The 144,179-nt window shown below is 36.8% G+C and overlaps 4 protein-coding genes and 3 pseudogenes across 4 annotated transcripts; 5 read left to right on the top strand and 2 right to left on the bottom strand.

The window, feature by feature from the left end:
* Positions 1–30,581: 30,581 nt before the first annotated feature.
* Positions 30,582–62,035, top strand: LOC110699177 (nudix hydrolase 3). The gene is made up of 21 exons (XM_021876699.1): positions 30,582–30,864; positions 31,893–32,072; positions 32,290–32,367; positions 37,228–37,324; positions 39,007–39,140; positions 39,631–39,712; positions 41,216–41,302; positions 43,536–43,642; positions 47,284–47,455; positions 48,510–48,742; positions 48,837–48,918; positions 49,459–49,524; positions 52,198–52,275; positions 55,295–55,390; positions 55,741–55,847; positions 55,979–56,147; positions 58,590–58,673; positions 60,620–60,714; positions 60,789–60,879; positions 60,973–61,119; positions 61,563–62,035. The coding sequence occupies exons 1-21, from the start codon at positions 30,782–30,784 to the stop codon at positions 61,623–61,625; spliced, it is 2,331 nt and encodes a 776-aa protein (XP_021732391.1). The 5' UTR covers positions 30,582–30,781; the 3' UTR covers positions 61,626–62,035.
* A 1,248-nt stretch (positions 62,036–63,283) lies between these two features.
* On the top strand, positions 63,284–63,712 carry LOC110725064. Its single transcript, XM_021904539.1, has one exon. The coding sequence runs from the start codon at positions 63,284–63,286 to the stop codon at positions 63,710–63,712; it is 429 nt and encodes a 142-aa protein (XP_021760231.1).
* A 17,273-nt stretch (positions 63,713–80,985) lies between these two features.
* Positions 80,986–85,590, top strand: LOC110699271. Its single transcript, XM_021876807.1, has 5 exons — positions 80,986–81,518; positions 82,296–82,513; positions 84,000–84,128; positions 84,899–85,030; positions 85,275–85,590. Exons 1-5 carry the CDS (start codon positions 81,110–81,112, stop codon positions 85,410–85,412), a joined length of 1,026 nt encoding a protein of 341 aa, XP_021732499.1. The 5' UTR covers positions 80,986–81,109; the 3' UTR covers positions 85,413–85,590.
* A 633-nt stretch (positions 85,591–86,223) lies between these two features.
* LOC110725075 (cytosolic sulfotransferase 1-like) lies at positions 86,224–87,176 on the top strand. Its single transcript, XM_021904550.1, has 2 exons — positions 86,224–86,698; positions 86,755–87,176. The coding sequence occupies exons 1-2, from the start codon at positions 86,224–86,226 to the stop codon at positions 87,174–87,176; spliced, it is 897 nt and encodes a 298-aa protein (XP_021760242.1).
* Positions 87,177–87,465: 289 nt separating this feature from the next.
* On the bottom strand, positions 87,466–90,752 carry LOC110725085 (annotated as a pseudogene).
* A 3,473-nt stretch (positions 90,753–94,225) lies between these two features.
* LOC110691391 lies at positions 94,226–95,262 on the top strand (annotated as a pseudogene).
* A 44,978-nt stretch (positions 95,263–140,240) lies between these two features.
* LOC110699360 overlaps positions 140,241–144,179 on the bottom strand; it is a 4,484-nt pseudogene continuing 545 nt past the window's right edge.

A 144,179-nucleotide genomic window follows, 5' to 3' on the forward strand; every position in this document is an offset into this window, starting at 1 on the left:
TGACGAGAGCAAATCAGCATGAATAGCAGCAGTGAGTTTCTTCTAAGTCCACACCTCTGATCTTGACATATGCCTTCAACTCAAAGGAGGCAATTCAAGGTGGTCCAAGTAAAAGATTTGAAGGAGTAGAATACACAACAACATTCACATAAAAATAAGCGATAAAAATTGCAAAAGGAAGAACACCTCAATATGCATAGAAAAATAATACGGATTAGCTTTCAAAAAGGTTCAATAAGACATCAGACCTAAAGGAATAAAAACAAATCCACCACCACTAGCTGAATACCCTTTGTTGTGAAGACTCTTCCTAAAATCTCTGACACAAGTCATCAACCAACTGTGTGCACATGAACACCAATAATCAAAATTCGTTGCAGCAGCCCCTTGGAAAACAGTGGGCAATAATGCAGTTGCCATGCTCTGATCATTCGTAATGGGACATTGATATGTCCATTTTATATAGTGTTTTACCCCCGTTCCTTGGTCAACATTGCTAGTATTTGTGGCTCTTTAGAACCACTTTTATTACTAATTGGTGTTTTCTATTGTTTTTGTAGTTTTGGTTGACTTTTGTAGGTATTTGCACTTTTAGAGCATTTTCCCGGGATATTATGAAGTGACTACGAGCATTAGAGGAGCACGACCAGTTTTTATAGCCCAAGGCCGGTTAGAGTCATCGAACCGGTGATTAAGGGCTTAGCATTTGAGATTCCGAGGCATTTGGACCGAGTATTCAAGACCAGGAGAGGAAATCCGGATTGGGCCAGAGAATCGGAGCTCAATCAAATACCAAACTTGCCTGAGTGTCCAGGCCCGACCAAAATAAGCTCCCGCCTGGAGGGGCGCCTGACCGGACGTGGTTTAAGAAGAAAAAGAGTTTGCGCACGAGTTTGCGCCCGGCCGTGCGCGAGAGACGCTTATAATGGAAAAAAAGGCGGGCCCGATCGGGCGCGAGATTTCTGAAGAGTTTTATTTAGCAGAGATTCTTAGTTTTAATTAGGAGTAATTATTTTTGTATAAATACGATTTAATGCTTTTTGTTTTGTTAACTTCTTCTCTTAGACTTTCTCTCTCTACTTAGTCTTAGATTATTTTCTCTCTCTACAACTTTGTACTCTATTTTGATCTTAATTCAACTCCTTAATTTTGATACTTTGGTAATGATTTCTTCTACTTTAATCTCAGTTATTTATTTTATTTCTTTCATCATGTATTGTTTAATTGCTTTGATTAGTTTAGTTTTAATTATGTCTGAGTAGTTTTCTTTCTAGCGTTTATGGGGATCCATAAATAATATGAAGGGGTAATTTATTGTTGTTGATTATCAATGCTTGATTAATTTCCTATTTATTGATTTAATGCTCTGCAACTAGATTAGCGCTGGTCTTTTATGTATGAGTTACGCAATATTAATTCGAGATTCGAGAGATGAGAATTGATATTTAGGCTTAGTTTCAATCGGCAGATTAATTTATAAATGGTTAAGTCGAGATTCGAGAGATGAGAATTGATATTTAGGCTTAGTTTCAATCGGCAGATTAATTTATAAATGGTTAAGTCGAGATTCGAGAGATGAGATTTAATACCGGTAGATTAATTTTGTGATTGTAATACGTAGCGAAAGCTCTTTATGATCTGATTAATTGATGCATTGATGATTGATTATTATGTTTTATTCTGGAAAGTTATTTATTGGTGAACCTATGCCCTAGGCCTTTATTCATTGATTTCTCTTTACTCTCAATCTTCGTAGTTTAGTTTCCTTCCCATATTATTAATTTGTTACTTAATAATTTAGATTGCTTTAATTTATCAGGAATAGAAAGACCAGTTTCCCTATGGATTCAACCCTACTTCCCTATCTGCATTATTTAGAGGATTTAGGAATTACTTTTGATTGGGTGATACGACTTTAGCCTGTCAGACATATTAGCAGTCCCAACATCACTATCAAGAAGGCCTTAATAGACTCATCCTTCTCATGGTCTGTTATAATCGGCATCAAAGGTAGCTCATTGACTGCCTGCTAAATCTTAATATGACAGACATCGTCTTTTATAATCTCCCATAATGCTAGCTCAACAATACGATCAACCTTGCTTGCATAGCTGCATTCTAAATTTTAACAAGCACGTGGTTTGGACCCCGAGGAAGCCCAAATATGCACCTCCACTATTGAGGGAATAACGGTAGCTCCCTTTTATCTCCTCTAGTTAGCACATTCTTCTCATGATCAATCCTTGCCATAATCTAGTAATAAAACCCGCCATCGATCTTTATTAAAGGCAGCTTCAATAACCCTCCAAATCCATTTTCCTCCAACAACTTTATTTTGTTCTCATCTATTTTCATCGCCTTCATAACATCAAAAAATGCACCTACACGACAGTTGAAGTTCGTTGGATGAAATAAAATAACAAAATATACCTTAAGTCAACAAATACACATGAAGAAAATACAATCCACAAAAGACCTTTAATCGACAAACTATACCTTCCAACTGTAATTCCTCAACTATGTGGCTTCATCACACCTCTTTTATTTTCCTCAACCAAAGTTAGCCCCAATTGTCCAACAACAAAATATAGTTAAAAAAAAAAAAAAAAAAAAAAAAAAAAAACTCAATATCATTTACCATTTTGCATACGGAAACTCATTAAACAAAGTCTAATGAAAGATAAAGAACAAACTCCTTGAAATTAAATTGTTTTTTTACCGGTTTCAAAAAAAAAAAATTGTTTCTTTACCTCTACGTTATCTTCTTGTTCAATTACTACCGGTCGTTGCGCTCTTCTCACAATCCTCGGCCGTGTCTGTGGGGATCTACTCAGTTTTGGCGGGGGAACAACTTTACACTTCTTATTAGTGTGGTGAGTAACAAGGTACTCTGACTCCACCTCATAATCACCAGCATTTATATCAGCTTCGACATAGTCTTTTTCTTCATCCACCACATAGTCAACATCATTAGAATCGTCCGCACTACTGATCAGTCCGTCAAAGTTATAATATTATCCATGCATCCTCAACAACCGGAGCTTTCATTTTCTTTTTATTGTTGTTGGCCTGTTTGCTAGATGAAGCAGCTGGAGCATTCCAAGTTCTCATTATCTATTTAAGGCTACATTACAAACAGTACAACACAAAAATAATCAATAAATTCATTATGCAAATCATTATCAGAGAACAAATGTGCTCAAACTCTTTAAAAGGTATTTTAAAATCATTATGAACATACCCCCCCCCCCCCCCCAATTACTTCTGCATCCTATTGAGGAGTCATTGAACTGCTCCGACACCATAACTACATTAGAACAACACACGCAAAAAAAATATCAATAATTTATTGGACACACAACCAACACCACCTAACAAGTTCACATATACCCAAACTGTCAAATTCTCAAACAAATAAACACCCATACATCTAAATGGTTTCATATCAAATACCACCAACCAATTCGATGGTATCAGCTTATTAATGGTATCAATAAGAAGGTACCAACAAGCAACATTATGGTATTAGATCAGCAATATAATGGTTGAACAACAGTCTCAGAATACCACTGTTGAAGTTGAAATATTATGGTATCAGCTAATGCTCACAGATTCTATTTCTACAACAACTTAAGATAGATGAGAAAACATCATCAATATACAACCAACAACATTCAAAACAATTATACACAAAAAAACCCCTCTTCAAATTGCAGTCAAAATTCCCCATCAAATAATTACACTTATTTGACATAGAATTTAAGCACTTCACATATTTAACAAATAATTACCCAGAAATAGATTGAATTTAACATATAATTAACCAATTTAAACCAAGATAATAATACAGAATTCACGAAACAACAAAATTAATTCAAGAAAACAGTAATTTTAACCAATCATGCTCGAAAGAGGGCATCATAGCAAATCAAGTATTAAGTCAAAACACAAGCACAAGTTGTGAGGAAATCTTAGATTACTCAGGAACTTAATTAGAACAAGCATACACTGTTCACCAAACACCCTTCTACTATCATATACTATTATAATACTTCAATGCAAACACATGATATACGGAATTCAGAGACAAACAATAAATTTGGAAAATGCAAAGGATAGTAGGCGAAATTTGAAAATAATTACCTAGTATAAACCCTTAATTTGACAAATAGTTGAGTGATTAAAACCCTAAAAGTGGGGAATTCGAGATTCAACAAATAAATTTGAAATATTTTTGAGATTCAACAAATGATAGAACACACACAAATTTTGTTAAAAAATTAAAACAATACACTGAAACTTACATCCTCGTAAGTCACTAGCGGCACCTTCCTTCCAACGTTGCCGACCAAAATCCGGAAAACACCACCAGTAGTTGAGTCGCAACTGTTACGAGTCTCAATTACAAGTTAAGGATGCGAAATTGTCTTCAAATATATTCAAACTTTCTCTCTCTTAGGGTTTTAATTTGCTTTGATCTTTCTATGTTATCAAATGGCTCTCTCTCTCCTTAAATACCAACTTTAACCCTTTTCAATTTTTTTTGAATTTGCATAAGGTACAAAACGTGGGACCAATGTCTTTTCACCTTCTCTATACATAATGTTTTAATCAATAAGTGTATTTCCTTTTTTACCCCTTAATTAGACTCAACTTAGTAAAGGATGAGAAATTCTCGTTTTGATGAGGAGTGATGACACTTTTGTAGGCGTAGTTTGTAATTATGAAAAAAGATCAATGATCTGAATGCACAAGGACATCCACTTGAAAATTATAAAATTTTATATAGATTTGACAACTCAATGGATTCTGAAATATAAACATATGGAAGGCCATCACATGTAATAAATAGATAGATTCTTAAAAGTCCTCAAATTGACCCTGAAAGTATTAATAGACTCTAGAAAAGTATTCAAATAGAGTCATCAAATAAATGTAGTAAGAAGCATTAAAACTAGCGGTATCTATCTATCTATAGACGACTATCTATAATTAATACTAAAATAATTACCGCTAACATCACCACTGTACATGTGTCACCTTCTTACAAAAAATTTTCCCTCCTAAACTATTTGTGACATATCATTCTCTCTTATTTTTTCGTTTTATTTTTTTCCATTTCAAAATAAAGCTAATGTTTGAAAAATATGGATTAATTATACATTTTTCGAAAAGCTTTTATGACTAAATGACGAATTACACAATTTATTAGTGATATAGAGTTTGGATTATTTTTTCCTCTTTATTAATTCTTCAAATTTTCTATAATGAATAAAAAAGGAATGCTAACATTTTCAAAAAATTATTATACTATGAAGTTAATTAGAATAATTTCTAGTTTAATCAATCTAAATAAATGGATCGATCATGATTTATTATGTTTTGCTTAAAATATTTATATTGCACACACACACACATATATATAAAAACACACACACATATTAAAGTAATCGCCAGAATTATATTCTAAAGTACACATGTTGCTTCTATAACAAAAAATTTCCCTTCAAAACTTTTTTTTAGCTGTTGGAAAAAAAATATTAAAAAGAGATCTAGAGCCTTACTCCCTTAACAAACCACCATCAAAATAGAACAAAAACATGAAATTTTAATAATTTTTATTTTAAAATCTTAGACTATTGAATATTCCCTCGGTACCTCCGTCCATTTATTTGACTCTCATTTCTCTTTATTATGTGAGTAATAAATATTATAAATGAGACTCTAATAAAAGGACAGAGGGAGTAGTTAGTAAGATAAACGAGATAAAATTATAAAAAAAATTAAAAAGTTGAAGATGTAGAGCCATAGATTCATAATAATAAATATTGTGATTAGTATAGTTAGATCCACTATTTTTTTTCTTAATTAAGATTAAGACATCTGATATATAAAGAAAAAAAAATCAATAATATATTAATATCTCCTATCATATTTTCATCCATTAATCTTTAAAATGATTTCTTTTTTCCCCAAAAAAAATGTTAGTAATTTTTTTTTTAAAAAAAACGTTAGTAATTCATTAAAATATATTAAAAGGCGTTCCTTAAAACGTTGATGTGCCACGTAGTGTAATACCGCGTATTTTTATGTATTTTTATAAAGTATTTAAATATTAATAAAATGTATTGTCAAGGGTTCAAGTATTTTAATTAAATATTTTAAAGGGTTAAAGTATTTTAAATATAAAGTTTTATAAAAGTAAAATATGTATTGGGCCAAACGTTTATTAATTATTGGGCAATGTAAATTATTCCTACATACTCTTATTGGAATAACTCATTCCAAAACCTATAACTTAAGCCCTATCCCATAACTCAAGCCCACATTTTTATAAGCCCAAATTTAACCCTACACTCTCTACTCTATAAATACCCCATGAATCCCCAAAAAATTTCCCACACAAAAAGGTTAGAATTATTTTCTGTAATCCCCCGTATTTTTAAATATTTTATAAATGAAAATTTATTTTATTTATAATATTTATTTGTTATTTTTCATAATTTAATTTCAAAAGTTTCAAATTATTAATCTGGGTCGAAAATTATTTGAACAAATCATTTTATGCACCTTTATTCTACAATTTATGTCCAATCACACAAGTCTAACCCATTTGTTTACTTAATCGACCCATTATTTTTATGAGGCCCAATCTTTCTTTTTACCCTACAATAATTTTCTCCTATAAATACCCCATGATTCTCCAAAAATTTCCCACACAAAAAGGTTAGTCTTATTTTCATCCTCCTTTGTTTCATTATTTTGCTTAATGTTAATTTAATTGTTTTGGGTTTTGATTTTAGTATAAAGATTATATTTTTAGTATCAAATTATATTTTAATGGTATAAAGATTATAAATTTCAGATTATATTTATGTTATAAATTTCATATTTTAAAAATTATAAACCTAGGGTTTCAATTTATTGAAAATCATGATTTTAGGGTTTTTATGAACAATTGATTTAGGGCTTTTATAGTAATGATGTTTTGAAATTTTGGTGATTATAACTACTGATTAGTTTAACTTAATTCCAGATTATTTTGAACACATAGATTCGTGTTTTAATTTTTAGATTTTCGTTCGTTAATATTAATCCCGTTTTAATCTTGATCAGATTCTGAACTCATCCGATTTTGATGAAAAAGTAGTGTTTTCCATGTGTAAATAACGTTTTAAGAAAGAATCACTACCTTTGGTAGTGTGCACCATCCTCTCGTGGCCAAATTCAGCCTCTAAATATGATTTTTGGGCAGTTTTTTTATTTTAACGAAGTTTTTTTTATATACTTAAAATATTATCCTTGAGTTTGATTAATAAAATTAATTATGTTTAAAGTTAATTAAGCATAAATATATTTTTTTATTGAAGTTTTAAGTGTTGGAAATAGTTTCTAAGTACTACTTTTGATGTTTTATAAAGAGGGTTTAATCACCCATTAAAAAGGGAGATTTTTAGGGGGTTTTATAAAATTTTCAGATTTTTATTAGATTTTGAACTTGCTGTAATTTCACGTATAAGAGTGTATTTTAAGGTTTTTATGAAGAAAATTTAAAGAACTATATATAAGCCTTTAATTTTAACTAAAGAGAAGGTTTTAAAGTGTTGTTTGATTTGGATTTTGAAGGTTTTAAAGTAAGTTAGTATTGCTGTAAATTTGATTGATTGGGTATTGATTGAGATGTTATTATTTGGCTTAGGAGAGGAGTTTATTGAAGGTGATTTCTAATTAGTAAAGTGGCATACCAATTCGTTTGCTCAAGGTACGTACAAGTTACGACACCTTTCTTTTAGGTGCATGTTTAAGGATGACGGATCGAGAACTTAGTATCATGTATAGGGATGACTGAGTTAAATTGTTTGGTTATACATTGTGAATTTTGTATGACGTGCACTATTTTATATTGCAAGTATTATTTGTGCTCTAATTATGCAAGGTGCGCTTAGAGGCAAAGGTATATGATTGGTGTAATGATTAATTTATTACTCATTCATGATTATGCAAGCAGGATGAGTAAAGGAAGAATTTAAGTCTTTTAAGACGAGGTTAAGGTTTTGGGGTGCCTTATGCACTCAAGGTGTTTATACACCGAGGTAGTAAAGGAATAAATAATAAATGTTGCTTGCCACTAATAAATCAAGAATTGAAATTGAAAAGTTGTTTTACTTGATTGAATTGATATTGGATTGATTGTATTGTTATGCATATGAGTCATCACCAAGTCTAAACCTGTAAATCACGTAAAGTGCAAGATGGATGAGCAATAAAACTCTGGATTGGTGCACTTCTAGAGTAATGAGAATCAGGGGTTGGGGTACATGGGGTATTGTAGGGAATATTTTCAAGCCTTTAAAATCCCACTAGCTCGAACCTCACTGTGATCATACACTAAAGTACGGTGGCGTCCAAAAGGGAAGAAGATAGAGCAAAAGAGTCGCCAACAAGTTTTTAAGGAACTTGTAAACCGTTCACGAGGTGAAGGTTACACCCCTTAACGATCCAAGAGATCGTCAACTCCATAAGGTTATGAACCAAATAAGGGTCCGGGGATGATGGTACAAATCCAACCTAAAAGAGATTGAACCTGCCCTAATAATAGGCCTCTACTTTATTTTGCTCGTTAATTCATGTGCGCTTTCTGATTAACATACAATCAATAGGATTAACCCTAAACCTGTTTAATCTATGTTGGTTGAATATTAATGCACAAACAAATCTATTATTAGCGATCACTTGAATTATAATCACAATTAACCTAACAAGATTATTAATTATCTTATTAAGCGTGATTGCAAATACCAATTCCCTTTAACCTGTAATAAAAGGTGATCAAGCAATAACAATACAAAATATATATGCATATCAAGCAACATAATCAATAATAATCACGATAATAATAATAATCAACAACATTAGAAAGAACATAGGAAGCATCATACTTTAAATCATACTTGATATTAAAAATACCCTAGACATGATACTAGGAATCATAAATAACAATCTAAGCATGATATCTACATCATAAAAGCAATTAAAACCAATTAAAGTACTTACTTGGATGCCTCGTACCTCTTTCTAATTACAAAATACACACGTTAGTAACTTCAAGGAAAAATAATAATCAAAATAATTAAATTAAATAATTGAAATAGAGATTTGGGACCAAACCCTCAGAAATTAAAACCTTTCACGTCTAGGGCGAAGGCAACTTCGAATATGGCTAGGTGTTTCTAGATCTTGCGAATGCGGAATTTTGTATTAAAGAGCAAAGTTAAGAAAGAATGCTAAAAGATTAATGATTCATAAAGTAATTGTTGACGATTGATGATTGTAGATGATGAATGAAAACGAAGTTTATTAGAACTTAAGAATAAAAGAATTGGTGAATGATAGATGTAGATGATTATTGAAAACGGTGTTTTTGATACGATATTTATAGAGAAAATCATCCAAAAAAGATAATTTATCAAAACAGAGTCTAAAGATCACAAAACTAACTTGGCGCCAGCCCTGGCTCATTGGCGCCAGGACCAGTGGCTAGCGCCAGGCGCCAATGGCTGGCGTCTGGCGCCAATCCTGATTCCAGGCGCCAAGGCCTGGGGTTGGACGCCAAACCGGCTTTTAACGCGTTTTCGAAAATCTGATAATTTTACTGTACTGGAAGATAAAATAATATAATTTCAGTCGAAAATGCTATTTGATCTTGATTAAAACTCTGAAGAATCCTAATTGAATTAAGAATGATAAGACCTTCTAGAATGTTCTAGAAGACCAAAACCATTCCTAATTACATTAGGAATGATAAATTATATTAGGCCCTCCCCTAGATCATTGGGCCGTACTTAAAACTCAAACCGGGCCCAGTTTAGTAAATTGGCCATAGTTTCCTCAATATTCATCGGAATTGGGCTTATAATATATCGTTGGAAATGTCTTTGCAAGCCCCATCCAACTACACCATTATTGGACCCATATCATGGACCAACCAAACTGGATTGGCTGTTTTCTTAAAATAAAGTTTTCAAAAACAGAGAGAAGAGAAAAGAAAAGAAAAGAAATAAAACTTTCCAAAACACTAGACCTTTCCACACTTTCGTTTCATTCAATTATGATTCGACGTGAAAGGCACTCATCACTGGGTTTGGTTTTTGGGAGACACATGGGTGTCTACAGGAATTAGTCGTGTACTTTTCTCGAGGCCGTCTGATCTACGAGTCTCTTATTTCAAATATTTTTCAAAACTAGGAGTTAGGTGAGATCTCATACTAACTACGATCACGGAGTCGCGCCCGTGGTCGTTGGATGTTTATTGATGTTTCCGAAAGGAGGCATGGGGTTTTTATTTTATTGATGTTCCAAATGGAGCATGGGTTGGACAACCTTGTCTATAGCGTAATCCGATGAATAAAAATAATGATTCACCTATTATTAATTAATGGAGTCTTAGTAATATAAATAGTTGAGTCGTGTGTTGAGTCTATAATTTAATGATGCATGATGATTGATTATTAGTAGCATGTTATGGATTTATTAATTTATTTTGCAGCTTGTATGTACTCAGCTTTGCTGATTGCGTGCTTTGTGTGTCTTTCTTTGTTCATGGCCTTCGCTTTCAATGACCCTGTGACGATTCAATTTCTACACTTGTAATATTGGGGAGCAGAATTACCACATATTCTTACACATGCAGCATTCATCAGGGTTGTGGGATCTTGAGTAGAGAGTTGGTTGTTTGCATTTTATTTCTTTTGCAAGTTTGAATTTATTTTAATTCGATTTCATTCGACACTATTTATTTTGGATTTGAATTCATTTGAACACTGAATTTAATCACTTACTAATTTCATTGGGTTTTGAATAAGGGCCTTAATGGTTCCAAGTTGTATGACTTAATTTGGTTTCATTCGTTGGTTTTGAAACTTATTTATAACTGATTTAGTTTTTCCGCTGCTATTTTTTGATAAAGCCTTAACGTTTGAACACATGGCGGTAGCACGCCAGTAATTCTCTTGAATATAGTTCGGGGTCCTCACAGGTTTAAAGAGAGAATTATTGGGGTGTTACATTTTCTCTCTCCTTTGTTTTATTAATATGTGTAATTATAATTATTGATTTATGGGTTTTGATTTTATTGTTTGAAATTAATTTAATTAGTATCAAATTGTATTTTGATGATTGAACTTTATAATTTTCAGATTTTGTAAATATTATAACCTAGGGTTTTTAATTATTGAAAATCATGATTTTAGGGTTTTTATGAATAATTGATTTAGGGCTTTTATAGTAAAAATGTTTTGAAATTTTGGTGATTATAACTACTTATTAGTTTAACTTAATTCCATATTATTTTGAACACGTAAATTCATGTTTTAATTATTAGATTTCCGTTCGTTAACATTAATCCCGATCAGGTTTTAAACTCCTTCGATTTTGATAAAAAAAAAGTAGTGTTTTTCGAGTGAAAAAAAGTAGTGAACACCACCCTCTCGTGGCCAAATTTAGCCTCTAAATACGATTTTCGAGCAGTTTTTGATTTTTAACGAAGTTTTTTTTTTATGCTTTAAATTTTATCTTTGAGTTTAAAAGGGGTAAGAGATAATTTAATGTTTTTGTGGATAATTTAAGTATAAAGATGTATTTTGATGAAGTTTTAAAGGATTTTTGATTAGTTTAAAATGTTGGAATTTTATTTAAAGTAGTATAATTGTGATTTTTAATAAAAGGGTGTGATTATCCATTAAAAAGGAGTTTAATTAGGGGTTTTTAAATAATTTTCAGATTATTATAAGTTACTTAAAGTGAGTTTAAGTTGCTGGAAATTGTGTATACAAGGGTAATTAATATAGTATTATTGTCCCTTTATGTAGGAGACTTGGTTCGAGAATTGTTGTAGAGTACTCGGTTATTTTAAGAGCTTATTTGAGGTATGTACGCGTACTTAGCATATTTTAATGATGTAGAATCATGTTAGGTTTGATTTCAATCAATTACAAGTAGTATCATGCTAAGGTTTATGTATGGAATTGTGAATTTATGGTGTTTGTGATTGAATTGTGAAGCATGAATTATTTGTGTTGGTTATGGATTGGAAAATTATATTTTGGGCATGTTGTGTTTGAACCACATTTTTATTTATGGCATGTTTGAAGGCATGATTAATTAAACTACATGTTTAATTATGTTTGGAATATTGAAAAGGAATTTTATTATGGTTCAAATAATTTTTATTGATGCTTTAAGCATGAGGAAGGAGCTATATAAGTGTCTATGTACACAAGGAGTAAATTGTATGTTGGTGCCTTTGCGCACTTAAGGTGTTTTTAACACCGAGGGATAGGATTTTTGGCGCACTATACGTTTAAGGTGTCTTTGACACTGAGGTAGAATTAAAAAGGGTTCAACAATAAATAATATGTGGTCACTAATTATTCAAGAATTAAATTGGTATGTTTGTTTGATTGAATAATTATTGTTGATTGACTTATTATGCTTTGAGAGTCATCACCAAGTCTAATAATATGTAAATAACGTAAAGTGAAAGAGATTACGCACCAAAACTCTTGGAACGTATATACCTTGAGTATGAACAATGGGGGGAGTTATGGGGTTTTATATTTAACCATAACTTCTAATGGAGTACAGGACGCTACATATTCCTTTTTTATTATTCACTATTATGCGCAGGAATTCCGCCACCTTTAAGTGGTTTTGTCGCTGGCATGGTTAGCTCCCGTGTCAGTTAACCTCAAATTTATTTGGGGGAGGTTAGGAGGTGGAAATCCGTTCGATGCGTAATCAACGCAAAATGAATTAATTAGTGTCTAGTCATTGTGTCTTGTTGATTGGTGTGTATGCTTGTAAACAGGTGCAATGAGGTAAGTGTGTGTTGATAGGTGAAAGCATGTTAGTGTGGCTAATTTGCGCTTATGTACTCAGCTTTGCTGATTGTGTGTGTTTGTGTATTTGGCCATGTCTTTACCATGGCCCTATGATGACCCATTTCTAATGGAGAGTAGTGGAAACAAGTAGAGATAAACTTTTCAGGTATTGAAGCATGATCATGATGGGGCATAAGAGAAGAGTGAATCTTACTAGTTTTCATTAGGTTACAAGGTGTTTTATGCTTTATTTATTTATGATTTATTTTATGTGGACTAACACAAAGGTTTGGTTTTGGAACGGTTTTTGAATAAGGGCCTTTAATGGTTCCAAGTTGTAATTTGATTTTATTTGACTTTGGTTTTGACTTTACTTTCGTTGGTTGACTTTTCAAGTTGACTTGTTTTGAACGGTTTTGAAGTTAGTCTTCCGCTATGTGTCATTGATGGTTGCCTTAGCCGTTTTCACGGTGGCGATAATATCTTAGATATTCCTATTTAAATTTTTAAACAGGGCAAAACATGTATTTTGAAAGAAAGGAATTCCTAGGGTGTTACACGTAGTCCCTATTTTGTTGTGCCACGTCATCTTCCCAACATCTCATGATGCCACATCTTCTAAGCAACTAACATTAGTTAGTATAAAACATAAGGATAAGGAGGTTCAAACCCTCAACCTCCTATGATACATATAACTTTTTAACCATCTATGTCAATATCAACTATGGTATTTATATGGAAAAAAATTCATATCAGTGAAAACCACAAGGTTTAACTTAAAAAAAAAAAAAAAAACAAACTATTTTCAAAAAATAACTCAATTTTGGTTTGACAATTGAAGTTTTGAAAATCCTTTTAAAAAAATTATCAATTATCAATCTACCTATACTATATACTAAAGTAATCTTCAAAATGTCCCAAGATTACACGTGTCAACTTCTCATAAAATATTTTTCCGCTAAAAACTTAGGGAGTAATTTTTTTTTTGTTTTTTTGTTTTTTGTGTGTGTGTTCTAAAAATACTTGAAGTTATTCTTATCTCATTATTTAAGCTCCCATATTCAATTCAATTTTGAATCTTTGACTGAACAAAAGACGAAAGAACAATTTCCCATAATATTGTTGAAATAAAAATCAATTCCCATAATACATTGATTTATAAATAAATTCCCTACATCGTGTCCACGTAGGATTGTTTTGTTTTGTTTTTTTTTTTTTTTGCTTTTGGTTCAACTTAAAACCGCCAATTGTATTAGTGGTTGTAGTTTAAAAGCCGCTATCATTAGCAGTTTTAAATTAAAAAAGAGACCGCCTCTAACAATAACATGTCTCTTTGCGTCCTTGGTTAATTCACAAGGCTTACTGTGCAGGAAGATTATTTCAAAGAGACCGCCTTTCAATAAAACAGGTCCCTTTTCACCCTTGTTAATTCTTAGTCTACAGCAAGAAAAAAGAGTACTGACAATAACACTTATAAGTTTAAAGAGACCGCCTTTCAATAAAAACAGGTCTCTTTGACTTTATTTTAAAAAAATTGCAAAACCGCTAATACCGTTGACAAGGGTTAAATCGGTCGCTACAATCTAACTCTCAATCAAACAATACTTATACGAACACCCTATAACCAAGTACAATGGCAAATAAAGGTTCGGTCCACGAGGAACGAGAGTAATTGCAAATCAATCTTAAACCTAAGCTAGTTCGAAATCAATGGAAAATGGTGTTCTAAAAAAATACTAATAAGATGGAATAAATCAATAAACTAAGACACTAGGGAGAACGGGAATTCACCAAACCATCGGTAACTACGCAACAAGGAATCACAGAGACAAACGGGATATGCAAAGACTATATGTCTGATCACTATCATGTGATAGGAAGACAACGGGCAATACTAAGCTTGGATTTCTCATGCACTTAACATTACTCGATACATAATCAAACCACATTCAATAATGAAATATTCAATTCACAATCTCTTGTTCAAATCAAGGATATCATGCAATCAAATTCAAGATTCTAGGTTAGCTACTCCTATTATAATGAATTAACATGCAATCGCATATAATCAATTTAATCACAATCCGTTTATCAAAATTAATCCTCAATTACATAGATTACCTAGGCCGGGTTTCATCCCGAAACCCTAGCTAGGAGACTACTCACACATATTCATAATCAAAGCAATAATGAATTCCAAAAGCATAATAGATATAAACATGAATTCTGATTAAGGAATAATAAAGCTTGATTAATAAACAAGAATGAATAATACCAATTGTATTGATGCAAATCAATGGAAAAGTTCAGAACTTTGATATCCGTCGTCAATGAATAATACAAAGAACCTTCGCAAATCTTGCTTCAAATCAATCCAAGAAAACTAAAATCTCTAGGAAATTCTCTAAGAAAACTAATGAATCTCTAATACTAAGAACGTTCTCCAATAACTCTCTACAAAGGCTCTCAAAACTATCTCTAAAACTGTCTTTGAATCCTCTTAAAGTCGGGCCTTATATACGTCTTCTAATTCGGAGAAGTCAAGCGCACAGTTAACCCTGGATCAGCACGGCCGTGCTGTATTTGGCACGGCCGTGCCAGCTTTTCAGTAAGTAAACCGGGTTTCTTCTTCAAATTGGCACGGCCGTGCAGCTTCCTGGCACGGCCGTGCTAAAAATGACACGGCCGTGCTGAATATGCTCTAGCACGGGGCTCATACTGAAGCTGACACGGGCACGGGCAACATCTGGCACGGCCGTGCTAATGGATTGCACGGCCGTGCAGGTGCGTGGATACTGACACGGCCGTGCTATTGGCTTGCACGGCCGTGCTGCCTTGCCTGGGGTTGCTTGCTTATAGGCCAGCACGGGTGTGCCTATGGTAACACGGCCGTGCTGCCTGTGCTATGTAATCAATGCACGGCACTTGAACTTCCTTAACTCCTCGGACTCCGATCAAGGCTAGCTCGGTTACGCATCAAGGGCTCGGGATCCGATTAAACTCGGTTGATATTACCTGAAAACACATCAAAAACAAACCGAAAACCCGTGAAGCACGTAATATGGGGAACGTAAGCATAACAAGGTAATAATCGGCCAAAGAGGCCCCAAATACATCCAAAATCATCCTAAAATATGCTCTAAAGCGCGCCCTAAAGTGCGCTTGTCAAAACCCCCCAAGCTACACTTTTGCTAGTCCTCGAGCAAAAACCAAGGGATACACACACACACAGGATCAAATAAACTATTGCCATTACATATAAATCCAATTTAGCACGGAATGAAGTCAATGGATCCTACTTAGAACAACCATGCACGGAATGAAAACTCACTCAAACAAGCAACGAGACACACAATCCAAGGTATCGTTGATCAAAATGCAAACAAAACCTAAACCAAGCATAGAGAACAAAGAAGTCATGCTTCCCTCTAAACCCAACCAAACCAGCCACGTCCTCCCCTTTTGCTTCAAATCACCACCCTAATTGGCCCCTCGTGATTCCTCGAAGGAACCGGAAAAAGTGATATTTTGAGGAAATAACAAAGGTATCCCGACATCTCGATTACGCATAATCTTTCCATAGGGTTGAAAGGTATCTCCCTCCACCGTTTGAGAACCGAACACCTCTAAAGTCTAAGGGTCTTAAAGGGTTGTAATGTATTGGCAATGGGTAAGGTAGGTGAAAACAATTTAAAAAATGGGGTTAATTCCTAAATGAAGCGCAAGAATCACAATTCTCAAAAACAATAGTTCAAAAGATGCAATTCACATTCCACAATAAACATTGATCACACTTTTACACATCCCAAACTCTCTATGTTATACACACTCAAATCACCTTTTTCAAACTTCAAAGCTTTTATTCATATGTCCTCGCCTTTTTCACAATTCGGACGGCTTTTCTCCTTTTTTTTTTATTTTGATTTTCTTTTCTTTTTTTTTTTCTTCTTTTTTTTTTCAAAAACAAATTTTCATATTACATCTTTACAATTAAGCTCACTTTCAAACTTGCTCAAACCAACTATCGATCATTATTCTTGATTTATACACAATAAGCTCAAACAAACCTTGCGAGGTAAACGCTTCATGACTAAGGGTTGGTAAAACATTAGCCATCGGGTTTGTAACATGGGTAACCAAGAATGGAATTAAAGGCTCAACATGGTTAGCAAGTAAGATGATGTAAAAAGAAAATTAATTTGTAACAAAACAAAAGGAACAAGAATAAGAAAAAGGAAAAAGGTGCCCTCTTCCTCCCTTAAAAGTGTCAAGTCGGTCTTGGGAGCTACAAGTCAACACAAAGATCGAAACATGCATAATCAAGGATCCAAATATGTTACTCAAGAAGAATGATGAAGGCTAGAACAATAAAACCTCACGGGATTCAAAAACAAAGCAACTACCAATTAAGGGGATCAAATCCACAAATGGGAAGCGACTCCATCTTACCACAGCCCAAAGGCATAGAGTTTCACATGAAAAAAGTGTTCTAACCAACTACCTTCGCCTAGACTCGTCTACATTGATCAACAATAGACTCAAACTGTGCATTCATCACTGGCTTAAGTAGAAATAGATATTCCACACAAATTCATTCACGTTTCGAATCCAAATATGAGCATTATTCCAAAAGTTTATGCAATTAGACAAGTTTATCACGATCCAAAAATATAGGAAAAGACTATGAGGCAAATCATATAAACTAGACTACACATTCTCATAACAGAAGCTTTTCCTATATTGCACACATATATAAACAACTAAGTAATCTAAACAAGCTAAATGGCTCATAAAGAGGCATGAAAATCACATAATAATCCCAATAGACAAACAAGTGATCCAATGATATCAACATCAACGATCCCAGGTTCCTTAGAACCGATCAAACATCCTCGAACCATTCAACTTCTTCCTAAACTAAACTATCCTAAGCACACAAAAAAAGAAAAGATCTCACCAAATTTGCTTCCCGGGAGCTCCAATTAACGGCCATAGCATCGTTCTTCAAACTCATGCCGCGTCTCGAATGTTCCCAATCTGCAAAAAGGAAAGACATACTAGCAAACAAGTTAAGGTTAGTCTAGGAAAGCAGTAAATCTTTTTGTTTTTGTTTTTGTTTTTGTTTTTCTATTTTTTTTTTTTTCGAAAGCAAATAAAAACTAAACTACCAAAAATCCAAATCCCTAAATACAAGTAAGACCCCCCCAAGCTAGAATCAAACATTGTCCTCAATGTTTACACATCAAGGACTTACAATAGTAAGGAGAGGGAGGTAACTAAAGGGAAAGGGAAAGGGATCACGAGCTAGGCCCGCCCGGGCCATAAGGGAAACGGGAGGCCATATCATCAACACTCCTCTTCAGGTCTCTGAAGGCGGAGGTCATATCCTCGTTCGACCGGCGCAAATCCGCTACCTCGAGCTTCAAATCTTCCATTCCTTGGCGGAGCCAGGCGAAGTCTTGCGCCGGGATCTGCTGGGCCGCATCCGGGCCACCCTCCTCGTCATCATCATCATCATCAACATCGTCACCTCCTTGGCCCCCGTGGGCCTGCTCATCCCCCTGGTGAGGCTGGGGATTGCGGTCTACATACTCCGTGCCTCCGTCCTCGTGTCAGGCGAAGTCGGGGTCGAAGATCCAGTTGTCTTTGTTGTAAACCACCGTCCTCTCCGGATCGGGCAAGAAGGCGTATGGCTTGCCTGCTACGAGCCACAAATAGCAATCCGGCTGGGATGTCCCTTCAAGCCACTGCATGGCTCTCAAGGTGCGCATATCAAGCCTCGTAGTGCCTGGGATAGCCTGCAATTCAGAAAAATCAATCCCATTATATTGCGCAAGAATGGTGATCATGCCACCGATAGTAATATCACCCCTACCGCGGGCTACACCGTCGAGGTGGTCTAGTAACCACGCTCCCATGTCTAGACGCCCGTCCCCACGGGTGAGGTGCCAAATAAACTGTAACTCCCTAATGGAGACTACACCCGAACTATCTCCTCTAGCAAAGATAGTAGAGGAGAAGGTCCTGTGGGACAACCGAAAGGCGGGATTGACGATGGAAGTCGCCTTATCCCTACGGGGATCTCTATCCATTTTCCCTGTGATTTGCCGCCAAAACAACCCGGAGTTGTAGTGTTTTGAGTGGCCGTCCTTAGGACCATATTTCAGGTCGGATGTCCACCCAAAGGCGGCATTAACTTGGGCCACCGACATTTGAATGGTGCCCGAGTTCATTAGTTGAAAGGATAAGTACCGGGGTGAGTTATTCTCATCCCGATGCACGTACAAAGAAGACAAAAATTCGAGGGTAAGCCTCTTGTAAGTGAGAGCATGCATGGTAAGGAAAGAATCAAAATTGGTAAATGAAAATAGTTAAACCATGTCGCTTTCGATCCCTAGAGCCCTAGCGGCTAAAGGGTCGTAGAACTTGGTAGGCCGGATCGGTCGGTGGGATAATCCTACAAATTTGTCCAAAAAGGACGGGTTATTAAAAACAATACCCATGGTGTCCACCGTGGGTGGAACCATGGATGAGGATGCATCGTCCCGACCCGGTCTCCTAGTCGATGTCTTTGTTCTAGGCATGTTTGATTCAAGAAATTAAGCACAATATACCAATTAACAAGCAAGAAACTATCCTAGCATGCAATGTACTACCCTAACACTACTAGTTCACCCAAACTTGCAACAATACAGCACAATTCAACAACAAATATTCAATAAAACGAATGAAATTGGACAAAAATTGCGAAAATCAATGAGTTTAAGAACGAATTCACCGAGGACTCCACGAAGTGGAGTTGTGGCGAGCTCAAAGAGGGCCGAATTTTGCGTCCAATCACTTGAAAAATGCTCCAATGCAAGGAGGGTGCCGAGATCTTGAAAGAAGAGTATGGGGAATTAGGGTTTGATTTGAGGAATTGAGGGAGGAGGTTGGGGGTTTGGGTTAGTTTAGAGAGAAAAAGGGTAGGAGAGTTGGAGAATAATGAGAGAGTGTGAGTGAAATCGTCTTTATAAAACACGAAAAACTATCCGGAACCCGCGCTGCACGGCCGTGCTATAACTGGCACGGCCATGCTGAATTTGGCACGGCCGTGTTGGCTTGGCAGGCTTTTTGCGAAATTAAATTTCAGATGGCATGGCTGTGTTAAAATTAGCACGGCCGTGTTAAAATTAGCACGACCGTGCTAGTACTTAACACGGCCGTGCTGAAAATGGCACGGCCGTGTTAGAATGTCAGTGGGCTTTTGAGGTTTGGCACGGCCGTGCAGAATTTGGCACGGCCGTGCTGGATTCTGGCACGGCCGTGCTGTCTGATGGCACGGTCGTGCTGTCTGCTGCAGTCTGCAGGTTTTCTTTTCCTTCAAGGCACTCATCACTCTCTTCATTCCGACTTCTAACCAATCTCCTACCTGCACAAAAACACACAAGAGCACACAAAACTCACACAAATTAGGAGCTAAACCAACTACAAAACAAAAGAAACTACTCTAGTAAAAGCAAGAAAATCGGGTTGCCTCCCGGAAGCGCTAAGTTTAACGTCGATAGCTTGACGTGGTCACATTCAACTCTTGTGACCGCATTCGAACACATCTATCACACCAACATGGGCTCCCTCATAGTATGTCTTCAACCTTTGCCCATTAACCACGAAGGATTGCAACCCACTAGAATCATAAAGCTCAACCGCACCGGAAGGGAAAACATCTTTGACAGTGAATGGACCCCTCCATCTTGACATCAACTTACCGGGGAAGAGCTTCATCCTAGAGTTATATAAGAGGACTTTGTCACCAACATTGAACACCTTCCGCTCTATTTTCCGGTCAGGGAACTCCTTAGATCGGGACTTGTATAGGTTCGCACTGTCATATGCGTCCATCCGAAGCTCCTCCAATTCATGAAGGTCCAACATCCGTTGCTCTCCCGCGCTTGCTAGATCAAAATTTATCTTCTTGATAGCCCATTGAGCGCGGTGCTCTAGTTTGACCGGGAGGTGACATGCTTTCCCGTAGATCAAGAGGTATGGGGTGGTGCCTATTGGGGTCTTGAAAGCAGTCCGGTATGCCCAAAGTGCATCATCAAGCTTATCGGACCAATCTTTCCTATTCTTCGCCACTGTCTTCTCAAGGATGGACTTTATCTGTCGATTGGAGACTTCCCCTTGCCCACTAGATTGAGGGTGATAGGTTGTCCCGAACCTTTGATGTACTCCATTTTTTCGAAGCATCCTTTTAAAGGCCCCATGCACAAAGTGTGACCCGTTGTCACTTATAACCGCCCTAGGAACCCCAAACCTTGGAAATATAATCTTCTTGAAGAGTTTCACCACCACCTTGTGATCATTTGTAGGGGAGGCAATTGCTTCCACCCACTTAGACACGTAATCCACAGCCACAAGTATGTATTGGTTCCCACGGGAGGAAGGGAAGGGTCCCATAAAGTCAATGCCCCACACATCAAAGATCTCAAGTTCAAGTATGGGTTTTTGAGGCATTTCATTCTTCTTGGAAATGTTTCCACTCCGTTGGCAAGCATCGCAAGTCTTCACAAATGCCCACGCGTCCCTAAAGATATGGGGCCACCATAGCCCACATTGCAAAACCTTTTGGGCTGTCTTATTAGCCCCCATGTGACCTCCGCAAGGGTCGGAGTGGCACATTTTCAGCACACTATGAACTTCTTCCTCCGGAACGCACCTTCTTAGGAGACCATCTACACCTCTCTTGAACAAAATTGGATCATCCCATATGTAATGCCTTGCATCTCTCCTAATCTTCTTCCGTTGGTTCTTGGAGTAATCGGGGGGAAACTCCTCACAAGCCAAGTAGTTTACCAAATCCGCAAACCATGGTAGAATCTTCTCCTTGAGGAGGTATAAAACATCATCCTTCAACTCATCACAAATGGGCAGCCCATCATCTTCTTGTTGCTCCCTCTCCATGCGCGAAAGGTGATCCGCAACCACATTCTCGGCTCCCTTCTTGTCCCGGATCTCCACATGAAATTGTTGTAAATAGAGGACCCATCGGAGTAGGCGTGGTTTGGATTCCTTCTTCGAAATTAGGTACTTAATGGCAGCATGGTCGGTATAAACAATCGTTTTGGAACCAATGAGGTAGTCCCAAAATTTCTCAAATGCATGAACAATGGCTAGGAACTCTTTCTCTGTAGTGGTGTAGTTCCTTTGTGCTTCATTTAAGGTCTTGGACATGTAATAGATCACGTGAACCCTCTTCTCAACTCGTTGCCCAAGAACACCTCCAATAGCCGTATCACTAGCATCGCACATAAACTCAAAAGGTAGATCCCACCGTGGTCCTTGCACAATCGGTGCCGAAATCAAAGCTTTCTTAAGTGTGTTAAAAGCTTGTAGGCACTCTTTGTCGAACTTGAAGTCGACTTCCTTTTGCAATAAGGCAGTCAAAGGTTTGGCTATAAGAGAGAAATCTTTTATGAATCGCCGGTAGAACCCCGCATGCCCTAGGAATTGTCTTACCCCTTTTGCATTGACCGGTGGTGGTAGCTTTGCTATAACTTCAACCTTTGCTTTGTCCACCTCTATGCCTGCATTTGAGATCTTGTGACCGAGGACAATACCTTCTTCAACCATGAAGTGACACTTCTCCCAGTTCAGGACTAAATTCACTCTCTCACACCGTTGTAGGCACTTCCCCAAGTTCACTAGGCAATCATCAAAGGAGGCTCCCCCAACAGAAAAATCGTCCATGAAAACCTCCATCTCGGCCTCCAACATGTCCCCAAAAATGCTCATCATACACCGTTGAAAGGTGCCCGGTGCATTGCAAAGTCCAAAAGGCATTCTCCTGTAGGCAAAAGTACCATATGGACAAGTAAAATTCGTCTTCTCTTGGTCATCCGGGTTTATAGGTATTTGGAAAAACCCCGAATAGCCGTCAAGAAAGCAATAATACTTGTGCCTAGTTAGTCTTTCGAGCATTTGATCAATAAAAGGGAGGGGAAAATGGTCCTTTTTGGTAGATGCGTTTAGACGTCTATAGTCTATGCACATCCGCCAGCCGGTCACCGTTCTAGTTGAGATGAGCTCACCATTCTCATTCTCAACTACAATCATTCCCCCCTTCTTAGGGACAACATGCACAGGGGAAACCCATCTAGAGCTTGAAATGGGGAAGATGATACCTGCATCAAGAAGTTTGGTGATCTCTTTCTTCACCACCTCCCCCATTTGAGGATTGAGTTTCCTCTGCCTCTCAATAGAAGGCCTCGCACCATCCTCGAGAGTTATGTGATGCATACATATAGCGGGGCTAATACCCTTGAGGTTATCAATGGTATAGCCTATGGCACTTTGATGCTCTCTCAATACATCACACAACTTCCGAGTTTGATCCGCATCTAAAGAAGAATTCACAATGACAGGATAAGTTGAATCAGGGCCAAGAAATTCGTACCTTAAATGTGATGGTAGAGGTTTCAATTCTATTTTAGGGGCCTCGTTTACCTCTTTTATGGTGGCCTCAGCAAGTGCATACATGGGTGTAATTTCCTTGAAACCGTTATCACCATCATCTTCCTCTAGCATTTGCTCCTCTATGTACCTGCTCTCATCGGTATCACTTGGCTCAAGATCATGGTTAGTAGAAAGAAATAGTGTATGCATACTAGAGACAATCGAATCAATAGTGTCAATCATCATGCAGTTTTCGGAAGTAGACAAAGGATATTGCATGCTTTTGTTCAGATCAAATTCAAGGACCTCCTCTCCTACCTTTAAAGAAATCTTGGCACTCTTCACATCAATGAGAGCACCAGAGGTAGCTAGGAAAGGTCGCCCAAGAATAATAGGTATATGATTATCTTCATCCATTTCCAAAACTACAAAATCCACAGGTATCACAAATTTCCCAGCTCGTAGGGGAACATCTTCTACCTTACCCTTAGGAAATTTGATCGAACGATCAGCTAACTGTAGGGTAATGTTGGTAGGAAGAAGTTCTCCTACCCCTAATCTTTGATATACATAATATGGCATAAGACTAACACTAGCCCCAAGATCACATAATGCATTATCAATTTTCATTTTATTAATAGCACAAGGGATTGAGAAATTACCTGGGTCTCCCAATTTGGGAGGCATCTTGTTCATGATGATTGCACTACAATTCGCGGTGAGGTTAACAGTTTCCACCCCATCACAATTCCTCCTGCCACTCAAAATATCTTTCAAAAACCTAGCATAGTTAGGCATTTGTTTTATAGCGTCGGTGAATGGTATGGAAAGGTGAATTTGCTTCAAAGTATCTAAAAACTTACCGAATTGAACATCCAACTTATGTCTCACAAACTTATGGGGGTAAGGAAGTTTTTGCAATATATTGGGCTCTTTGACTTGCGTTACTTCCTTTTCATTTAAGACCTCTACAGTTTTATCATTCTCTCCGGTCCTCTCCTCCTCACTCTCTATAACAGTATCAGTGGTAGGTGTAGTCACAGATTGACTCCTAGGGGGTACTACTTCATCGCTCCCCCTCAATGTCTTTCCACTCCTAGTGGTGATAGCATTTACAGAGTTTTTAGGGTCAATACCTTGAGGTGGGAGTTTTGACACTCCAACCCCATCCTTTATAGCACTAGCCAACTGAGAAATCTGGGTTTCAAGCATTTTATTATGTGTCATCACTTCATTAAACTTTTTGTCACTGGTGGCCATGAAAGTGTTGAACATTTTGGTCTGTGCTTCCATCATCTTCTCCAAACTAGTCCTTTGCGATGGTCCTTGAGCATTGTAGTTGTCATTAGAGGCTCGGGAGCCACGCGCATTAGACTGTTGGGGATTTTGATTTTGGAAGTTGTTCCTGTTACCATTGTTATTCCAATTTCCCCTGTTATTGGCATTCATGTTCTGATTGTATTGCCCTTGATTACCTACATTTTGTTGGTAATTATTCTGATTACCAAAATTACCATGTTGATTATAAGACCCTTGGGGATTTTGGTCCCTTTGGTTCCTGTTTCCCCACTGGTTTTGCTGTTGGTAGTCAGAATTATTACCCTGTTGATTATAATTGTTCCCTCTTTGATTAGGTGGTAAATATCTGTTATTGTCATTCCTAGGTCTATTATCAAAAGACAAGGCATTGACTTGTTCATTATCACACTCATTACCATCATTATAGTTGGATTGAAATTGGGAATCTACGTTACAGGCAGAGGTATCATGGTCATAAGACCCACAATTTTCACAGAATATACATCCAGCAGGCATATTATTAGAGTTAGAGTGCATACCTGCTCCCTTAGAATAGGATGGAAGATTTTGATGCGGTGGATCGTTGAGCTTCTCTTTGATAATTGACATTTCCTTACCTAGATTTACAATTTGCGATGTCAAATTCCCGATTGCATTAAGATGGTCTACCGAATAGACCGCTCCTCCACTCTTGCTCATGGCCTCTCGCTCTCCATCTTGCCAATCCATGTGGTGTCGTACCACATCTTCTATGATATCAATGACTTCTTCTTCGGTTTTGTTCATAATGGGGCCACCTGCTCCCGCATCCAAACTGGTCTTCCCTTGAGGACTCAATCCTCCATAGAAAATCTGTAAAACTTGATATGTTGGGATTCCGTGGTGTGGGCACTCTCTTTGATACTCCTTGTACCTTTCCCATGCTTCGTAGATTGACTCCCCACTCCTTTGCCGAAATCCCTGGATCAAAGCTCTAGCATCGGCCGTCTTCTTTTGGGAATAAAATCTTCCCAAGAATGCTGTCGTGACATCATCCCAAGTGTGTAGAGAGTTCAGCTTCACCTCCTTCTCTAACCATTCGAGAGCTCTCCCAATAAGTGAAAAGGGGAAAAGCTTCAATCTCACGAACTCTTGATTCACCCCATTAACCTTGATGGTATTGCAGTACTTCTCAAATTCGTTCAAATGAGACAAAGGGCTCTCATGCTTGGCACCACTAAACTGCCTTCTCTCGATGAGGGTGATCATAGCCGGCCGGATCTCGAAATCATTGGCCTCAGTAGTGGGTGGAGCAATCCCACTTGAAGCTCTATACGCCCCAGGAGTTCCCAACTCCTTAAGGGGTCGTGGTGCTGGCCGATTGGGTTGGCGCGGTATGTCTGCCATTGGAACCTGTTGTGTGTTGTGTTCCTTTCCTTGAGAGTTTGATGACGTCAATCGAGATTTACGATTGCTCTTCAAAGTTCTTTCGATTTCTGGATCGAAGGGTATTAATTCTCTCTGTTTAGACCTGCGCATACACACTAACCAAACCAATTAAATAGCAGGGCTACAAGTGTAGCCAAAAGGGAAAAATCTTTTTGTGCTTTTTTTATGATGAACTAGACTCAAGAAATCAAAAAGCAATTAACAAACACCGTTCCCCGGCAACGGCGCCATTTTGACAAGGGTTAAATCGGTCGCTACAATCTAACTCTCAATCAAACAATACTTATGCGAACACCCTATAACCAAGTACAATGGCAAATAAAGGTTCGGTCCACGAGGAACGAGAGTAATTGCAAATCAATCTTAAACCTAAGCTAGTTCGAAATCAATGGAAAATGGTGTTCTAAAATAATACTAATAAGATGGAATAAATCAATAAACTAAGACACTAGGGAGAACGGGAATTCACCAAACCATCGGTAACTACGCAACAAGGAATCACAGAGACAAACGGGATATGCAAAGACTATATGTCTGATCACTATCATGTGATAGGAAGACAACGGGCAATACTAAGCTTGGATTTCTCATGCACTTAACATTACTCGATACATAATCAAACCACATTCAATAATGAAATATTCAATTCACAATCTCTTGTTCAAATCAAGGATATCATGCAATCAAATTCAAGATTCTAGGTTAGCTACTCCTATTATAATGAATTAACATGCAATCGCATATAATCAATTTAATCACAATCCGTTTATCAAAATTAATCCTCAATTACATAGATTACCTAGGCCGGGTTTCATCCCGAAACCCTAGCTAGGAGACTACTCACACATATTCATAATCAAAGCAATAATGAATTCCAAAAGCATAATAGATATAAACATGAATTCTGATTAAGGAATAATAAAGCTTGATTAATAAACAAGAATGAATAATACCAATTGTATTGATGCAAATCAATGGAAAAGTTCAGAACTTTGATATCCGTCGTCAATGAATAATACAAAGAACCTTCGCAAATCTTGCTTCAAATCAATCCAAGAAAACTAAAATCTCTAGGAAATTCTCTAAGAAAACTAATGAATCTCTAATACTAAGAACGTTCTCCAATAACTCTCTACAAAGGCTCTCAAAACTATCTCTAAAACTGTCTTTGAATCCTCTTAAAGTCGGGCCTTATATACGTCTTCTAATTCGGAGAAGTCAAGCGCGCAGTTAACCCTGGATCAGCACGGCCGTGCTGTATTTGGCACGGCCGTGCCAGCTTTTCAGTAAGTAAACCGGGTTTCTTCTTCAAATTGGCACGGCCGTGCAGCTTCCTGGCACGGCCGTGCTAAAAATGACACGGCCGTGCTGAATATGCTCTAGCACGGGGCTCATACTGAAGCTGACACGGGCACGGGCAACATCTGGCACGGCCGTGCTAATGGATTGCACGGCCGTGCGGGTGCGTGGATACTGACACGGCCGTGCTATTGGCTTGCACGGCCGTGCTGCCTTGCCTGGGGTTGCTTGCTTATAGGCCAGCACGGGTGTGCCTATGGTAACACGGCCGTGCTGCCTGTGCTATGTAATCAATGCACGGCACTTGAACTTCCTTAACTCCTCGGACTCCGATCAAGGCTAGCTCGGTTACGCATCAAGGGCTCGGGATCCGATTAAACTCGGTTGATATTACCTGAAAACACATCAAAAACAAACCGAAAACCCGTGAAGCACGTAATATGGGGAACGTAAGCATAACAAGGTAATAATCGGCCAAAGAGGCCCCAAATACATCCAAAATCATCCTAAAATATGCTCTAAAGCGCGCCCTAAAGTGCGCTTGTCAACCGTTAGCGGTTTTAAGTTGAACTGAAAACCAATCCTACGTGGACACTAATTTGGGAATTTGTTTTTAAAACGAAGCATCAATGGTTGGTTCGTACACACGGGTGTATCATGTGCATGGTACACCTGGATTAAAACAGAAAGAACATAGCTTATAAATGTAAAGAACATTATTAAATTATAAAAGAACACATCATTGAAATATAAAGAACATGGTAAGTATGAGAAACTAATTTTAAAAAAATGTAATAGATAGTTACTAATTGATTTTTACCACGCATTCTATGTTAAATCATTTCAAAATATTGAGTTTTTCAGAATTTCTTTATCTAAGATTATATTCTACCAAAAATAATTCAAGATTTCATTTTCAAATTTCAAAAATTCAAAATTTAAAATTTAAAACTTCATTTTCAATGTACTTTATTTCAAATTTTTTTAAAAAAATATATACAAAAATTAATCATATTTTTCACCGTACCAAAAAAAACATAAAGGATAAAACAAGAGAGCACAATGATAAAAAAAACACATAATACCCGAAATAATACGAGGTTTAAAGCAAATGCATATTAAGAAGAACATACTATCTAAGTTAAAGAACATTATTTGTATTAATGAAACCCAGCAAGAACATTTTTAATCTACATAAATTAAAGTACAATGTTTATAATGTAAAGAACATATAGTTCATATAAAAAGATCATATTGATCAGATTCAATGAACATATTACATTTCAATAATAAAAGAATATGTATCAAGAAATGATAAAAGAACATTTATCATAATACAAAGAACATCATCTTCAACCTCAGAAAATAGCACGAAAACAGTGTTTTTTTTTTTAAAAAAAAAAAAAAAACCTTTTCTCTCATCAATGAATTAATCAATTACATCATTAAGAGATTATATTGGAACGATAAAATCAACTCTATTATAACATTGAATCACTTAGAATTCTCTATATAAATTCAATTTCTCTCTCTTAACAAAATAAATGAACTTCTATTCATCAAAAGTATTCTATTAATATACAAAATATAAATAATAAATCAATTCATGAATCAAGGAATATAAATAACAAATCAATACCTTAAATCAAAGAGGGAATCATTTTGATATATATATATTTTTTTTACTCATGTACTTTAATTTGTATGCAATGTTCTTTCTGCGATTTTTAATAACCTTGTATTATAACCGAGTGTACCATGCTCATGGTACACCTGGGTGTATGGTGAATGGGAATTCATTTCTATTTCAACAATATTAAGGAAAATCGTTCCGAAAGGTGTGTTAATTTTGATATTTATTAAATCATGTATCATACATCTTTAAAAAAAAATCATCAAACAAAATTAATTTTCTATATACATAAAGATAATTCAACTACTGTGTATATTAAATGAAAAATTCGAGCATGGCTCGGGCATTAACTAGTAACTATATACTAACAGACACACTAGCAATGACACGTGTCATCTCCTGGTGTGTCCTTAGTTTTTTTTTTTTTTTGAAAAAAATTCAATTTCAAAAATAAATCTTTTTACATATATTTATAAGGTAATAATTACATACAAAGTATAATTGAAGATTTGATGCATCTTTCTAAAATAAATATATTGACAACTATAAACTTAAGCAAAAAATATGGAAAATAATATTCTTAATATCATTTGTTATGGACAATTTTTTTTAAGAAAGATATAAATTATGTACAGCATACGTTTATTACAACAAGATTATATAATTTTTTTCTTGATTTTTTTAATTATGTAATAGAAGCTACAAGCTTAAACAATGAAATGCGAATATCAAATCAACAAATGATATTGTTGTTATTTCCTTGAATAATTTATAATTAGAATTTCAATAAATTAGCACTCCATGAGAACTTCAATAATACTTGCTCACATGTCGCTAATTAGTAGTGTTATTTTTTCTTGCCATTTTTGTTGTTTTTTAGGATTCAATTGATATGAATGTATGTAACATACGAAAGCATATAATTTTAATTTTAAATACAGTTATTGAAAATTACCGTGCATGACACGGGACCTAACTAGTACGTCTACAATAGTAGCAACCCGGAACAACGTCCGGGGTCACTTACTAGTTACTCACTCTGTGTTTTTTTTAAGTGTTACAGTTTGACCAGACATAGTTTTAGGTAATTTAATTGACTTAAATAAAATAAGAGGTAAATGAGGTAGTTGGAGTATTAAAAAATTATAAAAGAAAGATAGTAGGGTTAATAATTTATTAAAAAGTACTCCCTTCGTTTTTAAATACTTCTCCATTTCTATTTTTTGCACTATTCATTTATCATATTTTGACTAATGTTTGTGATCTATACATAAGAAAAAATATAGTCGTATGGGTACTTGTTGGAATCATCTCAATGAGTAGTTTATTAATTTCAATTGTTAGAAGTTATACCTATTGATAATTAAAGAAATTAATGATCAAAGATTAGCATCGACATACGTGTCCAAGAGAAATGGAGCAAATATTTTAAAGAGGAAAAATATAATGAAAAAGTAATAGTGGATTTGGGTGGGGATCATCAGACGAGAGAGATATAATATTTTAATGTAACTTTTTACTAAAAAAAAAGAAGTATAACACTTAAAAAAAACACTAGAGAGTAATGAAAATTAAAACACGAGGTCACGAGTAGTACTGTAGCTTTTATCTCTCCTTTAGAAAGAAACGAGAGAACATATTCGTGTTTTCCTTAAAAAAAAAAAAGAAAAAAAAATAAATAAAGAACATATTCGTGTGATTGATTGATTGAATCAGTAACAGTTGGCTGTTTGGGAATTTCGTTCTTCGAAAAGCACGTTATACTTTTTTACTCTCACTGACCACTTTCTGAAACTCATCACCAGAAGCCATGGATGAACCTCCTGCTCAACCCCAAGAGTATCTCGATGTTCTCACCAAAACTGGCCAAAACACCAGAGTTCGCAAACTCAGGTTTATTTTTCTCGAATTCGATTGACGCCTATTTAATTTCCAATCATTCGTTTCTAATTCAATTTTACTGAATTGGTGCTGCATTTTCATTATCACATTATTTATATTGTATTCTTGGCTTTGATTAATAATATTCAATCCAAATTGTTTTAGAATTTGATTTCAGGAAGGTTTTGCAATGAAATATATTGGTGATATGGTAGTTTTATAATCAGGAACTAATCGAAGGTTTTGGGTATCACCGCCAAGACTTTACCAACTAAATGAACTCGTAATCAGCATCCATGATCAACAAAATGACAAAACTAAAATAGTTTGAAAATAGTGTACTCCATAATGAATTTTAGTGTTGGCTCATTATGTTTAGTTACTTTGGCAATGGCATTACTGTAAACAATTATACCGATCTTCTTTACTTATGTAAACTAATTTAAATCACTGACATTGCCATTTCTCTTTTGCTGTGTGCTTGTATCTAAACATCCAAGACTACGGGTCTAAACTGTTTACCTCACTTTCACCTTAATTTCACTTATTTCAGATCTAATAAGTTTAGATTTAGTTGAGTTTAGATAAGTTTAGTTCAGGTTAAAATAAGCCTTGATAAGGCTTGCCCAAGTTCAAATTACAAATAAAATAAGTTTTAATAAGGTCTAATAAGTTCAGATAAGTTCATATAAGTAAAAATCTGGTGAATAGAACACACCCTACCTGTGTATGTATATAGCTCGTTATATATGTGTATATATTTTGTGTGTGTTTTTGTTCCAGTAAGTCATTCGTTTGTATTGAATGATTCACTGTCGTAATGCTGCTTGGTTCTAATGGTTTTGTTCTATGATGTGATGACTTGGGTTTAGATCATCTTAGATTATGTTTGCTGGAGTTTTCTTAGCATTTTTATTGCTGAAGAGAACATACCCGCCTTAATGTTACTTTTCTGAGAACGATTGACCCCTATTAATGAACAATGTATTAATCTGTTGGTGGATGTTGCCTCGATGGTTAATTTCTTATTACTTGTGTAGGGGGGATGTTCATAGAGATGGGGATTATCATCGAGCTGTTCACGTTTGGATTTATTCTGAAAGCACAAATGAGCTGCTGCTTCAGAAACGTGCTGACTGTAAAGATTCATGGCCGGGCCAGTGGGATATCTCCAGCGCAGGTCATATATCTGCTGGTGACTCTTCCCTCATAACAGCAAGGTAAAATATGTCAACTGATTTCTACAGTTTCAATAAATAGTGATTTCCATGTCATTATAAATTTTCGATTCAAAGTGTCAGTCATGTAATTTGTCTTTATTGGTATTTTGACTGGCCACTTCTGTTAGTTATCATATCCATTTCTAGTTGTAAATGGATAATTTGGTGGCCATCTCATTACAATTCATGTGTTAACATTTACTCAAAATTCTTGCAGGAGGGAACTTCAGGAAGAGCTAGGTGTCAATCTTCCAGAGGATGCATTTGAATTGTTATTCGTTTTTCTTCAAGAGTGGTTTGTACTCAACCTTGCTTCTAGTCATGTTGATGGTGATTGCTTTTGTGTCATTGCGGCTATTAAATGAAATTGATATACTTAAAACATGATGTCTAATGGCAGTTTGCAGTGTCTATAGGGTGGTATATGTGGTGGAAAGTTGCTATTCCTTCATTTTTATAGGCTAATGCTCTCCACATTTGAGAAATGGTTTATGAATTTTTGAATGTTTGAGTAAATATATTTGATTGGGTTAGCCGTTTACGTTTAGATGAGTTATCATAAAATTAGCTGTAGCTGCCTAGGAGATAAATTTATCTTATTCAGATCTATTTATTATTTAAAATAAAACTGCTAAAGTTTACCAAACATATTTGTCCACAGTAAATATTGAACCTCTCAATAGTGAGAACTAATTCACAACCATTGTATGTTGCAAGATCCACTGGTTCACATATATGTAATAGTAATTGCATGTGTCTTTACTCTACAAGTTGCATTCTTTTCCCCTTAAACTTATCTTTCCCTCTTCTATATGATTTAATTGAATAATACAACCTCGATCCTTGAATTTTCATCTACTCACAGTTTTAGAGAACTTTTTTGTAACTATTAATGCCCAATAGACTAATAGTTCTATTACAGCCTAAAGGTTTGTAACTTCAAACTTTAGGGTTCATTACTTAACACCAAAAGTTTTGATACTATAAATAAGTGAATGTCCAATTTTTAAGGAATCGGCTCATTAATGATATTTGTGGTACTACCCATAAACTTCTTAACTATGATTTGTGTTGAGTATAGATTCCTTAATGAACCTCTTTCATAGCATTAAGTTTTTTTGCGGCGTGACATAAATGATGCATATCGGAAAGATACATTGAAAAGCCATTTAAATTACTACCTTTGCTAACGGTTATGTGCAACTTTGAATGCAAAAATTTCATAATTGTGATTAATGAATTAAAAGGGTATGTAATTAAGGTTAAGAGAGAGAAAGAAGATCTAACACCAAGACCAACCAACCACCCACCATCACCACCAAGACCAGGCGACACCACGCACATCGTCTTCACCACCTACACCCATACGAAAACCCACCATCTCCACAAAAACCACCCCACAAAACCCACCTATACAAAACCCACCACCCCCACCTATACAAAACCCACCACCCCCACGAAACCCAGGTACCACCTCGACGAAACCAAGCCACTAGCCCCACGAAACTCTCCTCCACGAAACCCAGGCACCACCCCGATGAAATCCCACCCCCACAAAGCCCACGAAATTCATCCCACCATCCTCACGAAAACCCCCACAAATCGACAGAAACCACCGTGAAATTACCACCAATTCGACAAACCCAACGCGAATTGAATTTCTTGAAAGTTGAAGAAAGAAAAGGAAGATCTCAAATCCAATGAAACCCATACTAATTTTTTGAAAGTTGAAGAGAGAGAAAAAAGATCTAAAAAAGATGAAGAGATATAATGAGATTGAAAGAGGAGAGAGAAAATTTGGGGAAAGATGAAGAAAAATGAAGATGAATGACGATGGGTTTTTGTTACTTCAATTGAAGATGAAGAGTAGATAATCGGAATGGGTTGATTGGATGGGGTGAATTAAATGGGTGAGAAGTATTGAGTAATTAAATCTGATTATAGTTTGTAAATTATGTTCTAATTTTTTAAATGAGGGTAAAATGGTCTTTTGAGCATTGTTTTTTCTACTAAAAAAGAAAGAAATTTTTTTTGTTGCACATAATGTTTAATGGCAAAAAATAGTAAAAATTGCACTTAACCATTAAAGAAGGTAATATATCTTTTGTTAATATAATTTATCTTTCGGCTTTTTCACGAAATACCACTGAGTTTTAATAATTTATTAAATACCACCAACTTTTTCAAAATCACCGAATACCATTCAGTTTATACACATTATCACAAAATGCCTATTTTCTTAACAGGCGTGCCGTTTGTGTAATTTTAAAAATTCACCATATACCACTATGAAATAATTTGTTTCACCATATACACTAATAAAACTTATTTCACCATATACCCAAATCTAATAATGGCTAGTTTAGCCGTTGCCATTTCTAACGGCTAGTTTATGAATAAAAACAGCTTATTTTATGTTCACAAGAAAAACTTATTTAAATGCTATAAATACAATGATTAAAAACATAATTACTCCTACTTTAATTGCACTATGTATTAGTTTTTTGTTGTTGTACTAGTCTTCTCTTTAGTTGCTTAACTCTTCCATCAACATAGTGTGGTTGTGCTTTACACCCTATATGAAGCTGCTTTTATACATAAACTAGCCATTAAAAATGGCAACGACTAGGTTTTTTTTTTTTTTTTTTTTTTTTGGTTAAAAAATAAAAAATAGTCGTTATTAGATTTTGGTATATGATAAAATAAGTTTTATTACTCTGTATATGGTTAGATTAAATTTGTCAGGATGGTTTAACGGCAGGCTAACGTCTGTTAAGAAAATAGACATTTTGTGATAATATGTATAAATTGAATGGTATTTGGTGAATATGAAAAAAGTTGGTGGTATTTGGTGAATTTTGCTAAAACTTGGTGGTATTTCATGAAAAAATTGTTTATCCTTTTGGTGGTTCTTATAGATAATATTAAGTTGTTACCCCATCCTTGGGACGTTGGGTGAACAAGTAGTTTAAGAAAACTATAAGTGTGTCAATTTAAAACATTTGTTTATTATATAAAGGATTCTCCTTTTGTATTTTTATATTGTAAGAAATCAAAAAGCGGAAAGGTAAGGGTAGTGAAGAGAGAGAATTTAGGATTTAATTGAGTTATGGGGTTTGTGGTCTCAAAGAGAGTATAGAAAAATATTTTTTTGTTAGTGGTCCCATTCCATTTTTAATAACGTGTCAAATATTTTGGGACGGGTGAAACCATGAACTGTGTCAAGTATTATGGGACGGAGGGAGTATTTATTTTAATTTTGATAGATAGAGATTAGTTTATCTTTTATTTTCTGAATGTTTTATAGTTTATTTTGCTTATATAAAGGGATTTAGGTTGTAACATTTTCGGCAAACATTTGAGTTTTGTTTATTATATGAAAATGTGAGCTTAGCTTGTGTTTATGGTTTGTTAAACTTTGTCGTTATACTAAACTTTGATTCTTAAACCAAGCCTTCAAGTATCGGCTCTCAACCGAACTTTGAGAGTTTTATCCTTGTTTCATTAAAATTCATTAACTCGTATTTCCTCGAGAAAAACGAATTCATAAAACCATAATCGTATAATAAACATATCAAAATCCAAGAAAGGTTTAAAGATAAGTATTTTATTCAAGAGACTCAAAATAGTTGCGTAAATATGCATCAATAAACTTAGGTCCATCGGTGATCAGCGCAAAGAATTAATCTTACTTATGAAACTCTATAATAGTATGGATAAAATGCATTCACATTCACCGTTAAACCTCCTTTTTTCCATTGAAGGGATTAATACGTAGGTTCACTACTAAAGTTTTTCTCTTTAGCACATACATATAAACATTAAGTTCATGATGAACCTCTTTTATGAGAGAAAATCAAAGATCATCAATGGTGTTAGGTATAGAGAAAACTAAGGGTTTTCAATAGCATTGTTGAAAATAAGGAGAAGGAGATACAATGATTAGTGTAGTAGTGTGATCGCTGGCAGTGATGGATTGTCAAGATTAATTTAAATCAATAATTAATAAAAGAGGTTCTCACCATAAGCGTGGTTCTTGTAAACCAAAATCTCTATGTTTCTTGGAATAATATTGCAATGTTTTTTATTGTCAAAACTCAAAAAATTTTGTTTGAAAGGTTTATTAATACCATATTCCTTGTGGACATCAATTTGGAGGTTTAAGGCTATGAGTAAAGTATTTTTATTACCCCTTTGTGCAAACCGGAAGATAGATAAATGTACTCTAAAGAAGGTATAGGGTTTACCAGTTCATGCAATATTCTGGAACATGATGAAGACTCGGTCAACCTCATCTTACTTTTTCATCTTTGGGTGCTTTCTTTGCAGCTCTCCAGTTTCAGTTGATCTACTTGTCATTACTGATACTAGTTCAATGAATCAATGGCACACCAGATTCTTCTCTTAAAACACCATGTCATTTATCTCTCTGCTTTCTTATCTAAGTTAGGAATGACTTTTATATGAATTCATAAATCATTATAAATAACTGGTTCAAAGTGTGAATTTATTTATTCAGTTTTATTTTTATTATATTTTCCATGTTAAAAATGGGAGGGGAGCTTAACTGATGGTTTGGACATTCTGTCATTAATCTGTTATTCTGTAATTTGCTCACTTGCTTGTATAAATAAGAGAGAGAGAGAGAGAGAGAGAGAGAGAGAGAGGGGGGGGGGGGGGGGGGGGGGGGGGGGGGGGGGGGGGGGAGGGGGGGGGGGGTTGTCTCAGAAGATTAGGCTTGTGAAGGATGTATTATGGAGAGAAGCCTTTCTATGGCTGTACTTCTCCTCAATAACAGGAATGTAGGATTTTTGATCAAGGATGCTTTGAAAATCTTCTCCTAATTGGTTGTTACATGCACAATGCACCATCCATCTTTGCAGCTTTTCGAGTGTTTCTATTGTTATGTTAAGGACTGAATTAGTAAACTTAGTTTTAGTTTGATTAAATTGTTATTCCCCTTGATGGTGTCTTTATGTTCTGGATCCATTGTATTCCCTTTCTTGCTGTAGTTCTATCCTCCTCTTTTGTTTTAACAGAAGAGAATTGTCGAGCAGTTTGATCCTATACATGATGTGTTGATTTGCTCAATTTTTCACATCTGATGGCTATTGGTTTATTTATTTGTTTACCAAGTTTGCTTTTTTAAATGCAGCATCATTAATGATGGAAATTATATCAATAATGAGTATAATGATGTTTATTTGGTGACCACCATAGCTCCTATCCCTTTGGAGGCATTTTCTCTTCAGGTAAAGTTGCACTAGGCATTCATAATGTGTCACCTTGCTTAAATATGACTTCTTTTTTTTTTTTTTTTTTAAAAAGTTAAAAATTTATGAGGAAGAAAATAGGGGTTACATTGATTGAGAAAAAAGATGAGGGAGAATTGCTTAAGGTGGTTTGGCCATGTCAGAAGAAGACCAAGTAAGGCTCTGGTAAGGAGGCTTGAAGAGTTGCAAAGTGTTGGGATAGCGAGGGGTAGGGGAAGACCTAAAAAAACTTGGAAGAGGGTGATTGAGAGTGATATGAGTGCTTTGGGATCAAGGAAAATATGGTGTTGGATAGGCGGTGTGAAGGGAGAAAATTCACATAAATGACGTGTCATGATTATATATATAATTTTGTTTATTTTATCTTAGTATTTTACCCAATTCGTGTTTTATGAATTTTATTGATTTCCTTTGCTAATGTTTTCTCAAACCTTTATGTTTTTTAGTCACATGTTTTTTCCACTTATGTAAAACTTTCTTAAATTTTATTCTTGGTTTCTCTTTTAGAATTCTCTTAAGTTTTACTTGGATGTTCTTTATTTTTCTCACTTACACCTTTTTTCAAACTCTTTTTACTGATTACCTTGTTAAGTTCCTTTTTCTATATTGGATAGTTCCTTATGATGATTCATGTTAGCCAACCCTAAATCATTTTAGGACTGAGGCTTTTTTGTATTCTGTAAAAGTATTAGTCCTTTTCTCTTGAGCTGACCTTTTCAAATAATAGTCAATGTTCTTGAATTTTGACTAATAATAATATTAAGCTATCTATACATTAAATGTGCAACGATATTCGTTTAATTTGTCTTTATAAGAAATTATTGGACACCCTTTATTTTTTTTTTTTTTAAATTTACGAACATTTAAAAACAATTGCAAAGATCACAAAGTCAATATTAGAACACCATTCTACGATGAAGGGGTATTTAGTGGGACTATATATTACTTTACATGATCAGTTTTTAGTGTTCAACTTTTTACCATAGACTTTTGTTTCTAGGAAAGTTTGAATAAGGTGAGTAGATACTAGGGAAAGGTGAATAAAGTAAAAGAAATGGAGTGAAAAGATAGGCATGTGTAAGAAAAAGCAGATGAAGTAAGAAAGAGAGTGGAAATGTGTAAATTTAATGGAGTTAAGGAGGGTAAGATGGTAAAAGATAAAACAAAGTAGAAATGGGTAAAAAAAAATCCTCAGAATCGAAAGCGGATAAAAAAAAAAAAAAAAAGTGTTTAATTATACTTCTCACCAGTGTTTCGAGGAGAGATGAAGAAATGGTGAAAAAAGGGAGGAAAAGGAAAGAGAAAAGAACACAATTCTGATAAATATGGTCAATGACTGGATTTTGATGGGTGGTACCTCGTTGCCACCAAAATATGATAAAAAAGTATTCTTAAGGCTGTTTCTGACAAATTTTGTATTATATATCTTGCCTTTAAAGCTCAATACTCACTACAGAATCATTTTAAAATAGTGTACTTGTTATTAATACCAGTAAACTATAAAGTTTATAAGATTTAATATCAGGAATGATTACTTGAGAAAACGATTTCCAAGTGATCACTCACTGATACATTTATAGGAATGCTACTACTAACTTTGTTTAATTTATTGTCAGCTACATGATGCTTTGTAACTGATATTGGCTAACAACTTTTCTCAGGAATCAGAAGTATCAGCTGTCAAATACATTTCTTGTGATGAATACAAAAGTTTGCTGGCGAAGGATGATCCTGACTATGTCCCTTATGATGTAAATGGTCAATATGGGGAGCTCTTTAACTATATTGCACAAAGGTATTTGACTTTCTTTCTGCTTAACCTGCTTATTACATGCTTCATATTACTTAACAATTCAAAGTGTGTAATTTTTCTCTTGTTTGGATTATTCTCATCGATCGTGCTTTATATATATTTTGCTGCTAGGAAATTTTCCTTCTGGAAATTAAGTGCAAGATGTGGTGCTGAGATTTTTTATTCACCCTCACCACCATTGAAATTTCTCTTGTTCACTGGCACAGCCAAAAAGTTTGATTTAGTTGCTTGTCTATTATCACTAGCTTTTAGATATCATTCACTAGAAAGAAAGGAACCATTATAGGAGTTCAATAATCACAATGTTTGTCTCTGCTTTTCTTGGTCTTTTATGATTTCATTTTTCTTGCTATGGCTATGTGCCTATGTGCAGATGATTCCACTAAGCAAGTAAATACTAAATAGTATGAGCATTTTGATATTATATTCTTCTTGATATGATTGTCAATTCTAATTTTATCCGACCCTGAAGGTACAAAGAGAATGTGGAAGAACGGAGTTTAGCTCTTCAAAGGCAACTCAATCGTTATGCACCTATTCCCCTTAGTGCAGAGGTTGTTTATTTTCTTGATAATCTGATTGCATATTTAGTCATGAAATTATCGTGATGGTTTCACTCTTTGGTTCCCTAAATATGAGCTCTATATGCACAATTATGCTACTCCCTCTGAAGTTTGAGTCGCTTTTAATTTTGAGCATTTTAAAAGTTTCGATCCACTTCTACTAAATTCTAAATTTGGATAACCCCGTGTACAATCTTAGCCCTCTTACCCCACTCTATTTACATCTTACTCTCGCTTACTTTATTCTTCTTTTTCTTACACCACCCACCTTTTTACCCCTTTTCTCTTACTTTATTCACTTTTTTCTTACACCAACTTACTTTTCCCATAAATTCCTAGTAGCAAGAGTATAGTAAGAAAGTCGAACTTTCAGAAATGGAGGCATTACAAATAATTGTCTTGAAAAATTACAATGGAGAGTAGTGTATCTTGTGTTTGTAAGGGTTCATCTCTATGTAACTCATGGGTGATTTTCTATTTATATGGCTTCTCAGCTTATTAATTAATAACTGTTTGTACTCCTTTCTAGTTTCTATTGGGCCCGGATCACCCATGATGGGTTGCACGCACACTCCACTCCACATTAGTATGATATTGTCCGCTTTGGCCTAGCCCTCACGGATTTGTTTTTGGCCACCTTCCCAAAAGGCCTCATACTAATGGAGTGTGCACTAACTTATAAGGAGCTTTTCACTTCCTTATTCCTTCAATGTGGGACTTGAGATGAACAACCCCAACAGTCTCTTCTTTAATCTGTCATGAATTCTTCATTGTCTTTAAAATTTATGTTTAAAAAAGATAGGGTTTTTCTAAGCTATGCCCCCAAGTTCTTCGGTTTCTAAGCTGTACCCATGCATTTTCAAAGTTATAAGTTGTGCCCTCCACCTCACGATATTATATCAACAATACCCTTTGACAACAATATTCGTTAACGAAAGTTAAGTTATTTTATCAACAAGGGTGTCGTGGCGTTATTAATTTGACACGTGTCCCGTTCTAATTGGTTTAACAGTTTAATAAAATTTAAAAAATCAGAAAATAAAATAAATAAAAAAAGGTTATTGTTAACGTCAAAGGTTATTGTTAATAAAAATTAGTGAGGTTGAGGGCACGACTTAGACGTTTGAAAAGACATGGGCACAACTTAGAAACCGAAGAAGTTTGGGGGCATAACTTAGAAAAACCCAAAAAGATATGATTGCTTACATATTGATGCTCTTGATTCATACCATATCTGGTGGGGATTTTCTTGGATAATTTCTCATTCAGGAATTCAGCATGGATATGGTTTGGTGAGGTTCACGTTGTTCCTGAATGATGTCTGTAATTATCAATTTTTCTCTGTATAAATTAGAGAAATATGTATTCTATAGCACAACTTGATAGAATTTTCTGTGTTCATATTTGATATTTTTGTTGTGTCAAACTTTGAGATACCATGGTGAGGCCTAGGGCTGACCAACTTTTTTTTTTTTTTTTCTTTTGTTGATGCAGCTTGGTGGGATTAGTGACTCTGATAAAGAAGCTCTTGTGTTGGTTCTTAAAGCTGCAATGATAATGGATGATATATTTCACCAGCAGGTTCAATTTTTTTAAACATATGCTTGTACAAGCTTCTTAGATGACTTTGTTTGTGTGGAATGCTTGTTTTTCCGCCTTTCCGGTGACCTTTTAAAGCATATATTCCTCAAATATACTTTTCTTGGCTTGTTTGGAAGTGGCTGTGAAGTATTCAACTAATTCAAATGTTTGCAAGAGTGTGAGATACGGAGAGAAATGAAGTTTTTGCATGTATATTAATCCTTGTTTTACCAATTTCAGTAATTGTGAGGGCTGTGGGGGGAATTGAAGGATTTCCTTTCTTGTCTTGAATTTTTCATTGCCGTATACCGGCAATGGCTAAAATATAAATTAGTAGGGCAATCTTATTCTTAACATCTTGTGAAATTTTGACAGTGACATATCATCAACTAGTGACTGTTATTTGTAGTATTTGCTTAAGGTAAGGTTATCTTGTGAGCTATCCAATACCATTAACAGTGCCTTGTGAATATTCTAAGAAGGAAAATTGAGGTTCTCCAGTTGCTGGTTATGCTGATAAGTTTTGATGAAATTCTTGGAAGGGCACACTTCATCAATTATCTTATGCACTTCAAGGTCAAAGTTAGCTACAATAAGTGTTAGTTTTGAAAGTGATGAAACCTTTCTGCCACAACATTCCTTTGTTTCTAATGGCTTACCATATTTCATTCCAAAGAAATAATATTAAGAGAGAGGAGTTATATTTGTAAAACTAAAAATTATGACCCAAAAAGCAGTTTAGTTATTTCGGCTGATTTGAATATGAATCCCATTAATCCGAATGTGATCCAATCTGATTTAAAAACAATAATCCAATCCAAATTTATTTAGCTTGGATTGAATTGGATTTTGTTGTTTATTTAAATAGTGGACACACCTATCTACAAGAGCATATAATTCTTGATATATAGCATATGATAAAAGTTAATGGAAAAGAGGGTTCTGTTAATCACTGCCGGAGTTAAATTCTATGATTTATGCAACCGACCCAATCCTATTGGAAATTTAGGATTAAGGCTTCGACTGTGATTAAAAATTGTCGGGGAATTTTTTCCTGAAAAGGATTTAGATTGAAATTACTTCTCACCCCCCCTATCTTTATGTGACCATATACTATTGACTCTTCTTTCTGGAAGAAGAGTAGGTGTTAGGAAAGATTTGATAAAGTAATAGCGATTAAGTAAAATGGAGGGTGAGTGTAATAAAAGGTGGATTAAGTAAGAGAGAATGATGGAAAGGTGTAAATGTTGTGGGGTAAGGAGAGCTAGATGGTAAACATTTGCCAAAAATAAAATAAAGTAGAAGTGGGTGTACTAAAAAAAAAAAATAAAAAAAAAAAAGAAGAAGAAGAAGAAGAAGAAGAAAAACAGGCAGTTTTATAGTTTTCTTATAGGAAGCTGGAGTGTTGTGTTTTAAAATCAAAAGAGTCCATCTCTGAAACTGTTGAGTCATTGTTTTTGAGCCACCTTTTAGTTCTGAAAATAATCTGTAGCCTTTATGAATGTCTTAGGTTGGTCTTATAATTTTGGGATGATTACGAATGAGAAGCTTTTGAAGGATTTACTATGAATTAAGTGGTTTTCTTTCTGTCACTGTAGGCTATCTGTAATTAAATTGTTAACATTGATGTCTTGCTTCCTAATTTCCTATCATTTTTGGTGATCTAAATAAAATTTGAATGTTCCTCAAAAAAAAAAGAAAAGAAAAAAAGAATGAACTATTGTTTTAGCCTTGTTTTGTATTCTTCTTTAGTTTATGTCTTTTTCCTTGTCTAGCCTCATCTTATTTTGAATAATGAACAACAGAAAAAGAAAATTTACTAATTGCTCACTTTACTTCACCTTTTCAGCAGAGTGGAGTGCATGTAATTCCTCATAACTAGAAGAGTTGAACCATATATCTGCCAGATTGCTAAACAGTGAACCACATTGTGAATTGTATCCCCTGTCTTAGCTTTCTTAACCATGAGCGGTTTATTTCTCACCAATGTGTTGGACTTTATGCCTTTAAGTATTGATTTTAGCGTGACAGTTCAGAAGTGCTTGATTTATCTTATGTATTTCCATTAGTTTATACTAAAGCAAAAAACTTGGACATGAAAAATCTGGCAGTAGCTGTTTTTTTTTACTTTTTTTTCCTCTCCCTTTTTCTTTTAAAAAATGCAAATGTTTCATTATTTCTACTATACTTTATCTGTGCTGAGAGGTTTGTATCCTTTGTTTTTATTTTACAGGTTTGTGCTAGCAATCCGGCGTTGAGGGATTGGTTGAAGGAGCATGCTGATACCTCTCCCTTAAATAAGTTGAAATGGAAGTACTTTGGTATTAATAAAAGTCCATGGTAAGCACCAGTGTTTATGATATTGCTGTAGAAGGAACTAACTTCAAATTATATATCTCAAACAGTGCTGAAAATGATTTAAGTTGCAAGTAGGAATGGCAATGTGTCAGAATACTTGGTGCAATTTTCTATCTTCGGATTTTAGTCCTTATCTGGCTTCAATCCGAGTTCAATCCTACGACCTTCGAATCCGTGCCAAATATTTTAATTTCATTTTCTAGTATTAACATTCACTCAATTATCGGATTCTAGGCCATCAAACACAGATCTTTCCTTCAGTCTGAAAAGTAAGGGAGATCAATGATCCAAAAGTTGAACACTTAAGATGAATTTTACATTTGCGTTTATATTAATAGATTATGTAAATTTTATAACGAAGGAGTATACATTAAAATTGACAATTTCTAATACGATTAAAGTTTAAAGGTTCTTATTCATCTAAATTTTACAATACAATTGTTAAGCTGAGTGGGAGATCTCTTGAAGTGCGAAGGCGGGTGACGACTGATAAGAGTATAGTGTGTTTTAGGTTTCCTTTGTTTTTACTTCCTCCTTTTTATATTAGTTGACAAGTTTGTTTTTGGGCACTATTCATATAACTTACTTTGACTTCCTTGTGTGGTTTATACTTAGAAAAAAACATAGTTATGAGGGCTATTGATCAATTTCTAAATGTATATTTTCAAATATAAAATTTATATAAGATGTTAATTTTGATGTTTAAAAATATTGATAATTGAAATCATCCGTTGGCATGCCTGAAGAAAAGTATTATGTAAAACAAGTATTAGTTTGTATATATGATAAAAAATTTAAAAATTGCAAGACATCTTATATGTTAGTCTCTACATTGCCTTTGACTCTGACTAGATTTTGATTTGGATCTAGCATTTAATTATCGGATCTAGACTTAGACTTTCTAATTTTGGATTTGGAACAGATTTTTTTTGGTCGGGATCTTATCGGATTTGGGCCAAATTATGTTTAATTTCCACCCCTAGTCTTAGTTTTTAAGGGCGCAAAAAGTCCTTGGAGCCTAGGCGCAAGGCGAAGGCACACACCTTTTGTAGGTGAGTCACACTTTATTCATATAGAAAAGATAAATAAGTGAAAATGAATTTATTAGAAAAGGTGAAAGGGCCATGTGAATGATGTGATCAATAACAAGGGTTCTTCAAATCGAATTATAGGATATGGGATTTCTCTCCACTAGAATTGAAGAAAACCTACCTGCCCATAACAAAGTCTTATGGTATACTTTAGGAAATATAATCTTACACAATAGCTATTGATGCTTTAAAACATAAAGCGCAAAATAAGGTGCAAAGGCGCAAGAAGTAGCCTAGAAAAAAGAGCAAAGACGCGCGTCTTTTGTAGGTCTTTGAGCCTCAAAGAGCTAAGGCACCAACTCTTGAGCCTCACTGTGCCTTGGGCCTAGGCGCGCTTTTTAAAATTAAGCCCTTAGTTTCAAGTAAAGTGCCCTCCTAAATATATATATATATATATATATATATATATATATATATATATATATATATATATATATATATATATATATATATATATATATATATATATATATATATATATATATATATATATATATATATATATATATTATAAAAGTTTACCCCACCCGGTTCACCGGAGCTTAACTCCAATTATATCTGGATCCGACCCGAGTTGTACACTTGACTTATGGTGGTTGATTCTCCCAACAAGAGTTTTCTGCGTTCGGTGAGGCTCGAACTCGAGACCTCCCTAAAACGACATCAAGCTGCTTACCACTTGAGCCAACTCTTATTGGTGCCCTACCAAATACATTTCTAAAAATTGTTGTTTATGTAGTCTAGTATAAAATATCTGTTAATGTATTTCATGGGTGCAAAAATAGTGCTGAGAAAGAAAGATTTGAATAAATTCCATTGGATTGCGAAAACGCTTATGACAAGGTATTGTGTTGAATGCATTCTTAATAAATATACTGACCTAATTAAAGATATCTATTGAGATGTGAAAACAAATGTTAGACTTGTAGTCGAGTAACAAAGGATTTCCCAATCACCATTGGACTCCCTCAAGGATCGACGTTAAGTCCTTTTCTCTGTGCTGTATTTTTTGGATGAAGTTAGAATGTCTATCTAGGATGAGGTACCATTCTATTTGCAAATAGCCGAGACTATAATCGGGGTGCATGTTAAAATGGAGCAATGGAGATGGTCCCACGGGTTTAGACGTTAGATTGAGTTAGAATAAAACAAGGTTCATGGAATGTCGATTTACCACTGCAAGGGAGTCTAGCAGGGATGTAGCTACTTAACTATGGGCTGTAGGGAGTTGTCCAAGAGCAAGTGTTTTAGGTATTTTGGATTGATTTTACATAATAATGGAGATATTGAGCTAGATGTTTAGATTATTAAATCTGGATGGACCAAATGGAGAGCTGCAACTGGGGTATATTGTGAATTGTCATACCCATGGTGTTAAGGTAAAGTACGATGCTGTCATATGTGTTTGATTGTTGGGTTCCAGAAAAGGCGCTCAAAACATGGAAGTTGTGAGATGGATGTGTTGGAATACCGTAAGGCATAATTTGGGAATGCAGATATTCTGGAGAAAGCTGAAGTTGATTCAAATATAATAAGGGACAGCCAGTTATGCTGGTTTGGGCATGTGAAACAAAGACTTGAAGAAGCACACATAAAAGAAGTAGAAAGGTGGGATCATGAGTGTCTTTAAAAAGGTCAAGATTCTAAGATGAATCTAGTAAGGAGTTGAGAAGGATATGGAGAAATTGGATTTATATGAGCGCATAGGACTTGAAAGAAGGGAATGGAGGGAAAGGATCATGGTTTATGATCATTGGGTATGAAAAATTGATTCATGTATCCGGCTCCATCGTTGGGTTTAAGGCTTTTATGTTATTGACTACAGATTCGCTTAAATATTTAGTGACTTGGTAATTCTCTTATAAATTCATTTAATCTACTAAAGTTGTATCTAAACACATTAACAAGTGACTTTGCTAGCGCATTATGGGCTGAGATAGCCAAGGCTTTCCCATATTAAACACTAGAGGAGATAAAAAGAAACTGGGTTTATTTTTCAAGCTATGTAGTATAAAGTGCTTCTTTGTAGGACACTGGGCTGTGGGCACCTTGTCCTCTTATTGTATCCCCTTTAAATTTTTATTTTTTAATTTTTTTTGTGCTGTGTTAATTAGTAATTTTGTTCTGCAGGAAAGTTAAAACATGCTGACCATTAAAATAGTTTGGATCAAATTATCCAACTATAAACAACTGTTAAGTAATCCATATTAGTTCTTCAATTTTTAAAGTTTAACTCAGCTACTGTAACCAAGGAGAGTAGGAAAAAGGACCACATATGCACCTTTTTAGGTGAGGATAGAATGAGGGGCAAATAACGTATGAGGATAAAGTGAGCAGATGTTGAGAAAGAAATTAGGAAAACAAAGGGAGTAACTCAAAATAAATACTTAGTAACTCATAAAGTGAGCATTTAAACAATCCTATGATATTTGGGTCTTTTTACTGTTATTCCTGTTACCTTATGACTAATGTGCTACTTGAAAGCGAATCTGTCTGTTTCTAGTGACTGATCACTGTATTGTTTGATTACAGGTCGTGCCTAGATGAAAACCAGGCATTTCTAAGTACGGCTGATTCTGCAATTATAATGCATTCTCATGCCACAAAACTGGTGTCTGGCTGGAAGGGACTTGAGTATAAAGCTGCATTTCCTCTAGCAAAGTCACCTGGTGCAAATTTTTATCCTTCAGATATGGACAAACTGGTACATGTTCATTTATCTTTTGATCAACTTTTTTTAATGCATAAATATGATGCAATGGCCTTTTCCTTCTTTGAGGCCTTGCATAATGGAAAAGGGGATGGATGTGGAGAATATGCTTTTTTTTTTTTAGTTCATAGAAAGAGTTGCAATTTAAAAAGCTAAACAACAGTCAATACTTTCTTTTTTTACCTTCATATTTTAGTGCTGGGAATACCATTCTGTCTTTTACTTTCCAAGGGAGACCCTTATCCCATTTCTGTATCTAGGTTGTGTTGTTATGATGTGGGTATGGCAGTATGGAGTCCAATAATGATAAATCGACATGGTAACTGAGCAAGCTGACTCAACACACATTCTTCTTATTAAGTTATTAGTTCTGGAATTAACAATAGTGACTAGCAACAGAAAAACATAAGGTAAGCCTAATTAACACCGTTTATCAAAATGAACCTTTTTCAGATACCTTTCATCTTTACCATGCAAAGCAATTGTTCCCCGTTTCACAACTTAGTAAGCTTGAGCATGTAAATTGACATACTCCACATTTTGTTTATTAAATTTGTTAGTTAGATTAGTGTTGAGTAACTTGAGTCTATGTAAACATAATATCCATGCAAAGTCCTTGACCTTCTTATCTAACTTTTTTTACTAAATAAAGTTTTTACCTTTTACTACCAAATAAAGGTGGCCAAAGCCGAAAGAATAAGAGTTTTGTGAGTGGAATTTATGTAGATGATTGAGAAAGAGATGCCAGTAAAAGGGTTCAAGGAACCTACTAATTTTTAAGTCCTGGTAATTGGATAAATCTGGTAAAGTTGTCTTCCCTTTCTGAGTAATCAACTTGTTTCTTTCTTGTAATAGTTGTAAATACATTTTCCCTTCGTAATTTTCTTAAAGAGGTAACAGTATCTAGGTTTGGTTGTTTCAGATGCTCTATTTTTATGTTCCTCTCTGTTTGATTTAAATTATAAAAGCTATTTTGATCATAAGCTTTGGTTAAATTGCTTGTCATTTTCCATGCAAAAGAATTCATGTCAACATACTTTCTCCCCAGGAATTTGAATTATGGAAAAATAGTCTTTCTGAGGATGAAAGACAAGAAGCGATGGGCTTTTTTAATGTCATAAAAAGACACAGCGGAGTCACAGATACCCCATCTGATGGGGGCAATGCTGATCAATCTATCCATGATCTTTACTGTGTCCCATTTTCTCAAGAGTATTGGTCTTATCTCACAAAAGCTTCAGAATTGCTTTATAAAGCAGCGGAACTAACTAGCTTTTCTAAGTGAAGTCTTGTCCCTCTATGCTTTCGGATTTTCATTGCTTAAATTTATTTCCTTATTTATTTGCATTTTTTTATTTGTTTTGCTTGATTGTAGCCTGAAGAAGCTGCTGTACAGTAAGGCTGACGCATTCCTTTCGAATGATTATTATGATTCTGACATAGCCTGGATGGAATTGGTCTGTGATTTTTATCCTTTAATATCAAATTTGTTGTACAAAATATCTTTAAAAGTTTGGTTCACACTGGTTTAATCTAGCGATTTCCTTGGGAAAACATAATGAAAATATTATACAGAAACTAATACTTTCCTTTTTGGATGCTAAAATTTATTTCCCGTTAATCTTTATGATAAAAGTAAATTGAAAGTGAAAACTATATTTATGATGTAATAATCTCGTAGCTCCTTTTGGTTTGGGAGCCTTTTTGTGTCTGTTAGTAATGACTAATAAGCAGACTATTTCCCTTAAAAAAAAAAAAAGCGGACTATTTTGTAGTGTCAGTCAGTTGCTGAGCAAACCTCTGGTTGTGAAAGTGGTTTCTTATGTTAACCATCTCTCAAAATATTGAATGCAAAACTTATCTCTCAACATATTACAATGTATAGATCATGTGTTTTAATGTTGAAATAAGCTATGCAAATTTTAGAATGTTGCTGCAAATTTTAGAATGTTGCATTTCCAACTTTTTATATTAATTTATTTTCCCCAATTTTGTAGGATTCAAAACTGGATGTAACCATAGGACCATATGAAACTTATGAAGATGCACTTTTTGGATACAAGGTATGTTATATTGCATGGTAATGTTCTTCTGGGAGATTCTGACCAAAACTTGGGTAGCGTATCTTGAAATGATTCTGGTAGTGAAACTTTCATATGTAACGCTTTGTTTTCATACTAGTTTCAGTATAAAACTGGTTGATATGGTGAAAAATTGCTTCTCGCTAAAGAAGGCTTAAGAGCTATAAGATATGGATGTACCTTTAGTGTTCTTGAATTTATGATTGTTTTCTGTCCTCTGTTTTGTCTTGATGAAAAAACTTCATTCAGTAAATGCTAGGCTAGTTTACTAGGCTTCATTGCTCAGCTTGGTCTGAGATGTTGATGCATCATGATTTTTAGTGACTCTTGTATCATGCTTTAGAATTCTTATACATTAACTAACTCAAGCATTGATCTTCTTCCATTATACTGTTGGACTTTATTTGTTCAAAATATTGTTATCGAACTCACTCCCCAATCTCCACCCCGCAAATCTCGTTTTTTTTGTTTGCAAATATTAGATTACTGTCCATTTGCATTCAAAATCAGCATGCAATCTGGTACGGCCAAATTTCTATACCAAATATTTTGTCAACTCCTGTCCATTGTTGGCATATATGTGTTAGGTGAAATGAAGTAGTTAAGAACGCCGTAGATCTAGGGTTTAAATGGTAAATCCTAGACATGTGAACTGATAGTGTAATTTTCTAAAGGAGTATTTCATTTGTTACCTTTTTACTTTGGGCTTTTCCATTTGGTACCCAATTTCTTTCCGGATTTCACATGGTACTACTATACTTTTAATTTATACTCGACCGTAACATTCTGTTAAATTGTTTTGTATTCTTCGATTTTGGTGCCATGATTAAGGTTTCAAGAGGGCGTTTAAGCCCTTAAGGTTCAAATTAGAAAGAAAGAAAGAAAAAAAAAAAAAAAACTTAGAAATGCCTCGATTTACGTGCGAGAAAATTGTCTCAATTTGCATTTTTCAATTTGTTTGCACAAAAAAAAAAAAAAAAAAAAAAAAGGGAAAGTTTTGGAGGTCATTATGAGTTTATGATCTTTATGGATCAAGTTTCGAAGTTGAAATTAGTTTAAAAAAAAAAAAAAAAAAAAAGACCACAAATGCCCTAAATCAATGTTTTATTTAATGGGATGTTATGGTGGAGAATAATTTAAAATAACTATGGTATCATGTGGAATATAAATAAAAATTGGGTACTAAATGGAAAAGCCAAAGTACAATGATACGATATGGAAAATCCTTTTTCTATATAAAGATGTTATTTGTTGAGGCTCTTATTTGGGAGGGCAAGGTAAGCACTTGGTATTACCAATGAATGTTGTCATGTGGGAGTTGGAACTTTTGAAGTTGGATGTACTACTTCACAGCTCACTCTATTTTACGTTCCCTTTTTCTACTTCTTTAGACTCCTTGATACTTTATGTGAAAAATGTAGGTATAAGTTTGATCGATCTCATTTATTTAATGGGAAAATGATACTATTTCTGCAGCAAAGCTTGACACTTTGCATATATTTTATTTTATTATTATTTTTTAATCTTACTTGGTGTACTGTACATTTAATCAACATGGAATAAGTTTGTCTTCTAAAAATTCATATCACTATGAGTTACTCCCTCCATCCCATAATACTTGACATAGTTACCATTTTCGTTCATCCCAAAATACTTGACACGTTACTAAATATGGAATAGGACCACTAAAAAAAATAATTTCTTGTACTCTTTTTGGGACCACAATCCCCAAAACCCAGTTAAATTCTACATTTTTCTCTCTTCACTACACCCACCTCCCCAACTTTTTATTTTTCTTACAATATAAAAATACAAAAGAGAATCCTTTATATAATAAACAAATGTTTTAAATGGATCCACTTGTAGTTTTCTTAAACTCCGTGTCCACCCCAACATCCCAAGTATTACAGGACGGAGGGAGTATAAATTAAGAAAAATTATCTTTTAGCATAACGGATTTTACATCCAGGTAATAGTGGTTCAAACTTCAATTTTTTTTTTCCTGATTAGCTTTTAGAGGACTCAAATTTCCAGTTAGCTTTTTAGATTTCTGTTGAAGTCTTTTCTTTCTTTTGCTGCAAAGTTATGCCTATAAATCTGAAAACAATGGTCTCTAGGGAATCATCTTGTGCCATGCTTGAATTCTGCAGCAAGATGATATTACAAGTGCAAAATTTTGAAGTTTATGTTGCTTAGAATTGTCATTTGAGCTCTTTATGTAGAATACTCCACCCTCCAAATGGGTTTGGACATGTAGTCATTGCAATTTGGGCAGAATGAAGACAGTACTTTCATTCTTAGCCATACATAATCCAAGTATTTATGTATTACATTATTTACAAAATAATTTATTATAAAAAAAAATTATCGGTGTTGCTGTATGCCTGTACCTACAATGTATATATGGACACTAGTAACCTTGTTCCCATTTCTTATAGTGAATAATTTTTTTTCTTGTTTTTCGATCCATACACATTTCTGACTCTCGTATCCAAGTCAGAGCATCAAGTTGAAGTAAATGCCCATAGTCCTCTTCTGCCATTTATTCTAATGTTCACTAATTTAGTTAATTCTTTTCTTGGTAAAGTTCATTTGATTTAAGTTATCATTCATCCTAGAAGCCTAGTTTGCTGATGACTTTTCTTAATGTTGCAGGCTACATTTGAAGCATTTATTGGAGTTCGAGATGATGATGCTACAGCTAAACTAAAACTTTTTGGTGATAATTTATTGGTATGTTGATTTATTCTAGGATGATTGCTGCCTTTAATATAGAAGAGTTTAACTAATTTGTTTATAATACAAATTAAAGCCTATTACATCCTCCATTTCCCTAAATCACACGTGCTGGCCACTAAATCAATCAATCAATCAAAGCCTTAATCTCACAAGTGCGGTCGGCCACTAAATGCATAGGAAAATTTTGTGAATTTATGTTGAAATTGCATTGAAAATGTGTGTAAGCATTTAATCTTACATTGATTCTCCTTGTTATCAATTGATATATAAGTATAGTATGACTTATATTTTGAAACATACGTTTGTCTAAATTACCTTATAATTAGGCAGTCGAATTGTTTCTAAAATACCTTTTTGTTTCAAAACCTTTTGTTTTAGAATCACACCTTCAAGCTGAAAATTAACTTGATTTGACACTCATATGATCGATGATCAATGTTGAGTTTAGCCCAAATGCACGGTGTTGTTGTTATGGACTGACTAGACTCACACAACAACAATCACAAAGATGGCAGCAGGCAAGAAACTGATTTCATTAATAAGGGTTAATACTCAAACAGTCAAACACAAGGTAACTTGATAGCTTTAGGCTATCAATCTCTAGCCAAAGATGACTTTAGGTTATCACTCTCTAGCCAAAGATAACTTTAGGTTATCACTCTCTAAACAACTTGAGGTTGTCAATCTCAATTCACTAGTTCAATATTCAAAAGACATGCCTTCCTACTCCTACCCTTTTCTTTATATATACATATGAATTAGGAAATTTTGACTTTTGCTACCTCAACTGCACTTTTGCTACCTATGAAAACTTTTATTTTATTTTACAACCTAACGTATGCCCTTTTTTTAAATTTTGCTACCTGTTAACAGAATCAGTTAGGGTTCCATTAAGTTTATTTTTTATTTTTTAAAAAATAATAATAAATTAAAAATTTAAAAACTTAAAAATTAAAAAATTAAAAAAAAAAAAAATCCAGCCACCCCTCCCCTCAATTGCCACCCCTTCCCTCCCCCCCCCCCCCCGCCGGTGGCCGGCGCCTAGAGCTTCGGCCAACGCCTGCGCGAACCCATCCCCCTCCCTTTCCCCACCCTACGCAGCCCCCCTTCCCTTTCCATGACGTTCTCGCTGCCCCGGCCCCCTCCCCGAACCAAAACCACCCCTCTTTCCCCTTCCCCCCACCGGAATCCGCCCCCCAGCCCCGTTCCTCCCACCGAAATCGACCCCCCTCCCCTTCGCCTACCGTTTTCGGCCTTCCCTAACCCTAAACCAGCACCCCAAAGCGAATTTAGGGTTTCGTTTTGGGTGGTTTTGGTTTGGGGTGGGGGTCGATTGGCTGGAGTTCGCTGCTTCAATGGTGGCTGGAGTTCGCTGCGTCAATGGTGGCTGGAGTTCGCTGCGTCTGTTGCAATTGGTGTTGCGGGGTGGCTGGTGGTCAGGTGCGTGGTGGTTGGTAACGCAGAAGACGGGGAGGGGGTCGGGGCAGCGAGAACGTCGGGGAAAGGGAAGGGGGCTGCGTAGGGTGGGGGAAAGGGAGGGGGGTGGGCATCGGCCGCCGGCAGGGGGGAGGGAAGGGGTGGCTGGGGCTTTTTTTTTTTTTTTTTGTGGCTGACGGGGAGGCATTTAGGGTGGCTAAGGAGGGAGTGGTGGCCGGAAGGTGGTAATGAGTGTGGCTGGATCTCACTAGCGGAATTAATAACGGATTCCGTTAACTGCTAGCAAAATTTAAAAAACGGAATTTGATAGGTAGTAAAATAAAATAAAAGTTTTCATAGGTAGCAAAAGTGAAGTTGATGTGTTTGACAGGTAGCAAAAGTCAAAATTTCCTATGAATTACAAGTAATATCTTAATAATCTTTGTCTTGTTGCCTCCTGCTTTTTCATTCCCAGCTTCTTATGCTTGTGTTGCCTCCATAGTGGAACATTAATGGTCTTTGTTCTCTAGTGCTGAAGTAGTTACTTTTCTCTTGCTTGTCTGCTCCTCTGTTTTACTATGTTTGCTCTGATGTTCTGCTGGTTGTGGCTTGCGGTTTCTCTGGTGTACACCAGCGGTGGTTGTTGGGTCATCACAGTTGTTAGAAGAGAATTATCAAATATGTGTTGATTCTAAGGCCAATTTATATTTGCCAAATTATTGTAAACTCTTGCAGAAAAATTAATAATTGGATGAATATTTCTAAGTACTTAAAACAATTCGTATTGATCAATCGTATGCATTTGAAACAATTCGTGCTGATTAACCCTATGCATTTGAAAACAATTCATATTTAATTAATATCCTAGGTAATAAAACACTATTTTGGAATTTGCAGTAACTTTAAAATAAAGATAAGTAGCTGAATAAAGTTCAGACCTTTCAATAAATATAAGTCATTGTCAAAGACATTAATCCACTGCTCACTATACTTGGATGAGTAGTAGTGCATGCAAGTGCTGTGTGCAATGATGAGTGCTGTGTGCTGCGAGAAGTGCATCAAAGTCAGCACACCAAGATAGCGACAAGTGAATGTGCAGGAAAACAAACCTGTGCCTGCTGGCTGGTATTGTGCGGAGCCTTCGATGAGTGCTGTGGCAGGTGGAAATTTAGTTCCCCAAACAAATGTTTTGGGCTTGTGCCAAAGCTACTCAGCGCTTATTCTGGTGTGGGCGTGTGAATGCTTGCAGGCAGCCTTGTGCTGCCGTGGGATTGACAGATGACCTTGCCTTGAGGATGTATTGACTACCTAGCTTGTGCTATGATCTGCATACCCTTCTAATTATATCCAAGCACTAGTGCAAGTAAGATCTGCACATTAAATATTTCCGACTTGTACTTCAACATGAATAAATCGATTATAACTGGACCAACTCCTTCAAAAACTCTAAAGTATTTAAATGACTTTGAAATAGTAAGAAAAACACAAACAAAGCATAATAGAGCTCAATAATGATAACCTATGCAAATAAGACCGTGAATGCCGCTGAAAGGCTAATTGTGTTGTTGTTAACTTACTTTTTTGTTTACTTTGTTAGGTTTTGGAGCAAAATCTTCCAATGAAAGACACATTCAAATCCAAAGATGTCACAGCCGCTCCAATTCGTGTCATCCAGCTTCTTTACAATGCTGGGGTATGTTCTTCAACCATGAATACATACATCTATTATTGGCTTAATCTGTTGATTATGTATACCCATTTCATCGCTTCCATGCGGTTTTTATGCTATTACAAGTTATTGCATACTCTCCTACTTGTTGTAACAAATGTTCCAAATTTTAGTATTATATATGCACTCTTGCTTGTACTTTGCATCAAACAAGGTTTTAGATGAAGTAGTGCAAGAGGAGTAAGATGCATCTACGGAATAATGTAGATGCAAAGTAAAAGCTATAAGATGTATTGAGAGGGTGCTGTTTCTGCTATAATATTTGATTATCTTGATTGGAGAAGAAGCGCTTTAAGATGTTAGTGTTACTTCAGGATGTGAAGGGACCTCAAACTGTTGCATTTAACTTACCAAATGATGAACGCATTGTGAAAGATCGTGGTACTTCAATGGTGATGCTTAAAAATGTCTCAGAGGCAAAGTAAGTCAAGTTTTCTTTTCCTTGACTGCAGTGTTTATTTATTTATTTATTTCTATCACTGTTTGCATGCTATTTTTACTTATTGTTATTGTTATGCTTTCTAAATATCTACCATGACATGACTGGACCAGGTTCAAGCATATTCTTTTTCCAATAGCCGAGGGATGCATATCAAAGGAGCAGCAAGAGCTTGTTGACTTTGATTCATTCTTCACTCACACAATATGTCATGAATGCTGTCATGGAATTGGTCCTCATAGCATAGTGCTTCCAGATGGTCGGAAATCAACAGTGAGATTGGTAAGTCTACCGAGGCCTTCCATTTTTAATAACTATTGTTTGTTTGAATTGAACACTCTTATTTCAAGAATCAAACAGTAAGAACTTAGATGACTAAAAATGGTTGAAGAGCTATTTGCAAAATGATCATGTTTTACTACACTGGCTCAGTAAAGTGAGATAAATAATTACTTTTGAGTAAGCACTATTTATTTGGTGAACTAAAATTGTTGAACTAGGACTAGAAGTTAAAAATGATTAGGGAACAAAATATTAACCATTTTCATTGCATCCGCATCATAGCTTTCAACCTTAGCTTTAAGCACAAAAATGATGATTTTAGTACTCATCTTTGGTATATGGACTTAAAACACCTTTGAGGATAAAAATCATTTGCTAGTTGCTTCTTTGAGTTACAAGTCCTTTTTTCCCCTCTCCACTGTTGGAGCCTAACTCTTGCTTAATATTATTTAAAAATTTTGGTTTACACTCATAAACATGTTTTAACCATGGCCTTAAATGATTCGGTGTATAAAAGGTTTTCGCCCAATACGAGAATAAAAATTTATCTTTGTGATGTTATGTCGTTACTGTAATTACTCACTTTATAGGACAATGCTATAGTATGCTCATTAGGGCAGTCTCAATCATAATTAGAGTACTATTTATTTAGTTGATATGTTACTATCGTTGTGGCTGTTCTTGTTCTCTAGGAAAAGGCCGAAAAGTATTAAGGAGACTAGGATTAAGCCAATCAAACCGATGTCTTCTCATAGTGATTTATTTTTTGTTTTAGTTTAATTAAACCATAGACCTATAATCTAGTCTTGGGACAAAGAGATTGAAATTGATTGCGTGAGGTAAATTGATCAAAAGGGGAAACAAAGATGAGATAAATACTATTGATGGAATTCAATAACTTTTTTGTAAAACGATGTATATTTCTTCTGCTCTATTGTGGCACTACTCATACTCTCTCCTATTACATCATATTCTGATTTACCCGAAAATAAAATTATAGACAGGTAGGATCTTATTGGATCTGTCTCAATTTGTACTTTATGAAAACTAAATTCTTTTTTTTTAAACACTAAGAAAGATATTGCATTGGCAAGTGTGAAATTCTTAGTGTTGCAAGTAATATGGAGCAGAGTAAGTATTATAATTTTTTTCAGCTTCATTCAACAATTAGGTACAAAGTTATAACACATGGAGATTAGGTTAACATGGACAAATGGGTTTTTCATTTGTTTGCTTGTATTATCAACTATGTTTCTATTATTTTATGGTCCCTACGAAAAGTGTAAGATAAAGGCCCCTTACGTAAATAACTTTTTTTTTAATTTTATTATTTGGATATATATTAATAAAAGACAATGAAAAAAATAGCTTATTTTATCTACCATAATGCATCTTAATACACAATAGTAGACTGTAGTTTTGCAAAATACTATAATATTTCTCTCTTCTTTTAAGTTTATAACAACTGATTTCTTCGAGCTTTTGGTGTGGCAAATAATCAAATCAGCACCAATATTTTCTAGCTATCCTTCTCAATTGACATTGTAGCTAAACTATTTGACCTTGTCTGTGACATTGATGGCCTCAAGTAGGATTTTATGAACTTTAGTTTTCAGTCAATGCTACAATCACGGGCACTGTTAATGGAATCCTATAGGTTATTGATACATTTAGATGACAATTTGCAAGTTTGAAAAATGTAAGAATATTAATGGCATACAGTGATTTCGTTGCCATGGTATTGATTTGCCATATTTGAAGTGTTTGAAGGCAGTAGACATTGGAATCACTGCTTCCACTGGCTGAAAACTTGAAGCCTTTCAAATTTGGGAACCGAAGAAGGAGGTGGAGAGGTTGTTATTCTTGTTAATTGCTCGGTGGTTTCCGCCTGTGAGCAACTTAATTAATGAAAGGAAATAAGGAATCAAACAAAATTATGAATTGTATGACTTATGGAGTTTTAGTTTACTTGTACTACATTCTGGCTGTAGACTAGTGGAGGATAAGTGGAGAACTATAAGTCTATAACCTAGTAGAAGACTGATTTTATTTAGTTATTTTAATATCGGCTCCCTTTCAGTTGGGGCCCTTGGTGGTTACACTCCTTGTTTATGCTCAGGGCGGAACCTGAGTGTAATTAATTTAACTTTTGACAGGTTGATGTTCTTACTAATTTTGTCAATTTGTCTTTTTGGATTTGTTATTTTAAATGATAGGTGATTTAATTTTGTACTCTTATTGCTGATGCATTTGGTAGAGGCAATGTAATACTCTCTTATGAGCTTTAAAATGAGTTACCTTTCCCCTTCCCTGTTCAAAATCTTGATGCTCCTATATTCATATTGCTATTATCTTTCAAAACAGTTTGACATTATGGAGGCTGTTAATTATTGCTTGCTTGTAACTTCTTGAGAGAATGTTAACAATTTACTTGTAAAACAGGAGCTTCAAGAACTGCACTCTGCATTAGAAGAAGCAAAAGCAGATATAGTAGGCCTTTGGGCACTAAATTTTTTCATCAGTCAGGTTAGTGATTATGAATGCCTCTTTCGTTGTTTTGAAAATTGTGAGGCTTCTTGATGCTACTTAACTTTCTTACCGCTCTTCATTTTGTAAAATTACTTTTCACCCTAGTTCTCTCTAGTGATCCACATCTTTTTGAGAAATCTTGACATCATTTTTAATTTTGAAGAATTTGAACCTCCTCTAAAAGAATACAAAATATAAGTTAGTTTACGATACCAATTCATCATAAATTGTTACTTGTTTACATCGACGCAAACATTATCATGTAACAATTTTGATAACAAGACACCACTTGAATCAAACTTTAACAAATTTATCACACTTTTTTAATTATGGTAAATATTGTCGAGTTTGTTATAATAGATCAAAAGGAGTACTAGTTTCAAGTCAATTGAAACACAAGATATCATAATTGACATACACGTGTTTAAGAACTCTTATAGTCAACTTAGCATCTATGAAGTTCATATCTTTTTTTGTTCGATCCCCCGCAACAACAATCGGGAAGTGACTGGAGTTGTTCACCAAGAACTGTGCCCCGAATCCGGATTAGCCCAAAGGGTCAACCGGGTGGACAGGGGCGAAGCCAGGATTTTCAAGTCCCGAGGGCCGGACTTATTAGACAAAAGATTGATGGAAAAAATTAAAGTGTACTAATATTTTATTGTCACCAAAAAAACATTAGTTAAATCGTACTCGATGATTTTTCATAGTAGCAAAATCATCAATCAAAGATTAAAACACTTAAATATACGACAATCTCTTTTTCTATGTATACAACCAAAACATCTCTAAGAAAATCATCTTCCTTTTTATTCTCTAGTTGAACTTTGACGATATTCATTGCAGAAAAGACCCTCTTCTTGTTGAATATTAACTTTTTGTAAAAAAAAATTTGCCTTTGAAGTGGAACCCTCCTCTTGTTGATTATTAACTTTTTTTGTAAAAAAAAAATCTAGTGTTTTTGATTTCATGATTTAATCTATATCAATACAAAAACTACAATTCTCAAATTAAGTAGAATATAACCTAAAATTTGGTCCTAAAGGTTTATTCAATAAATTAAAAATTACCCAAAATTATTAAGTAAATAAACATATTAAGCAAGTAAACAATTAATCACCCCCTTCAAAAAAAGTAAACAACTAATCACTTTCTAAAAAAAAAGTAAACAATTAATCACAATCATGTAAATAGCACAAAGAAATTTAATAATTGAATGACATAACATAATTTTAAAAAATTAATCAAAAAGAAGAATTTTAAAAAATACCTGACTTGGTTAAACCCAACCCACTAGATGGGATTCGAACCCAACCCACTTGGAAAAATAAAACATTACCCAACCAACAAGACAAGGTATATTTATTGTTATAATTGTGTCTTGAATATTATACAGTATATACTAATTATAAGGGGGGCCATAAACTACTTCCTCCGTTTTTTTATTATTGCACCATAAGAGTTTGGTGCAAATATTTTGGTAGTGGAAAAAAGTAAGAGAGAGAAAGGTAAAAATACAAAATTGTCCATCTGACATATTGATAAACTAAAAAGTAAGTGTGAAAAAGCAAGGGTATGTTGGGTATTTGTAGTGTGAACACAAATAATTTTTTTCCTAAAGAGAAAATGGTGCAATATTTGTGAAACTTCCTAAAAAGGCAAGTGGTGCAATAATAAAAGAACGGAGGAAGTATAATATATGGGCAGCAAATCTGGGCCGGGGAGGCCGGGCCTCCACCAGCCCCCCCTTTCCCTTCGCCCTTGCGGGTGGAACACCAAAAAGTTCATATCTTTTTTATATTATGGTATAGTTAGTGCCTGCAGAATGCATCGTCTTTAGTATTGTCAATCCCAAATTATTCCTGTTCAAAGTTCTCTCTCAAATTTATTGTATACTCCATATTAGTTTGTCAATCTCAATGTATTCTTCTGCCTTTTGATAGAATCTACTTCCGTCAAGTTTGTGCAAATCAATGTATGTTTCCTTTCTTGCGGGATGCTTTCGCTCCGTGCGCTTTGGGTTAGATGAAGCCCATGGGTAAGCAAATTACTGCGTTGTTTTCAATTCCACTTTTCTTCTATATTCTTAGTTTATGTTGGCATTGTTTTCAGTAAGGGACAAGCGTTGCAGTTTAATTGGTTATTTGAGAAAGAAGCATTTATTCTGCATCCTGATGGGAGGTTTAGCGTTGATTTTGACAAGGTTTGATGCTCAAATTATATATGCTTAGCGTTAGTCATTCGTTGAATAAATCTGATATTTTATTTGGTTTTTTGTCTTTGTTTTTATTTTAAGGTTGAAGATGCTGTTGAGAGCTTGTGTAGACAGATATTAACCATACAAGCTACTGGTGACAAAATTGCTGCCAGTTCACTTCTTGAGAAGTACTGCAAAATAACCAATCCATTGCGACTTGCATTAGACAAGTTAGAAAGTGCAGAGGTATGAACTTTCAAAACTTAGTGTAAGGGCAAATGGGGACTCATATCCTATCAGTGGATAGGCTGATCACTGATTCTTAAGAACCATCACTTTTTGTTCTAGCAAACATCTTTTGTTGCAGTGTCTCTGATAGACCAGGATTTTGTTTTCGTTTTCTAAGTCTGATGTTGGTTGTCCATTCAAAAATACCATCGGCATCAATAATATATAAATGGAGTTTATTCAAATGTTTTAAATAGTGGATACCAGTGTTTTTGTAAGATTGGAAAGTATTAACTTGTTAGAGCTGCTACTCTGTATTTTAAAAATAGTTGTCCACAGATCTCTTAACCTCTTAACCCACTTTTGAAGATATCTTGTTTTCTTTGCCCTCCTTTAAGCTTCTATTACTAACCTTTCTACCCTCCTTTTATTACTAACACTTGATCTTGGATGCGTTACAGGTACCAGTTGACATAACTCCAACATTTACCACTGCAAACCAATTATTGCATGGAAGGCCCTGAAACCTGCTAGAAATTTGTTGAATATATGCTCCAATACTTGAAGTCTCATGCTTTACAATTGTGGTAAACTGTTGCTGCTACATTTTCTCTCTGGTACCAGATTACTGCAACGCTTGAAGTCTTGATATGCCTCACAATTGTGGTAAAATGTTGCTGCTTCGTTTTCCCTCCAATACCAGATTATACAGAGATTGTTTTTATTCTATGATCTCAAGCTTGGATATTGGTTTTGGTTTGGTTGCTTTGCCTGCATATTTATCCCTAAGCTAACAATAATGCTATGGCTTTATCCCTAGTCATTTGATAAGGACCTTAAATTATCCTATGACAGTGTTGATGTAAAAAAATAATTATCCAATAGAAGTTGCAATAAAAAGTTGGCTTGCTTTGTTTTACAAGTTACATGGTCAGTTTAATGTGTAAATTTCAAGATTTAAGAAACTCTTCCTTTATGATCGATAAGACGATAAGGTGAAAAACTACAATCCCAATTCAAAGGACAAAAATGATTTAGTATTCATAATTTCGAGAGTACAATGATAACCAGCGCAATACAATACATTTAAATATAAGAAGCAACAATTGAACTAAGAGATTTGTAGAGCTGCACTCGAGATTAGTATAGTCGCACTCGATGGCTACTTGTTCAAAGAGACGGCTTTACTGAATATTAGCGTCAACAACTGTACCATTCAAAGAGACAATGCGATGTCATATACATGCCAGGAAATACCATTGTAACATGCACTACATTTGGAGTAAGTTAAACAACAAAATTTGTTTTGAATTAATTTATACTTTGTTTGTTTTTACAGAAAATATTTGAGCTTACCTTTTTCAATCTAACCTTTCTTGTCAATCGACCACTAGCCAAGTAGTCTATGTCAAAATAATATAACCAAAATTGTAGGATGAAGTTAACATTCAATCACCAAACTGTAAGATGCTTAGCAAGCAAATTGAGATATTATTGATGATCATACTAATCAGGTTACTGATTCTGTTATGACAGAATGTGAGGCTGCACAAGTAAAGGAAGCTCGAGGAAAGCTGAAGCAATAAATGAGTTGAAGACTAAGCCTGCTGCTAAGCTTAGTTTCTAGAAGTTTCTAGTTTCTTCTAGATTTTGGTGTAATAGAATTCCGTTATTAGATTTCTTATGTCAGAATAGTTTGTTACAAGATATTTTCAGGTATTTTGTATAAATACTTGTAATAGAATACAACTTGTAATACAGTTCATATTTTCTCAATGAATGAAATAGAAATCTGATTTTGCTCTCTATTTTTCATCATATTCAAAATCTCTTCATGGTATCAGAGCAGAGATCTTGAGATCCTGCTAAATTTTTCCGCAAATTTTCATTCAATCATACTTGAATACTAAGAACATTACCGTTTCATTAATTTTTCCAGATTTCTGATCTTTCATCAGATTTTCATATTTCTTTCGATTAATTCGGTTACATTTTTGTTGATAATCTTGAGTTTTCTGAGTTCAATTTGCTAAGAAAATGGCTGGACAAGAAAATCATTCAAGTATTCAGAATCCAACTCAAGATCCTAGATCAGTTTACTACATTCATCCTTGAAAATCCAACTGTTTCACTTGTTTCAGAGAAGTTTAATGGAGAAAACTATCAAGATTGGAAGAGAGGAATGGTATTAGCTCTTTCTATGAAGAACAAGATGGCTTTCATTGATGGTAGCTTGCCAAAACCAGGTGAATCAGATCCTTTGTTTAATGCATGGAGTAGGTGCAACAACATGATTATTTCATATATTTTGATATCTCTGGATAATACTTTGGCGAAGAGTGTGATCTTCTTTTCTACTACATCTGAGATCTGGAAGGATCTTGAGGATAGATATTCTGTTGTTTCTGGGCCACAGATTTATTCACTGCAGCAAACTTTGAGTCAGTTAGAACAAGGTTCAGATTCAATTGCTGTATTTTTTACCAAGATTAAGGGAATTTGGGATCAAGTTAGTGCAACAAATCCTATTCCTACTTGTAATTGCACTAGATGCATCTGCAACTTAACTCAGAAATTTCTGAAGTTTCAACAAGATGAGAGGTTGATCTAGTTTCTTATGAAGCTTGACACTAAGCATGTTAGAGTGAGAACAAATATCTTGATGATGAATCCATTGCCTAATATGTCAATTGCTTATAATTTGTTGATTCAAGATGAGAGACAGAAGCAAATCACTGAAGCTCCTATTAAGCAGTCCAGTATGGCTTTTGCAGCAACAAAAGAAAGAAGAGGAGGTTACATCAGGTCTTCTGTTCGACCACCTTTGTTTTGTGATCATTGCAAGTTGAATAATCACACAGTTGATAAGTGCTGGAAGCTGCATGGTTATCCTGCTAAGCCAGGGTATAACAAGTATAAAGGGAAGAAAGTTGCTGCTGTAGCTTGTGGTGAAGAATCAGATGAAGAAAACTGCAACAATTATTTCACAAAATAACAGTATGAGAAGCTGGTGAGTCTGTTGCAGCAGGACAAACAAGAGAGTTCCAAGCAGTTCAGTGGAATGTCTAATATGGAAGGTAATGCTTAATTGCCTTAATTACTTGTCTAAATTCAAAATGGATTATTGATAGTGGAGCAACGGATCACATATGCTTAAATTTGAGTTTATTTGATTCATATGAAGTGTTTAACAAATATCCAAGTTCAATAACTGTTGCTAATGGAAAAAAGTTAGAGGTAAAGCATATAGGAACAGTTACATTTGAGAATGGAATTGTGCTTAAAGATGTTCTGCATGTTCCTGAGTTGCATTTTAATCTGATTTCTACACATAGAATCTGTAGAGACATGGATTGTGATATTATCTTTACACATGACAAGTGTTTAATCTAGGATCACTCCAAGAAAAATTCTCTGGTTCTTGGTAATCTGGATTCAGGGTTGTATGCAGTCTCAAAAGGAGAATTGAAGAAGGATGAGAGTAGTGTTTCTTCAATAAATCTGGCTATTGCAGTTGAGGCTAAGCTTTTGCATTTGAGATTAGGACACTTACCTTTTAGTAAGTTGAGTCATGTGGATTCAAAATTTTCTAATAAGGCTTGTACTGACAGAATTTGTCAAATTTGTCCAAAGGTTAGACAAGTTAGAAAATCTTTTCCTAAGGATAGTACTAAGAGTGTAAAGTGTTTATTTTACATGTAGACACTTGGGGTCCATATAAACTCCAAACACATGATAATTGTTCTTACTTCTTGACTGTTGTTGATGATATGTCAAGACATACCTGGACATTTCTTATGAAGAATAAATCTGATTGTGTTGATATTTTGGAGTTTTACTTATATTAAGACTCAGTTTGGTATTGTTGTGAAGAGTTTTAGAACTGATAATGCAAAAGAGTTGTGTGAAGGGAGAATGTTATCAGTTGAAGTTGAGTAGACACTCCTCAGCAAAATGGGGTAGTTGAGAGGAAACATAGACACTTATTAGAGACAGCTAGAGCTTTATTCTTTCAGTCTAAAGTTCCAGCAAAATATTAGGGTGAGTGTTTGCTTTCGGCAACTCACTTGATTAACAGGATGCCTTTGTCACTAGCTATGTCTCACCTTATGAAAAGGTTTATGGTTTTCCAGCTAACATTGACCATCTAAGGGTGTTTGGATGCCTGTGTTATGCTGCTACTTTGAAGAGTAACAAGACCAAGTTTGACCCTAGATCAGCACCCTGTGTATTGCTTGGTTATCCATATTAGTTGAATCTAGAAACAAACAAAATTTTTGTGTCTAGGGATGTCATCTTCCATGAGAGACATTTTCCTTTCCATATCACCTCTCCCACTCATAAACCAGATCCCATTTTTCTTCCAGCTGAAACTGCTTTCACTTTTGATATTAAGCTTGATATCCCAGAAATATTTGTCTTGTTCCCAGATCAGCATATCCCTTATCAAATAGAAACCCCTCAAAACATCCAAACACAACCTATACCTATCACCCAAACACATTCCCCAAATATTCCACCAGTTACAGCACCTAATCCACAAACACAAATCCATACACAGACCTAAACACAAATCCAGCCTGACAGACAGTCTTCTAGACCCTCAAAAAAGCCAGCATGATTGACTATGTTTGTACAGTTGAGTATGCTCCCTCTCATTGGTGCAATGTCATAACATATGATGAGTTCCCTATACCCCTGAAGGCTTATATTGCTCAAGTTTCTAGCATCACATAACCAGCTACCTAATTTGAGGCAGCACAACACCCAGAATGGGTTCAGGCAATGAATAGAGTTACAAGCTCTGTCTGCAAACAATACTTGGGTTGTTACAACTTTACCTAAAGGTAAAAAGGTTATAGGGTGCAAATGGGTTTTTAAAGTGAAGCTTAAAAAGGATGGAACACTAGAGAGATATAAAGCTAGGCTTGTGGCTAAAGGTTTTACACAAAAGTATGGTGTGGACTATGATGAGACTTTCTCACCAATTGTGAAGATGGCTACCATAAGGTGTTTGCTAGCTGTTGCTACTGGAAACCAATGGCCATTGTTTCAGTTAGACATAAACAATGCCTTTTTACATGGTTCACTTGATGAAGAAGTTTATATGAAGATGCCACAAGGGATTCCAAATCCAGAGAATAAGGTGTGCAAACTTGTGAAATATCTGTATGGGTTAAAGCAAGCAAGTAGACAGTGGTTTGCTAGGTTAACTTCAGAACTGCAAAAGAAGGGGTTTATTCAGAACAAGAATGATTATTCATTGTTCATTATTAAGGGGGGAGGTGATATATGCATTGATGTTGTTTTTGTTGATGACATAATCTTAACTGGGTCAAATAAAGATGTTTTGATTGATTTAAAGTCTCATTTACATGACACTTTCAGTATAAAAGATTTGGGAGAACTGAGCTACTTCTTGGGAATTGAGGTTTCAAGATTGTCTACTGGCATCATTCTGAGTCAGAGAAAATTCACTAAAGAGTTGCTGGAGATTTGTGAAATGGATGTTTCAAGATCAGTAAAGACTCCTCTTCCTATTAGTGTGAAACTTTCAGCAACTGAAGGAGATTTGTACCAGGATCCAGAACACTATAGAAGTCTAGTTGGTAAACTGAATTTTCTCACAGACACTAGGCCTGATATATCTTTTGCAGTCTAGACTCTCAGCCAGTTTATGCAATGTCCAAGGTTGGCACATGTTAAGGCTTTGCAGCATCTTTTGAGGTATGTGGCTGGAACAATTGGTCAAGGCTTCTTTTTACAAGCTGCTAAACAAGTCACTCTTCAAGCTTGTTCAGACTCAGATTGGGGAGCTTGTGTAGTCAGTAGAAGGTCTATTACTGGTTATCTGATGATGCTTGGAAACAGTCTCATTTCACGAAAATCTAAGAAACAATCAACGGTTTCTAAATCCTCAACTGAAGCTGAGTACAGGGCAATGGCTGCTGCAGCCTCAAAGATTGTTTGGCTTGTGAGACTGTTGATTGATCTGGGAGTTACTAATCTCACACCAGTCAAGTTAAACTGTGATAATTAGTCAGAAATTCATTTGGCTAAGAATCCTGTTATGCATGAAAGGACAAAGCATATTGAAATTGATTGCCATTTTACCAGAGACAAGGTGTTGGAAGGATTGATCGAATTGTCTTATGTTCCTTCTAATGGTCAGTTAGCTGACATTTTGACAAAGATTCTTCCTGCTGCTCAACTGTCCAAGCTATTGTCCAAGCTAGGCATGTCTCATTCACCCACACCTAGCTTGAGGGTGGGGGGGGGGTATTGATGATCATACTGATCAGGTTACCGATTCTGTTATGACAGAATGTGAGGCTGCACAAGTAAAGGAAGCTCAAGGAAAGCTGAAGCAATAAATGAGCTGAAGACTAAGCCTGCTGCTAAGCTTAGTTTCTAGAAGTTTCTTCTAGATTTTGGTGTAATAGAATTCTGTTATTAGATTTCTTCTGTCAGAATAGTTTGTTACAAGATATTTTCAAGTATTTTGTATAAATACTTGTAATAGAATACAACTTGTAATACAGTTCATATTTTCTCTCAATGAATGAAATAGAAATCTGATTTTGCTCTCTATTTTTCATTATATTCAAAATCTCTTCAGATATGCAAAACTGGTAGGGAATGAAAATTGCTCATACTATGTAATACTCTCTTCGTTTCCTTTTGTTCTTTATATTTAGAATTATGTGCAGTTATTTAGGAAAGTTAATAAAGCAAATACATTTAATCATTTTTGTCAACATAATTCATTGAGAGATGGTAAAGGAAACCAATACTACCAAAAAATAATGAAAAAAAAGTTGAAGTTGAGACAAGAGAGAGAAAGTAATAATGAACATTGAAATAGTACCCATCCAATATAAATTTAGAAAAAGTACGCTATCTTATGTAAAATTGAGGGCAACATGAGATAATAAAAAATAAAGCAAGGGTAAAGTAGTCTAAATTTTACGTCTTAAAATAGAAAAATCTTAAATATAAAGAATAGAGTTAAGGTAACATTTGGTGACCAAATTTTCACCAATTTCACCTTTTGGTAATCAAGTTTTTTTGCTTGCAATTTGGTGATTGAGTCAACTTTTCAGGCAACTTAACTCACCTGAATTTTATTTAACTCACCTTTATCCACACTAAAACTTAATCACCCTCAACATAAACTTAATCACCTGTCTAAATAACTTTGAAATTATTTGTCAAATCTTTTTTTTTTTCCAAAACTAGTCGCTTGGAATTAATTAACAAAAACAAGTTTTTTAATTTCCTAACCGAAACAAAAGTTAAAAAAAAAACAACTCATATAAACACACTACATCACCAGCTACATATACCCCTTAATTACCCACACCAATTCACAACAGCCCATCCACCCAAATGCAACCAACATCTCACCGCCACTAACCAACTTTGCTCACCATAGCAGCCCAATACCGCCATCTCAAGCGTCCCTAAATCACCAATTCGTACAACTGCAGCCACCAGCAGCTCCTGCGGCGACCTGCACCTTTCCAAACACATGCAAACACCAGTAACGACCAACGATCAAAGTAGCAACACCATAAGTCACCCACAAGTAATACGTGAACCCCCAATTCGCCATTTTGGCTCACAAGCATTGGCAATTCGCAATTAATGCTCCATCGAGGTCAAATAAGTTAGAACTTTTAAAGTAGTCGCTCTGTATGTAACACCCCCGATTTACTAACCAATAATAAATAAGAATTAAAGGAAAAATAAACAACCTTTAAATAAAATTGCGGAAGCATACACCTAAAAAGGAGGTATTACCGCCACACTCAACAACCTGTCAAGTGTTAAGGCTCACAAAATCCCAATATTTACAACTCAATAAACTAGGTGAGCTATTTATACAACTTTATAAAATCGTTATAGCATACTAATCGAAACACTTGAGCTCCTTTAGATACAACCACTTGATCAACCTGTTTAGACAAACTTGACTGCTCACCATTAAGGACAAATTCCAAAATAGATCGTCGCAGGGCCACCATAAGGAAAAGACATGGCCGCAAACACAAGTAGCAAAACAAAATAACAGACACGTCAGCAAAAGCTGAGTAATCACCACAAATCAGAATATAGAGTATAATATAATAATTAACATTACTAGATCAATTAAACAATGTAGTTCGAAACTACATTACACATTGTACTCTGAAAATAACCTTTAACAACTCAACCTCGAATAATAGTACGAACCTTCACTCAATATATCCCATAAGTGTGCCATGCTCATTGTTCTATACCTAGCCTTGGACATAGGTAATTCGAATAACAAACCAATAAGTATAAAAACTTGAATACTCCCAATAACAAGAAAACACCTTGAACCAGACCACATACGGGCCAATTCCCACTGTAGGGGACCATAGAAAAAAACAAATAGTAAGATTGTACCTCATTCTTAACTCATGATTATCATCCTCTTACCAACATGCCAAGGACTAAGGTATATAACGCTGAGCCTCAAACCAAGAACAAAATAATAATTCTCAACCTTTTGATCTCGTAGATCGATCAAATAACCATTCACAAACAATCTCAACAATGACACATGTTCCCAAATAATATAGCAATTCGATTAATAAATATCTCAACTCTTAGGGCAATAAAACTAGTTCCCAAAATTAATCAAATCTCAACCCAAAAACAATACTATGCATTAGCAACCCTAAAACCTTGATAAAACGATACACCCTATAACAACAACATTAAAAACCATAGCATAAATAACACAATCAATTAATACGACACTCAAATCATATAATAATACAAAATATGATCAATACAACACAATAATCAATGATTAAATAAACAACTCCAATGATCAAGATTCCTGTGATTACATATAATAATAATACGATTAAATTAAACAAACATCTCAAAAGAAGTTTGTGTGATTACACATAATAATTAATACAATCAAATTAATCAAACATCTCCAAATTGATAATTGTGATTACCTTTCAACAAGTTACAACCAAACCACAATATTCAAGGCAAGGTATATGGAGCGTCACTGCAATCTGCGAGCTTTGACTATACAAATCAAATGGAGTTGTGAAAGATAAACTTTCATAAAGAATCAAGTTTGGGGTTGGATGATGGAGTTCACGCACAAAAGGGCTTCGTACGTCAAACTCTTTTTTTTTTCTTTAATAAAATATCTTTTGAGAATTAAAGAATATTAATAGGGTTTAAAATAGTATATACACGTTTTGAATTGTACAGTGCTATTTAAACAAGATAGAGTTTTAAAACCTTACGAACTTTAAATAAAATTATTAGATTAGAAAAGTTATATAATAAATAAAAATAAACTTTTTTTTTATAAAATATATTATATAAAATCATAAAATATTCGGATATTACAATATTACGAAGTGGATGCTCTCAATTTGTTCAATTTTTAGAATCGAAGAATGAAGCTCGAAGCGGGTGCTCCAATGGGCTGCGCGACCGCTCCATCGTGGGCTTGTCTTTCTTAATTATCACGTGATTTGTACGTGAATGGAGGTGCTCATTAATATCGGGCGGTCAAGATATTTTGCTAATGATTGTTGATGATGATTAACGATGATCGATGATGCTGATGAATGGTGATGAAGATGGATGATTGTGATGATGAAAAGCAGAGCAGCCACGAACGAGAAAGTAGAGGAATTGGGCGTCATTGACTCATTTCAATGACTGACATATTTTGATTGAAGTAAATTTTTTTGATTAAATCTACTAATTTCCTATAGGTTAACCTTAGGTGATTATGTTTTTAACTCTAAGTGACTAGGTTTTTGTCCCCCATTTAATTTTCCTCACTGGAAAAGTGTCTTCAATCACCAAATTACAAGAAAAAAAAATTGATCACCAAAAGGTGAAATTGGTGAAAAGTTGATCACCAAATGTTACCTTAACTCGTAAAGAATAAATAAGAACACCCAAAATGGAAACTTAAAAAATAAATGGGGAACGGAGGGAGTACTACAGAGTTTCTTGTCTTTTCATCATAGTGTGAAAGCTAGCTAATACTACTTCCGTTAAATGTTATGTGCAACTTTGAGATATTATTTATGAGATATAAAATATTCCAAAGTTGCACATAACATTTAACAGAGGTAGTATATTAATTTAGGGACAAATTTTCCGAAAGTACATACGGAGAGATATCACTAGGACAATGCCCCTCTCATACGTCTTCATCGTTATTTTGAGAGCTAATTAAAAAGTTTGAGGAAGAACATTCGTTTTAGAGGAGTAGATGTATGGGCCACAAATTAAATGACTACCACTACCCATTCTGACACCAACAATTAATCCCGTCAGTCAGTAGTCAAATGAGACTATTGCAATTTATTCTCATCTTTGGGTTATTAGGATTGATGTAGGTGGAGAGAAAAATACTTTTTTAAAGGCTCAATTTATGCCCACAAAATCGAAAGGCAACTAGTAGGCTTATATAAGTATAAGTAGGTATGGGCTATGCAATCATGGAAGTTTGTAGACTTGATCAAGAGTTGCCCGTCCCCACCCAAAATTTGAAAAAAAAAATAAAGTTTTGAAAAGCCCAAAACAACCTTTTTTTAGTAAAAATTTGACCTAATTAGATTTTTGCCCGAAAAGCCCACTTTTTTTTGCCCAAAAATAGCAGGTTTGGGCACAACTTTTTTGCTCCATAGTTGGGCCTGGCTACAAAACAATTTCATATAGCAATTCCATAGTTGGGCCTGGCTACAAAATAACTACATGTAGATGGTTTGTAAAAAACATACAACTATTTTGTAAAGAACATATAGCAATTTTGTAAAGAACATCCAATTTTATGGTTTTTTTTTTGTTAATTTTTTTTATTATTATTTTTTATATATCTAAATAATCTGTAATATTAATAAAGAACATGAAAAATTATGTCATGAACATTATTTATGTATATCCACCATAATTTTAAGACAAAATTTAAAAAATATTTCATAATAATAAGCACTGATCATTATATCACAATTAAAAGTACATTGCATGCATTTACAATCAAAGAACATGGATATATGTTCTTTTCACTCTTTGTTGGTGCAATATGTTCTTTTTACTTTTGGTATATGTTCATTACATTTTAACAATATGTTCTTTTCACTATAGTAGTATGTTCTGTACACTTATATAATATGTTCTTTTCGCGAAATGGTTGTACGATGCAAGGTACACACACCTGTAGGAACCACACACTGCAATTTGTGGCCTTTTTTGTGGTGTTATAATCCAGTTTGTGACTTTTATGATCATTATTATTATATTTATTGTCTATTATATATTTAAAGGAGGGGAATTGAGGTCCTTTTAAGGGGGACACCACAGTCGGTCCCTTTAGCTTATATAATAAAGATTTTAAAAAAAAATCTTGCCTTATATTATTGGATGTGATTATTTTATTAGCTAATTTATTTAACTTTCCTTCTTTCTCGACTATTTATTAAATTTTCTTTAATCATTATTATTATTATTATTATTATTATTATTATTATTATTATTATTATTATTATTATTATTATTATTATTATTATTATTATTATATCTCAAAAACAGACAAAGTCATACAACCTATAAAAATTTAGTGGGTAGCGGAGATACAATTTGGGCCCCCACTCCTCTACCTATAGAAAATCCAATCCTAGTAAATATATGAGCAGCAGCACATGCCCCAATGTCTTGCGCCGTCGAGAATTTTCGAACCCGCTTCAGCAATGCAACAACCTCTTTCTCTAATTCCCCAAGTGAAGAAAAGGAGAAGGGAATGAAATCATATCCAATTGCTTGACATCGAGCTTCATACTTAACCCGCTTCCGATGAGCCGCATCAACCACAACCCGCCCAGGAATGAAGTCAGATAACCATCATCATCATCATCATCATTATTATTATTATTATTATTATTATTATTATTATTATTATTATTATTATTATTATAAAATAACAAAAACCTACAAAGTCAAAAGATTTACAAGAAATTAGTGGGGAGCCGAGATACAATCTGGGCCCCCACCCCTCTAGCTATAGCGAACCCAATCCTGTTAAAGATGTGAGCAGCCGCACGAGCTCCAATATCCTGAGTCCTAGCGAACGCCTGAACCCGCTTCAGCAACGCAACGACATCCTTCTCTAATTCCCCCAATGAAGAAAAAGAGAAAGGAAGAAAACCATAGCCAATAGCCCTGCAACGCGCCCCATACTTGTCTCGCTTCCGCTGAGCCGCAGCCGACATAACACGACCAGGAACGAAGTCAGACAACCCATATTGACTCAATGGAGAAGACCCCGTCAAGTCAACACATACATCTAGGCCTCTATCCCAGGAGTAAAGCAACACATCTGCTGGCCGAAGAGCCCCGTCGTTCCCTCTAGTTAACCCAACGTTGACCTCCTTCCTTGCAGAAATCCCTGAGCGGAAACAAATATCAACAAGGGTATCACGAACAATTTTATGCCGATGTTTAATACCCACCATCCCAGCACAAGACACTGCATGATCCCCATAAATATCCCCATCAAAAACTCTTGAGCAAGGAGAACAAGGTGCCGATACGGAGAACAAGGGAACACCCAACCGGTAGCAAAGAACACAACGGTAAGTCTTACTATTCATAGTCTGACCCAGACCTGATATCGGGACCGCTCGCAACCAGGCAGAAGAGTAATCCCCCTGCTGGGACTTCCATAAGGCAACCTGACGCGGAGACAAGGAGAAAGAGGATTCTGCAGATGCAGTGACCTTCGTGAAATATATATCTGCCAATTTCTTCATGAGTTTGGGGGCAACGATCTCACCAGGGTAACGCAAAAGGTCAGTCTCCACAGTCCTATTAAAAAGACTAAGAGCGTCGTCGAAGGCCGGACCTAGACCAACAATACCAGAATTGCGAAGAAGCGAAGCCTGTAGACCAGAAGACTGCAAACGCGACGCAAGGAAAGCATAGTGTCGAACATCACCCGCTGAATAGACACCCAGTCCTCCATAAGAAAAAGGTAAGGTGGCAAGTCGCCATTGCCAATCACCAAAACCTGGCCCCGAAGCAGTTACAATGCGCTCCACAGAACCTCGAAGGGCCACATCAAAAGAAATCTGGGCCGCTTCAAAAAGACGAGGAGGACAAGTGCGCATAGAAAAGTAGAGTTTTGAAACTCCAGTACACGCACGAAGAAGTAATAACTCACATTGGGGATCCTCAAGCTTAGCAACAGCATCCATGAGCACAATGGTCTTCGACACCCTCTGCGAAACAAGCTCACCACAGAAAGAGGCATCCGCACTGACAGGACCCCCAAGCAACTTAACACCATGAGCAGGACGAGCAATATCTGGAGGAAAGACACCGGCCAGACGGCTAAGAGGGTCCTCCGTGGGCCAGAAAACTTCCGTTTTCTCAACGTTAACATGGAGACCGAGACGAGGTCCCTCCACCAAAATCAACTCCATAACCTTCCCTACCACCAAGGTGTCACCAATAATAGTGCCATCATCCGAATACCAAGCCTGCAAACATAAGTCAAAAGAATCCCTAATTTGACAAACCAACGGATGGAGCACCAAAGCAAAAAGCAATGGGCCAAGTGGATCACCCTGTTGCACACCCTGACATGACCTTATGGTATGCTCCCCATAATAGAGCCTGGCTGGAGTAGAGTAACAGAATTCAACCTAACGCGAAAGAGCTGGACAACGGAGACGAACCTCACGCAGTAAAGCCGTACGATCAACCAAATTAAAGGCATTCCGGAAATCCACCAGCAACATAGAGAGGCCAACATCACCACCTCGAGCCTCAACCAAACGATTAACAGCATGAAGAATAGCCTCGCCACCCGCCGGCACCCCAACACCAAACTGAAGACCTCCTAAATAGTTCCCCATACGCGGACCAACTAAAGCAGCCCCAACCTTTGAAACCAGACGCCGCCAAATAGTACCCACAGCAATAGGACGAATACCACCACCGGGATTAACAAGTGGCGTGAGAGGAGCACTAGCAATATACTCCCCCAACTCAGCAGGACAATTTCCTGCGAGAAAGAGATTAACCACCTGCGTAATAGAGCCCACCAACTCATCTGAAATAGCAACCGCAACACCACTCAAGCAATCCAGAAGGTGCTGAGCACGCAAGCCGTCTCTACCGCATGACGTACCACGCGGAAAACCCCTAATTTGATCCAAAACAACAGCAGATGTAGCAATAAGAGGCTGATCAACGGGGATATCCGGTAAGATAGGAGCCGGAAAGGAAGGGTGCTTAGCTTGTAAATCAGCAAGAGTAGCATCATTGTAAGGGGCAAGACCAGAAGACGAAAGAACCCGAACCGCAGCAGTGTAATGTCCGTCACAAATCTTTCTCTTACATTGCTTAATATTTCGCTCAGACAAATCATGCTCATCATCAGCTTCCAACAAAGGAGGAGACACATCTGCCAACGTATCTCGCACAAGATGCACAGAACCACCTGGCTCACACCAAGAACGAATAGCAGCGGTGATACTCTCTTCCTGCCGCCGCCGCCGGACACCTGAAGAACACTCACGACTACTCCTCGGGGTAAAGGTTTTAAGAACACAAAGAGGCAACACAAGTGGTTGAACCCAACAAGAGACGTCATCAGGCTTGCAAATCACCTTATCAAGCGCTCCTTTGAGAACCCGAGAAAAACCCAAGCGACACTTTGGAGGAATAGATTTCACCGAACGGAACCGCTTAGATAGCAAACTATCCAGGAGAGCAACATCAAACGCCAAAAGAGGCTGACGAGGCGCACTAGAAACAAGATCAGATACCTCCGAAGAAAGACCCTGAGGTTTAGGAAAACCATAAAGAACAAACCGAACAACACCATCCCCCAAATCAGGTGGGTCCACAATATCATCCGAACCACGACCATGTCGACACTTCGTACGAAAAGTATGAGTCTTGAAACACTCCCCACAAAGCCCAATGCCCATACGCCGAAAATTTGACTCCGCCTCTAAGAAATAGCCAGATTAGAAGCAAGAGAGCATTGGGTCATATCCCGCGCATCTGCACAACAATGACGGTCACGGAGATGAGTGATCAAAGAAGTTTTGGTGAGCCCATTACCCTTGCCATCTTGACACCCATTAAGACCCACGAACGGGCAATGAAAGAGAACACTAGGAGGCATAACATCCACCACAACTTGCCACAAGAGAACCGCAATAAAACACAACGCAAACTGCACCAAAAACTAACCAAAAACTGCACCCAAGAAGCACTAGAAACCGCCTAGCAACTGCAGCCAAGAAGAACACACAAGAACGCAACTGAAACAGCCCGGAAACTACTCCGAAACCAGCTGAAAACAGCCAACAGAAACTGCCCGGAAACCGCTAGAGGTATTGCAGCAAAACAACCCTATGAAACCGCCTAAAAACTGCACCTGATCAACCCAAAATCAGACCATAAAAAAGGAGGGGTATTAATTAAGGTCTTTATAGGGGGGACACCACAACCTCTCTTTTTGGCTTATGTAAAAAAGATAAAAAAAATCTTACCTTATATTTTGAACCTTATCTTTTTTTGAAAACCTTATCTTGTACTACACTACTACCCTTAATTATGAAAATTCTACGCTACTAGACCTAGTTACTATTTTTATGAGAATCTTTATTGCTACCTCTGTTAAAAGGGGTTATGTGCAGAATTCTAGGCAAAACTTTTAAGAGAGTTAATTATAGAAAAGGGTAGAAGATTACCACACTTACTCAAGAACCATTGTGGATCTAGTTTTTTTAGAAAATAGAGGGAAGACATTTGATATTTCAAAAATAAAGGAGGGGACCAATATTTTTGGTCTAGAGGGATTTCCCTCCGAAAATTTCACCAAAAATTTAAATTTTTTTTAAGTTCTTCAAATGTTTTTCTCCTCAAGCATTTCATATGCAAAGGAGAGTATAAAGGCAACCAAGTATGTTCGTAATTCAACATTACAAACCATAGAAACTATTTACTCCTAAATCATGAAGATAAACTATTGTGTGAGGCTTGCCTCACCAATAACTTCGTGTGGCGAAAAAAAAAGCACAACATCAATAAAAACAAGGGGTTGTTGGAGGATATGTATTGTTTATTGGAGATAATGAATAATTTGTTGGAGGATATGCCTATCCATAATATGTTATGAACAGATCCAAGGGTGGTTAATGAGCTCTCGCCCTCCTGCCTAGCGGTTCGGAGCACTGCCTTTTGACGATCACCTTGTCCTTACTCAACCCCTTCTTTTAGTATTTATTTTTAATAGGGTAGCTAATGTGTGTGATGCACGCGCCATAGCTAGCAATATCCAGAATCTCTTTTGATTTGGCCATACATCACAAATCAGGTTATTGGTCAATTTAGTGAAAAAAACATGTAATCAAATGTATTTAGGGGAATTAATATCCACACACTATTTTTAAAAGTTATAAAAAAAAGAGATAATTATCAATAATGAGGGTAAATAAGTAATTAAATATTTTAAATGGTATAATTGTCCAAATTCATTACAAAAAGTTGTACACATTAATGATGGTATATGTGTAAATACATATTTTAAAGGGTATAATTGACATCACACTATTCATAAGCGTAATATTACACTTTTTATAAAGTAGGGATATAAGGATTTATGTATAGTTTGTTAAATAAGATGTAATATTAAATAGAGTATATATACAATTTGTTGGTGGATATGTATTATTTAATAATGAAAGGATATATATTATTTAATAGTGGATATCATTATTTCAATAGAGGATATACTTTGGACGAAAGAGGATATCATTATTTCAATAAAGGGCATATCAAAATCAAAAGAATATAAAACAGGTCATCATCCATCAACACATCATTCCTCTTGCCATCATATGCAGAAACAGGGAAATAGTACCATAAACAACTATTAGAATCATGATCCAATAACAATTAGGATGAACAACCAACAACAACAACTAGGATTGACCCAACAACAATAAGGATCAACAACCAACAACAACAACAAGAATCACCAACAAACAATAACAATCAGGAATAATCACGAGCCAATAACAAACAGGATCCAACATGAAATAGGACAAACAACACCCAATCAAAGGGAGTCTAAGCTTTCGAACTAAATGCACTAACAACAATATCACATCCAAAATCAGTCAACCAAGGATAGAACAGGGACTTCAATTAATAAATTCTTGAATTTTGACACATAAATACCAAAACTATTTAAAAATTAAGGGATAATGAATAGTTACAATTCTAGGACTATAATATCCAAAGTACTCAAGGTGAAACTCCCTCAGATTACACAGGGTCAACTTGGTCCTCATCAATTGGGTAGCTATATCTAGCCCTCTTTGTTCCTGAAGAAGGACCCTCACTCTACAGTTTAAGAGGGTTGTCCTTCACTTCCTCGAGATATGGGTTAGCAGTATCATCGGCAAAAGGGGTTGTTTTCCCCAGATTTGAACCACCCGCATCATGAACAATAACCATAGAACCCTCAACGCATTTGTACCTTGTGTATGAAGAAGAACCCTTAGCACCACCATTTTCATTGGAAACACCGATCGCAACAACTTCCTCAACTGGATCTGCTTTTTAAATAGGCTCATCATCATCAGAAAGCTCAATAATCTTCACATCCCTACCTCGCATCCTTTGTAGAGCCCGATACGCAGCAGTTCGCATATGTTTCATAACCCCGGTACCCTTAATACATTTGTACCTTGTGTATGAAGGAGAACCCTCAAATTTGGTCAAAGTAGCAGAAATTGCCTCATAAGAGAACAGATCTGAGGTGTTTTCATTACCAAGATTCTTTTTTGGGGTTTTTTCTTTTGGGTGACTCATTAGAGAATGATTTCAGAGAGAAAAGGGAAGATCTTAGGGGGAGAGAGAGAGAGTATGTGTGTGTGTGTGAGAGAGAGAGAGAGAGAGATTGGAATACGGATGAAAGAGAAGTGAGAAAGGGACTCGAGTTTTTTAGGGTTTGAAATCTGTAGAAAAATCTTGTTTTAGAGAAGCTCCTTGGTGTAAATGTAGGTGGTTGGGGAAGAGCATTCACTGAATGCAGTTGGGAAAATGAAAAATCAGATTTGAAAAGAAATACTATTGGGGAAGTGATTCAGATTTTTTTGGTTGGAATGATTATGCTGATTTGTTAGATGACTATTCAATGGCTACACAAAAATTGTAGCCACACTATTAATTTTCAATCTAGACCCTTTATCGTTTAGGAGGAGATCTCATCCATTCATTTATTTAACCCTATTTATAAAATAAAAATTTCAATTTTTTTTTGTTTTTTTTATAAAAACTACTTTATTCAAAAAAAAAAAAAAGTTTCACTATTAATGTCTTACTTAATTAACGTTTTGACATACTCCATATACGTTCCAATTTTCGGAATCGATTTCCAACGAATCTTTCTTTCCATAGGAAATTGGTTACTTTCCATACACAATATAATATCATTGGAGTTAATCAAATACAAATGCGGAATAACTATACTCGGTTGAGTTATATTATAATTTATGGAAGAAAGGTACAAAGAAGATGATTAATGGTAAAATTTGACGGATGAAGTTTTGAATTTTATTATATAAGGCCTTTGATTATTTAGAAGATGATTAATGGTGAAATTTGACGGATGAAGTTTTGATTTTATTATATAAGGCCTTTGATTATTTAGAGTGAGTGTGTGTGTGTGTTGATGATGATGATGATTAGGAAGTGCAGAAATGAAAAGATAAAACAAATAATTTTTAATTTAATGACAAATAAATTTTTTTGTTAAGTCAACTCAATGAATGATATTGATTTAATATAAGCAAATGTATGGTCATGATTTAAGATTATAATGGCTTCAAAATTTATGTAGCCATTGTAAAATTGTTCTTCTTAGATTAGGCCTAATTGTTAATGATTTTTAAGTAAGGATATCTTGGTGTTTTTGCTTAAAAAACTTATCATTTATGGAAATTTTTTTTGCGATTAAAGCTTAGCACCCATTTATATATAATACATGTTGCGATTAATATTTAAGTATTTAACGGATGGAGTATATAAGCCAGGAGGAGGAAAAATGAAAAGTTGGTCCAACTTTTGAATTGAACTCCTCTAATGGTCCCTAAATTTTTTTTTAAAATAATAGTAAAGAAATTACAATATTCTATACAGTAATGTGAGTTTCCTAAATTTTAATCACAATTTAGAATCTTTTAATAATAATTTTAAAAAATGTATTAAAGAAAATTTAACATATTAGGAGGATGAAACGAAATCAAATAAACTAGTAATGGTAGAGTAATATAATATTAACCTCTATGCAATCAAGAATTTTCCTAAAATATTAATAAAAAAAACCTCAAAAAATTAGATTACAAATTAATGAGAGGGCTTTAAACTCAAAAACAAGCTTGGAATACATTAAACAAGACGTCGGAGTTGTAAAAGCCGTTGTACTTGGAAAAACATCAAATTGTGAAACTCATAATATTAACTTTATGCAATACGCTGCCTTTACTATATCAACGTCGCACACATCGTGTGCATATAGCGCTAGTCCTATCTACGTGGCAGTCACGGGTTCTATATGCGCGACAACCTTACCTTTTGTTTTATTTTTTTGGAAGAGAATCTTATCTTTTAATTGACTTTATCTTGTTCCAACCTTACGAGAGTATGTTGACAAACCTCAACTTGTCGGTATCGGTAATTTCACACGTTGTCCACATTACATTGTAATGGTTGGTACCTCATCAAAACAAGTAAACAACCTTTTTCTCACATAATATTACCCAATCACAAAATGAACTTCGATTACCCTATCTTCAAGATTTCATGTACATGTAAGTATGTAACATACCACAAAAAACAGTACATGACCCAACAACAACCAGCATTAGCAGAATAGCAGATTAGCAGTACCACATTCAGTTATTCCATGGCCTCATTCTTATTCACTACCCCTCCTACTTCCACTGCATCATTCTTCCCCAAAATCACACCCATTTCAAACCCAAACCCAATTTCCAAAATCCCAAAACTTTTGGGACAATCCCATTATTATTCAACTCCCAGAATTACTCCTTCCATAACAGCATTATCAGCAAGCTCAACAATGGCTGCTACTGTTGAAAAGCCTGAAACTTTAAAGAGTAAAGTTGTTCCTGCCATTATTGTTGGTGGTGGAAGAGTTGGTAGAGCTTTACAAGACATGGGTAATGGTGATGATTTGTTGATTAAAAGAGGGGATTTTGTTCCTCTTGATTTTGATGGCCCCATTTTAGTTTGTACTAGAAATGATGATCTTGAGGGTGTTCTTCAAGTTACTCCTCAATCTCGTTGGAAAGGTTAGGGTTTTAACCTTCATTCAGTTTTCATTGTGCTTATGATTTATTATAATGCTGATTTGTGAGATTAACTTTGAGGAATTTCTCTTAGGTTTATTTTTCAATTTGTTAATTTCTAATATTTGATTCAATTGGTTAATTTCTAATATTTGAAAGGTTTTTAGTAGGGTAATTTAATCCTGATGTTGTGCAAGATAATGCCAATGTGTTAAAAATTTTGTAACAATTGGAGTATATAGTTTTGTAACTAGAAAAAGTTGCAAATTTGAAATCTGATCATTGGGTTTCTGGTTATAATTGCTAAAATTTGAGGGTGTTTCATGTATTCAAATTGTTAAATCAACAATCATTTCAGCATCAAGTAAAAATATTCCTATGACCCATGTACATAATCCAACAAGGACATACACATCCTTTTCCTTACAATCAATCTTTCATTACTTTGATGTGTTGATAAGAATTGATCAAGAGTTTTCTCATAAAAAAAAAAGGGGGTATTGATCAAGAGAAATAGGATGTGTAGATGTGTTAATATAAGTCTTGCTTTCCCATTTTATTTTATCTTATTATATCATTTTTTTTTATAGTAGTTATATGAGAGTTTTTATTGTGATATTGACATTCGAGAACCGACTGGTTCACCTAATGTCAATTTTTCAGCACTGCTATAAACTATTGTATGTACAATTAGATACATATGAATGTGCCTGGTTATATTTTAAAAATTTCTGTTTCGATCATGTTGATGATGGTTGTATCCTTCTCACAATCTGGCAGATTTGGTCTTTTTCCAGAATGGGATGCTGGAGCCATGGTTTCACAGTAAAGGTCTTGGTGATGCTGACCAACTTTTGGCATATTTTGCGGTTGCTAAGCTTGGTGAACCACCAATTGATGGTAAGACAGACACTAATCCAGAAGGTCTGACAGCAGCTTTTGGCAAATGGGCTCCTGCGGTAGCAGAAAGATTACGTGCTGGAGGCCTTTCTTGTAAGGTAAACACTCCGGGTTTGCATTTTTGTGTGTGTACATTAATTATGTTGCAATTCATATCATGCAATTTCAAAGGACCTTGCTATAGTGAACTTGTTGACCCTCTATATATATGAGAATAGATCTTGGCCATTGGATTAGAAGAAATCTAATGATTGGTTGTGGATGCATCCACTATTGAAGACAACTAGACTTTTGTTTTACAAGTTAGGACATATTGTACATTTATTTAGGATGTATAATATGTATTTTTATAACATACAAGAAGAAAAGATGATGAATAATATCCAAAGCAATATAGAACATATGCAATGGAAATTTAGAACAACACACTTAACTTTTTAGAGCATGGACTCTAATGGCTTATATTAATGCTTAAAGTTATTTAAAACACAAGCTATAACTTGAAAAATGTGAACTTATTCTAAGGGTGTTTTTTCTGTTCTAGTGAACTTGTCTTATCGTATCTGGATTCACCCTAAACTTATTAAACTTTATTAGAACTTATCTTAGTTGTAATTTGAACTTGGGTTTCCCTTATCTATCAGAACTTTTTTTTTTCTTGAACTTATCTTTCTAAAACTTACATTTCCTAAAATAAGTTAATATAAGGCAAATAAAACATGGACCGAAACTTCCGTACATCTAAGCTTGAGCTTTAGCTTCATGGAGTCTACTTGAGGACAGAGGATTATTATTTATGAGGGGAGAGACTATTTTAGAGGAGGGTGAAACAAAATTAAATCCATTACCTAAATAAGTCAAATTTATGAATAAATTTCATTGAATTTGTGAAGAGCTTGGTTGAATTTAAGCATGGAGCTTTAGTGGGTAGTATTCTTATATGAAAAGAACTACTAATTAAGAACATTACAATTAGTTTATAGAGCATAGGACATGTTCTCACATGCGGGAGGTGTTCTTACTAGAGCTTTTCACTTAATTTGTATTTTTGTTACACTCTTCCAATTTTACCTTGAGTTGTGCATTAAATTGTTTGTCTTTGTTCCACGAATTTGTAATTTTGGAGCTTGATCCAATGGAATGTTCCCACAGTCCCACCTTCTCTTTAAAAAATACAAAATTGTGAGTAGAAGTGAATTTTTCATTAGAAAGTCTTAAATGAAGAAATAGGATAGTGATTGAGATAAAAAGAAAATGTTAAAGTCAATTTTGGAAGCCACTGCATAATATTAAATTCAAACTTTTTGGCCAATTTAAGTTACTAGTACTTAAAAATAAATTAAAAAAAAAGAGTTGGAATAAAATATATTTATAAGTTTTTATAAAGAGATGTATCAAGTTATCAAATAAAAATATAGCTTTAAAAGAATAAAAGTTATGTTGGAATTGTTATGATAATATTCCTATGTCATTTCAGATGTTAGAATTTGATTAGCAGTAATAATCCGTCCATTGCAAAGCCGCATGGGCCTATCTTTAGAGCATAATATATAAGTTAATTTTCTTGATTGCTGATGACTGCAGGTACTTGATAAGGAACCATTTCAGAAACAGATGTTAGAGAAACTAATATGGATCTCAGCATTTATGCTTGTTGGAGCCCTTCATCCTGGAGCAACAGTGGGTACTGTAGAGAAGGAATACCGATCAGAGGTATGGCTAAATTTGGCCAACTTAAATTCTCCTTCATTTTGCCAGATGAATTAAAAGTTCCATAACAGGATCTAGCCCCTATTGTCCTAAGCTCGTCATGTATCTGTGGTCTGCTCATGCCCCATCCTTAGGGAAATGGAATATACCGTCATCCTTCTTGCTGACACTTTTCTCAACAATTCCTGTTTTTTTTTTTTTTCTTTCTTTTCCTCTTCTATGGAATACTTAGCTCTTTGTCTGGCCGAATATTCCATAGTTTCTTCTTATTTGACGCTTCCTGGAAGAAGATACTAGTAGAGGCTGAGCTTATTTTCTTGGCCGTAGATCTTCAGAATTTCCACGCCTTTCATGTCAAGACATATATGTGTTGATGACAAAAAAAAAAGAAGGGAAAGCAACATATGTGAACTTTGATTCATATTTATTGGTTTAAGCATAGAGGACCAAGGAGAAAGCCGAGAAACTTGAGTTCATCCATATAGATGTGTGTGGCCTATTGAAGACTATTACCAATTTGATCCTTGTATTGATGATTATACTAGGAATTCTTGACGCTTCAATATTAATTGCTGAAGAGATCTCACTGTATTACTCAATAAGTTGCTGCTTTTCTTCTATTGTACTTCTTAACACAAAGCCTGTATTTTAAGGCAATTCACTCGTGTTTGTGTGCATAATTTTGCGTGTAGACGAGAATTTAAACCAGCTTATGAAGGTTTAGATCTATCGATTCTCTTTGTAAACAACCTCAACTATCGACATGTTTTCAGGTGTCAGCTCTTATCGCTGAACTTGCATCTGCAGCTGCAACGGAAAAGGGCTTGGCATTTGAAGAAGGAATAGAAGAAAGATTATGTGCCTATTCACGTACTGTAGCACACTTCCCCACGGCAGTAAAAGAGGTGAATCTCATCTCTTGTTTTTTTTTTTTTTTTTTTATCAATGATCTCTGACACTTATATTGTTTATCCGTTCCTTATTATTCTTAATCATCGAGTTCTGCTATTATAGTACTTCAGAGAGATGGCTAGACTGCTGTAAAACATGGGACAGCTCCAAATTGAAAGAGAGAATCACTTGGGAAATTATGTTATTTCCTGCTTAGCCCTATATGTTTCTAATGCTTTCATTAATCTATTCTTGCAGTTCAAATGGAGAAACGGCTGGTTCTATTCACTTTCCGATAAGGCAATTTCTGATGGAAAACCTGATCCTTGCCCCCTTCACACTGCATGGCTAGAAGAATTAAATATTGTGCAAAGAACAGAGTTGGTATGCAAGTGAACATCAAAAGTGTATCAGGGATCAAAATTTTCTGTATTTATTATGCAACAGTTATAGAGAAATCACCATTCTTTTACTTGTTAATCTAGTTGCATCCATGAACTATTTCAGTGTTTAGAATTGCTTTTTCAGACATGATTTCAGAAAAATTAATACAAGTGAATACATAATTTATGTATAACAATAATTTCAAACTTCATTATTTCCACCCACTCAGTACTTTGAAATTTGAGGTTTTAATATCATGTACAAGTGTACAACAGTACATGACCAAATCAACTGAAATGTTAAACTGATGGTTGAAGTCTAGAATTGCTTTTCATCATCTTAACTATTCTACTTACATATTACTTCGTATTGTATTAGAGTCAATTAAACTACCTAAAACTATATAAGAACTTTAACACAAAAACAATGAGGGAGTAGGTTGTATCTGACAAATTTTAATTTACTTTGTAATAAGGAATAACGTAACGCCAGTGTATCACTGAGATAGAGTAATAGCGTCTTTGTTGGGGGCTTACTTCTTGTAATATATAGCTGTTGGGCTGCTGCAGCCTGCAGGCTTATACGAACAAACCAAGCTGCTGCTTTATTTTGATTCATTCTTTGACTGACTTTATTTTATTTGTTTGTTTAATGCTCTATTATTGGGTGCGTTTGATTTAGCTTGTATAGCAAATTGGCAACTTGTTTTTTTTTTTTTAGTGAACAATATCTGTATATGAACTAAGAACTCTACACACTTCAGCTACCAACTAAACGAAGTACAATAGAAAAGTAACAAGAAAAGTGTATACTAATCTATAATATGAATCTGAATCAAACAAAGGAGGAAGATGAAGAAGTGCAGAAACTGATAGAAAGCCTTCCGAAAGTTCCCTTAAGGAATTCAGATTTTCAAATGATCGAGTATCAAGGTTTCTACTACTACGATGAAGATGAAATTCCTATATTAAGAAATGCCATCGCCTTTCAAAGACACTTTGCTGCTCGAGACACTGATATCTTCATTATTAGCCCTGCGAAAACAGGAACAGCTTGGTTGAAATGTCTGCTTTTCGCTGTTGTTAATCGTGTAAATTATCCAAGCATTGATCTAATTCCCTTACACTCCCATCATCATGGAGATCAGTTTGTACACAGCATAGACTTCTTACCACCAACCACACCGTCCATTACACATCTTAATGAGATTCTGTCACCTAGGCTCCTTAACACTGATGTCCCTTTCACATCTCTTACTGAATCTATCAAAACTTCAGCCTTCAGGGTGTCAGGATTTTGTACCTTTGTAGAAACTCTTATGACATGCTTGTCTAATTCTATTACTTTTTCATAGACTACGCTAAGAAGGCCAAAGGAGATGATTACATACCCCCTACTCTCGAGGATTGCTACCAAGATTTTAGTGAGGGGAAATTTGTTCCTGGCCCTTTCTTTAACCATGTTCGTCAGTATTGGGAGGCTAGTACAGAGAGATCAGACAAGGTGTTGTTCCTGCAGTACGAAAATCTGAAAACCGAGCTCACTGTTCAACTGAAGATGTTAGCAGAATTTATAGGAATGTCATTTTCTTCCGAAGAAGAAAGTGATGGTATCATACAACAAATTATAGACTTGTGTAGCTTTGAAGATAACAAGGCTGTGAAAGTGTGGGAATGGACCAAAGACGATCAGTTTACACCTGAAATGTCCGAAAGGATGGCTTTACTGATGCAACAAAAGCTTGAGCCTGAACTATTCTTCAAATTGATCCCATAAATAATGAGTGCTTTACAATCACATCTCAATGTTCTCTAGTAGTAGACCTTCTAGCTTAGTATGTTAAAGTAAATGTGTTATTGCTGAAATATGAAATACTACTCAAGTCATGTTCGTACAGAAAGTGAAGAAATTGTATTTTCTTTTGTGTTTGTGTAGCTGTTTGTCTGCACTTGGATCTAATCTGTTTTTGGAAAATCTGTCAAAAAAAAAAAATACTACCTCCATTTCTTATTATGTGCAACAAAGGGGTATTATTTATGAGACATAAAATATTCCTTTGTTGCATATAATAAAAAACAGAGGTAGTACAATATTTGGATGTCCATTATAAATAAGTCAAACCTTCAATTATCCGCTTCAAACATGTTATGACCGATTGATAGCCTACTATTAAGTGAGATGTATCGATCACTATATAATTGAAAAATACATATATAAAGTTAGTTTATAATGAAACAGGAAAATTTCCAACTTAGTGTTGTGAAGTTTGACATAATTTCACTGGGTGCCTGGTTAATATGGCATATTAACATTACAATGTTAATATGTTGGCATTTTTGTAAATATGAGAGTTTTTTTTTTATTTTTTTTTATTTTTTTTTTAAAGTTTTTATTTTTTGCAGGTGATGTGTCACAAACCCTGAGAATAAAGAGTGAAATAAAGGGTTCGGTTAAACCTAAAGGGTAGGAATTTGTCCTCATCTTCAATATCTCCATTGTAACTGCCCATTGAAGGTTTCAATTTTAAAAGTGATGAAGGAGTGATAAATTGATATGGGGATGTTTTATTGTTTGTGAATGGAGGATGAGGGAAGTTGAAGTTGAGGAGATGAAGTTGGAAGGGGAAATTGATATCTGTGAAACTTTTTGTTGACATCCATACCCTTACTCAAGCATACGAATTGTCAATTCTGCCCCATATAAACATTCCATGTTAATATGACATATTAACAAGGATTTTCTCAATTTCACTTTGGTGCCCTATGTTTTCTAAAATTCCACTTTAGTATTCTAACCTTCTCAATAACATGCAGGATTTGATTTTTACTCCTTCCAAAAAAAAAATTAAAAAAAAAAACAGGATCTGATTTTAACTACTTTAAAAAGAGTTAATCTATCAATAACAAATAGATAATTATCGTTTATGTACATGAGGACAACGTTTGATTTTTTTTTTACACTAACTTTACAATTTATGAATACAACTTTACAAACATTAATTTTTGAAGAATATCTATTATATCATTTGTATCTAAAATTAATTTACAGTAAGTAGGCTTACAAACAATATTTAGCTAGTGTAGATAATGTAACTTTGAATAACAGAACCTATCCACAACTTATTGTGAATTTCTTTCACATCACTACAATCTATTATATCATTTGTATCTAAACTTTCTAATATCATTCCACCCTCGTTGATTTTAATAGGTTTAGTCGGGTTTTGGGCAATCCAAAAATCTCCATAAGCGTTTCGATTGATGTTATCTGGTCGTCCCGTAAGTTTCATAAACACTTCGGTTATTTCGGTTTTCGGACCGGTTAGCCAGTACCTTTGCACTTGATATAGAGTTGTTTCGGCAACAAGAATGAAATCTTTATTCTTGCTCAAAGCTACTCCGTTTGCGAATGATAAACCTCTAACTAACACGGTCACACGTTTCGTGTTTGGGTTATACTTTATTAACCTTCCACTTCGATCTTTCATATCTATTTTCCTAAATTCCCTGTAAATGATTATACTTCATTAGTTGTTGCAAATAATATGAAATGAAAATTGTATATTTTCATAACAAGTTAGTTTTGCAAGAATATACTAAAAGGATTAATCCTAGCTGTACATAAAATGAAATAGAGCTATGCACACTCTGTTTTCTTTTTAATGCAATACTTTTCGTTACACATTGTCAATGTATTATTTCAATCAATAATATCTTTTATTATTAACTAGTTTTGTGGCCGTGCGATGCCCGGGTTGTTTATTGAATTTTAAGATAAATTTTTAATCTATATTTCAAATTTTAAAACATATCATTGATACAAAATTAGTTAGAAATTGATATGTTTTTGTGATGATTTAAACTATATAGTAGGCATGTAATGACTAATAATAATTAATAACATTGGTGAAAAACATTTCTTGACCCGTAACCTGAAATAATGACCCTGTCCGAAATGGCTCGTGACCCGACCCGATTGACAGGTCTACACACATTAATAAAATTATATTAGATTGTAAAGTATATTGTTTTAATTGATTAAAATATATTATAAATAATGGATTTGGTGCATTTTGAGCTAATTCCTTCGCTCCAAAAAAAAAATACTATGATACAAAAAATAAATTTATATGATAATTTATGAGTGTTATAATTTTTTTTGATAAAATTATAATTTAATTTATACATATGAAATATTGGTACTTTATCGAAAATAAAACTCTAAATTAACAATTTTTTCCTAAAATTTTATCCAAATTTGATTCAAAATAGAATTTTAAATTAACTTTTTTATCCTACAAATTAAATTCTATATAACTCTATCCTACGTGGCGCGACACTTGGCGAAAAATTAGAACGCTAAATGTCGCTACCTCGTCATCTGGCTAAAAGTTTAGCTTTATATATTAGTTATATGATACGTAAAAATTACATAAATTTGATATTATAAAGTATATATTACCATCGATGATATTGAGAACTTGAATCAGTGAAATAAACATCACCACTTTCATAGTCGATATCAAGGTCGTTTAGAAAGCGAAATGGTACCGCATCGGCACTGGTGAGTGGTGGCTAGTGAAGTGGCGGCACCACCTTTACGATCAACCTTTACTAATCCAAAACTTGAATCAGCAATGTATAATTCACAAGTTGCCATGTTAAACTTCAACCCAAGAGGTCTACCACAATATTGTTCCAAAGAAGAGTCATTTATTCCATCACATGCATTTGACGTGTAATTAAAATATTAAATCACAATGATATGGAATTTAAATTAAAATATGTTAGATACTTGTATATATCAGTTTGCGTCCGTATATTTTGATAATTTTGAGTTTAATTTGTATTGAAATAACTTTATTAATTTTTTTATTAATTTTTTTTCATAAAGTCATGAATCACACCTAGAAAATTGTCAAATTGGAGGAAAGTTTTAATTAATTAAGTCGTCCCTCACTATATTTGTAATTTAGGATTTCCATATAACTATTAAACTATATAAGTAGGTTAAGTGTATTTAAGATGTATACCTATCTTGACTGGTTATTGCAAAGACGGTCCAACCAATTGAAGGGCCTTGCCACTTTAATATCCGACCATCGGAAACTCCAACGTACGGGCCATTACCTTCACAATCAAATGCGGTAGATTCTGCACCTACAGCGTCGAGTCCGAGGGGTAGATGATGATACTGTCGACGTCCATGTGCATGAGATTGAAAGCCAAGAAGATATACGTCAGGTATATATAATCTTGAAAGAAAGGAAAATTGAGCTTGAGTTTTGAGGATGAGAAATAACAAAGAAAAAAAAAAATAAAAATTTTCTGATTCATTATTAATCTTGAGGAGAATAGGTTATCAAAGTGGTAGGGGAAGTATTGATATTTGTAGTAGTGAAGATTATCAATAATAAAAGTTTGGCAATTAAGTTAAAATTTAGTACAACCTAAAGAGTGGCTAAAGTACGGAATCATGTGAGGGTAGGGCATGAAAATGATACATAACCAATGGATTTATTGCATAAGAAATAATGTAAGTTGTGGCTCACTACTTCTACACGACAAGATTAAAAATTTTGGATTTATAGATTTATATTTTCTATGATTTATTAACCTGAATCGAAATTAAACATATTACTACCTCCGTTTCATGGTGGTTTAATTATTTATAAACAAAAAACTTAAAGAAAGAATAAGTACAATTTCTGTACATAACTAAGGTAGATAAAGACGTAAAGTAGTGTAGCTCAATGGTAACAACCTAACCAGGGTGTTTGTGTTAGTGCGCTTGGGCTACAAGGTCTAGGTTTGATTCCAATAAAGGCCATTTATATTAAATGCTTATATAAATCCCACTTTTTCTAAATGTATTCTATTGAATATTAATTTTATAATAGTTACTCCTATGATCGTTTTTTCTAATTCATATGTTAAAAAATACTTTCTTGATATCAACTTTTTATATGTTTTACGAAAATATAAATTTAAGATATGTAAGTAATAGAATTTGCATTGACAAGTGTGATATCACCAACATGGCAACATTGCAATAAAAATAAGGAAAATTTGGATTTTGATACCTCGAAAATGGGGGTAATTGAATTTTAGTACCCATCTAAAATTTTATTTTAAATTGGTACCTCAAAAATGACTAAACTATAGATATCAGTACCTCCGTTAGCATTCTGTCAACTTTGCCGTTAGTGGGTCCCATTATCTAATTATTTAATAATTTAATTTATTAAAAAAAAAACATTTAATAAAAAAAAACTTAAAAAATAATAAAAAAAAATCAGGAAAAATCAAAAAAATCAGCCACCCACCTTCCCCGCGCCGACGCCACCCCCACCCCACCAGCCTTGCCTCCCCGCGACGACGCCACCCGTGGTGTTGGTTGGTGGTTTGTGAGTTTCGGGGTTGTGGGCGGTTGATCTAAGTTCGTGGGTTGTGCGTTCCGGGGCTGTGGGTGGTGGGTTTCGTGGTTGTGGGTCTGGGTTCGTGGGAATTGGGTTTCGAGGTGGGTGGTGGTGGGTTGTAGTGGGTTCGACGGTTGTGGGTCTGGGTTCGTGGTGGCGGGTTTTGGGGTTGTTGGCTGGGTTCTTAGGTTATGAGTTTTGGGGTGGGTGGTGGTGGGTTGTAGTTCGTGGGTTGTCGGTTTCGAGTGCGTTGGGCTGGTGGGTTGTGGGTCTGGATTTTTGGTGGTGGGTTTCGGGGTGGGTGGTGGTACGTGGGTTTCGGGGTTGTGGGTCTGGGTTCGCAGGTGGTAGTGGTGCTGGGCTCGTTGGTGGTGCGCTGGGTGGTGGTGTGTTGGGTGGTGCTGGGCTCGTTGGTGGTGCGTTTGGTGGTGGTGTGTTGGGTGGTGATGGGCTCCGTTCGTGGTGCTGGACTCGTTGGTGGTGCGTTGAGTGGTGGTGTGTTGGGTGGCGTCGTCGCGGGGAGGCAGGGCTGGTGGGTGGCGTCGGCGCGGGGAAGGTGGGTGGTTGGTGGTATTAGGGGTTTTTCTGATTTTTTTTTTTATTTTTTAAGTTTTTTTAATTAAATGTTTTTTCTTTTTTTTTTAATAAATTAAATTATTAAATAATTAGATAATGGGACCCACTAACGGCAAAGTTGACAGAATGCTAACGGAGGTACTGATATCTATAGTTTAGTCATTTTTGAGGTACCAATTTAAAATAAAATTTTAGATGGGTACTAAAATTCAATTACCCCCATTTTCGAGGTACCAAAATCCAAATTTTCCTAAAAATAAAGTGGAAAGCTAAACGTCGTCATCGAATATCTAACTAACGCCCGTAAAATAAACTAAAATTACAAATTTACCCTTTTCTAATAAAAATAAAATTACCCCCTCAATTTACCCCCCTCTTTGTACTACCTACCTTTACCACCTCTTCATACTAACCACCACCACCACCACCATCTCCTCCTCTTTTAACCACCAACTACTTACCTCCGATTTCACGATCTACATAGCCGTGGTAATGATGAGTAATTAAGGACAAAAGGAAGTCGGTCACCGGCGGAGAAAACGTTTTTTTTTTTCTCTGAATTCGCGGCAAACGCTTAGATTTTTCACACGTCCTAGGCTCAAACGCCTAGTTCATGCAAACAACCGTGTGGTTGTATGAAAAATCTGGGCATTTGAGGTGAAACGCCTAGTTTTTTAGAATACCCTAGGCTGAAACGCCTAATTTTTTCGAATAGCCTAGGATGTTTCGAAAAAACTAGGTGTTTCAGCCTAGGGTATTCGAAAATTCTAGGCGTTTCTTGGGTTTCGAATTTTTTTAAAAAATTTATCGCGAATACTGATCCTGTATGGTTTGACGAGCCTTTGGCGAGCGTCTAAGGTTGTGTTTCTGGTATTTTATCGTTGTCCATAAGATCAAACTAATTTGATTTTGCAAAATTTTAAAAATTTGTTTGATTTTGAAACTCACGGTGGTTGGGGTGGTTGTTCGATGAGCGTTAGTGGCCGTTGACCACTAGAGAGAACGGTAAAAAGTATTATTTTTATAATCGTTATTATAAGGATAAATACGTAATTTTATTTTATTTTGCGGGCGTTAGTTAGATATTCGAGGGCGATATTTAACAACCCCGTTAATTAATACCCCAAAGTTGCACATAATAATTAACGGAGGTAGTATTATTTAATTACTCCGAACCCACACTTTTGATTTCCTGAATATACCTTGTATATTAGTGAAGATTATCAAATATCAATAATAAAAGTTTGGCAATGAAATTAAAATTTAGTACAACCTAAAGTACGAAACTATGTGAGAGTAGGGCATGAAAATGATACATAATTAATGGATTTATTGCCTAAGACACAATGTAAGTTGTGGCTCACTATCTCTACACGACAAGATTATAAATTTTGGGTTAATAGATTTAAGGATAAGAGCATAAATTCAGTATTTCTTGTCCTATAATTTATTGAACATGGAGTTATCACATACGTCGTAACGTGTCAAATTCATATTTGTATCAATAAATTAACATGTCAAAAATATAATACTATCTTCGATTTTTTTTAGTTACAACTCTGGAATATTTATATCTCACAAATAACACCCCAAAGTTACAACTAAAAAAAATCGGAGGTAGTATTTCAGTGTTTAGAAATTTGCTCGTCATCATGGAAATAAGGTGGTTGCAATGTTTAGAAACGAAAGAGAGGGGAGGATGGGAGCTTCTCTAAAGGAAGTAGAGCGTACCAATGCTTAAACTCAAAAGTAATCCACTTGATTTTCTTTTTACATTTGGGTACCTGAATTTGGCTATTACTGACCAACTTCATATGATTTTCTTCAACAGATGCATGGAGGAACTCTAATAGCATCAGACAATTTTGCAACGGATCGATATCTAATTGAACTTTCAGCATCACCCCCTTCTCAAATCAGTAAAGAAAACACAACTTCTTCAACAGATCAAAACCTTAGCAGCTCATCCTACAACTTTGAGTACATATCGTTCACAGACCTTATGTTAGATTGCAACTATAAAGGTGGTGGCATTGCTGTTATCAACACTCTTAGAGTTAGCATAGATAATTGTTACATTGTCCATTTCATGTCCGAGGGCATTCGAGTTGAGTGTGGACACGAAACTCTGACCCGAAGTTCCTACTTGGGACAACATATCACAACCGGGAACGATCCGGGTGAAAGAAACTTCACAGGCACAACAATAACCCTTAAATGTTGTGAATGATGTCAGTAATATTTTCAGCTAATAAAGGGATTATAGTATCAGGGCAGGCTAACCTTCTGTCCGGGGTGCATTGCTATAACAAAGCAACCGGGTTTGGGGGAACCGGTATCTATCTGAAGTTGGCTGGTCTAACCCAAACAAGGATCGTAAATTCTTACTTGGATTATACCGGCATTGTAGCAGAAGATCCGGTACAACTTATTATTTCTAACAACTTCCTAGGAGATGCATGCATTTAGTTTAATTCTGTCAAGGGTGTTGCAAATGGTGTCAATATCGTCGACAACATCTTTGCAGGGTCCGGAAATGGGATCGACATTGTACAATTAGATGGTCCCTTTGGAGATGTTGATCAAATTCTAATTGATCGGAATAGTGTCAAAGGGATGAATGCTAAGGTACCATAGCAAAGTCAGCAGTTCAGGGGAATGGAAGCACCTTCACTGCAGACTTTAGTGGGATTCTTTTGTTTCCAAATCTCATAAAACATGTTCAATACACACCAAGTACGAGTGAAAATGCCTTCCCTAATCACGTTTTGCGTAATGTGTCACAAAATCAGGTGGTTATCGAGTCGAGTGTGGCTACTCCTACAAGTGTTTATGTCATGGTTGATCAAGGATTTGGAGGTTGATTGTAGTACCTAATGCTATATTTGGTACAGGGAAAGCCATCAATTTTGTTGGCTGAGTAATTCAATTACGCTCCCATAGTCTAGTTCAAAACATAAAGTATCATTAGATTTGGTCACTACATCACGAGCCATCATTACGCGCGATCAAGAGTATAAAACTGTATTTTCTGAGCTATTTACAAAACAATTGTAACTGAAGAGATGCACATAAATGGAAGAACTATGGGAAGAAGCCAAGGCATGAAGGATTTTGTCACTAGTGGATTTCAAGTGAGGATTAAGGCAACCTTACTTCTTGTTTAGTTACTTCTATTCAACATGTAATAATCACATTCGAAACGCCTTTATCATGTAGAAAACACGAGAAATTGTAATGAAATGAAAGGAGCCACACCCTATTAATATCAGATATCAACGACCTTTGTTAATATCATGGCAATCTCGTAAATAGTAGCATACCTTTAAAAAAAGTATTCATAAAATATTCCTTATGCTGAGTTGTACTCTATTTTTTACTTTTCTTTTAAAAAACGTGTTACAGAAGTTTAATTCACGGAAAGACTAACAACATTAGTACGGAGTACATCGAAAAGGGTACACATAGACATAGTCTATGTGTAACCCACATAGTTAAAGATTTCTATTGGCTGAAAGAAGTTGGCCCACTTGATCCCACGTGAATAGTTTTGAAATTTGCTTTGAAAATTTTGCTGATGAAAGATTTTGAATTTTGAATTGTAAATTTTAATTTAATTGTACTTTTGGCGGTGAATGATGTTGGAGTATTTTCAAGAATACACCATGGAGGGCCGACGACGGCGACTTTAAGGTGAGGGGCGAGGACAACGACTTTAAGGAGATGGGCAAGGACGGTGGCTTTAAGGTGAGAGTCGATAATGGTGGCTTTAAGGTGAGTAACTGATGAGTAAGGTGGTTGGGGAAAGGAAGGGCCGATGGTCGAGTAAGGTGGTTGGGGAAAGGAAGGGCCGATGATCGGCGTATTTATAGAGTGATGTAATTTAGAGTATGAAACAACGGTTGGCAAAATCAGAGAGTTATGTGGTCCATACGATGGTCGAAAACAATGGAGGTTGGAATCAAAGGCAAACTACGGTAGGTGAGTGAGCCAAAGAGACAACAGAGACCAGATGTATTGTTGTAGTATTGAAATTGTTATGTAAATATTTTGTAATTCATCATTCGAATTATTTTAGTTTCAACAACAATTATTTTAGTATTATTTGTATTATATTAGTATTAAAAATGAGTGTTTTATTAACAAAATTCATACCAAATTCTTAGTTGTGGACTTGTGGTATTGTATGGACATAATATCACAAAATGTTATAAATATGAAAAAGATGTTTGTTGGTGAATATTTTCCCTGAAATTCTTAGTCATGGTTACATAGTATGTGATTTTCAACTTGAAAAGAGTTTGTGAATTTAGATAAGTTAATTGTTGTAGAACTTTTAGAAGATGAGTTCTCATAACTATAGTAATTGAAAATATTTGAGAAATAATAGTGGGTATGTGATTGTTGGTGAATTGGTGAAGTGAGTTGATGGTAGTACATATAAATGGAGGAAGTGTTGTCGTTATGATGGTTTCAAAACTTGTATTATTGATGTTGAATAGCAAAATTAGTATGAAAATATGAATATTATAAGGTAAATAAGAATTTGCAAATGGGTTGTTGAGGTCGGTTTGGGTGGGTCTCGGGTGGTGTTTATGGAGGGGCTGATCAAGGGGTTGTGGGGAAAAAGGTGTGTGCAGTGCTCGACCACCGGCAAGGAGGAATATAAAAGGGTCAAGGGTGAGGGAGGTGGTCAATTTGGTGGTTGGCGGTGGATGAGGGTGAGGGCTTCCATGTATAATAATATTTAAATACAATTAATTAATAATAAGTATAATTAAGTGTGTTGTAAGTCATCTGATTTATTTGAATATAAGTATTTTCAAAATTTAGCTTATTGCTTAAAATATTTCCAAAATTAATTACTAAGAAGATTGCGGTTGCACATTATTATAAATAAATATCAATTTTGTGTGACTCATTATCTAGCAGGGAAAATTATTTAGTTAAGTTTTTTTAGGTGTTGTCTTAAACTTTAATGGAGAAATATAAGCTAAACATTATTTGTAAAAATTCAATTAAAAAAAAACCTTGATTAATGTCTAAATTTTCGTGTCGATAATATTGCTCGATTAAGATGTTGGTGAATATTTTGGCCCTTAATAATCCAATTTGAGGTGAAATTTGTAAAGTAAAGTTATATCTTAAACGGCTCATTTTGTGTGACAAAATATGTCTTGGTACAAGCATGTTTATTTTCTATCAAGCAAATCGATGTGTTTTTAAATAATTTTTTCCCAATTTATCCGTGACCTCAAATTTACCTAAATATAACCTTAATTATTTTTCTGTATCTGATTTGATTTGGCCTTAATTTTTTAATCATATTTGAAATAAGTAAAAATATAATGAACTAAACATGACCTTATCATGAAATATTCCCTACATTTCGTAGTAATGACCGCACCACTTCCCTTTTACACCTGTTTAATAATAATCGCAACACTTTCTATTTTAGAAAAGATAAAACTTAGATCATTATTTTTTTTACTGTCACTCTCTCACTACCCTCGCTTAAATAAATATTTTATAATTTTTGTCCCTTAGCTTACTATCTTCACTGATACAACGACAAATTATTAAAAGCATCTAGTTCGAATAAGTTTATTATGGACCACTAATATTAAAGACACTATAACCATTTTATAAATAGAAAGTTGGTCACTATGTTATGATAAAAATTATTTTATTAGAATAAATTTAATTTCAATGTGTTATTACAAAGGTCATAAGAGGTTAATTTTTTTTAATGAAAGTTTATGTATAGTCATTATTAGTCATTATGAATAAACAAGGTCACCATGTTAAAATAGTAAAACTATGAATTATCCAACATAACGTGGGCTTATAAGTGCATATTTTAGGTTCACAATAAAATAAAGTCACATAAGTTTTAATAAAGGTTACCGTGTTAAAATTAGGGTCACTATGTTCAACAATATGTCAGTAGAGCATGTATGGACTTTGTTCCTTGATAATTTTATTGTGAACAATGTCCACACAGATTTTTTCTCACTTATACTTCTTTTTTAATTATTATTATTATTTTTCTCTTTCCTCATAACAACTAAATATATCTCCACTAACTATAATTTATAAAATTCATCCTATGATACCTATCATATAAATTTTATCCTATGATTCCTATCTTATACTTTCTCTGTTCTTTTTTACTTGACCTGTTTCTTTTATCACGCTTGTCGATGCAAAACTTTAACGATCAATAACTTTAATTCTCCATAAGTAAAAATTATAAAAGTTATATATTATGATAGTACTTGTTGAGACGAAATAAAAAAGATCCCACATAAATATGTTTTTCGTTACATATCATTCATAAAAGACGGTCAAAGGAGGGGTGGTGAATATTGCAAAAGTCAAAGCGGGTCAAGTAAAAAAGAACGAAGCAAGTAATTATTTAATACGCTATATTCTACTTACATATTTTTATATTAAATTCAATTCAATTAATTTATCTAAATGTATGTCCCGGTCAAAGTGTAATACTTATACCCCCACTTAAATCTCACTGTATTAAAGATAATGAAATTATCTAGATTAGTGTACATATAAGGTCAATGTTCGGTCAAAGCAGACAATTACATCTGATTAGATGTGAAAAATTAAGTTCTTATCAAATTATATTAGCAAATGAAAGATAAATTATATAGGGATACCGCTTAAAAATGGACGGAGTATAAACTTTGGTAATAAAACTATGCATTGCACGGATTTAAGCTAGTTATTTCTCTAACTTTGAATCTTAAGACCTAAAATGACCCCAAAAATCCAAGCAATTTTCTTGGCACACATTGAAAAGATTTTGAGCATGAAAATCGAGGCAATAATTACATAGAATTGATTATTGGACAACTATAATTTAATAAAGTAATTTAACAATTTACGTTACGTTTTGTTCACCTTTATTAAATAAGTTTTAGGTCGATCTAATAAATTCAGATAGGATTTATTGAATTTAATAACTTATAATAAACTTAATCCAATCAAATAATATGTTGTAAATTATTATTATTATTTTTGGTTACCATCGAACAATTTCGATTTATTATGTACTCCCTCCGTCCCTAAATTAAAAGTCTCTTTCTTTTTATTATGTGATTAATAAATGCTAGAAAGAGGCTATGTATTCCGTGTAATCATCGACAAAAATCTTCCTCCTCCATCCTTTACTATCCAATGTGCCATCCTCGTGCAAATTCATATATTTCATATCATTCCTAACTCATTTCAACCAAGTCATTTTCGGTCTCCCGACCCTCTCCCTCGTTTAATCCCTCCACACCTCCACGGTCCCTCTCTTCCACTCTTCGTACCGGTGCACCCTCAGATTTATGGTTTACATGCCTAAAGCAACACAAACGATTTCCGCTACAATGCTTGCCACACCCACTTTAATTCCTTGCATTGTGAATAACCTCATTTCTGATTCTATTCCTTAGAGTGTTCCCGCACTTCTGATCCACCTTAACATGCGCATTTTCGTAATCTCCATCTTTTTAATGTGCTTTTTCTTGGAACCCCAACATTCGTTCCCATAGAGCAATACTTGTTGTAGCAAGTAATCAATCCACGTGTCAGCACATGATTAATCTAAAATTAAAAAAAAGGAAAAAATCACTAGGTGAAAAAAGAAGATTGGCACCGCCCTAAGGCCACCGGTTTTTAAAAACCGGTGGGGAAAATGTGGGGAAAAATAGGCAGGATTTTGAGGGGAGGTTTTTGCCACCGGTTCAAAGTAAACCGGTGGCAAAAAACATTATTTTCACCGGTTTGAACCGGTGCCTTTTCCTTTTTTTTAAAAAAAAACGCCCCTTATAAAAACCCAAACCCTACTCTCAAATCACTCAGCCTCCCTCATTCTCTCTCTCTTCTCCTCTCTCTCCTGATCTCATCTCATCTCCTCTCCTCTCCAATCTCATCTCCTCTTTCATTCATGCTCTCTCATCTCACCACCACCGTCGCCGTCCCTCTTCTTATCTTTCCTGCTCTCTCGTCTCACCACCACCGCCGCCGTCGACTTCTTTCCCCTCTCTCCCTCTTCTCTCCCCTCTGTCCCTCTTCTTTCCCCTCTCGATCTCTCCGACCTCCCTCTGTCTTCTGCCCACCACCACCAACGCCACTAACCACCGCCGCCACCAAGTCCGAAATCAACCACAACTTGTAAAATTCGAGGTTATTTTCAGGTCAAATTCGAGGTTAGTGGCTTAGTGCATGTAGTTGGGTTTAATTATTCGGGGTTAGGGTTTCTAGGTTTAATTATTTATTTTACATGCCTTGATTTTTTTTTGGGTTTGATTGTTGTAATATTGTTCGAAATTGATGGGTTTAATTGATTTTGGAATTTTCTGGGGTTAATTGATTTTCTTTAGTTGTTTGCGTTTAATTGAGTTTCCAAATTTCTGGGTTTAATTTCGAAATTGATTGGTTCGATATTGTTTGAAATTTCTGGGTTTAATTTTTTGCTGGGTGTGATTGATTTTCGAGGGTTTATAGGTACATGCATGATATTTGGGTTTTTTTTTTTTGAGTTTTAATAATTTCTGGGTTTTTTTGTTTTTTTCTTTTCTGGATTTTTGTTTGATTTCTGGGTTTAAGGGTTTTATTTTCTTTATTTTTTTCTCAGCTTATTTATATTAATCAATTTATTTTTTTTGTTTTAATTGATGCAGGTATAATGAATTATATCTTAAATTGAAGAATCAAGAGGCAGGAATATTGATATAGATGTTGTATGGGTTTTATTATTATTATTTTAATGTTGTAACTTTTATTTTATTTATTTATATTGTAAATTTTTTTTATTTGTTTGTTGTAATTGTTAGATTATATTGATTTATATTGTAATTTTGATGTCCGTAATTGTGATCTATATCGAGCAATTAGTTGATTAGAAAACTGTTCAGTAATAAAATTATGATGTTGCGTTTCCAATTGTTTGATTATTTAATTTATTCGCTTTTTTTTTGAGGAAAAACGAGCACTCAATATCCACACTTTTATTATATTTAAAGTGAATAAAACAAAACAAACAAACAAACAAACAAAAAAATTTACATGGACTATTTCCACCGGTTAACCGGTGGCATTAATTTAATATCAAAAAAAAAAGCGGGACGTGTGTATTGCCACCGGTTAACCGGTGGTAATAACAGCTTTTGCCACCGGTTTTGAACCGGTGGCCTTGCTTCAGTTTATTGCCACCCCCCAAATGCCTACCGGTTCAAAACCGGTGGCATAGGGGGGTTTTGAATCAGTGGCCAATTGATATTTTCTACTAGTGAATAAAAGGGAAAAAAAACCTAAAAAAACATCCTAGCCACCACCCATCCCTTTTCGCCATCGAGAAGCCCAGACCCAGCCCAACCCCCAGCTCGTTAATCATCTCCCCTTACCCCTGAAATTAACCGGCACCAGACCTTCCTTCCTGACCTTTCTTTCTCTCGCCTCCTCTGTTGTTTGACGCGCCGGAAAACATTATAATAACACCTCGAAATCCCAACCTCGACCCCAAAAAACCCCTACCCACGCTAGAAAACTACCTATCTACACCAAAAACCCAACCTCGTCGTCCATTATCAACCTTCAACAATCCTTTTAATCTTCTATCACGGCCATCACCATCAAATTTCGGCTCGGCGCTACAATTCCTAAAATTAAAATCCTCCTTGTCTTGATAATAAAGTCATTCCCACTTGTGGAGCGTTTCTCATACGAGCACCAACCTCATCATACTCCATAGTCCATAACACCCTCATTAAGTCACTAAGATTAGTGATTCTCTTTAAATTGTTTTCAAGGTTTTCCATTAGATATAAATACTTTGTAATTAACACAAAACACTTAACATCATCAATTTAAATAAAATGATACCAACATTAACCAAATTGATACTAAAATATTTCATGTGAGACTAAAATAAATATAACAATTTTTAAAATTACACAAATTGATAAGCTAAATTATATTAATCCAAATTTGTAACCCATCATCGTCAATCTCAACAATGACGCAATCAATTCATTTTGCAATCACCATGAACATCATTTAATTGTAAATTAAAACCTTAGTTTGTCAACTAAGTCAATGTGTAGTGTAAAACCAGAAAATGACTATTGCCTACCTTCAAATCTAAGTGCTTTGGAAATATTTTCACCTTAAATTTTCATCAATGGTTTGCTAAGGAATAATTATTTACATGAATTTTTAGCGCCAAAGTTTTTCGGTACCATTGAGCGCTAAATTTCCCTCTCTTTCCATTACAAAGGCGGGCTTTACTATCAAATTTTACCGCTTTAAACTCCCGCTCTACGTTTTTCATGAATGATGTGTTGTCATCATATTAATGATTGTCTATGTGGGGAAACACATAGACTAAGTCTATGTATCACCTCCCCGGAGTACATTACTTCCTTTACTTTACAGAGATCTGGGTAAGAGGAGAGAGAAAATCATCACCCAAAAAACTTAAGGAGAGAGAAAACAAAGAAGATACTGGTAGCTCTAGGTTAATATGGTTAATCGCAAAAAAAAAAAAAAAAAAAAAAAAAAAAAGGATTAGAACTTGGAACTTGGCTTCAGAATTAGCCGGTGTTATCGGAGATATGCTTTCAAATTATCTTTGTTGAAGCCTTAAGTCCTAATAGTGTCAATTTTCAGGCATGGTTACGACAATATCAATATTCAATGTTTCAATCAAATTTAAACAAGTTTAATCACAAATGTTATAATCCAATTTTAATCTAAATTAAAAAATATTACAATCCTAATTGCATAAAAAATAACATTCCACTACCACAATACAATTCGAGAATCAACCTATTATACCACAATTTCAAAATTCAGTAAGTTCAATTACCTAATTTTATGAATTATATTTAACCAACGAAGCCATTTCCGTCGCCGGCAGAGTTCATTATCGTTTGTACAGTCCACTTCGACTTAAAAACTCCAACTTTATTTTTACGTACTCAGTACTAGATACTGCGATAAAGCGTCGTCGGAATTGAGGCTAGAGTTCCTGGTTTAACCATTGAAGATTGAACAGCTGACTATGGAGTATTGAAAATCCTAGAGGGTTTCACATGAGGGAAACGTCCTTTGTTAATGTCAAAGTTGGCGTTAACGTCAATATTGGAGAAAACGGGGATACTTATTACAGTACAGCCATGGCAAATGCAGAAAGACATATTTGCCCATCATTTAAATGGAAAATAGACCAAATTGCCCTTGATATTAACAAAACAAGTTGATATCAAATATCAACTTGTATTTTCTCAAATGAAAGCATATATTTTCTTGGGAAGTATAGGCAATGTAACATAGTGAAAACATTTTTTAAGCATCTCAAAAAAAATCATTCCATCTTATATTATATCCTAGGAGTTCCAATATTATTTTATTAGATCTAAATTTTGATCAAGAATGATTTTTACAAAATTGGATTATATTTACTATCATAAAACAATCATCAGGTAAACAAGTCAAACACGGCTTTCTTCATTTTAAAATCATAGGTCACATTTCTATTTAACATTGTCGTAAAATAATAGATCAAACTTACCTGTAAAACTTTGTTCACGTACCAGTACAAAAAAAAAAAAATCAAAAATCAGTGAGCTCCGACTCTTGTGAGTCTCAATAGTGACATCACTAGTAGGATAAGCAACACAAGTGAGAATCCACCCTTCGTCCATCTGGCCATCATCCAAGAAGCTTTGATCTGATTGGTCTACACTACCAGAAGTCACCTTACCAACACATGTGTAGCACGCCCCTGCTCGGCAAGAGTAAGGTGACAGGGTAAAGTCGTATCCCCTAATAAAAAGTAATACCTAAATCCTCTAACTAAAGTAGATAGGGAAGTAGGGTCGATCTCCACAGGGAAACAAGTCTTTTTACTCCTAATTAATTATTATAATCTAAATTATCTAAGTAACCAATATTTATGTTTGAGTGTGAAACTAAACTACAAAGAATAGGAATAGGGAGAAAACAATATTTAAAAGGATCTAGGGCATAGGTTCACCAATAAATAATACTCCAGGGTAAAACATAGTAATCAATCATTGACATTAAATAAATAACACGATCAACAAGCTCTCGCAATTTATTAATCAACATAGATCTAACAGGCTCTCGCAATTTACTAGATCTAAGTTCTTATTGAAATAGCCTTTAACATCAAATTAACATCTGCTCGATTCATCAATTCAATATTGTTATACTTTTACAAGCCGCAATTGTAAAACGTTAAAACAATTCAATAAGAAATTATCATGCAATACCAAACATCAATAATAGTCAATCATCAATGCATCAATTAACCAGATTGTAAAGGGCTTTCACTACGTATTACAATCACAGAATTAATCTACCGGTATTAAATCTCATCTCTCGAATCTCGACTTAACCATTTATAAATTAACCTGCCTATTGAAACTATACCTAAACATCAATTCTCATCTGTCGAATCTCGAATCAATATTGTTAAACTCATGCATAAAAGATCTGTGCAAATCTAGTCACAGAGCATTAAATCAATCAATAGGAAATTAATCTAGCATTGATAATTAACAACAACAATTTACCCCTTCATATTATTTATGGATCCCCACAAACCCTAGAAATAGAACTACTCACACATAATTAAATATAAACTAATCAAAGCAATAAAATAAGACATGATTAAAGGAATAGAATAAATAACTAAGATTAAGAGAAGAGGAATCGTTACCAAAATAAATCTGGAATTAAGAGTAGAATTAAGAACAAAGGTTTAGAGAGAGTATTCTAAGAGAATAATTAAGAGAGTAAAGAAAAAGTAAGAAGAGAGAAGAAGAAGAGAGCCTAAAATCGTATTACGGAGGAGTATTTATACTCCGTACAAAAATCCTAAACTAAAACAAATTAAAACGACGTTAAGCGTAAACTAATAAAACACGCTGTAGACACCTAAAAATGTCTCCCCAAAACCAAACCCGTTGATGAACACCTTTCACCGCCATTATTGGTTGAGTTGAGTATTTAATCTTTGGAGTGCTTAAATTTTGACTTGATTCCAATTGTGTTGGAAAGTATACTTGATAAGATTTCCAATGACATATTATATGCCTCATTCCGAGTTACGGATCAAAAGTTATGATGGTTTTAAAAACGGGTAAAAACCTGAAATCACCGCGCACAGTGCAATTCCACCGTGTCACGGGAAATTGCACTGTCTGACGGTGGGAATCCCCGTGACACGGTGCCCTTGCTCTGACGCGGGGCTATTCCGTGTCCTATTTGCGTTCTTCGTACCTAAACAACTCCCGCGTCATGGCATTTTCCACCGTGTCACGGGAATTTACACCGTCTGACAGTGGGATTTCCCGTGACACGGAGCTGTTTCCGTGTATTTTCCGCGTCTCCCATACCGTGACACGGTGTACTGTACCGTGTCACGGTGGATACTACCGTGTCACGGTACCAGTGCCGTGTCACGGGACATTCCGTGTCTTTTCCGTGTAAACCCTTAACGCGTTTTCCTTCCCGTAACCTAAATATTTCCCGTGTCACGCAAATTTGTACCGTGTCACGGGAAATTTTCCCGTATGACGGTGGGATTTCCCGTGTCACGGTACACTTTGCCGTGTCGCGGGATACCTTTTTAGGGTTTTTATTATTTTAGGGTTCCGTGTGCTCCCTCAGCACATTTTTTCTATAAATACCCCCCCTTTTCTGTAGTTCGGGGGCAGCAATAATCATTCTTTCTCACCTTACACCAAAAATCATTCTATTCTCCCTTTTTAACCTAATTTCTAGCCTCCTTATTCTTCCATAATAATTCCCCTAAGCACTCCAAGGAGTTTATTCTTAACTCGAGGTTCCGTCCTTAAACCAAGGCGTGAAAGGCACAAATAACTGAGGGTTTGGACCAAATTAACTCTACTTTTTATTTAATTTAATTTCTATTTGATTTATATTTTAATTGAAGTTACTAACAGTTTATTCATGATGTATCAATTTAAAAGAACGCGCGGAATGTGAGTAATTAGTTAATTTAATTACTCTTATTTTATTTTCTTATTGCTAGTATCATGATTAGGTTATTTTATATTTAATTTGACTAACACTATTATTGTTAAATTTCTTCCAATGTTAATGTTTATTCTATTATTTTTATGATCACCATATTGCACGTTTAAAGGGAATATGTAATTCGAAATCACGCCTAATAAGATAATTTGGACAACCGGTTTAGGTTCCTTTTTAATCTTGTTGTTTAATCAAGTGATCACAAATATTTTGGAATTATGTGTTGCATTAATATTCAACCAATTTAGCATAATAATAGATTGGAGCAAATTGAATCTTTGTTTGTATGCCTTTGAGATCGCAGGAATCACTTTTCACTATAAGAATCGAGTAGAGGCCAATACGGGCGAATGTGACTCCGTGACTCACTTCGTACCATCATCCCCGATCCTCCTTTCATGGTTCTGAACCATATGGAGTTAGTAATCTCATGGATTATGAATGGGGTGTAACCTTCACGGGTCAATCGTTGTTGCCTTCGTTGTCCCTTATTCGTGGTTGCCTTTTATGATCCGTGAACGGTTTACAAGTTCCTAAAAAAACTTGTTGGCGGCTCCCTACTTTATTTGTCCCTAATCGTTGTCCCTAATCGTAATGTCAATTCCCACTTCCTATGAGTGCCAAATATATTCACCACATGCTTTTAACGTAGGCGCACTTCGAACGACGCCTACACACGCGCCCGATCGGGCGAGGCACCGTCCGATCGGGCGCGCCTTTTTGTCCCTAATACTAATCTCGCGCCCGGCCGGGCGCATCCCCGGGCGCCAGCCAAAGATTCACCCGTCCGGCCGGGCGCGCCTCCGGGCGCCAACCTTTTTGGCCGGGCGGCTCATTTGGGCCACTATTTGGACTTCGATTGGGCTCCAATTCTTCGGGCCAATCTGGGTTTCCTCTTTGGGTCTTGAATACTCGGTCCAAAAGCCCCGGTATCACCTATACCAAGCCCTTAATCACCGGTTCGATGGCTCTAACCGGCCCTGGGCTAGAAAATCAGGTCGTGCTTCTCCAATGTTCGTGATTGCTCCAAAATATCTCGGGAAAATACTCCAAAAGCATAATCCCTGCAAAAGTCAACTAAATCTACGAAAACACTAGAAAACACCAATTAGTAATAAAAGTGGCTCCAAAGAGCCAAAAACAGTACTAATTATGACCAAGGGACGGGGGTAAAATACTATATAAAATAGACACATCATAAGGCAAGTCCACCCATAGACGGATCTAGAGGGTGGCCAGCCTAGGCCATGCCCCGCCCCATGATCCTTACAAGGTATAATTAGTTTAAGTTGTACAAATATATATTAGAAATACCTTGGCTAAGCTGGTTGCATGTTTGTATGTCTTACATCATGGCATTGGGATTGATTCTTGCCTGCAACAAGAGGGAGACCCAAGCTGTCAGCCTGTCAATCAGCCGCTGGTGTGGGCCATACACCGTACTTGCAATGAATATAATATACATCTGTATGGGTTTTTTTTTAACAAATGCAAAATTCCCATTAGTGACGGTGGCAAGTAACGGAACAAACACCACCACCATCTTCTTCTCAATCGCCGTCACCATCACAGCCCATCCCAACCACCATCCTCGCGTCCATCACCATCACAACCCCGTGATTCTCTTTGCAACAACGACCCCAACACCGTTTTGCGGCGATTACAAAAAGACACCCTAGCTAGTAGCAAACGGTGTAAATTAGGGCCATATCAACCCCTTAGGGAAAAGCCTTAACAGCGCAGCGGCATTTTGAACCGTCACAAGTGGTGGTATCATTGGTGTGTAGATTTACTGGCTTGGAGGAAGAAGGTGGATGGGAATTGGAAAGTGGAGGAAGATAGAGATGAAATAAGATGAAAATACAAAAATATCCCCAATTAAATAACTGAAATGACATTAAAACCCCCTGATTTACATCCCATGTAAATCAGCCTGATGAACTTCTCCGGCAACAAAATGGATTTTTTTCTCCCTACTGATTTTAAGTTTTTACTACTCTTTTGTATTTTGCTGCTATTATCTTTTCCTATTGTCCTTTTTTCTTTAACCTTACGGAGTTATAAATATGTCGTAAATATCTTTCTTCTCATTCTTTATTGTAAAAATTTAAAGTTCAGTTAATTTATAAATGAACACTAATATCCGGCTCGCCGGCTTGGTGAATGTAAAATTTCTGGATCCATCACTGAGTCCACACCATTCCCTCCTACAACATCGATCCAAGATGTACTCATCATCATCGCACAGAAATTCCTGGGTGCCCGAAGGTGTAATTAGGGATGAGCAAAAATTCAGGGTACCCTGCTGCAATCGAAACCTACTCGGAACCGCAGGTTCCAGAACCGAAATTTGCCGGGTAATAAAATTGGGAACCTGTTGCAACCGGTTTCGGGTAATAAAATTTTGGACCCGGAACCTGTAGGGTACCCTGTTAGTATAGGTTCCTTATAGGATACATGAAACCGGAACCTATCATTTAAGCCCAAGTATAAAAGCTCTATATCAAAATTGTATAAAAGTCGTCACCTACCTCTTTCCCTCCTCTTATTCATTTTTCATCTTACTTTTAAAGGTTTAATTAATAGTATTAATATAAGTATTTGTAATTTTGTATTAAATTTTCTAGACAATCAAGTAACTATAAAGCTTACTTTGAAAGACAGGGTACCCAGTTCCGGAACCGGAAGAGGTTGCAGTTACGGTTCTCTATTTTTAGGAACCTATTGAACAGGTTCCGGTTTCGGGCCCTATTTTTAGGAACCTATTTTGGTTCCGGGTCCTGTAATTTTTGCAAGGTATCCTGCTACGCTGCAATAGACCCACCTATCCGAGTATACACAAGGAGGCACAAAATGCAAGATAAAAAAAAAAAAAGCAAAGATCAGCAAGGACAACAGCCAATGAGGACAACAAGTGAAGACAAAAATGAGTAATGAGTCACTTTGTATTATGGCAAGGGAATGTGGTGTGCAGCCTCATTGGTAGTACATGAAAAATTCCTAAGCTAAGTTACATGGGAGTGCTTGATATTTAAGGGAGGGAATGAGAGAGAATAGTATGCCAATTTTGATGTTCATTATAGTCTAGCAGTAGCACCAGTAGATTCTCCAAGACTCTAGCTTTAATTGTAGTATCAACCTTGTAGCCGTTATTCTCCATTTCAATCATCAATCAAAATCTCTCATCCTTCTTTTGTTATTTCCTCTGTGGTTGTGTTTATTATTGTTCCAGATTTCTTGAGGGCTAAGTCTACTGCAAGTGGTATTAGAGTAGTTCCATCATGGTGACCCCAACGCTATCCCAACGCGTCGACGCCGCTGACGAGAAAATCGAAGAGGTGGAATCCCGATAGCAAGCCATTGAGCAAAAATTTGACTTATAGGATGTTCACCTCAAAACTATAGCTGAGAAGTTCAGTACTCAAGAGGCCACCATCAAGAAGGCGGTGCAAGCGGCGGTGGCCGAAGTACTGGAGGCCGAGAGAAAATGAACGGAAGAAGCCTTAGCTAGAACGACTACTCAGTTGGAGGAGAGACTAGATCATTTCAGGATTGATCATGACCGTCCGGCGGCGATTGAAAGGGAGAACAACCTGAAGTTTCGGAAGGAGTTGAAGAGGACCGCTGGTGGTGGTCAGGGAAACTGACCACCTCTGCCACCGCCGCTGGTTAACCAACCCATCAACTTGGATGCCGAGGGCAGCCACAACCATGGCCTTGGAGAGAATGAGGTGCGCTCTCCGTTGCGGAGAGGCTGGAGGGGAGACGGTCATGGCAAGGAGGAGCAGTTCGAGTTCCGTTACTGGCCCGGTGGTGGCGGTGGCGGCGATGGCTTCGGCGATAATAGGGGCCATTGGAAGCATCGTAAGCTGGATATGCCGCTTTTTTAGGGACCCGACCCTGACAACTGGATCATAAGGGCCGAGGTATTCTTCGAGTTTTACCAGTTGACAAAAAGAGAGAAGCTTGAGGCTGCAGTAATCGACATGGATGGGGCGACACTTAAGTGGTATCAATGGGAGAAGAGAATAAGGTCGTTGATGGGGTGGGTGGATTTGAAACAAAGGGTGCTCCATGAGTTCCGTCCTTCACACTCAGGGCCACTCTATGAGTAGTGGTTAGCAGTTGAACAGATCGAGAGCGTTGGAGGAGTATCGGAGGAAGTATATTGAACTAGCTGCACCGTTGGAAGGGGTACAGGAGAATATTTTGTTGGCACAATTCATAAATGGACTCAAGGGAGAGGTTAAAACTGAATTAAGGATGGTCAACCCTTTTAATTTGGAGGCAGCAATGGATCTCGCAAGTAGAATAGAAGAGAAGAATAGGGTTTTCCAACCCAAGAAGGGAAATTTTAGGCCTCCAAAGTTTGGCCAGCCCAAAGTTTCAACAACGTTTCACCGCCCCCCCTAAAATCGAGGACCTAGTTTAATACAAACTTATGGGCTCCCCAATCACTCGGGTCCATCCAAATACGGGTTTAAACCACCCGAATCACAAGCCTCAGTCAATTTGAATGGGTCTTCCGAATTCACCTCTACCCGCAACAACTCAAACCCAACGAGAAGGCTCACAGAAGCAGAATTGCAAGAAAAGCGAGCAAAGAATCTCTTCTTTCGCTGTGATGAATGCTGGGAAGCAGGGCACCGCTGCAAGAGGAAAGAGATGAGTGTCCTCTTGGTGGCCGGAGAGGATGAGGCGTCGGCCGAGGAAGAGGAAGAGAAGGACGCGACGGTCGGAGTGTCTTTGTGCTCAGTCATTGAGTTATCCAACCTTAAGACAATGAAGTTGAGGGGGAAGTTGGCTGGAAAATCGGTGGTGGTCATGATAGATCTCGGCACCACGCATAACTTTGTGGCGGTGGAACTAGTGGATGAGCTGGCGATTCCGGTCTCCAAGGAGGTGAGTTTACGGTTACTTAGGGTAACGTTAAGATAATTAGGGGAAAGGGAGTATGTAAAGGGGTGAAGCTTGAATTGGATGGGGAAGTGGCCATCATAGAGGACTTCCTCCCCCTTGAATTGGAAAGTTCCGGTGTGATTCTCGGGGTGCAGTGGCTGGAGACATTGGGAGCCATGACCACGAACTGGAAAACGCACATCATGAAATTCAAGGTGAAAGGGATGCCTGCTACTCTGGTGGGGGATCCGACGCCTTGAGAAGAGGGAAGTGTCCCTCACGGTCATGTTGCGCAGCTTGAACAAGGAGAGGCAGGGAGTTAGGGTAGAATTTGGGAGTTTGGTAAGCAGAACGGAGGAGCAGGGAGTGGGTGATAACTCTCCACCATTCCTGGCAGAAGTATTGGGGGAGTTTGTCACAGTGTTCGAGAAGCCTAGTGGGTTACCCCCGAGAAGAGATCATGAGCATTCCATTGTCTTAAAAGGTGGAAGTGATCCAGTGAGTGTCCGATCGTATCGTTATCCACAAAAGGATGAAATTGAGCGTTTGATTCAAGAGATGTTACAATCAGGAATCATTCGACCGTCTACAAGCCCTTTTTCTAGCCCGGTAATTCTAGTAAAGAAGAAGGATGGTTCTTGGCGTTTTTACGTCGATTACCGGCCTTGAACAAAGCAACGGTGCCGGATAAATTTTCTATTCCGGTAATCGACGAATTACTAGATGAATTGAATGGAACTAGGTGGTTCTCGAAGCTTGACTTGAAATCGGGGTACCATCAAATTAGAGTGAAGGCAGAAGTGACGAGGGTTAAATCGGTCGCTACAATCTAACTCTCAATCAAACAATACTTATACGAACACCCTATAACCAAGTACAATGGCAAATAAAGGTTCGGTCCACGAGGAACGAGAGTAATTGCAAATCAATCTTAAACCTAAGCTAGTTCAAAATCAATGGAAAATGGTGTTCTAAAATACTACTAATAAGATGGGATAAACCAGATAAACTAAGACACTAGGGAAGACGGGAATTCACCAAACCATCGGTAACTACGCAACAAGGAATCACAGAGACAAACGGGATATGCAAAGACTATATGTCTGATCAATATCATGAGGTAGGAAGACAACGGGCAATATTAAGCTTGGATTTCTCATGCACTTAACATTACTCGATACATAATCAAACCACATTCAACAATGAAATACTCAATTCACAATCTCTTGTTCAAATCAAGGATATCATGCAATCAAATTCAAGATTCTAGGTTAGCTACTCCTATTATAATGAATTAACATGCAATCGCATATAATCAATTTAATCACAATCCGTTTATCAAAATCAATCCTCAATTACATAGGTTACCTAGGCCGGGTTTCATCCCGAAACCCTAGCTAGGAGACTACTCACACATATTCATAATAAAAGAAATAATGAATTCCAAAAGCATAATAGATATAAACATGAATTCTGATTAAGGAATAATACCAATTGTATTGATGTGAATCAATGGAAAAGTTCAGAACTTTGATATCCGTCGTCAATGAATAATACAAAGAATCTTCACAAATCTTGCTTCAAATCAATCCAAGAAAACTAAAATCGCTAGAATAATCTCTAAGAAAACTAATGAATCTCTAATACTAAGAACGTTCTCCAATAACTCTCTACAAAGGCTCTCAAAAACTATCTCTAAAACTGTCTCTAAATCTCCCCTCTTAACCCTCACAATAGGGTTATATATATATATATATATATATATGTTTTAATTTAGAAAGCAATTGCGCAGGCTGCCCTTCGTAAATCAGCATGGTCGTGCTACAAGTGGCACGGCCGTGCAAGCATGGCAGTAGCTGATTCGCAATATATACAATTTTGGCACAGCCGTGCTGAATTTGGCACGGCCGTGCTAATGCCTGGCACGACCGTGCTAATGCCTGGCACGGCCGTGCTGAATCTGGAAAATGGCACGGCCGTGCTGAATTTGGCACGGCCGTGCTAATGCCTGGCACGGCCGTGCTAATGCCTGGCACGGCCGTGCAAGCATAGGCAGGAAGGTTGCAGGCACTTTGGTCTTCTTAAAATAGTCACAACTTCTTATCTAAAGCTCTGTTTGAGGCGTGCAATATATCGTTGGAAAGCTCTTCAAGTCTACTTTCCAATGCAATTAGAATCACTCCAATATCATTTGTATACTGAAAGTTATGAGCAAAATAGTGAACAGGTGTCATATTTGTGAATTGTTCTGCCTTGCCTGCTACTTAACTTGCCTTTCAAGGCCTTGAGAACCGCAGCAAAGTCTTAGCTTGGTGGACTAGGATCGATAATAGCCTGATTACGCACCAATGGTTCGGGACTCGACATAACTTGGTCAACTATACCTGTTAACACACCAAAAACAGACCGAAACCCGTGAAGCACGTAATATGAAGGAAACGAGTGTAACAAGGCAATAAACGACCAAAACGGGCCTAAATACATCCAAAATCCCCCATTTATATGCCTTAAAGCGCGCCCTAATGTGCGCTTGTCAAAATCCCCCAAGCTACACTTTTGCTAGTCCTCGAGCAAAACTAAGGGATACACACACACACACACAGGATCAAATAAACTATTGCCATTACATATAAATCCAATTTAGCATGGAATGAAGTCAATGGATCCTACTTAGAACAACCATGCACGGAATGAAAACTCACTCAAACAAGCAACGAGACACACAATCCAAGGTATCGTTGATCAAAATGCAAACAAAACCTAAACCAAGCATAGAGAACAAATAAGTCATGCTTCCCTCTAAACCCAACCAAACCGGCCACGTCCTCCCCTTTTGCTTCAAATCACCACCCTAATTGGCCCCTCGTGATCCCTCGAAGGAACCAGAAAAAGTGATATTTTGAGGAAATAACAAAGGTATCCCGACATCTCGATTACGCATAATCTTTTCATAGGGTTGAAAGGTATCTTCCTCCACCGTTTGAAAACCGAACACCTCTAAAGTCTAAGGGTCTTACAAGGTTGTAATGTATTGGCAAAGGGTAAGGTGGTGAAAACAATTCAAAAAGTGGAGTTAAATCCTAAATGAAGCGCAAGAATCACGATTCTCAAAAACAAATCTCAAGAGATGCAATTCACATTCCACAATAAACATTGATCACACTTTTACACATCCCAAACTCTCTATGTTATACACACTCAAATCACCTTTTTCAAACTTCAAAGCTTTTATTCATATGTCTTCGCCTTTTTCACAATTCGGACGACTTTTCTCCTTTTTTTTTTATTTTGATTTTCTTTTCTTCTTTTTTTTTTAAAAAACAAATTTTCATATTACATCTTTACAATTAAGCTCACTTTCAAACTTGCTCAAACCAACTATCGATCATTATTCTTGATTTATACACAATAAGCTCAAACAAACCTTGCGAGGTAAACGCTTCACAACTAAGGGTTGGTAAAACATCGGCCATCGGGTTTGTAACATGGGTAACCAAGAATGGAATTAAAGGCTCAACATGGTTAGCAAGTAAGATGATGTAAAAAGAAAATTAATTTGTAACAAAACAAAAGGAACAAGAATAAGAAAAATGAAAAAGGTGCCCTCTTCCTCCCTTAAAAGTGTCAAGTCGGTCTTGGGAGCTACAAGTCAACACAAAGATCGAAACATGCGTAATCAAGGATCCAAATATGCCACTCAAGAAGAATGATGAAGGCTAGAACAATAAAACCTCACGGGATTCAAAAACAAAGCAACTACCAATTAAGGGGATCAAATCCACAAATGGGAAGCGACTCCATCTTACCACAGCCCAAAGGCATATAGTTTCACATGACAAAAGTGTTCTAACCAACTACCTTTGCCTAGACTCGTCTACATTGATCAACAATAGACTCAAACTGTGTATTCATCACTGGCTTAAGTAGAAATAGATATTCCACACACATTCATTCACGTTTCGAATCCAAATATGAGCATTATTCCAAAAGTTTATGCAATTAGACAAGTTTATCACGATCCAAAAATATAGGAAAAGACTATGAGGCAAATCATATAAACTAGACTACACATTCTCATAACAGAAGCTTTTCCTATATTGCACACATATATAAACAACTAAGTAATCTAAACAAGCTAAATGGCTCATAAAGAGGCATGAAAATCACATAATAATCCCAATCGACAAACAAGTGATCAATTGATATCAAGATCAATGATCCCAGGTTCTTTAGAACCGATCAAACATCCTCGAACCATTCAACTTCTTCCTAAACTAAACTATCCTAAGCACACAAAAACAAAAAAAAAACTAAAGGAAAAAGGGAAAGATTTCACCAAATGCTTCTTGAAAACTCACTAAGACAGCATGAGATGCGGCGAAGCTCCTAATGCTACCTCCATGAGTCTTCATATCTGCACAGGTTAGATAGAAACAAACCAAAACGAAACCAAAAGAAACTCGTTTTTTTTATTTTTTTATAGGAATATGAAGAAAAACAAGGGAAAATCAACAAGGAAACCATTTACCCCCCCAAGCTAGTATAGACATTGTCCTCAATGTCAGGCATCGAGAGACTACCTAGAAGGCAAAAAGGGAAAGAGAAAAGTACCTCATTGACTGGGTCTCGGGTTGCCTCCCGGAAGCGCTTCTTTAACGTCATTAGCTTGACGCAACACATGGATTACAGGTTACCCATAATCAATACTTGCCATTGCAGTGGAGATAAGCTCACCATTCTTATTCTTGACAATAGTCACCGCTCCTTTCTTAGGTACTACAAACACAGGGGAAACCCTTCCTTGATGTGTTGGAAGGGGTTTAAGCTTTACCTTTGGTGCTTCATTAGCCTCCTTTGTAGTGGCCACATCTAATGCATCTAGAAATTGCTCCTCCATGTCCCTGTTTTCCTTGTTCTCATTCAACTCAAAATCATGATTAGTATAGAATAATTCGTTACGCATATCAGAGACAATGGAATCAACAATGTCAACCATCATGCAATTATCAGAATTAGAATAAGGATATTTCATAGTTTTATTTAAATCAAAATCTAAAACCTCCTTTCCTACTTTCAATGAAATCTTGGCACCCTTTACATCAATAAGGGCCCCCTAAGTAGCTAGGAAAGGACGTCCTAGAATTATAAGTATATGAACATCCTCATCCATATCTAGGACCACAAAGTCAACAGGTATGACAAACTTCCCCACCCTTAGGGGAACATCTTCCACTTTACCCTTTGGAAATTTGATCGATCGATCGGCTAATTGAAGGGATATGTTAGTGGGAAGAAGTTCTCCTATATTTAATCGTTGATAAACAGAATATGGCATGAGACTAACACTAGCTCCAAGATCACACAAAGCATTATCAATATTCATTTTGTTTATAGCACAAGGGATTGAAAAGCTACCCGGATCTCCTAACTTAGGAGGCATTTTGTTCATTATTATAGCACTACAGTGTTCAGTGAGGTTAACAGTTTCTACCCCTTCACAGTTTCTTCTACCACTCAATATATCTTTTAAAAACCTAGCATAGTTAGGCATTTGCTTGATAGCATCAGTGAATGGTATAGAAAGGTGGACTTCTCTCAAGGTCTCTAAAAACTTCCCGAATTGGGCATCTAGCTTATGTATCACATATTTTTGGGGGTAGGGGAGTCTATGTAATAGGTCGGGTTCATTGGTTTGTGCTCCCACCTGTTCCTTTGGGACCTCATTAATTTTATCTTTTTCTCTGGTCCTCTCATCCTCACTTCCTACAACATTATCAGTGATAGGTGGAGTCACAGGTTGACTCCTAGGGGGTACTACTTCATCGCTCCCCCTCAATGTCTTTCCACTCCTAGTGGTGATAGCATTTACAGAGTTTTTAGGGTCAATACCTTGAGGCGGTAGTTTTGAAACTCCAACCCCATCTTTTATAGCACTAGCCAACTGAGAAATCTAGGTTTCAAGCATCTTATTATGTGTCATCACTTCACTAAACTTTTTATCAGTGGTGGACATAAAAGTGTTGAACATTTTGGCCTGGGACTCCATCATTTCCTCCAAGCTAGATCTCTGTGGTGGTCCTTGAGCATAATAATTATCATTTGTAGCTCGGGAACCACGCACATTAGATTGTTGGGGATTTTGATTAGAGTACCCCTTATTATTATTCCAGTTTCCCCTGTTATTAATGCCGTTTCCCCCTTGATTGAATTGCCCTTGGGAATTATGATTCATTTGATTACCCTGTTGGTATTGGTTTTGATTTCCAAAACCACCATGTTGATTATAGGGTCCTTGGGAATTTTGGTCCCTTTGGCCCCTATTTCCCCACTGGTTTTGATAATCAAAATCATTACCTCCCTGATTATAATTGTTCCCTCTTTGATTAGGTGGCAGATATCTATTATTGTCATTCCTAGGTCCGTTATCATAAGACATAGCATTGACATGTTCATTATTATATCTATTACCATCATTATTATTAGGATCATATGAGGGATCAAAATTAAAAGCATTAGTATAATGATCATAAGACCCACAGTTTTCACAGAAAATACATCCTACAGGCATATTAGAAACGGAAGGATTAGGATTCATACCTCTCCCCTTAGATTGGGAGGGAAGATCTTGCAATGGCACGGAATCGAGCTTGGCTTTAATCACTGACATCTCCTTCCCGAGGTTCGTAATTTGTGATGTCAGGTTGCTAATGGCATTGAGGTGGTCCACTGAATAGACCGCTCCTCCACTCTTGTTCACAGCATCTCGCTCGCCGTCTTGCCAATCCATGTGGTGTCGTACCACATCTTCGATAATATCTATGACTTGCTCTTAAGTTTTGTTCATTATTGGGCCACCTGCTCCCGCATCCAAACTGGTTTTCCCTTGAGGACTTAATCCTCCATAGAATATTTGTAGCACCTGGTATGTTGGAATTCCGTGATGCAGACACTCTCTCTGGTACTCCTTGTACCTTTCCCATGCTTCATAGATCGACTCCCCACTCCTTTGCCGAAACCCTTGAATCAAGGCTCTAGCATCGGCCGTCTTCTTTTGAGAATAGAATCTTCCCAAAAATGTTGTCGTGACATCATCCCAAGTGTGTAGAGTATTTGGTTTTACCTCCTTCTCTAACCATTCGAGGGCTCTCCCGATGAGTAAAAATGGGACAAGCTTTAATCTCACGAACTCCTGAGTCACCCCATTGACTTTAATAGTGTTGCAGTACTTCTCAAACTCGTTCAGATGAGCCAAAGGGCTCTCATTCTTGGCACCGCTAAACTGTCTTCGTACGATAAGGGTGATCATGGCCGGCCGGATCTCGAAGTCATTGGCTTGAGTGGTGGGTGGAGCAATCCCACTTGAAGCTCTATATGCCCCGGGAGTTCCCAACTCCTTAAGAGGTCGTGGTGGTGGCTGATTTTCTGTCATTGGAACTGGTTGTGTGCTTAGGCCGGTTTCCTTTCCTTGAGAGTTTGATGATTTCGATCGGGATTTTCGATTGCTTTTCAAAGTCCTTTCGATTTCAGGATCGAAGGGTATTAACTCTCCCTGTTTAAACCTGCGCATACACACTAACCAAACCAATCAAATAGCAAGGCTACAAGTGTAGCCAAAAAGAAATATCGTTTTGTATTTTTGTTTGAAGAACTAGACTTAAGAAATCAAAAAGCAATCAACAAACACCGCTCCCCGGCGACGGCGCCATTTTGACGAGGGTTAAATCGGTCGCTACAATCTAACTCTCAATCAAACAATACTTATACGAACACCCTAAAACCAAGTACAATGGCAAATAAAGGTTCGGTCCACGAGGAACGAGAGTAATTGCAAATCAATCTTAAACCTAAGCTAGTTCGAAATCAATGGAAATGGGTGTTCTAAAATACTACTAATAAGATGGGATAAACCAGATAAACTAAGACACTAGGGAAGACGGGAATTCACCAAACCATCGGTAACTACGCAACAAGGAATCACAGAGACAAACGGGATATGCAAAGACTATATGTCTGATCAATATCATGAGGTTGGAAGACAACGGGCAATATTAAGCTTGGATTTCTCATGCACTTAACATTACTCGATACATAATCAAACCACATTCAACAATGAAATACTCAATTCACAATCTCTTGTTCAAATCAAGGATATCATGCAATCAAATTCAAGATTCTAGGTTAGCTACTCCTATTATAATGAATTAACATGCAATCGCATATAATCAATTTAATCACAATCCGTTTATCAAAATCAATCCTCAATTACATAGGTTACCTAGGCCGGGTTTCATCCCGAAACCCTAGCTAGGAGACTACTCACACATATTCATAATCAAAGCAATAATGAATTCCAAAAGCATAATAGATATAAACATGAATTCTGATTAGGGAATAATAAAGCTTGATTAATAAACAAGAATGAATAATACCAATTGTATTGATGCGAATCAATGGAAAAGTTCAGAACTTTGATATCCGTCGTCAATGAATAATACAAAGAATCTTCACAAATCTTGCTTCAAATCAATCCAAGAAAACTAAAATCGCTAGAATAATCTCTAAGAAAACTAATGAATATCTAATACTAAGAAAGTTCTCCAATAACTCTCTACAAAGGCTCTCAAAAACTCTCTCTAAAACTGTCTCTAAATCTCCCCTCTTTACCCTCACAATAGGGTTATATATATATATATATGTATATATATATATATATGTTTTAATTTAGAAAGCAATTGCGCAGGCTGCCCTTCGTAAATCAGCACGGCCGTGCTAGAAGTGGCACGGCCGTGCAAGCATGGCAGTAGCTGATCCGCAATATATTCAATTTTGGCACGGTCGTGATGAATTTGGCACGGCCGTGCTGAATTTGGCACGGCCGTGCTAATGTCTGGCACGGCCGTGCTAATGCCTGGCACGGCCGTGCAAGCTTAGGCAGGAAGGTTGCAGGCACTTTGGTCTTCTAAAAATAGTCACAAATTCTTATCTAGAGCTCCGTTTGAGGCGTGCAATATATCGTTGGAAAGCTCTTCAAGTCTACTTTCCAATGCAATTAGAATCACTCCAATATCATTTGTATACCGAAAGTTATGAGCAAAATAGTGAACAGGTGTCATATTTGTGAACTGTTCTGCCTTGCCTGCTACTTAACTTGCCTTTCAAGGCCTTGAGAACCGCAGCAAAGTCTTAGCTTGGTGGACTAGGATCGATAATAGCCTGATTACGCACCAATGGTTCGGGACTCGACATAACTTGGTCAACTATACCTGTTAACACACCAAAAACAGACCGAAACCCGTGAAGCACGTAATATGAAGGAAACGAGTGTAACAAGGCAATAAACGACCAAAACGGGCCTAAATACATCCAAAATCACCCATTTATATGCCTTAAAGCGCGCCCTAATGTGCGCTTGTCAAGAAGACATTCATAAAACCGCGTTCCGAACCCACAAGGGTACTACAAGTTTTTGGTGATGCCTTTCGGGTTGACTAACGCTCTCACCACATTCCAATCCTTGATGAATGAGGTGTTTAGGCTCTATTTGAGGCGTTTTATATTGGTGTTCTTCGATGACATATTGATTTATAGTAGGAATGAGCAAGAACATGTGACACATGTGAGGGTGGTGTTGGAGTGTTTGTCGAAGCGGGAAGTAGCTTACTTGGGACATGTCATTTTGGAGGAAGGGGTAGCTATGGATATGGAAAAAGTGAAGGCAATTGTAGAGTGGGAAGAGCCTAAGAATTTGAGGGAGTTGCGGGGGTTATTGGGGCTCAAGGGTTACTACCGAAAGTTCATATCCCACTATGCTCAAATAGCCGGGCCCTTGACTTCCCAATTAAAAAACGATAGTTTCGGTTGGTCGAAGGAGGCTGCCCAAGCCTTCAAAGCTCTCAAAACAACCATGACAACCGCTCCGGTAATTGCTATTAGACCTGGCAATCTTGACCTAAACCTGATGACCTGACCTATGGCTAGAAATCGACATGAAATTGATTCGAATCCTAAGATCTACTTGACCCAAAGTGGAGTTGACCCAATCTTGATCTGATACCCGAAGTTGATTCAACTGTACTACTCGACCAAAATATAACCTGACATATTGACCCAAAAATTTACCTAACTTGAACTAACTTGACCCAAATTGACAGGACCAGACCCTAACTCTACCAGACTCGAAGTGTTGACTCATTTCCCAACCCGACCCAACCTAATCATATGTTTACTTGAAATGACTCAGCCGTGCCCAAACCGACTCAATTATCACTTGACCTGAACTTAACCCAACCAAATGATCCAATTGCCAGGTATACTTGCTATGCCCAATTTTCAAGCCGAATTTGTAGTTGAGACGGATGCTTCGGGTTTTGGCCTTGGGGCGGTAATGATGCAACATGGGAGGCTGGTAGGTTACTTTAGTAAGCTTCTTGGGGTGAGGAATCGAGCTAAGCCGATTTATGAAAAGGAATTGATGGCAATTAGCTTGGCCATCATGAAATGGCGGCACTATCTCTTAGGGAGGCACTTCATAATTAGGATTTAGGATCGATCAACAAAGTTTGAGGTTTCTAACTCAACAAAGAGAGGTTGGGGAAGAATACCAAAAGTGGATGAGGAAGTTGATGGGTATGGACTTTGAGATACAATACAAACCCGGGGTTTCGAATAGGGTGGCCGATGCCCTTTCACGCAAGGGGGGTAGCTCGGTACTGCTTGGTGCTCTCATTTCTGCCACGGCAGTGGACTGGACAGACCTGGAGGGTGAGATTGCTGCTGATCCGTGGCTGGCAGAGGTGCGAAAAGGGTTACAAGATGGACAGCAGGGACTTAAGGGTTATCATTTTGAAGGGCAGAGGGTGTTGTACAAAGGGAGGACATTGTTACCTAAGGGGTCGAGTTTTATACCCAAGCTTCTCAACGAGTATCATTGTACTTCGAGCGAGGGTCATGATGGTGAGGTGAAGACATACTTGAGATTGGCAACTGAGTGGTTTTGGCTCGGAATGAGAAAGAAGGTGGGTGAATTTGTCCAATAATGTGAAGCTTGTCAAAGAGTAAAAACCATCCAACAAAGTCCATATGGGCTGCTGCAACCCCTCCCAATTCCGGAAGCCATATGGGAAGATTTTTCCATAGATTTCATCGAAGGATTACCCCTCTCGAAAGGAGTGGATGCAATATTAGTGGTAGTGGATCGTTTATCTAAGTATAGTCATTTCATTGGCATACGACACCCCTTCAACGCCTTGAAGGTGGCTGAAATTTTTGTGAAAGAGGTGTTTCGGTTGCATGGATTTCCCAACTCTATTGTGTCCGATCGAGATAGGGTGTTCATGAGCATATTTTGGAAAGAGTTATTTCGTTTGCAAGGGACCTCGCTCAAGAGAAGTTCAGCTTACCACCCTCAAACGGATGGACAAACTGAGGTTGTTAACAAGTGCTTGGAGACTTATCTAAGGTGCTTTGTTGCGAGCCAGCCCAAGGCTTGAGCATCTTGGTTACCTTGGAAGAATTTTCATACAACACCTCCCCACATATAGCCACTAAGATGACCCCTTTGCGAGTGGTGTATGGGAGAGATCCCCCAAGAATCTGCAAGTTTGGGAAGGGCACCACAGTGGTTCAGAGTTTGGAAGAAGGGCTCCGTGAGAGAGATTTGATCTTGGATGAGTTGCGCATGCAAATCAACAGAGCACATCAACTTATGAAAGAGAGTGCAGATGGTAAACGAAGAGATGTTCGGTTTGAAGTGGGTGAGGAGGTATTTTTGAAGCTACAGCTTTACAGGCGGAAATCAATTGCGAAGAGACCATATGAGAAACTGGTTGCTCGCTACTATGGGCCTTTTGAAATTTTGCAACATATTGGAGCGGTAGCATACAAGCTGAAGTTGCCCCAAGATAGTAAGTTTCACCCCGTTCTCCACGTTTCTCAACTCAAAAAGGCAGTGGGAAATCTATTTGTCAATCCCACCCTACCAAGTCAAATTTCAGTTGAGTTAGAATTACTGGTCGAACCTGAAACAGTCTTAGGAGTGCGGCCAGGGAAAGGGAACAACAAGAATGGGGCAGAAGTGCTGCTTAAATGGAAGGGTTTGCCTGAGTTTGAGGCCACATGGAAGGACTTCGAGTCTATTGATCAATGTTTTCCATCATTCCACCTTGAGGACAAGGTTAATCTCCGCGGGGGGATTGATGCAATAGACCCACCTATCCAAGTATACACAAGGAGGCACAAAATACAAGATAAAAACAAAAGCAAAGATCAGCAAGGACAACAGCCAATGAGGACAGCAAGTGAAGACAAAAATGATTACTGAGTCACTTTGTATTAAGGCAAGGGAATGTGGTGCGCAGCCTCACTGGCAGTACATGACAAATTCCTAAGCTAAGTTACATGGGAGTGCTTGATATTTAAGGGAGGGAATGAGAGAGAATAGTATGCCAATTTTGATGTTCATTATAGTGTAGCAGTAGTAGCAGTAGATTCTCCAAGACTCTAGCTTTAATTGTAGTATCAACCTTGTAGCCGTTATTCTCCATTTCAATCCTCAATCAAAATCTCTCAACCTTCCTCTGTTATTGTTGTGTTTATTGCTGTTGTAGATTGTTTCTTGAGGGTTGAGTCTACTGCATACGCTCACCCCTAGGTGTAATTAAGGTAGCTTTGTAGGCAGCCATCACGGTCATCCTTCCCCCACAAGCACTGGCCTTGAGTCCGAACACAGCCTGGCCTATGTTTGTAGGGAGTGCTGCCATCATTGCTAGGTTTTGCTGCTTTCATGCCAGTGTAGTTGCTACCATTGTTGCCATTGTTGTTATTGTTGCTGCCGCCGCCATTACTACTAAAATTGGCACAGGATTAGTAGAAATTAAGGTTGGTTTGTGCTAAAGGATGTAGTAGTAGAAGGGTGAGATCTCAGAGACTTGATAAGAAAGAGTTTGGATGGGTGCTAACCAATGCGCCACGTGGCGGGTTGACGTGGAAGCTGACTCGCTTATCATTTGGAGTGTGGTTGGTTATGGTTTCAAGTTGGATTGTGCCTACCACACTTTCCACACTTTCATTATTGGAAATTTGGCATCATGTAGAGAAGCACCCTGTAGGGAATAATTTCAAGCCTTTAAATCCCACTAGCTTGAACCCCACTGTAATCATACACTAAAGTACGGTGGCGTCCAAAAGGGAAAGAAGATAGAGCAAAAGAGTCGCCAACAAGTTTTTTAGGAACTTGTAAACCGTTCACGAGGTGAAGGTTACACCCCTTAACGATCCAAGAGATCGTCAACTCCATAAGGTCATGAACCAAATAAGGGTTCGGGGATGAAGGTACAAATCCAACCTAAAAGAGACTGAACCTGCCCTAATAATAGGCCTTTACTTTATTATGATCGTATTCATGTGCGCTTTCTGATTAACATGCAATCAATATGTTAACCCTAAACCTGTTTATCTATGTTGGTTGAATATTAATGCACAAATAAATCTATCATTGGCGATCACTTGAATTATAATCACAATTAACCCTAACAAGATTATTAATTATCTTATTAAGCGTGATTACAAGTACCAATTCCCTTTAAACATGCATAAAAGGTGTGATCAAGCAATAACAATAAATAGCATCAAGCAACATAATAATGAATAATCATTATAATAATCATAATAATAATAATCATAAATATCATGACAATAAAATTATAATCATAATAAATAATCATCATAAATAAAATAATCATCATCAAAATAATAATAATAATATTCATAATCATCATAAATTATAACAATTATAATCATAATCATGTTCATGTTAATATTAAAGCATAATAAAAATAGCAAGATCCAAGGCATGATACTAACAAGATTAATAGCAAACCCTAGCATGTCACTAAGCAATAAATATCAAATCTTTAACCCTAACATGTTACTAACAATCATGAATATTAGGAAGAACATAGGAAGCATCGCAGGAATCATATTAAGCATATTTGATATTATAATTACCCTACACATGATACTAGGAATATCATAATAACAATATAAACATGATGTGTACATCATAATATCAATAAATCAATTAAAGTACTTACTTTGATGCCCCGTACCTCTTTCTAATAACAAAATACAAACGTTAGTAACTTCAAGGAAAGTAATAATCAAAACAATTAAACTAAATAATTGAAATAGAGATTTGGGACCAAACCCTTAGAAATTAAACCTTTCACGTCAAGGGCGAAGGCAACTTCGAATATGGCTAGGTGTTTCTAGATCTTGTGAATGCGGAATTTTGTATAAAAAAAGAAAAAAAATAAAGTAAGAATTAAGAGAAAGAAAGATGAATGAATGCTAATTAAAACTGATTGTAGATCATGAGAATTGGTGAATGATTAAGAGAGAATTAGAGAATTAATGATCGCGAATGAAAACTGATTGTAGGTGAATGAAAACGGAGTTTTTAATACGATATTTATAGAGAAAATCATCCAAAAAAGATAAATTAAACAAAAGAGATCTGACGCTCAGAAAACAGAGCTGGCGCCAACCCTGGCTAGCTGGCGCCAGGCACCAACACTAGCGCCAGGCGCCAAGGCCTGGGGTTAGGCGCCAAGCCTGATACCAACGCGTTTTCGAAAATCCGATAAGTTTACCATAATGGAGGATAAAATCATATAATTTCTTCGAAAATGCTATTTGATTTTGATTAAAACTCTAAAAAGTCAACAAAAGTCAATTTATCAATGCTAATTGAATTAGGAATGAAAAGAACCTTCTAGAAGATTCTAGAATACTAAAACCATTCCTAATTGCATTAGGAATGATAAATCATATTAGGCCCCTCCCCTAGATCATTGGGCCGTACATAAAGCTCAAACCGGGCCCAGTTTGGTAAATTGGCCATAACTTCTTAATATTCATCGGAATTAGGCTTATAATATATCGTTGGAAAGGTCTTTGCAAGCCCCATCCAACTACACTACCATTGGACCCATATCATGGACCAACCAAACTGGATTGGCTGTTTTCTTAAAATAAGTTTTCAAAAACAGAGAGAAGAGAAAAGAAATAAAAACTTTCCGCTTCCACACTTTCGCTTCATTCGATTATGATTTGACGTGAAAGGTACTCATCACTGGGTTTGGTTTTGGGGAGACACAAATGGGTGTCTACAGAAGCCCCCACTTTGACTAAGTTTGGAGAAACGCAAGTTTCGAAAACAAAAGTCAAAGTATCGATAGGGACGGAGAATGATTCAGAACGTTCTGCGATTTTAAACCATTCTTGTAACGCCGATACCTGCAAAAACTAGCGTTAGTTAAACAGATAAAAGAGTTAAGAAACGCGTATCTTGCACTGTCGAGCACACGTCTCTGAAAGTAACCGATCTGTTGTCGCTTCCTTGTTTTGATGACCTCATGCAAGCTAGAGAATTCCATCCTGCTTGAAAACCACTACGCCTGTAACTGCTTCCAAATTTGAAGATTGCTTCGCCTGAAACGATCCTCCTCCGCATTGATAATATTCCACATCCAAGGGAATACCATCGAAGATTGCTTCTCTTGAAACGATCCTTATCCGCATTGATAATATTCCACGTCCAAGGGAATACTATCGAAGATTGCTTCTCTTGAAACAATCCTCAGTTGTTTGTGACAACTCTCCACAATCTAGGGAACGCCACCTTGTTGTTTCGATGTTCACTCGGCTCTGAACAAAGAGCTTCTTTTTTATATGACTCCAATTTCCGCTGTGATAGTCTTCGAAAAGATCACTGCTTTTTAATCTTTGTTATGCCAGTACGTCGGCGCTTTGCTGCTTGTGAACCAGTATGTCGGTGCTTTTGCTGTGATGACAATCCTCTTTTCTTTGGGAATAGTTGCCAACATAACTCTTGTATGATGTATGACAATCCGATTTGGGGAAAGTTGTCAATGCCACGTAACAATCCATCCTTGGAAATGTTGCCACGATGAAGCGACAATCCGTATCTCAGAAAATTTGTCAAAATCCAATTTTGGGAAAAGTTGCGAATTCTTCGTAACAATCTTTCATAAGAACTTTGCTACGATCGACAATCCATGTCTTGGAATATAACTCTTGAAAGCAATCCGCCTTGGAAATTTGCCAACACTATGCGACAATCCTTTTAGGAAATTATTGCCACAATTGACAATCAGCGTCTTGGAACATTCGCAAAAAAGAGTCGACCGACAATCCAATTCGGGAAAATTTGCCACTTGATTAAATGAATGACAATCCACGTTGAGGAACTTTTGTCGAAATTTATGATGAGTAGAGACCTACAACAATCCTTTGGGAAATTTTTCCATAGGGAACTGGGTGCATGACAATCCAATCTCGGAAAACTTGCCAACGAGCCGACGAATGTATGACAATCCGAACTTGGAAAAACTTGCCAAACAAAGAAGGAGCACGACAATCCACACTTGGAAACTTTGCCAGAGATGACAATCCAATATTGGAAAAAATTGTCGTTGAAGAAGATGCACGACATTCCATTTTTGGAAATATTGTCAGTTGGTGATGACAATTGAATTTTTGGAAAACTTTGTCGTTTAATCAGAATGCGCGACAATCCATATTTGGAAACATTGTCGTTTAAGTGCTTGCTTTTGAACCGATGCTTTGGTGTTTGTAATGAGGCAATACTTAGGCGCTTAAGCTAAGTGAGACGATCTTTCGTCAGGTCGATCACTTAGACTGTAATCAAACCGACTACTTAATCATGTCAAATTGATTACCCGAAGTTGCTGCATGAGGTCGAAATCACCTTTCTGAGAGGCTTCGAGCTCTATCGCTGTTGAAATATTTCTAGAGTAGGGTCTTCCCTATTCTGTTGCACCTGTATTTATTTTGACTATAGAACTTTGCCAATCTCTTTAATTATCTTAGGGTTTGTTTCGGGTGTTTTTTGGATTTCCTCGGATACTGGTCACGCTCTCCTGGAAACGAGACGGTCCCACCTGCAAAACAACGAATATTCCGATCAATGGAATATTCGCCTCCGACGATCAAGTCAGTGATCAGAACGGAAAAGGCTAGAGAGAGAAAGTAGAGAGAAGGTGGAGCTATTTAATGCTCTGTTGTTTGTAAATGTCTTGATCCCCTCCCATCATAAATGATTGGGGTATTTATAGGGGTAGGACTCGTGCCCCTCTCTAGGGTTTATACCCTAGATTTGCGTGACGTGATTGGTTGTGCAATCAGTGAATGCCACGTGCTACTCTAGGGGCGCCGTTTTGCGGCTTTCATTGTTATCTCTCGGGATTTGGGCCTTGAAGTTGCTAGGGTTTTCTGGCATGTTGATTATTAAGGGAACAAATTCCCTTAACACATGGAATCTTCTCGTGACGACGCGTGTCACCCTCTGACTGGGCCACGTGTCGCGACGAGACTGGCCTGCGACCTTAAGGGCTCTGAATTACGTGGCATCTTCCCGTGGTGACACGTGTCACCCTATAACTGGGCCACGTGTCATTATGGGATTGGTCCATGTATACGAGGTATTTTTACCCACAACATTTGTCCCTCATAGGGGGTGGCTCGTACGCATACAGGTCGACTCCTCTGACCTCAGATAGCCTTGGTGCCTACAAGTGTATTATGTTTTTGTCAGTTTTTCGTCCGCCTGAAAATTTTAGAGCGAACGCCTGTCTATACAAATGGCGCGGACGAAGGTAAGCCGTCTTGCTGTTGGGAGAGGCGGCCGTCTCGCCATTGCGAAGAGAGCTTTAGCTCTGCCAACTTCCCTGGTCGAAGATAGGCCGTCTTGCTTTGGAGAGATGCGGCCGTCTTGCCATTGCGGAAAGAGCTTTAGTCCTGCCAACTACCCTTCGAACGCGCCGCTTATTAGGTCACATTCTTTTCCGCCTAATTTAACGGAGTTGCTCCTTGTCCTCCAAATTCTAGGTCACATTTTCAAATTGTAACCGTTCAGCAGAGTTAGGCGGGAAAGATGAATTTACTATCTTAACCCCATAAATTTTCCCTATATATACAAGGGGTTTGACTTCATTTTGGGACTTTGGAACATTACATTTTCTAGAGAGAAGTTAGAGCTTCTAGAGGGAGAAAGTGTGTTTTCCTCTGAATCTTCTAGAGCTCCGCCGTGTGGTTGAGTTTTTCGGGGACATTTGTTGAATTTTCCGATCAATCTTCGAGGCTTCCGAGTTTTCAACACGTACAGAGGTAGGCCGCCTGTTTTTCTTTTCCTTGCATTTTTATTTCTTTGTTTATTTAAAAGCTGGCTCAACACTCGGCTTCGTCCGTTTCTCCTCATGAGGCCGGCTGTTCGCCTGGGACTGAGGAATCTAGAGTGGACGGAGACGAGTTGTCTCCTTCATGGAGTGGGTCCATTTCTAGTGCGTACCAACTCACATCCACCCATTCTTCTCTGTCCCTGTATTCGAACATGGCACGGACGATGCAGACGTACGATCGTCATGCGGCCAGAAATCCAGACGGAAGTTTGGTAAACCCTAGGCCTCCGTATGACCCAAATAATGCCAACTTAGAGACCCCTTCTACCACTCCTACGACCGCTTCCACGGGCACCCACTACTCGCCTGTGGAAGTAACTTCCTCGTTCGAGGAGCACTAAAGAACCCAAGGCGCTTCTACTACGGGGGGAGCGTCCGGGCGAACCCCGGGGTTGAGGTTCCCTCAATGCCAGCTCGGTCATGGATGGGGCCGAGTTGCTACTTTGTGAAGGGCCTCCTTCTTCTTCTCAGGCGGACGCTAATGCGTCTGTCCCCACTCCCTCAGAACTCCATCTCCGATATGGCAGGTCGGACACACCAAGAACGGGGGTTTCAATTAATGAACCGTCCGACCTGCCCCCTCGCAGAGCTCCTCCTACAGGGAGTCAGGCGGTCGGTGCCAAAGATAAGGGCAAACGACCACTTGAAGACATTATCTCTCCCCGAGGCGGCCGTAGTTCTAGGAGCCGCAGCTCAGCGGAGGTAGCCGACCTGGACAGAGTGCTGTCTTCCGAGTTTGGGAGCGCTCCTCAGCGAGAGGAGGATGAAGTTGAGAATGCGGCCGAGGGTGGAGCGGCGGCCGGAGAGGGCGAAGAGGCGGCCGAGGAGGATGTTGCCAATATTGACAACTTCAAGGATCCGTACGCCTGCACGGTGGGTAGCACAGCCTTGGGCTATCTAAACTACAAATTTGAGGATTACAAGGCATTCCTCCACCTTGGGGAGGGATTCGAGATACAGCCCCCACGGAAGTCCCGCGCCGTGGCCGCTTGGGAAGAAGCGAGGCCGCGCCAAAGATCCTTTAGCGTCTACAAGGCGGCCTTAGACGTTGGACTGCGCTTCCCCCTCCATCCTTTCGTCCGCACAATCTTGGACGAGTATGACATAGCCCTCTTCCAGCTGATGCCAAACAGCTGGTTGAACATTTTTGGGTACTTGGTGACGTGCATCTGCAAAGGCTTCAAGCTAGACTTTGCAGTTTTCTATGAGATGCACTCACTGACTAAGCTGGACGCGGACACGGATGGCTGGTTCATCTTAAGCACCACTAGAGACTACATGATGGTGGTGGACCGCGTCTCTAAGTGGCGTGACTGGAAGCACCGATTCTACCGCATCAAAACCAAGGACGTTGAATTTAACCTGCGTATGAATCGGTTCAATGCTGAGCCAATTCACTTTGGACGCGGGGACCTCAAGCCTGATAAGCCACCCGTCCACCCCAGCCAGGAGTATCAGCTTGAATATTTCAAAGTCAAGCGGGTGAGAAGGGGCGGCAGAACTGAGCGCACTCCAAGTAACTGGGTCCCTTTATCCAGCTGGCTGCGGGATCCCACATTTATGTCCGCCTATGGCCTGTACAAGAACCTGCCCCAAGGTGGACGCATGGACACATTCTTACACATACGCAGATTATTTGATCTTGAAGAATTTTCTAACACTTTTTCCTTTTCTCTTTCAGCTGAGGCATACAAGATGCTTAACTCAAAGCAGAAAGGGGAGGTCAACATGGCCGAGATTGACTTGGATCGATACAAGGCTCGCTAGAAGCTGTACGAGAAAATTAAAGGAGTAAGTAAACCCATTTGGACTTCTTCCCCTCATCCGTGTATGTATTACGGAAGAGATCTTCTTCCTAACTTGGCACGGCCTATCAATTATATTATCTTGCTTTCTTTTTACTAACTTTTGCCTCTACAGCTGGCCACTCCAACCCCTCGGTCCAAACGGAAGCAGTCGTCCCCTGCGTCCAAGACGGACCAGGACGGAAGGCGTCCAAACAAAGGAAGACGGTCGCGTCCAAGATCACTTCCACTTCTGCGGCCAAGACGACGTCGCGGACTCCCTCTAAGCAGTCCAAAGGAGAACAACCCTGGCTGAGTGATAGCGGGGCCTCCAAGTCCATGGATCCGGCCGCCATGCCGGGTCATGTTAGGTCCGAGAAATCGGGTGATGGGGGTAAGTCGACCCCGGCAAAACCGACCGGGCCTGAAGTGACTCCGCCCGTCCAAAGAATCAATGAATCTGATTGGCTTGATGCCATTAGGTCGGCCGGCGATCAGCCTGTCCGGACGGGGGAAGAGGGTGACGAGCCTGCGCCGCCCCCGCCATTCACTTTTAACCTTCCTACCCCTCCAAGCTTCTCTGACGGTCAGTCCGAGTGATTTTGGATTTTATACTTCGTTTTTTTTTTTGAGCTTAAATTAAACTCCTTGCGTCCGCCTACAGACATTGCAGAGGAGCTACACATGAAGACGCCCGGCCAGTCCCTTACTGGGGCGGACAGAAAAGCTATGCAGGAAGCCATGGCCCGGGCCGTCCCTGCTAAGCAGCGAGATAAGCTGCGGGGGATACATGAGGGCTTCCTCGGCCCCATGATCAATTGCAGCGCTGAGGTAACTTTTCCCCTCAAATGCACTTAGTCAATTTTTCACTCTTACTTTGCTAACACATTTACCCTGTTTTTCTTGTGCGCAGCTTTTCTTGCGGCTGACCGCCTTCCTTGAATGGAAGGAAAAAGAAAACGAAAAGCTGAAGCGCGCCTGGGAGAACGTCTAGAAGGCCCAGGATGCTGTTACTGGGGAAGTGGCCGTCCAGCGCCGATATTTTGATACCCAGATCAATGCGCTGTCCGACAAGGCAACGCGGCAGGCGAAGGATCTGGTGAAACAGGGTAAGTCCCTCGAACAAGAGGCCTAAGCTAGGGACACTATGAGGCAAGAGAGGGATCATGCCCTCCTGGATGGCCAACGCTGGAAGGAGGGATTTGAGGCTTCAGAGAAGTTCAGAAGTGAGGTGTCCTTGGCCCAGAAGCATTTGAAAGAATCCCTGGACGAGGCGGACGCACTTAGGGTCGAGATGGAGACCTTGAAGAAGTCTGTTGAGGACTTGACTCTCCAGCTGAAGACGCTTCGGGCCCCTAGCGCAGACGAGGTCGTCCGTATTGAGAAAAACGCTGAGGATAGGCTGAAGAGTCACTTCTTCGAGGCGTTCAAGCTCATGGTGTACGATGGGGAGGCCGCCTATTTTCAAGAGCGCTTCACTAAGCGCCTCAACTTCGTCTGCCTCAGGGAAGAAGCTAAGAAGGCTGGACAGCCTTCTCCAGAGCTGGACGCCACACCAACAACCTTAGAGGTGCCAGCTGAGGACGCTTCTCCTGCAGCTTCTCAGGATCCTGTCCTAGTCCATGATTCAGCTTCAACCCCGGCCGCCCCCTGACTTTCAGCTTTTTCTGTCTTTAAGCTCTATTTATGTATATTTTTCTCGACTTTTTCAACCGCCTTTTCGAGCGGTTTTTATGTAAGATATTTTATCGCCTTTTGATTGGTCCTTTTATTAATTCAGCTTACAGGTTTTGCTTCATACTTTGCAAATTTTGCATTTTCGTACGCATACTTTTTCACATTTGAGCGATTTTATTTGAGCGATTTTATGTACCCGTATTTTTGTATCTTCGTACAATTGTGGGGTATGCCCCTTTATTCGGCGTTCGCCTAGTCCATATTTTGGGTGGTTTGATTGACTTGGTAGAATTTATACCTTAGGTGGTATGACTACTACCAAGTTAATCAAATCGTATAATAATGATTGCCCTTGGACTAGGTGGTACGCCGAATCAACACATTTATTGGCCGTTCAATTGGCTTTATGTGAGTTTGTCCGTTGAAACTATCGCTCGGACGCACTCAGAAAATTCCAAGTATGATCTCAACTTAAAATTTTCATGTTCGGCTGGGCTGGAATGCCTAGGTATGCCCTTGCCCCATTATATGGGTTTCACAGGGTACCTTACCTTTTTCGTCCACCTTAAATAAGGGCGGACGCATTCATATGACTTGGGATCAAGTTGCCCATTCTTATTTTATTTAATTCACTTTTGTTCTGCGACCGAGTTGCTATGTTGCAAGCAACCTACTTGCAAATTTCACGCGGCCTATCTGTATAAGTTATGACTGTGCAAATAAGCATAAATTAAATGGAAAAATAATTATAACAATGCTTGAATTTTCATTAATTTGTCAAAATTACATTGTTGTGGCCGTACGGCTTACATTGCTCGGTCAACAGACCTAGCTGTATACACAGCTTTTGGCTAAGTATTTAAACATAATATCTCTTTAGATTGTCAGCGTTCCATGTATGCGGAATGGGTCGACCGTTCATGGCTTCGAGACGGTAAGTCCCATCTCGGACCTCTTCCCTGTCTCGATACGGCCCTTCCCAATTTGGGGTCAGCTTCCCATCCTCATTTGCTCGTCCCACAGCCTCCATCTTTCTTAGGACCAGATCTCCCAACTTCATCGGTCGTTTAGACACTCGGCGATTGTACGCCCTTGTCATTCGTAGACGATAGATTTCGTGTCTAAGTGCCGCGTTGCCCCTGGCTTCAGGAAGGAAATATAGGGCGGTCTTCATGGCTTCCCAATTGGCTGCTTCATCATATAGCATTACCCTAAGGGTGGGCTCATACATCTCCATTGGAAGGACCGCCATGGCACCATAGACTAAGAAGAAGGGAGTTTCCCCTGTGGAACTCTTGGTCGTGGTTCGTATGGACCACAGCACATTGACTAACTCATCAGCCCATAAGCCGCCTGCTCTTTCAAGCTTGCGCTTAATTCCATTGGAGATCAATTTGTTGTATGCCCTCAGTCGGCGCCAAATGTTTCGGGTGTTTTTTAGATTTCCTCGGATACTGGTCACGCTCTCCTGGCAATGAGACGGTCCCACCTGCAAAAACAACGAATATTCCGATCAACGGAATATTCGCCTCCGACGATCAAGTCAGTGATCAGAACAGAAAAGGCTAGAGAGAGAAAGTAGAGAGAAGGTGGAGCTATTTAATGCTCTGTTGTTTGTAAATGTCTTGATCCCCTCCCATCATAAATGATTGGGGTATTTATAGGGGTGGGACTCGTGCCCCTCTCTAGGGTTTATACCCTAGATTTGCGTGACGTGATTGGCTGTGAAATCAGTGAATGCCACGTGCTACTCTGGGGGCGCCATTTTGCGGCTTTCATTGTTATCTCTCGGGATTTGGGCCCTGACGTTGCTAGGGTTTTCTGGCATGTTGATTATTAAGGGAACAAATTCCCTTAACACATGGCATCTTCTCGTGACGACACGTGTCACCCTCTGACTGGGCCACGTGTCGCGACGAGACTGGCCTGCGGCCTTAAGGGCTCTGAATTACGTGGCATCTTCCCGTGGTGACACGTGTCACCCTATAACTGGGCCACGTGTCACTATGGGATTGGTCCATGTATACGAGGTATTTTTACCCACAACAGGGTTGACATAAGGTTTAGCATTGCTTGACTCATAGACTTGACACGACTCAAGGTATAAACTTGACTCGATATGATTGACTGACTCAAGGTTGACTGGATTGAAAGTGAAACGACACGTGTGACTCATGACCCGTGTGTGCATAGTATTATGATTGTGCGATTCGAAAATGCAAAAAAGCAAAAAATTTCCTTCATTTTTGTGGAGGGTACCGACTTTCTCCCGAAAAAGAAAAACGCGAAAAAGAATCGAAGTTTTGAAGGTGTATGTTGAATGAGCTTAGTCAAATGTCATTTGATACTAGCTCTCAAGGTGCAAGGATTAATTCATCCTAGGCTATCTCAATGGTTAACTCAATGATGAAAGTATTTGGGTAACTTAGGCACGGAGGCTAAGCACATCATACTTCGATGAAATGATGATTATGAGTGATGTGTGATGTTGATATGACAAGGCATGATTCAGCGCTATGATTTCATGACAAAGGGTTCCTAATGGAAGTATATTTGGTCATGTATGTGTGATGTGTGTGATAGTGACACTAAAGCTAGGCCGCAAAGGCTAAGTGTGTGGAAAGATGTTATTTGTTAAAAGAGTCAAATGGTGGTGACTCTTAGGCTAGGTAAGCTAATGATGTAGGGATCAAGCCCCCAAGTCTAGCTCTAAGTGAATAAGGATGAACATTGGAGATCCCTTGATATGATCATGGTGTAAGTGTGTGAATGTGAATATGAATGCATGTTTATTACGGCCGCACCTCGATGTGAGGTTGCCTACGTATTCGTTAGGAATCAGGCTGAACGTAGCTCTAGCCGAACCTCGCACAAGTGTGTATACCTCAAAAAGGTCTTTTAAGGGTTGTAACGTGGTTAGGCTAAAGGTTTAAAGAAGAAGGGGATAAAGGCTCAAGACCCTAGATAAGCCCCCAAGGTGTGTAACCTCGCTTTCAAATCTTTATATTTTTATGTTTGAGTTTCTACTCTTTTTTAGCTCTCTTTTATCTTTTGCTTTAGCATCTATTTTATTTTTATAAGCGTGGGCAATCCCGATCATGCGGTCTATCACTCACTTGGCATTCATGTTTCTCAGGCACGGTACCGAGCACTCGATAAGAGACTCGATATGAGACGGCCTCATATCAAAGATATTTTCATATCAAAGACATTGGAACACTTGCCCTTTTGTACACTTTTATTTATTTTTTACTTATTTTTTTGCTATTTTAATCTTTTGAATTCACTCAAGCCTTTGAGATTGCATAAGTTCACACCATCCCATCCCAAGGTTAGGTAGATGTAGGTTGAAAAAGAGAGGTCTATCGTTAGACGAGGCTCAAAGTGGCTTATGAGAAAAGGATGTATATTTGAAAGGTGAAAGGAGATATGATGTGGCTACAAAGGGGTGCCTTAAATCATTGGTATACCTTGTGCTTAATTTGACATGGTTTTTTTTTAATTTTTTTTTTTAAATGGTGCAATGCAATGCGATGATCATATGCAAGAGGTCATTTTATTAAAGGGGAAAAAAAACTATGAAATAAATGTAAGGGAGACAAAGGGTGCCTATGCTAGACTTATTGGGGAAAGGAAAAAATGAAAAAGAAATAGAAAAAGAGGTCATGAAATCTTGTCGTTGCAGCTCGCCTCTTGTCTTGTGTCATTCGCTTCATCAACACCCAGTCTTCTCGCTAGCTAGAGGCAATGGGATCTTGTTTTCCTCTATGAGATATTGAATGAGATTTTGAAACCTGTAGCATTCATCAGTGGTATGACCGTTTCCTCGATGATACTTGCAATAGGAATTTGGATTCCATCTCGAAGATCGATTTTCTGGTGTTGGGTCCTCGGTAGGGCCAATAGGTTTGATTAATCCTCGATCATAGAGACGATCGAAAGCATCATCGTAGGTCATTCCAATGGGTGTGAACTCTTACCTGGGTTTCGTTTTAGATCCTTAATTGTCCATGGCTAAGACACCATTATGGTCAAAGGTACTGACATTATTACTAGAGTGGGCGTTTTCGGAAGAAGAAGGATTGTCGCTCTTCTTTCCTTTCCAGCCACCGTGGTTACTATTGTTAGTAGCTTTTTGCTTTGCGAGGTCATCTTCGATCTCGATACCTATGTCATAGATGGCTCTGAAAGTATTCAAATTGTGTTGATATTTTAAGTGCTTTGAATACTTTTCTTGGAGATTCTTGATAAACATCCTCACAGACTCCTTTTCCGTGGGGACCTCAATCATCTTGGCGGAAGTTTCCCTCCATTTATTAAAGAAAGAAGTAAAGCCTTCATTCTCTTTTTGTCTTAGCATCTCAAGTTGTCTATGGTCGGTTTCAACTTGGATATTGCACTTGTACCTATCAACGAAAGCGTTTACTATCGATTCCCAGGTAGAGGTTTTCTCCTTGTCAAGGGAGAAGTACCATTGTGGGCAAACGGTTTCCAGAGATAGTGAGAACAGAGAGGGAAAAACCTTCTTATCGATGCCCTTAATGTTCATTATAGTTTCGAAAGCTCTTAGATGAAAGTAAGGATTATCCGTCGCCTTGAATTTTGGGATGTCGTTGGCATTGAACTTATGCGGAAGAAGATCTTTGTCCACCGAGACCCCTTGTGATGTAAGCTCTTGAAACTTGTAATCGCTAGACAACTTGCTTAGGCTCTCTTGTATGAGGTCCATCTGTTGTTGCTTCACGGGGTCATCGATCTTGAGTGCGAGAAGCTTCAGTGTCTCAATCACGGTAGCCAGTTGGTTCTTAAGATCATTGACTTCTTCTTGAGTTTCCATTATCTTCTTAGCCTTCCTCTTTTGACGAATCGGTTTATCAAAAAGCGAAACCTGAATAAAGAGGTTGTCCTTGATTAATTGCCCTTCACTCCTCGACCAAGTACTGTGGAAAAGGAATTTTGGGATTTTTATTTTTAATTATTTGACTCAAGCTTTATTCAACATGCAATGGATGGAGGAGGTGAAGAAAGATGGAAGAATGCGAAGAAAAATGATGGAGATGGAGGGATATGAAAAGTTAGGAATAGAGTGTACCCCCTTACTCAAATGACGGAAAAAACCGACTCATGCATGAACCTAAGACATGGCCATGGTGATGTGTACTAGTGAGTGTAGGTGACATGTTAAGACTCGTGTGTAAGACCATGGGACTTAGTGCCTAAACTCGATCATTGACTCAATTAAATACTATTGACAGCAAAATTTTAGCCGAATTAAATAGAAAACTGATTAATTAGACCTTAGGTGATGACTCGACAAATAATCCGAACTGTCGGCCAAGCGACAGGACTGGCGTCACACTGTGGAGCTTGGCGCCAAACAACATAGCTGTCGTCAGGCGCTACACTCCATAGTGTGGCGCTACAGCTCAGACCTTGGCGTCAATAGTGGAGCTTCAGTTTGGGTCTGTTTTCGGTGTTATTAGTCAACTGGGGTATGCCTAAAGTCGTACTAGGTCAATTCCGATTAAAATATTAGACTTTATTGACTCAAATTAAATAATTAATTAATTAGGCAAAGTTCTTTAAGTCATTAATTTATTTAGTCTCAACACAAGTCAACAAACGGTTAAGAGAAACATAGAATATATATGCACAGCAAATAATGCACAATTAGTCAAGTAGGCACAATATGATGCAATGAGTTTGCAACCTAACCATGGCTCTAGTTCTCTAAAGTTCGGGATATGGTTTAGTCAAAGAGGGTCCATGGTTAATTGCCCGGATGCACCGCGCGGAAGCCTAACCGTGAAGGGTTGGCGCGAGTGGATGGGACACCGCAAGCTTTAGAAAAAACTCGCTTCCATGGTTTGGTGAATTCAACATCTCGGATGTACCCTTTGTTGCACGGAGCGTTCAATCGGGTAGATGGAGCATGAATTCCCAGAGGGTTATGTCCATATGTAGAACACATATGGGTTTCAGAAAAGTGATAAAAAATTCAATCAGGAAGTAGGATCGAGCAAACAATACGAAAAACCGGTCGAAATTAGAACGCATTTTTATGGCTCGGTATTGGGGGAAATTGGCGCCAGCAAACAGAGACTGGCGCCAGCTTTTAACTGTAGCGTCTGGCGCCAATACTAGCGTCTGGCGCTACGGCTAAAACGCTGACGCCAAGCTCTGGCCTCTGGCGCTACTTCCCACATGCCTCAGCAGCTTTCTGTGCTCGATAAAGTTTTCCAGTTTCGCGCGGTGTTATTTCGGTCCTAGTTGTGAAAGATATTTCTCAAATTTCCTACGTGTAAAATCCTATGTTTTTAACTCATTACGGATGGTCTTTCCAATGAGATCTTTTTTATGCATATGACAATAATGTTAATCAAAATTACGCACATGAAATACTTAGAACGTTTCGAGTCTCATCCACTCATTCTAAATCATTGTCGAAACAAATTCAGGAATTAAAATAGAAATCCTCCCCAGTGGAGTCGCCAAAAACTATAGGGAATAATTTCAAGCCTTTAAATCCCACTAGCTTGAACCCCACTGTGATCATACACTAAAGTACGGTGGCGTCCAAAAGGGAAGAAAATAGAGCAAAAGAGTCGCCAACAAGTTTTTTAGAAACTTGTAAACCGTTCACGAGGTGAAAGTTACACCCTATAACGATCCAAGAGATCGTCAACTCCATAAGGTCATGAACCAAATAAGGGTTCGGGGATAAAGGTACAAATCCAACCTAAAAGAGGCTGAACCTGCCCTAATAATAGGCCTTTACTTTATTCTGATCGTATTCATGTGCACTTTCTGATTAACATGCAATCAATATGTTAACCCTAAACCTGTTTATCTATGTTGGTTGAATATTAATGCACAAATAAATCTATCATTGGCGATCACTTGAATTATAATCACAATTAACCCTAACAAGATTATTAATTATCTTATTAAGCGTGATTACAAGATCAATTCCCTTTAAACATGCATAAAAGGTGTGATCAAGCAATAACAATAAATAGCATCAAGCAACATAATAATAAATAATCATTATAATAATCATAATAATAATAATCATAAATATGATAGTGTCCATAAAACAATAGAAGAAGAGCACTTTGACCCAAATTACAAAATTAAAAAAATCATGCTAGCCTTAAGCTTACAAATCAGTGAAATTAGTATTATTAAGCATTCATCAAACAACTTCTAACCTCAACAAAACAGGGATCAAATATTTCACAACATTGTTAAGTAATTAACCTAAGCCTCATTTGCAGCAAACAGGCTTTCACTTTAAAACAACGATCCAGATGTTTGCAACAAAACTTGTTTTTCCTTGGGAATCAGGATGCAACAAACATGTTACCTAAGAACATTTCTCCCTTGAATCCATCATCCGTGTATAGATCTTCCAACAATAATTATGGGTATACTGCAATTACTGATTCTTTCAATCTTTTGTGAACGGCAACGACACTCTCAAGGTAAATTCATAGTTCTTCCAAAAATCACCTCCTTTCAGTTTCGAACTTGAACCACAAATCTGGCCATGTATCAGTCATGACAAACTTTAACTTCACATGTACGATGAAAATTGTAAGGTTTAAACTAAGGTACAAACCAATTTACCTCAGGTCCTGAACCATAAGTCTAAAGCACAATCCTTTGAAGTGTGTTCACATATGTGTAACTTGAAAAACAAACAAATAGTTTCCTAAACCTGCACAATTTTTTAGAACAATCAGGGAGAAAAAACCCAACCCCATGATCACTAAGGCCCTCGACTAAGGCAGGGTAGATTAAGTACTGGCAAAGTAGAAGCAGTGGAAGAAAAGGGGGAGGGGTGTGAACTGTGAATGCACAAAGTCAAGGCTTTTAAGTTGTTAGTGGGGTCAATGAAAGAACAATATTCAATCATATGGAAGGAACGTTTCTTGGATACTCTGAAGCTGAACAGAAGAAGAAAAGAAGTTAGAACACCTACCAGACCCACTGGCGTGCGTGTTGTGCCATTGCTCGAAAGCTCTTAAAAGGATGCTCATTCAGTAGACAAACAGATTTCCTATGAGGGAGACACCAGGCCATAAAGATGGACAACCAAATATCTACTGGTCCACTATACTTCCGCAAAACACTGCTACTATCCTGGGAACAGCAATGAGGGGGGAAAAATTACAAAAGCTAACAAGATACATTGTCTATAATTAGTAGGGGAAAAAATTTACCAATTCCCATGCTTCAAAACTATTTTGTTGGGAATCAATTAGTACCATTCTGTTACAATACAAAGAAACCTTTAAATTTAGACTTTGACCAATCATTTATCCACTAAAAATCTAAAACAATGGCCTTGGGAAGAAGAAGATAAGCTAACCCCAAGATCAAGTGAGCACATGATGCTACTACACTAAATAAAATAAGTTGTTGGATCAAGCAAATAGACAAAAGAAGCACATAGTTCAATCCATGTATCCAGACAAGCATTGACAGCTAAGAAACAAAAATGAACTAGTGTGCAGCTTACAGCTCAGATGCAGAATGCAGAATAGATAAGTATATAACAAGAAAACAATGAATACAAATGATATAGGTGCTGCACATAATAAAGATGAAGTATAAACAAAATCACAATCAAAATCAAGATTTAAAGGTGGTTGATGAAGTCACCTTATTCCAATATGTACATCTCGGTGATTACAATGGCCAGAAACTCCATAACTATCAAATGTAATTACCTGCAGATTCCAACAAGAGATCATTTAACAATACTGAATATGCAGTACAACCAAAATGTGAACAAAAACACCCAACAACAGAAAATGTGAACAGAAAGATTCAAAATTTCATTTGAATGATTTAAGAAAATATACGCTCCAAAAATTAAGTACTAAAACCATGCAAAGCCACAAAAGATAGAAAGATGAATCTCACTGTATCAATGCCATGAGATCTGATGTTATCTTCGACAATTTTTGCAATTAAGGTGTGGTTCCACACTTTGCCAAACCCATCCTAGTCACAGCAAGAAGATGCTATAACATTTTGAGAGTATCATTTAGCTGTACTACTATAAAGTCAAATATTCCTTCTGTTTGTTTGCTTTTTCTTTCTTGGAATTTTTCATCCTCATTTGAATAAAAAAAAAAAAAAAAAAAAAAAAAAAAAAAAAAAAAAAAAGAGTCAAATATTAGAATACTTTTGCTTTTCAAACCTGAAGCTCTGGATGGTCAAAGACAACCACTTGCTTCAGAGGAACCTGCGCAAAGAGATTGATATCAAGCTCACATAATATATTTTTGAACAAGGTCTACACCAGTAAAGAAACTACTATGCGCACAAAGAAAAATTTTATCACCACAATTTCAGTCATCCTTTACAAAGTTATCACCAACTATCAACATTAGATGAAATATAATATCTTTGCATCTAATGGCTACACCATTACGAAGTCAAAGCATAAACATATGTAAACAATCACAAGGAGGCAGAAAACTTTTTCAGGTTCATCTAGTTAGCAACTCAAAGATAGGATAGCAATAAGCCAAACACAATATATCACCTTTAACATAGAGCAAGCCTTGTAGAGCTCATCTGTCCTAATTTTTCACATCCCATCAGCATTACCTATATATGTGAAAAAAGGTAAATTGTAACTCTGTACAAGGATGAAATTGAATACGAAGTACTGAATTCTACTACAATTTCCTTTGCACCAAAGATGAAAGGAAATTATAAAGCAGAAGAGAACAAACACAGAAGTCTGAGAGGCGTGAAGAAATATGCATTGAGTAGAATATATTTGGAAACAGCCTCTATGACTCTTCAATAGCTAGGAGATAAAGTAGTGTGCATTTGGCCCTCCCTTAAACATTCTATAGGAGGCTTAACAAAAAGCTATTAGGTACATGGTACATCCAAGATCTAGAAGACTACAATAAGGGTAGTCAACAAACCAAAATATAAAGCAGGCAAGAGTGATGCTAAAGCTCAAGTTGAATATCTAAGGGTTGTCTGTAATTGTTCACTAAGAAAGTCACAAGATGATATTGAGTTGTAGATACATGCTTATGGGTCTGAGCACAAAGTCCTAAAGTTGGAAATATTGCATTACCAGTAGACAAGCATAAGATGTGAATATTGTGCCCTCTTGATGTCAAATAGTTAATCGTCGGAGTGAAGAACCTGAAATAATAGCTTACAATTAACACAAGTAATATGATACAGGAGTATAATTTGTATAGTGGCACATACTCTAACAATGTGATATCTACAACAAGCTCAAGTGACCCTTTGAACTTTGGTCACTCTTCTGGAGCTATCCCTCTTTCTAATTTACCCAAAAAACTATGCAGCAAAAAAGTATTCAATGATAATTACACTCCAATGTCTTCTTCAAGATATGAAAAAGTGCGTAATTGAATAATTAAAACCTGTCATTTCATAGTATATGCAAAAACCATTTTAAACCATGACAAGAAAAACAGATCAACTAACATGGACTCGTCATCAGGATGTGCAATCACAAGCAAGACAGCCTTCTTGTGTAGGGTGTCACCTACATGACAAATCAATTTCCATTCCCATTAGCAAATATAGAACACTTCACACATAGTTCAAAAGTTTAATTTCAGAATTACTATTAACAATGCAAATCCAACGTATATATATTGCAAGCTATAATAAGATTGTACATTTGTACACATTCCCAATCATATACTTCGTATAATGTAATTAATTGAAATATATCAACGCTATAAATTCGAAAACAACGCACCTACCAATGTTGAAGTATTGACCTTTTGTGGAAAAATAAGATATGTGCAATATTTTACATAAAGAGGCAATCCAAATCACAGAAGCAGAGAGCACAATTAAGAACCATTCCATTATTCAATCACCTGTCAATTTCAACATTGTATTAGGATGAACTACAACAGTTATAACTAGATTCATATAAGTTTGATACTAAAAAAGATCAATAGCACGAAATACTATAAATTCTCACTAATTATAAATGAAATGGAGTTGTATAAAGTCAATTACTCTATAAAAG

The sequence above is a fragment of the Chenopodium quinoa genome, unplaced genomic scaffold (assembly GCF_001683475.1).
Source record: "Chenopodium quinoa cultivar QQ74 unplaced genomic scaffold, ASM168347v1, whole genome shotgun sequence".
In the NCBI taxonomy this organism is placed as follows: domain Eukaryota; kingdom Viridiplantae; phylum Streptophyta; class Magnoliopsida; order Caryophyllales; family Amaranthaceae; genus Chenopodium; species Chenopodium quinoa.

Bases quoted from the DNA above. Each gene is read 5' to 3' on its own strand.
- LOC110699177 (XM_021876699.1), top strand. From the start codon at position 30,782: ATGGATGAACCTCCTGCTCAACCCCAAGAGTATCTCGATGTTCTCACC. The intron at 43,643-47,283 runs GTAAGCACCAGT...GTTTGATTACAG, and splicing joins GGTATTAATAAAAGTCCATG to GTCGTGCCTAGATGAAAACC. The intron at 60,880-60,972 runs GTTTGATGCTCA...TTTTATTTTAAG, and splicing joins TTAGCGTTGATTTTGACAAG to GTTGAAGATGCTGTTGAGAG.
- LOC110725075 (XM_021904550.1), top strand. From the start codon at position 86,224: ATGAATCTGAATCAAACAAAGGAGGAAGATGAAGAAGTGCAGAAACTG. The intron at 86,699-86,754 runs GTACCTTTGTAG...ACTTTTTCATAG, and splicing joins CTTCAGGGTGTCAGGATTTT to ACTACGCTAAGAAGGCCAAA.
- LOC110699271 (XM_021876807.1), top strand. From the start codon at position 81,110: ATGGCCTCATTCTTATTCACTACCCCTCCTACTTCCACTGCATCATTC. The intron at 81,519-82,295 runs GTTAGGGTTTTA...ACAATCTGGCAG, and splicing joins TCCTCAATCTCGTTGGAAAG to ATTTGGTCTTTTTCCAGAAT. The intron at 84,129-84,898 runs GTATGGCTAAAT...ACATGTTTTCAG, and splicing joins AGAAGGAATACCGATCAGAG to GTGTCAGCTCTTATCGCTGA.
- LOC110725064 (XM_021904539.1), top strand. From the start codon at position 63,284: ATGGTATTAGCTCTTTCTATGAAGAACAAGATGGCTTTCATTGATGGT.